Below are 144,179 nucleotides of genomic sequence, written 5' to 3' on the forward strand. Positions count from 1 at the left end.
AGGGCATAAATGGGGAACCAGTGTTTCAGTGAACATTCTGATACTAGATAAAAAGTAAAAATATGTGTTTCAGAAAAAAAAAAATAGGGGGGGGGGGGGCGGCCCCCTATATCCAGGTTCAATGTGCCCTAATGTTATGTTCACCTGAGTGGATTTCAGGTGCAAGTAAAATAACTTTCCAAAACTATATGTTTCGATTAGGAGTTTTCCGATCTACTTTCAGATATAGAAAAAAAAATTATTATGTTCACCTAAAAGATGACCATAATCTTACATTTTTTTTTCTACAGTGTTGGTTCTCGGGCAATCTGTGATAAAGGATTACTGAATCATATAATAACATAAAATATCATTTACATTGATATGACTGTGTTGAGTTGTACGAAACTGGACAAGGGAATATAGAATCAGTACAATCACTTTTGTAGATTTTCCGAATGCTCCTTAGTCCAATGTTAAACTCTGTACATTTTCCTGTTGTAAGTAAAGAAAGAGAGGGTGGGATGTTTGGAATTTTAAGAAAGAATCAGGAAGTAATCTGCTATATATTTTCAAGAATTACCATCTTGTTCCTATTACTAAAAGATATATTTACATTTTATTTCCAATAAGTATAAGTTGTTTTATATCTAAAATGCCACATATTTATCTAAAAAGTTATTTTTTTATATGTACCCAAAATTTACTTACATTGAATATAACGCCAAGGGGCACATACTTCAATGACTCTTGTCATTTCATCATTTAGAACACAGTGGTATTCGAAGGATCTACAGGTCTGATTGTACTGCCTGCAATTTTTCTTAAAAGCAGCGGTCTTATATTCTTGAAAGTTCGAGGGGCACGCGGAGACATAAGTTATGGTATCCAAGGATTCCTCACATGCGTTGCTAGGAAGTGTTAAGCACAGTGCTCTTGTAAAAGCTGTACACAATACTGCGAGTGATATCTGTAAAATAATTACATAGTGCTTTATAAGAATAGGTTCATACCTATGAATGATTTCCTTTAGCAGAATAAGTATAAAGATCAATATCTAAGTCATATTTCAAGGATTAAAGTCCGTTGGAAATGCCATAGTAGAGGATCTCCTTGTTAAGCTGTAAGGAGAGGGAGAGGGAACCTAGAGTTTTTTAATCGATATTCGTGCTCGAAGTGAAAAGTTTTTAAGAAACTGTGAATAATTTAATAATTTTCAAAAAGGTCTCAATGATCATAGTGAAGATAGTTTTTCTTTGTGTTTGAATTAAAATTCAACAATGTGGTATAAAGTGAAAAATGTGTTTTGAAGTCTTTTTCAGTACCTTAACCAGTTTTTTAGCACTTACGTACATGTATGCTGTTGATTATCTCTAGAGAACATCTTGAAGTCCATTTTAATTGAGCAGTTAGATAACAGTTTGACGATTCATTTCACGATATTACGGTGGCTGCTATGGGATATATGCTTTTTTTTTTTAAATTGTTCCCACGATATGAAATTTTCCCACAAAAAACCTTCGTTCCCAGGAAATTAAATTTGTTCCCAAAAAAAAAAAAAAAAAAAAAAAAAAAAAAAAAAAAAAATTCGTTCCCAAGAAATTAAAAAAAAAATCCGTTCTCACGAAATCAAATTCTTTTCCATGAAATTAAATTTCGTTTCAACGAAAAAAAAATCGTTATCGCGCAATCAGATTAAAATTAAATCTTTTTATCCCATCACGTAGATCGTTACAGAAGGATTTGAAGAAACTCAATTTAGGGTCACCTCCCACGTTAAGGCTACAACCAAAGACATTCTACTCGCCTATACAATATGACGTCATAGTAAGCTGTATGACGTAAACTTTAGAGATAATGATTTCTTAATATCTTTATTTAAAGTTTACTTTCACCCCCCCCCCCCCAAAAAAAAATGAATGGAATCATAAAAACTAAATATTGTCGTTTTTTATGGTATAAGTAGCTAGGTATTTATCATGGGGGTTAAATACCTAACTCATGACGTCATAGGTATTGATAAAATATTTCCCGAGTGACGAGAATTCATGTAAAAAATCTATGAAATGGTAGTTTTAAAACATATACAGTGAATTTTATGTGCGATTCATAAGGAATTAAAGATTAAGAATCAGGTACGCTGATTTATTCTTATCATGTTTTCTTATAATGAACACTGGCAGTGTTTTGATATTCCGATCAGCCTTTCGTCTGATCGTTCTTACAACAAAGATGCAAAAGTTCAACACAACGCCGCATACTTTGAAATATAATATTTTGTTTTTAGCGAAAACTTGTATTTCATTATACCCAGAAAGTGCTGCTAGAATTGTGTGGTTAAGATGAATTGATGACAATTCCTTCATCGTATTTACAAAATGCAAAAAGTTTGGTAAGGTTTCATAAAGAATTTCGGAATATTTTTCCTATGTCGGGAGAGAAGGATTCTAGCAGCACTTTTCATAGCCCAGTGATGTTTTAACATTAGTATTTAAAAAAAAAAAAAAAAAAAAAAAAAAAAAAATCCGTGGGGTATTGTTGAACTTTTCAATTTTTCATTAAGACAATTTTACTATTTATAGACGTCACGTGACGACGTCGAAGTGGAATGCTTCTTTTAGCCTAAAACTCAATGACGTCTGTAAAATAGATAATAGTAAATGTTTTATCTATGGCTTTTTCGATTTATCAAAGTTAAACGAACTAGAGGTGTCCAAAAAGGGACAAATACCCCGCGCAGGGTTTTCAGAGAAGGTACCAAGTCACTAATACTAGTATTTAATGGATGTAAAAGAGGTGTTCACAATTTGTTTAAATATTTAAAGTAAAAAGAAAAATCATGACACACCCTAAGGTCGTAAGCAATCTTTGTGTGAAGTAAAAACTCCCAACATCCAAACATTATTCTCCGTAAGGAAGATACAGACCTGACATGAATTTTGAAGTTTTTCTGTCAGTGACCTTGAACCTGCCCAAATGACCTTGGGTCAAGGTCATTACAGACCCTAATGTCAAAAGCAATCCTTGTTTAAAATGGAAAACTTATTAAGGTTATCAATAGGAAAGATATGGACACGGACACGAATTATGAACTGTTCTTTCAGTGACACTCAGGACATAAACAATCTTTGTGTAAAATGGGAACTCACCCAGTTTATCCATAAAAAAGATATGAACTGGACAAGAATTATGCACTTTTTCTTTCAGTGACCTTGAACTTGCCCAAATGACCTTAGGTTAAAGTCCTGACTCATCCTCAGGTCAAAAGCAATGTACGTGCAAAAGAAAATCTCACCAAATTTATCCATAAGAAGGTATGGACCGGACACGAATTATAAACTTTTACTTTCAGTGACCTTGAACTGCCCATGTGACCTTGAGTCAAGGTCAAGACACACCATAAGGTCATAAGCAATCTTTGTTTAAAATGGAAACTCATCAAGTTTATCCATAAGAAATATATGGACCGGACACACATTATGAATTTTTTCTTTCAGTGACCTTGAACTTTCCCAAATTACCTTCGGTCAAGGTCATGACATACCCTCTGGTCATGAACATTCTTTGTGTGAAGTAGTAGATTCTTATGTTCCTCCGTAAGAAAGATAAGAACCGGACACGTTTGCACAGACAGACAGACAGCTAGACAGACGGACGGCTGGGCAGACAGATGGACAGACAGACAAGGTAATTTCTATATACCCCCTAAACTTCGTTTGCAGGAGGTATAAACAAGTCTAAATTTGCCAAAATATGATCTAGATACTGCCTTAACATACCTCCGGATCTTTCTTATACAAATATTCATGAAAATTTTGTCCAATCAGAAAGATCGTACTTAAGCGACATTCGGGAGAATGAATGTAGAAGCGAAAGTAGCTGTGGAGAAGATCTTATCCTTTTGTACAAAATAAAAAGCTAAAAACCAAGGAATCAAGTGCTAAATATATTTCTGTACAGAAAAGACTGTTGTCACAATTTTCCGTTCGTGTATCATCGGGGATTTCATTTCTGTAACTGAATTCTGAGAAACTTCTAAATTCTTGCAAGCAAACGCTTAATTGGATAATTGAAAGGTAACCAAGAAATGACACTGAACGGGGTTTCTTCAGATTAATGTACAGTGTATAGCGATCTATGTCAGCGGATCAAAGGATCTGATTTTATTCAGATTGGTTACCACGACATTAAATTTTGTTCCCACGAAATAAAACTCTTTCCCACGAAATACAATTCGTTCCCATGAAATTGAATTCGTTCTCACAAAATGAAATTTCGTTCTCACTAATTAAAATTCGATCCCACGAAATAATTTTCGTTTCTTGAAATGAAATTCCAAAACTGACTTCAAATGCTACGGCTTACTACATGTACAAACAAAAAGAAAACGAAACAAAAAAAATGGTAGTTTTCTCTCTCTCTCTCTCTCTCTTTCTCTCTCTCTCTCTCTCTTTGTAAAGGAAATTTACGATTTTTTAAATGTACGGATGATTTAATTTTTTTTGGTCACAGTATGCATAAAATAATAATATTTGGTCTCAAAAATGACGATACTGTTTACAAAGAACTACCCTAAATCACTGTTACAGATGTCTTTAGGCCGTATATAGAAATATTTTAGAAATTAGTCAAAACGTATGTATTGTGTATCTTTATTCATTATGTCAATAGAACTGGCCTAATCTACAAAACACTGGATGCATATATACCTATACGGGGTTTAAAATCGAGCTGACATGCTGTATTTCAAGGCATGGTATGTCAACCCGAATTTCCCGTTTCACTACAGATCTGCAGTCTCCATAACATATTCTACTTTGAATTAAAATTATAGCATTTACTGATGGAAAAAGTTAGTTTCCATGGAAAAATAATAAAAACCTCGTGTGCAGTAAGCACACCAAGGTGCAGAAACTGTGTCATTTTAAATCAACATAGTTTGAAGAAATATCAAAAATTGTTTTGTAAAATACAACGTACGGTTTCTGTTTGCCATGACATGTAAATCTTTAGAACAATTAAATGATGGATATGTACATTGTAGACCTATTCAATGCAATGGTTAATGACAACTTAGATATGTAGAGTAAGATAGTAATATACATCTCTCCTTTATAATGGTTGAAAATACAAGTATTATTTAACCTCAGTTCAATCTTTTTTTATCTTTTGCTTGTCAAGTGCTATGCTACATATCAGGGTAAGTTCTCAAGGGTGTGCCCCCCTCTTCTATAGGTCTCTGCCCCCAACCCCACCTTTCAGTCTGTGACTTTTGGTGCATTAGAGGAACTTAGTACATGTTTATGATGAGCAGCTAGATAGGAACTTCACTCTTCATAACTTCAGAGCCCCTGGAGTCTTCCTCATCAATTTCATTGATGTATAAGTACATGTATACTTTAATTTGTTTCGATTGATATTGTAAATGTAGGTGTAATTATGGGTATGTAATATAGAACTAGATTTAGATATGAAGTCTAGATTGATATTAAGCATGGTAACATCTCCGATACACCTGTAATTTTTTCTTCTGTGTAAACCAAGGTTTCTTAAAATTCTTAATAGATATCGACCAATGATACTACATGTACATGTATATCCGTGTTCTGAGACACAATTTCAGTTAAGTAAAATTTTATAGTCAACTTTTGTTCATTACTCGGATGCAGGCTAACGGACACAACTAAAAGTTAGAGGAACGTTTACATAGACTACAGTCTATCATATGAGGTTATATTCAGGAGCTCCTATAGTTCTGAGATGGGTTAAGAGTGTGTCAAACATAGCATGTTATTATCGAATCTCGCGCAAAATATTGGGTAAAAAAGACGCTGCTGTGAGAAAACACAAATTTTACAATCACGGGAGAATAGTGAACAGTGTTACAAAATTTGCTGGCATTAACTCGTCAGGTGTTTTAACCAATTTTGCTGGAACGATTTAAGCTCAAGACAGGTTAAGCAAAGGATGTCCCGTATTTTCTCGTAAAAACCAAAATGGCGCCGATGTAGTTCTAACCCCACCTTTACTCGATTCGTCGAGAACTTTAAATCATAGTAAATATATAAAATTTTATATGACAATGAAACTCAGATTTTTTTTTTCTTTTGAATTGAAAGTCAAAAGCGATAGTGAGTTTTGGATTGCCGAAATTGAAATATTATGAAAAAATACGCACAGAATCGTGTCCAGGGGTGGAATTTTGTACATCTTACTCGTAAACGGTAAGAGTCCAGTGATACTCAAGATACATTAATTTTGTGGAAAACTGCATCATTACACCTCAGTTTTATACAGGATATGTTTTGTTTCATACAGTGGAAAGCCTTATAATAGACCGAAAATCCAGTTATATCATATAAATAAATATCTTTTATGAACGCCTTAGATAACATTACTGTGCTTATTAACCAAGCAAAAGAATTTCAAAATATGGAATTGCTGATTTTCCGTACCATTCTTATAGTCTTACACCACTTTTATGCAAATTTTCTCTGAAATATCTTTTCAAAGAAGCCTTTGACAGCACTTCTTCGATCTTCTGATGTGGACAAAAAAACGCAACTTTTCATTATGCTACACATTCGAGATTCCGATGTCATTTTTTGAGCTATTACGTCATAGATATAAGAAAATGACGTTCATATAAGTGCAAATTTTCCAGCTCTTTTCAATGGTATCAGACTCATTATGTTCTGTGAAATGGTTAATATTTTAGCAAGCAGTTCTCAGAACTTTTCAAATGCCCCTCGTACTTTATCAACACGTACATCTTTGATTAATTTAAATACGCTAAACCAACCACCTCGAAGGACAAAATTTTATATACTGAATTGCAATATCACTTCTCCACACACATATGCAATTTTCATTTCGTGGGAAATAATTTTTTGTTTTTTGGAAACGAAATTCATTTTCGTGGAAACGATATTAATTTTATATTTTGTTGGAAAGAATTTAATTTCTTTGGAACGATTTTTATTTCGTAGGAACAAATTTCATATCGTGAGAACGATTTCTTTATTTCGTGGGAACGATTTCTTTATTTCGTGGGAACGTATTTAATTTCGTGGGAATAAATTTTATTTTGTGGGGACGAAAAGAAAAATATCTCAAGCATATCTCCTATCGCAGCCCCCATTCCCTGTTAACAAGAAAACATTGGTTTTGATTCAGACAAAGTAAATGCAATTCTATATCTGGTAATGTTTTAAAAAATCTATTGTCGAAATTATCTGGTAAAGAAATACATGTAAGACCTCAACTAAATGTATTTTCTTATTCAAAATTCAAATTAGAATAATTACTCTTTCACACCCAACCCACAGCAATTGATGAAACATTTAAAGTTATATGCTACCAAATTAATTTAATGATACCTAGTCTGGATCCCCAGGGAGCTATTCCAGATACAAATTGCCCAAGCATGTGCCTATTTCCAAGTCTGTTCTAAATAAACAAAAATAAAGTTAGCTGCCAAAATCACATATTTTCTTCATGTATTTAAAATTAAAAATCTCTAGAAATTTGAAAGGAATTTAAGAAAGAAATGGATAATGCAAAAATGTTATTCAAAGATACAAAATACACTTGCTTAGAATTGTACATTTCATAATTGATTTCCATTTTATGTGCCTATTTTCTAGAATACGTTACGAATACTTAAATGAGATATTTCAATGATACACACGAATTTTCTGATTTGATATATCCAGCAGATATATCAACATAATATGTTTGTAAAATTTATCATCAGATACCAATGATATTAAATTCTATATTTGTTGAAGGTTTGCCCTTTTTGAAATTCCAGACTAGATTTTTGATAAGGTTGATATAAGACTGTATTTTTACAGTGCACATTGACATGTTTCCCAGCCTCCAGAAAATTACATTTGTAATTCAAGAAGGCGTAAAGCTATTTTTAGAACGAATTACATAAAAATAAATTGTACAATTTACATTTAAAACTTTTGCAAGCTTAAGATAACAAGTTAAGATTAAATGACTTTGTATGTTTTGTATGGCTGAGCATTTTATTAAATATAAATAACTGAGGACAATAATAAAGACATCTAAATTGGACTTATATTGTGTTGTATCATTATTACATGTAATTTGACGTCTCAGCTTGCTTGTTCCAAGGTTCTCCATATGAATTTTTGTCACGCTATTGTAAAAATTATATGTTTAGAAATATGAACATATCAAAATAGAATAATTCAAAAATATATAATTATATTGGTAGACTTAAAAATAAATTAAGAGCATTATGTTTGATGTCCTAATCTTTTCCCATTAAAAAAAACTTTAATTTGAAAAGAAGAATAAGTTTTATAAAGTTATCTGAAAGATAAAGATGCAGTGAAAAGAACAAAATAGTTCATCTAATGCATATGCTGGATTTAGCATACTAACATTTTTCATAAGATGAGACAGAAAAAAACTTAAATCAGAATGGCTTGGTTAGGTAAAGCATATTTTACATGAAGTTGAAGATGTCGTATACATAATACCATTCCATATTAGTTAAGCTTTGTCATTCTACAAGCAAAGAATTAAATTGATATAAAATATGAATTAAATACAAGCATATGTGATGGCAAATATATAGATTACATATATACGTTCATTTTTTTCAAACATTGGATCAAAACGAATTTTTATTTATACAGTCAAACCTCATTATTTTAAACTTCATGGGAACGAGAAAAAAAAAACTCATAGATAATATGTAATATTTACAGTACATGCAATACCCCCCTCCCCTAAAAAAAAAAACGAATACAGTATGCAGTATATATACATGTAAAATTTTACCGACATATTCAGTTACACATTATAAAATGCATTAGATTTAGCTTAATTGGTGAAAACCAAATGTACACGTGTTTGAAAAGTTGTTTTAAATAATCATGTTTTTTTCAAAAGTCAGCGTAAAATAAATTAATTTATACAGTTAAATATCATTATTTTGAAGTCGATGAGATTGAGAAAAAATATCGAGATGGTCAAGGATTCGAGGTTACAGGGTCAAAACGCAGAACGCAGAACCCTAAATTTTGACTTCAAACTAGATTCGACATATTAATTGAATTGAGATATCAAAGTCTAAGATAACAAAATTAAAATTCAGTTGTTATTTACACTGCATGCATTCCTCCCAACCCCACCCCCGCACTATTACAAAAGATCTATCTGAAAACACATGCAGAAATATCTGCAATTAGAAAAAATTCTGCCAAATAAAGGTCCCTCCTAATTCAAAAGGATGTAAACCTCTGTCTGAAAAACGTAAGGATTCAGTACATATACATGTAAAGATTTACCATCAAATCTAGGTACACATCATTAGATGCGCTTGGTTTTGCTTAATTGGTGGAAAACTGCAATGAACACTGTTATAAAATGATGTATCATTTAATCATGTGCCCTTAAATTATTGAATTAAAAAATATATAATTGCCATGTTAAAGGTTGTACTTGCACCTACCAAAACCAATTTTAAGATTTACCAGGAGAAACCGCTAAATCTACATCAGAACAAATGGGCAACAACTGCAAAACTTAGGATCATCCTGATGTTAGTGTAAATACACATCTTTGTGAAAAATAAAGGGATACAGTACATATAGGTGTAAAAAAGACCATCAAATTAGATACTCAGAACAAGATGCATGTGATTTATTTTAATTGATGAAACTCCTATGTACAGTAGTATACAAAGTTTATCGTTTAATTATGTGCTATAAAATCTGAGTAGAATAAATATATGTAGACAATCAATTTTCATTATTTTGAACTCGACAGGAGAGAGAAAAAACGTTAAGATAGCCAAGCTTTCGAGGTATTCTGGTTAAAAAGTATATGTGAAGAAAAAAAGAAAAACTAAAGAAAAGCAACTATCATTTTTACAGTGCATACATGTACAACAGCCCTGAAAAAATTAAAGATTAACCTGAAAACACAGCAACATGTGCATCACAACAATTGGCAATAACTGGCTTATTTAGGTCCTTCCAAATTCAAGTGCAAATACACCTCTTTCTGAAAAAATATAAGGATAAAGTATATATACATTTTAAAATGTTGTCAACAAATATAGTTGCACAGCATTAGATGCATTTGCTTTACCAAAAATCAGTGAGGAATAAATTAATTGATAATTGCTGCGCTACATGCAAAAAAAAAAAAAAAAAAAAGAAAAAAAAAATGAAGACTTAACAGAAAACACAGCAGCATCTGCATTAAAACAAATATGCAATAAATGCCATTCTAAGGTCCTTCCTGATTCAGGAAAAAATACAAGTCCTTTCTAGTTCAAAAGAAAGAAATACACCTCTGTCTGAATACCAAAAAAAAAAAAAAAAAAAAAAAAATATTGTGATACAGTACGTATACATCTAACATTTTACCATCGAATTTAGTTACACAGTATTAGATTCATTATTTAGCTTAATTGTTGAAAACACAATGTAAACCAGTATAAAAATAGTTGTTTTGTGTAAACAACAAAAACTGGTGTTGAACAAATAAATTCATACACGTACATGTAATTGCTATTTACTATGCATGCCTATATCAACAACAACGTTTAACAAAAAATAAACATTTACCCCCCCCCCCCCCTCCAAAAAAAAAAAAAAAAAAAAAAAAAAAAAAAAAAAAAAGCATTTGCAAAAGAATAAATGGGAAATAACTGCCAAACTTAGTTGCTCCCTTGTCTAATTCAAGAAACATTAAGCAATAGCTTACAAACTTAGGTCCCGATATAAACAGTATAAAAGGTTATAATATATCCTCATGCGCTCAACAAAGACCAATGTAAAATGAATAATTCAAAATTTATTAATAAATAAGAAAATTTAAATCAAACAACAAAATACAATTTAAAGTCTAGATGGGATTCATATGTGACATGCTCAGTAACACGAACCTCTGAAGAAATTCGGTCAGACATTTTTTGTACTCGTTTTTTTTTTTTTTAGATAAAATTTAATAATACTCACTTTTTATCGTTGTATTTATTTAGAAATCATATAGGCCTCCAGTTGAATTTTACATATTAAATCCAAAACCGAACTAAATCTGTTGCATTAAACGGTTTAGGAGAATCTGTAGTGCCCATCTCATATTTTATTAACCGTCTTCTTATTTTCATGAACTTTATTTATTTATTTTTTTTTATTTTATTGATATTTTTAATTAAGAAATTTCACAAAATCCCTGTTAAAAAGTACTTAAGTGCATGCATATTGTACACGTACCCTTGATTATTTAGTATGTGGAACATCTAAAATTTAGGAAGTCATCAGGGTAATGATTCGTAGTTTATTTATGCGATTAGATGTTCATCCTCTCTCAAGTTCTAGGTCGCTTTAGAGAAAGAGGTTAGATTAAAACCCTTCAAAAGGGGTTTTAAAGATTTCACTCTAATCGTTTGGTGAAGCTGCGGCAGCATTCACTTTAACAACACTGACACAACGTTTTAATGTAATTGTCGACAATCAGGTATCTCACTCGTCTGCTTTTTGAAAAAAAGTTTGATCTAAACCTTTAATATCTTAGCTATCAATAATAATTTCATTTTATATAATATATTTTTAAATTAAACAATGAACATTACTAACATTAAATTTTAAGACTACTCACAAAATGGAAAAGAAATAAAATTTCTGGTGGGCTTTTTAAGAAGAAATTTATTAAAATCTACAAAATTGTTTCATTCAATATCTTTCTTACAAACCTTTTTTTCAGATAAATTTGTACATTATCATAATTAAGCTATGAATATTTTATGTAAGTTTCAAATAACGTGTTAAGAACATTTTTTCAGAACAACTTTTACCAATTTATTTAACATACTTTGACAAAACAAATGACGTTGCCTGAAAATTGCCATTTTTACCCATATCTCAGGATTTGCATCACAGACTACTTTTTTTTTAATTTTTTTTTTTTTAAACTGCAAGATACTTTCAACCGATCAGCAATCCGTTCAAATAAACGTGATATAAAAAGTATTGTATTGCTTGACTAGAATTTAAATACCCCATATATGGTATTACATTAGTGCAAAAAGGACATGCAATAATTAATGTGCATTGATTTGCAGCATTTTCCCCCTCAATATAATAACTATCATTCAAACTGTTTGCACAAAGATATTTTTGTGGCCGAAATTACATCTGCTAAAAGAGCTAAAAAGTGATTAAACTAAGTGTTACAATTTAAGTGCGAAAACGTTAACTTATTATACTGTTAGTCGAAAAGGTGCACACTGCCACCGTTTACTTTGCAATTTTGAGATATTTTATATGAGTAAAAAAAAACCTAAAATATACTTCTCCAAAAAATCAGGTGTGACACACCTTAATCAGAAAAAGAAGATCAGATGGTCTTCCAAAAATTATAATTTCACATGCAAGTTGCTTATAAGTGGAATTGTCCAAGGCATAATTTATGAGTACAATGAAACACCAATTTGAGAGAATAAAACGATGTATAAGGTCAGGGAAATGTTATAAAATCAATTTAGTACATTGCCTTAAAGACAACTATATAAACATTACTTATTTGTACATTATGTGTACATATTTATTACAGTTTAATAGCAATTATTTAGATGAAAAACAACGTAACTGCTTCAAACAAATTGACATATTGTAACATAACTTCTGAGAATCTGGAACCGATCGTTAATCATATCCTTTAAATACATTATACATTCAAATGCAAATTCTACAGTTTATGATTTTATCAAAAGTATAACCCCTTTTACGATTTTCTACCATATTTGTCTTCAATTTTAGCGCAAGATTTAAAACTATGAATAATAATCTTTGTTTATATATATATTTAGAAAAAAAAGTTAAAATTTCTAATGATCAGAATCACTGTTTTTACGGATCCACAAGCAGAGTAAGAGTATTTCCCTTTAAGATCATTTTCTCTATGTATATGATGATAATGTTTTGGCTCTTGTAAAGAAATACATTATTTAAAAGGGATGAAGAAAAATTTCAACTTGTACAAACCTCGGGAGCACTCAGTTGTATTAGTACAGCCCGAAACAGAGGATTGGGATAACTCTAGGAGTCCTCTAACTAGGCCTGACCTCCCTTACTAATTGTCTTCAAAGACAATGGTCACATGTGCCTACCCTTCATCTTTAATTTCGGTTGAGCAAAGAGTAAGAATATATAGCAAACATACTTTTTTACTGTAATGCAGCCTATAGTCATCGCAGCTATGTTAGTGCTTCCCGAAGCTTTAAAATGCGCTCAAAACATAATATGTCATTTCGAGGTCGGTTTTGGTTTTAATTTATAAGTATTGAACCTTAATGCTTCCAATTTATATAAAGGGTCTCCTCGGCTATATATTAACATATTTGCTATGATATCACATTACTTTGTTGATCACGTGACGGTCAATCATAATTTTTTGAAGTGTTTCATATTAATCGCTTCGGCGCAGCTGATTAACACGATAATTATTAACATTTTATAATATAAATAAACTCATCGTATCCTTGTGTATCCGAAATGTGCTTGGGAAAAGTCATGGTATTCCATGGGTACAAAATATTTTCTGAGAAATTCAACTTACTACAAATTTGAAGGTATTTTCCACACAGTATCGTAATCTGTATTGAAACAAATCCAAAACACATTTTTCCCAAGCAAGATTCAGTTAGAGAACAACCTCTTCTTACAGATTTCCACAAAAATTCTCAAATTAATCCTCATTAACCACCTGCGCCAGACTCTTTTATACATACAAAATAAATTTTACCTCCAACCACGGGTATAAAACAGAGTACATTTTAAAAGTATATTTTTCATAAGCATTTTGAACGTGCTGAATTTCAATCAAAAGTATGTTAGTGGTGTATTTTTAAAATATTCGGACATATAAGACTAAAAAAACCTTTAACGACCCGTGAATTTTGCAAAAGCTATCTAGCATTTTACATGCAGTTTGAAATAAAGTGTAAAGTTCATGACACTCTCCCCGTCATAACACCTCAAGTTTGCAGTGACTTGACGTCATTTTCCATTATGACGTCATATTTTGGTAGTTCAGAGATGTGAAGGCACAGAGTGCACTGTGATATTCTACGGGAAGCCTTAACCTACCTGCGATGTTTGCAGATAAATACTTTAAAATGTGGGTCCTGTCACTGTATATGGAAATTTCTGCGCCATGCCCGATTCGTAGAGGCAGCCGCAGTATTGAACTAGAATGATAGATCTTTGAGAGACTGAGCACTGTTCTTTATATTCCCTATTTCGTTTGTAATTAAGCATGGTGGTATCAAAACGACAACTCTTTAAGGTATTGTTTTGTATTCAACAATTCTGACGACAACAATATATACCTTAGAGTCTAGTACATGTAGTACAATGAAAGTAATACTATATGCATACATACTAGAGTTAAACTTACTCTCCAAAATATTGAGATTCAAGAACAATACATGTAGTATCAATAATTTGGTGTGGATATGTATTGAAAATATTATTGAAAATATTGAACTTTATGAATACAACTGTTAGAAAAAATGAAAATAAAATGAGATATTTCAAATTGTTATGGTACATTCAAATGCAGTATTTTCCTTTTATTTTTAAAATCTCTCTCTCTCTCTCTTAGAAAAGTGCGTTTTTTAAGCAGAGAATATTCAAGAAATCAAGCTACAAAATAGTCTCAAGCTGTCTCTCAGAACCATAATAGCTTGAAAATGACATTAAGAGCTTTCCAAAATCTCAAATAGTTATCTCTCTTTCATCTATTAGTATATTTAAATAAAAATGTTTTGATTCAAATAGTATGCATTTTGAGAAAGTTAACCACATAATGACGTTGAATCTACTAGGACATTTTGAATTGGTTAAATTACACAATATTGATGAATCTGTGGTAGTATTTTCATAATTGTTTAAAATACTATGAGGCTTTCTGGATATATTGATTTTTCTTTTTAATTTTTCAAGCATGGCAAGTTAGTAAATGATCTTGTTTCATTGAATTCTTATGAGGAAAATCTAATTAAATACACAAAATGCATATCAACAATATGACTCCTTTTTTCGTACTGTCCCTAAAATGTAAACCCGTGTACTTAATTTCGTATTGAAACATCAAATCTACATGTACACGTGCATAGTATGCATTATCCTAGCGTCTTCACTCAATTTTATGTCTTAATGTTTTCTTGTTTACATTTTTTTATGCTAACAAATAACGTATTTTTTCTTACTTATTAAATAGAATCTATCAAATGTAGGTTTGTACATAACCAAATAAACAGAGTGAAATGAACTACTGAGAGGTTCAAATCTTACTTCCTAATCCTTAATGACACCCTGCTTTCGCCATGCTCTATTTCGTTGGAGATTTACAAATAAATAGTTCAATGTTTATAGAAACGATAACTTAGGAGTAAATCATTATCGATTTAGTAATTATCTTTTTCAACGAAAGAATTTTATATTGCATAAAGACCTCTACTCGAATGCTAACATTCCAAGGACAAGCCCAGAAACACGAACTATATCATATTGCCGTCGGTTAATTTATGGTGTTTGAAATTAAAGTTGAATCGTGCTTGGGGAAAATAGCTTCTTTAAAGTTTAAAGTTTTTGCTAGAGTTTCAAACAAGTTCTTATGAATTTTCCTTTATTCATTGTTATAAACTTTAGAATTTTTTTTCTCAAGAGAAAAACAAAACAAATAAATTTTCATCTTCTCAAAAGCATTTTGTTGAGAAAAGTATTTTTTCAATCAAAACAAATATGTTGAAATAATAAAACATTTTAAAAGGTGTGGTAGGAGTTCTCAGGTGATTCAAATATTTTATTCCATTTGTAACAAGACCTTCCCTTGGGTATAAATAATTTTGACCCTTGGACCATGACCTTAGAGCTTGACTAATTTTTGAAAAAAAAATATCCTTGGCCATGACTTTTGAAAATTTGTGCTAGGGCTTTCATAGTTCACCTATGTACTTCTAGTGACAAGACCTTCCATTGAGTACTTTTAATTTTGACCCTTTGTCCTTGACATTTGAGTTTGACCTACTTTTCAGAAACTTTAACCCATGCCATGACTTTTATATTTTTGGTTCTAGGATATTCATATTTCACAAGTATATTCCTTGACACAAGTCCTTTCTTTGGATACAAAACATTTTTTATATCTTGACCTAGACCTTGGAGTTCAACTTGCATTTGAAAATCTTTATCATTTGCCATTAGCTGACATACAGAGACATAAGTGTTTCACAAACACATCTTGCTTTATTGTAGTATTTTCACAGTCCTTGTGTAGGGTTGAAAACATTGCAACCATGTTAACCATTTGGCCGCAAAGTGTGCCAGAATTTAATCAAAGTTTTAGCTAAAATTGACCAAATTCCAAATAACTTGTATACCTCAAGGTTTATTCTAAGATATAAGAGATTGGCCATTGACATTGCCCTGTGTCACCTATTTAGACATTGGACAATTTGCATGATCCTGTTTGAAACTATTTGAAACTCAAGATCTACTATTGTCAGTATTTGGGTCCGTTCATTTTCCACGATAAATTCAAGTCCAGGATTTTTAACATTATAGACAGCTGCTTCTTCAATAAAAATGGAACTCATAAATGTACTTACCTTGTCATTGGTCATTTACATAATTATTTTGTTAAAAAGCACTCTGATTATACACACAACTACTCTGAAGTTGGTATTAAAAAGATGATTGAGTTTCTGATTGACAATCTCTATGCAGTTTTTGGAGATCAGGTCTTCCAACAATCTGTTGGAATTCCCATGGAAACCATTTATGTCCCCTTATTAACAGACCTATTTTTGTATTCATATGAAGCAGAATTCATTCAAAAACGTCTATATGAGAATAAGAAAACACTTGCTGTGACCTTCAACTTGACATTTCGATATATCGAGGACGTATTATCAATTTACAATAATTACTTTCATTCATATATTGACTCGATATATCCCTGTCATCTTGAAATAAAAGATACCACAGATCCTGACACATCTGTTTTATATTTAGATGTGTTATTAGAAAAAGAGGTTAATGGTAACCTAACAACAAAGCTTTATGATAAATGTGATGACTTCAACTATTCAATCCTTAACTTCCCTTACTAATGTAGCAATAAACTCTTCTCACCTGCATATGGGGTTTATGTCTCTCAGTTGATTCGATAATCAAAAGCGTCCTCTACGTATGAACAATTTCTAAAACGATGCAAGCTATTGACAAACAAGTTGACGAAACAATGATATCAACATTCTCGTTTGAAGTCATCTTTTCGCAAGTTTTTCGGTCGATACAATGACCTTGTCAACACATACAACCTGTCGTTGAGTCAAATACTGACTGAGGTTTTTCATACTAATTGTTAGATCATTATTTATACACTGAACTGTCTACGGATATGTCCGGTTTTTGTTTCCCGATCATGACAAGGAGCACACAGCGGGTAAACCCGGTTGGCAGGGGATGCTCACTCCTCCATGGCACCTGATCCCACCTCTAAATTTTGAGGTCCAGATTTGCTCTGCTCCGAATTCGTATCGTTTCATTGAACCTTTGAGATTGAATACTGTTCGTTATCTTCATATGTCATCCAAAAAAAGGTCTCAATTTTTTTGTGAAAAAATAGTCTTTATATAACGTATATTCTTCAGATATAAAATATATTAGTAAAGAAGCATTTTACGTAAAATAATAAGCAAAAACTAATTACTGCCATTGTAATAAATTGTTTTGAAAACAAAGTACGCAGCTTTGTTAAGGCTACATAAAAGGGGCGGGGCCTAATTTATACGGGAAATGTTTACTGTGACATCACACAAATATAGCAGTTCTTCACAATAACAGAAAATGATATTATTTGCGAATCTGAACTGCATAAGAGTAATGAACTACATCAAAACTTACCACTGCATTCATTTTTGTCGCTAGTTAAATCCCACACAACACGATATAAACAAGTCACTGATCGCAATGCACTTGTCGATATGACGTCATCATGGTGAAGTTTGACGCATTTTTATGTGCAGTGAGAGGCGGATCAAGTTATTTTTTCACAGTGAAAAGTGCATTTAATTATTAAATAGAATATTACTTGCAAATCTTAGGTAGACCATTAATGCAAATCTGAAACGTTTGTTTAGTGCCATTATTTGAAAAATATCGAGAGAATCCTGTTTTGTTTACATGATGTGCATGTTTCACGCCGAGGGGCCTCATTAAATCGATTTTTCGCAAGGGCATACACTTAATAGTTTGTGACCATTTTTTGAATACACACAACAGACAGATTCCTTAACTTGAAAAGTGCTGCTGCTTTCCTGAAATCGATAGCATAACTTAATAAATACGTAAAATACTTGGTAAAGCTCACTCATATCAACATTAGCCAGATAACTTGAAATTTAAACTAATAAAATGCGAATTCTATTTAGAGCAACAACACTTTCCATAAACTACAAATTATGTAGAAACAATCTATTACTTTAATTTTTAATTTTTACTAGGGTATGCCCTTGCGATATTGAAATTTGTTTGTGACCTACATACAGTACACATTACATGCATTTATCACATGACTATCAAATAAAGTGACCAAACTAAATTCAGTACAGAGCGGGGTATACAATGTTATTTCAAAGAATGTTAAAGTCATCAGATAATATAGTACCTTTACAAAAATAAATTCAGTTTAAAAAGGTATGTATTTATGCACGTCTATATTCTGTTGATTTCTTCGAAGTACACCTTAACAGTGCTGCGTAAGGTATTTATTTAGCTGTTGTAAAAATTAAATAGCCTGCCAAGTCATCCATGACATGCACTTTTTTTAAAAGGCAGACTTTCAGAGTCTTCATAATAGCAGCAGTATCTTGTATCATATGTAATATATGTCAGGTGATGACATGATCAAGAAGGTTGACATGGTTACATTGGTCCAACGTTGGCCCAACGTTGTCCACCCAACGCCAACCATACAACCATTTACCAATGTTGGCCCAACGTAGTCAAGCTATCTGGGAACTATTTGTTTTTTTTTTTTTTTTTACGCAAACAATTCTATTTGTTTATTTATATACAAACGCATGCAAAAAGTAATATATCTCCAACTTAACCTTGTTTTCGTTTAAAAAGTGACAGAATATGCATATTAAAGCATGTCTGACACTGTCAAATGATTCAAACGCAGATAGCATGACTACCTTGGGCCAACATTGGTAAATGGTTGTATGGTTGGCGTTGGGTGGACAACGTTGGGCCAACGTTGGACCAATGTAACCATGTCAACCTTCTTGATCATGTTGGGATTCCTACGTTGGCCCTACGTTGGTCCAACGTAACCAACTTCTATATTCGCTCAACTTTCAAAGGGAGTTAGGATTCTAATGTTGGCCCAACGTTGGCCAAACGTTTGTAATACACCCTTACTGAAAATGTCTAATCAAGTTGGTAGTAGTACGTCGGCCCAGCGTTGGCCCGATGTTAGCATGTATAAGTGTTTCAAGATGGGATATTTACATTGGGCCAGTGTTGGCCCAATTATTGTACTGCCAACTAAATGATGGTGTCTATGTAAGCTGATGAGCGTTATGTTGGGCCAAAGTTGGTTCCAAGTTCTTAAATCGTTATGTTCCAAATGTTGCCCCATTAAACTGTTGTGTTGCAAGCTTATTTGATTGCAAAACATTAACTTAGATGCACATTCTGAAATAATAGAGGGCATTCGATGTCCTTGCATTTAATTGGATGACTGCATCTGTTTAGATCTGATATTTTCACCATTCTTATCTTTGAACTAAAGTGATCACAGCACCAACAAGTTTTTTTGTTCTGTTATTTTTTTTTTGAAGTGGGTGCATGGTTATTAGTTTTAAAATCCTTAGCTCTAAATTATGAATTATTTATGAGCGTTGTATTCATGAGAATAAGAGAAGACTGAATAACATTTAAAAAGTTACCAAAAACAGGATGTGAATGAAGCCTACATATACATAAATCAAGATAACACAGCTTTATAATTAAATTGAAACGAAAGTTAGGCGTTCGCTAAAGCTTGGAGAGTCGCGGCGATTAAAACACCAAACTGTTGGGTGAGCTGTCAGATTCAATTGCTCACAGGTGGGTGATAGACTCAAAATGCAGAGCAAGTAAGAAGGGAGATTTAAAAACTATGGATTATACCATTGTTACAGCTACATCTTAGAAGCGATGTAAGTATAATTATTCATATTAATTCAAGTTTACTTGTTAAAATTGTTCGGAATTCATCCTTTTCTTGTTTATGCTCACAAGCACTATATAAGTTAATGTAAATATGAATTATATATGCCGGTGTATACAGTTGGCACATACATGTACTTTTAACTTTTATTTACAATAACCTCTATAGTGCTCATTAAGAAATACAATAATAAGTAAGGTAAAAAACATCTTTCAACTTGTCTCTATCTGTTGTCTATTGCATACACGATTATAATTTTAACAAGGATACTAAAGTTTATAGATCAACATGTACTAGTAGTATTTTACATCGTTGTCTTTAAAAGACTTAATTACATGATTTATATATTGGAGTCTGTACCAGTATTTGCTTTGTTTCCAATACCAAATTATTTGAGACTGTAAGGAAAACAAATGTTGTAGCGGTAACTGACAATGAAACTGAAGAACATAAAGGACTGTATGAAGTACGTATGCCTAAGATCAAGATGGAGGCCTGGGGAGGCGAGAAAGGGCGGTAAAAAGAAAGAGCGGGAAACAAAACAAAAGGACAGTGATAGAGGAAGTGAGCCAGGATTAAGAACTTTAAACTAATATTTTTTCAAACATTTCCAACTTTATCTATTTTAAAAGTAATTTTGTAAATTCTGATTGAATTGATATATATCTATAAAATAATTTTACAGTGAATGACTTGTAATGTTTTTTTGAACGTGTATGCATTATGAATGCAGGTTGAAGTGTGTATTATTTTTTTTAAACAATTATAAGAAAAGGTCTATATAAAGAATTATTTATAAACGTATTTTCAAGAAGAAGGGTCAACGTTGGGCCAACCTATCTAACCGATTGCAAATGTTGTTTCTATGTTGGCTGTTAGTTGGCTTACTATAATAACTACGTTGGCCCAACAATATGCCATCTGACATTTCAACAAAGGCCCAACATTGGGCCAACCTAACCAACCAGTTGTTAAGGTTGGCTGTTAGTTGGCTTACAATTATACCTACGTTGGCCCAACAATATGCCATCATGTTGGACCAACGTTGGGCTGATGAGCAAAATGACCGTGGGCCAACGTAGGACTACCAACAATGGGCCAACGTTGGAAAAAAAAAATTGGGCCAACGTTGGCCCAACAATGTCTTGCTATCTGGGAAAATGAATAATGACATATCCTACGTTTAAATATGAACATATAAAAAATAAAAGGATGCATCTGTAAAGTCTCAAAAATTGATATTAACTTACTGTAAGTATTACTTCAGGTTTAAAAAGAACAAAAAGGACTAGCAGTACTAGCAGCTATTATTTTATAACATAACACTTGGCTGGAGTTGGTCCAATAGAGGTAATATTGGGATTACATGTACCGGTAGCCTGTAATGTTGGAGATGAAATGCAGGTCCAACGTTGGCCCAATATTGTGAAAAGTGTCATTCATCAATTTAGGTTTATTTATTGTACATCGATGGTAATGTAATAAGCAACTCATTATAAACATTGATCTATATTATATTAAATGGAAAATTATGAAACAAACTTTAAAAATCTGTGAATTACATAGGTAAATGTTGTATCTCGGTAGATTCTATATTTAGCATCATTGAATTAAATTTAAAGTGCTGAGATTTAAAGCTCCAAATAAATAGGTCAGTGGTGAAATTCACTAGCTCGGCAGGTGACTCATTGGTCTCCAAGGAAACCGGCATGTTAATCAGATTTTTTTTTTCACAAACCGTCACGTACAGCACTTGAACAAAGCATATGTGTCTGTTAGTGAACGCAAGAATTTTAACCCTTGAAATGTAAGTATAGTTTTTGTATTTGTTATTTATAATTAATAATGTGAAATTCAAACTAAAGAATTGCTTTAAAAATATCTATGTGTTTCAAAATTATAACGGCTTGTAAGCTTTTAAATTATCAGTCCCGGGGTGCTGATTAAACATTTGAAAATATTATTTAAATTGATGACGTTCTTAACGAATATAGGAATTGGCGGGATGGAAAAGCCTTCTATATTATGAGACTATTGATGTGGCATTTTCTTCATATGGAAGGAACTGATTAATATGTGTGGGAGATATGGATTCTAGGAACAGATTAACAACAGAAAAAGGAATGAATGATTCAAATGTGACCTTCCAAAACTCTACAAATTAGAACTTGAAGACTCATATATCAACGCGACATTTTGTAGTGGACATAGTGATGTGGAATATACTTGAGAAAGATTGAACGTTCTACCTCTTCCTACTTTTAGTTACATTCCACTGGATAATTTAATGAAAGTGACAAAGGATATACTGTGATACATTTTTAGGAGGAAAAATTTATTTGGCCAAACTTGGTGAAATTAATTGTGTCGTATAATCTTGGAAATAAAAAAGTTACAGAATTTAATTGATTTTGTAAGACATTTGTAATCAGGAATAATTGTGTCAACGTTGACATTTCAACAAACAGCGTTGTACCAACGCTGAACCAACGTAATAATTAAATTTTAAACTGAGGTCCATCGTAGGGCCAACGTTACAAAATATTAAGTTAGCATTGGTATGTTGGAATAACGTTGTACCAACGTTAACATTTCAACAAAAGCGCTGTACCAATGTTGGACCAACGTTATAATTGTATTTTGAACTGAGGTCCAAAGTTGGGCCAACGTTACAAAATATTGAGTTGGCGTTGGTATGTTGGAATAACGTTGTACCAACGTTGACATATAAACAAACAGTGTTGTACCAACATAGGGCCAACATGTTGGGCCAACATCGCGCCAATGAGCAATAGGGCATTGGGCCAACGTAAATTGCCAACATTGGCCCAACATAACCATCATTGTTGGGCCAACGTTGGGCCAATGTCCTCATGCTATCTGGGTTATCCCTATACACAAACAGTTGGCGTCCATGGATATTACCTGTTATTACCTGTAGGTATTGAAATATACGTTTTAAACAGCAGATAAAATCTAAAATCGTAAGCTAGCTTATTTAGAGAAAATATCGAAGTATTATAGTGGACGATTGTTGTATCTTTTATCTATAATTAAAGATTCGAATTCTTTCAAGCAAACAACACGCAGACATTTATAAAAGATAATATAATGCATTGATCATTACATGCCGTTGATTCGTGAACACATTCGTGTCACGTATTGTGGAAAAATTAATTACAGATTTGAAAGAATAAATTTATCTATTTTTTTTTTTATTCTGCTTTTCTTAGTAGAAATCATAAACGTCGATCTCAATGAAAGCTTTAGAAAGCCTCATCTTTGAAAAGTCGTGTGGCGCTATATCTTGCAATCAAGCAAATGGCGAAAACAATCAGCGAAAAAACCCAGTGTTGAAAAGCCACAAAGACTTTTTTTGATATTTACTGTAGCGTACTGTTTTTTTTTTTTAATTTTACTTCTTGGTAGCCTTATCCCAAACATCAACAGAAAAAAAAATTAAGGTAGGTCCATACTTGTAGAATCAATTTGTTAACAGTGCAATTTTTGTCCTGATTTACATTAAGAAAATTATACTTTACTTCAAAAAAAAAAAAAAAAAAAAAAAAAAAAAAAAAAAAAAAGATAGATGATCTATATTTTTACAGAGATAGTATGTGAAACACTCATGTACCCTCTTGTACCAAAAACAAAATCACGACTGTTATAAAGGCGGTCTATATTTTACGTCATTTCACATGGCAAATAAATTCTTTTAAACATAGTTCACAAGAATAAGGATAATTTTGAATAATTACAGGCTGCAGTACACTTTACTGGTTAAAGCTAAGAAAATATTAAAAAATTAATCTAATTTTTTTTAAAATTAACAAAGCTCAAAACTCACATAAAGCTCCCTATTAGAATAATTGATGTGTGTACCCAGAATAATTTTTTTCCATGTACAGAAACCGATGCTTGAAGTATCTGATAGCCATGATAAATGCATTGGTCATCTGTCTTTTTACCAAAATATATTGTAAAACATATAGGTACCCATATCGTAGTTCATTAGCTCAAGCCTTTATGTTCACAAAAATATTTACAAATCAGTAAAAAAGTGAAATATCCTTTTTAAGAACATCTTATCAACAATTACATACCCTTTCCTTAACACAAAAATAAAATTTTATTCAAAATTGAATCCTTAATATACTATATACAGAGGACATGTCCAATACTAATATGAGCAGACTTTAATTTCCTGGATGTCTATTACTTCTTACAAAGGAGGATAAGCAAGAAATACGATGTCTTTCATGCAAAATTATGTCTTAAGATTTCAAATACCTCATTAATAGCATGTGTTGATTTTTATTATAACTTAGTACCTTCGTTCGCATGTAGAAAATTTACCGTCAAAAATCCAACCTGCACATCATATTAATTGTGCACAAATGAGAGCAATAAACAAAAGTATTATTTAATGACATTAGAGCAAATTATTTGCCACGTTTTCTGAATTGAAAATTGGTATCAGAAATATTCGAGTTGTACCAATGCATTCATAAATGTATGGCTTCCATATAACCTCCTGTCAACTAGGAAATATACTTCATCTGAAATGTCCGGCATTTGACCTCGCGCTTGTGTTTGATTTCTAATTACATACATGTACTGTGTCAGTTTCAATTTTTGCAAAAAATACCCTCATTCATCTTTATACACCTCTCCAACATATCTGCAGACTGTATTGAATACTACTTATAAAATATACATGTATCTGAATCAAATTTGGATTAAGTATATCATAAATTATTTCTTGCAGGCAACCTAACAGAAGGAAAACCCTGGTTATGGGAATTATATTTAATAGACATATTCTTAAATTCTAAGAACAGACTTACGAAGAAAAGGCCTTATAGGAGGGGCATTTGAAAACTTCTGAGAACTGTTTGATAAAATATTAACCTTTTAACGGAAATTACTGAATTTGGTATCATTGGACAGATCACAAAAATATACTCATATTGTGACGTCACTTTGTAAATTTTATTTAAGAAATGAATTTATTTTTTTAAGATTTATGAGGACATGAACTACGACGCTTCACGCCGGCATATTTCATGAAGCGCGTTAGCGCTTCATGATAAATATGCCGGCGTGAAGCGTTGTAGTTCATGTACCTCATGAATTTTCAAAAATTAAATTCATTTTTTATATTTACATTATTTTTTTTATGATTTGCAACAATTAACGCCATTCCTTTGTCATTTTTAAAGCAAAACAGTTTGCACTATACTTTTGACGTCAAGTGCGGTATTATGACGTAACAATAGAGATATTCATGCCCATTCATGGTAGTTCATGAGAAAATGAACTGTCCTCTATTTTGTAGAGGATCATAAGGGAATTTTATTGGAAATGTAAATATTCCGTAATAACTCCGAAAATGACATCAAAATCTCGAATGTCTAGCATATTGACCACAAAAATGACGTAACATGAGACACAATTTCAGTGAAGTAAAATTCTAAAGTCAACTTTTGTTCATTACTCGGATGCAAGCTAACAGACAACTGCCAGTTGGAAAAATGTTTACGTAGACTACAGTCTATCATATGAAGTTATGTTCAGAAGCTCCTATAGCTATGGGATAGTTTAAGAGTGTGTCAAACATAGCATGCTATTATCGAATCTTGTGCAAAATATTGGGTAAAAAAGACGCTGTTGTGAGAAAATCACAAAGTTGACAATTAAAGGAGAATAGTGGAGGGTGTTACAGGGTTTTTTGGTATTAATTAGTTAGGTGTTTTAACCAATTTTGCGGGAACGGTTAAAGCTCAAGAGAGATTAAGCGAAAGGTTTTCTCGTAAAAACCAAAATTGAGCTGGTTTAGTTCTGACCCCACCGTAACTCGATATTTTCAAAAATTTTAAATCATGGAAAATAAATAAGATTGTACATGGCTATGAAACTCAAATTTATTTTTTTGAGTCGAAAGTCAAAAGCAGTATTAAGTTTTGGATCGCCGTAGTTGAAATAATACGGAAAAATACGCACAGAAACAAGTCCAGGAGAAGACATGATTGTTACAACACCTTGTCCTGTAAAAGCATAAAAAAATAACCTTTGGCTAATTTAACAAAAATTGCAAAACATCCACCATTGTACCCCACCCCCTCACCCCCTTCTACTCTTGATTAAATGGATATCCTTATGTAACCATTGAAAATACATAATTGTTGCACATGTAATTCAATATTTTATTAAATTTAATTTTGTTTAAATAAACTAATCCATTCCCTTATTTGTTCTAAATACAGGCCCTCAGATTGCTTTAATCCCACTGACATATTGGAGTATATAATGGAAAAAATCAAACCATCAACATATCAGTAGGCCTGTGGTTCTGACACAAAACTTACATTTTTCATGAACAATTTTCTACCAATATTATAAATTTGAACAAAAAACAGGGATGGAAAATAAAGAACAGTTATATCCGTACTCAACGTTCTGAAAGAATCTTGATGTCATTTTTCAAAAAATGACAATATAATTAAAATAAAATTTTTACTAAAATTTCAGATTGATGAATCCACAGTGAACATTTGAGCATTTTGCTTAGCATCAATGAAAACACAGCTTTACCAGGTTTTTAGGCGCATAAGTAATGCTGATGGCTCAAACAAGGTGGACTTTGCTTACTGTCAATGACCCATAGGGAAATTTTTCTCAGTTTCTCTCTTCAAAATAACAGATGAAATTTATTTTTTTCATTTCATATTATTCTAATATTAGGTTGCTATAATATGTGTTATTATTTTCTGTAAATTACATATACAGATTAACTCAAGCATGTAGTCATATTGGGGGGGGGGGGGGGTTGCTCTTCACCATATGCAATCCACTACACAAACACCTTTGCAAGGAGAACAGAGTTATACATCAGAACTCTGCCAATGGAAAGTAACACAAACAATGAACCAGAAACCAAAGCCTATAAGCAACCGTAACGTTTCAAGGCCCAAGGCGATGGCAAGCTGTGATACTGATGATGATGTAGCCATGTTATCTTTACCATCACATGGTTCAGCAATAGCCAGGTTCGACCCTCATCATTCTTTGTCTTGCTTGGTCTCTGGATCAACTTAGGAAACCAAGAGCTTGATTCTCTCATACAGGTTCAAAAATATATTTAAACAAGATGTGTTTGTGAAACACTGATGCCCCCGTATGGCAGCTTATGGCAAAGGTTAAAGTTTCTCAAATGCAAGTCAAAATCCAGGCCAAAAGATAAAAAAAATGTTAAATTTGAAAGCCCTTGCTGCGCTGTTCAAGAGTTATGGCGAAGGTTAAAGTTTTTTAAAAGTAAGTAAAACATCAAGGTCAAGGTCAAAGTTGTTGGTATCCAAAGGAAGGTCTTGTCACAAGGATTATATATGTAAAGTATGAAAGCCCTAGCACCAACCATTCAAAAGGTATGGCCAAGATTAAAGTTTTTCGAAAGTAGGTCAAACTCCTGTCAATGTCAAAGGGTCAAAGTGGTTGGTATCCAAAGGAAGGTCTTGTCACAAGGACTATGTATGTGAAATATGAAAGCCCTAGCACCAACCATTTAAAAATTATGGCCAAGGTTAAAGTTTTTTCAAAAGTAGGTCAAACACCTAGTTCAAGGTCAAAGGGACAAAGTGGTTGGTATCCAAAGGAAGGTCTTGTCACAAGGATTACATATGTGAAGTATGAAAGCCCCAGCTCTAACCGTTCAAAAGTTATGGCCAAGGTTTAAATTTTTCAAAAGTAAGTCAAACTCCTAGGTCAAGGTCAAAGGGTCAAAGAGGTTGATATCCAGAGGAAGGTCTTGTCACAAGGAATACACTTGTGAAGTTTGAAACCCAAAGCTCCAACTGTTCAAAAGATATGGCCAAGGTTAAAGTTTTCAAAAGTAGGTCAAACTCCAAGGTCACGGTCAAAAGGTCAAAGTTGTTGGTATCCAAAGGAAGGCCTTGTCACAAACAATACACATGTGAAGTTTGAAACCCCAAGCACTAACTGTTCAGAAGTTATGGCCAAGGTTAAAGTCTCATAAAATTTTGCAAAAGTGGGTCAAACACCAAGGTCAAGGTCAAAAGGTCAAATATGATGGTATCCAAGGAAAGGTCTTGTCACAAGGAATACACATGTGAAATATGAAAGTCATAGCTCCAACCAATCAAAAGTTATGGGCAAGGTTAAAGTTGACAACAGACAGACAGACAAATAGACAGACAAACAGCTAAACAGACAAACAGACAAACTGACAAACAGATAAACAGACAAACAGACAAACAGACAGACAGGACAAAAACAATATACCCCCGGGATCTTTCGATTCGGGGGCATAATAAAAATGCCTTATTCTGTGTTTTGAAATACAACAAGAGGCCAATGGGCCACAACGCTCACCTGAGTAACTTTGGCCTTCCTGCTTTTTACCTTATCCACCCCCCTCCGCTTGTAGTATTTATTGTGTCCCCGCCCTACCCCCAAGGGTCATGACTTGATTAATCTACACTATCCCAGGATGCTTTCACTTAAGTTTCAGCCTTTCTGGCCCCATGGTTCTTGAGAAGAAGATTTTTTAATATTTTTTCTACATATTTCAATAAAAACTTGGATTCCCTATGGTGGTCCTGTCCTAGCCCAGAAGTCATAATTTGAACAATTAGAATCTACACGACCCCAGAATGCTTTACATATTTTTCAGCTTTCTGGCCCAGTGGTTCTTGAGAAGATTTTCAAAGATTTTTTCTACATATTTCAATGTAAAACTTGGATTTCCTATTGTGGCCCCGCCCTACCATAGGGGGGGGGGGGGGTTCGTCATTTAAACAATTTAGAATCTACACTACCACAGAATGCCTCCACATACGTTTCAGCTTTTCTGGCCCACTGGTTCTTGAGAAAACCATTTTTAAAGATTTTTTCTACATATTTCAATGCAAAACCTTGATTCCCTATTGTGGCTCCACCCTAACCATTAGGGCCATGATTAAAATAAATAGAATCTACACTACACCAGGATGCTTTTACATAAGTTTCAGCTTTTCTGGACCAGTGGTTCATGAGAAGATTTTTAAAGATTTTTACTACATATATTTCAATGTAAAACTTGGATTCCCTACTGAGGCCCCGCCCTACCCCCGTGGTCATGATTTGAACAATTTAGAATTTACACTACACCAGAATGCTTCCACACAACATTCACCTTTTCTGGCCCAGTGGTTCTTGATAAGAAGATTTTTAAAGATTTTTACTACATATTTCAATGTAAAACCTGGATTCCCTAATGTGGCCCCGTCTGGGTGTCATGATTTGAACAAATTAGAATCTACACTACCTCAGAATGCTTCTACATAAGTTTCAGCCTTTTTTGCCCAATGGTTCTTGAGAAGAAGATTTTTAAAGATTTTTTCTGCATATTTCAATGTAAAACTTGGATTCTCTATTGTGGCCGCGCCCTACCCCCAGGGGTCATGATTTGAACTATTTAGAATCTACACTATCCCAGGATGCTTCCACGTAAGTGTCAGCTTTTCTGGCCCAGTGGTTCTTGAAAAGAAGATTTTTTAATGACCCACCCCCAATTTTTGTCTTTTCTTGATTAATTCCCTTTTGAAGGGGGCTTGGTCCTTCATTTTTACAATTTAACTCCCCTTAACCCAAGAATGCTCTGTACTAAGTTTGGTTAAAATTGGTCCAGTGGTGTTCGAGAAGAAGATGAACATGTGAAAAGTTTACAGACGGATGGACAGACGGACAGACGGACGGACGGAAGACGGAAAACGGATGATCAGAAAAGCTCACTTGAGCTCTCAGCTTAGGTGAGCTTAAAAAGAAAACTGAAAAAAAATCTCACTGCAATGAAACAAATATTTTTTTTTTCTTTTCATATTATAACTAATTTTAATTCAACATCATAATGAAACTGAGAGATGTGTACATAATATTATGAGGATTGAGGTTTGCTAGTATGAAGTTCAAATACAATAAAAGATACAAATATAATTTTGAAATAATTCTTTAATAGGTAAAAGATACATATCTTAAAATTAAATGATAAATGAATGAAGGAGTATAGAATTTAGCATTTAATGCAGTGATTCAATAGTAAAATCTTTACTGTCTAGGTATGGCTCATCTCTAGAATATTCCAGACTCCAATGTCCCAATAGTTCTGTAGAACTTGAAGAGGAAGTGGAGACCTCTGTGCACCCATTGTATTTGAAAATGGAAAATATGGTGTTATCAAATGAGAACTGTGAGTTGAAAATGAAATTTTGATCCTATATGTCGAAAACTTAAAACTGTTCACGGTAGCTCAGTCAGTAGAGCGCTTGCTCCGTGATCGTGAGATCGTGAGTTCGAATTTCGGCCGCGACTGACCTAAATCAAAAAATGGGTAGCAACTGTTCCTTCGCCATGCGCTCGGCGCTTTGAAGTGAAAGTTGTGGGTCCTTCGGATGAGACCTTAAAACTCGAGGCCCCATGTCACAACAGGCGTTGGCAACCCTCACTGCTCAATGGCCCTGAGTGCCGAGAAAAGTCAAAATTTGAAGCCCTTTACCGGTATATGGTGACGTCTCTATATGAGTGAAAAATTCTCGAATGGGACGTAAAACAACATACTATCAATCAATAAATCGAAAATCTAAACATAGACCAATTAGCAGAAATAGAGATAAAACAAAATTATTATTATCACAATCTAAGTAAAATTATATCTTCCATCCGCTCCAAAATTGTTATACATTTTGCTTCCTCGCGACGTATAAAAAACATATAACTGTAATGTATCTTTATAACTTTTAATGCATGCATGTTTAATGCGCATGCATGTGTTATTCTACTAACTTACTTTATTTGTTATAAGATAAAAACATATTTTCTATAATTTACTCTTCTCTCATTTCCAACAGTACCAATGCCTATGATAGATGAAGAACTAGTGAACTAGTGAACTTTATAGAGGACTAGACATGGGTACATAGACTTTGTGATATGTGGAGAGCTCTCTACATTGGGAGAATTACAATTTCTATGTTTGGTGATGTGCTACTACCAAAAGAAACCCAAGCAAAATCTCTTGTCAATCAGGTATAACAGGGATCAAATCTTGTCAAGTAATTTTCCTTTTAAAACAATATATATAACTAAAGTTCAATTAATGTTTTAAATTTTAAAAACTTGAGCTAAAAAAATTATAAATGATTTTTTTTAAACATTTTTTTTTTTCAAATAAACTGATTGCATTGATTAGTTTTCATAAATGTGAACAATAATATTACTACATATAAACAATCATTACAATGAATGATTGTAGGAATACTGAAAGTACATTAATGCTACAATAGCTAGAGTTATTTCATTTATGTATATGCTACTTTGTAACAAGAACCTGGTATGTAGAGTAGCTATAGTCAATATATATAGATTTAATATACATTATCCTTTCTATCACTCTTAATTTAAAATATTTCAGATACACAGCACTACCACCACCAGTCCAGTTGGAAATAGATCATGAAGCAGAGGCCAGAGAAGATTACATTGCCATTAAAAGAGCCATAAATGAAAATACACATCCTACAGCGATCATCTTGTACGCAGCACACTGATTCCTTGTAGCCTCAAGCGATGGAAAGGTAATCGAAAATTAGACAGAGACTTGGGCTTACTTGAAATTAAGTGTCCCTTTTCCATTAATCTTAGAACTGATTGCTAGTTTTGTCTAGAGATTTCATCTTCAGAGCAATTGCGATAAAATCTCACGAATTTAATGCACAAGTGCAGGGAAAAATGGCGATTAAGGGAGTACTTCGTGTTGATTTTGTTGTGTGGACTGCAGCAAAGGCAAAAACATTTTTATAGAAAGAATTCTTTTTGATGAACAATTTGTTACATAAATGATTCCAAAATTAATTAAATTTTACATGGAGCTAAATTATCCCTTATTGTGCGACTCTTCAAATTCGTCCAGCGATGCAATGTTCTCTGAAGCAAAGTCTGCATGAAATGAATATTAGATGAACTGACTCTAGTTCTACTGCAATTTCCTAATTAGTTTATCAGTTTAAGTACACAACTAGAACTCTACAAGTATTTATCTGTGGAAGTTTAAGTGTTGGATATTTGTCTTTTTTATAAACAGAGGATTGATTTTTTATTTGTGAAAATATTCTTGTAGTTATATGTGTTTTGAACTGCAAAATGACAGCTCTGAGTAAGTATTATGTATATTGTGTACTACATTACTAGGAATATTTTAAATAATAATATACAATATGTATTGAATTCGTTTCAATACAAGAATTTAGATATCTTACTCTGAGAGTTATGATTCATCAGAAGAAATCTTTTTCCCATCAACAAGTGGATAATCAAAGTTGTTCAGCTAACAACAGATTTTGGTAAATCTTTGTGATGAAGTGGACTATTGTAAGGGAGATCACTTCTTCTAAGACATGATTGTTCTTTACACGCCCTATGCTCCTTTAAGCATGAATCCGAAGTTGGGCAATATCCTGGGTCTTAAAAACTTCAACTGTTGAAAACAGGTTAAAAGTGCCTAAAATACAGTATTACGCAAATTATTTCAGCTAGTGAATGCGCAATGTTTTCCTGATTTATCTAAAAAAATGATAACAACAAACAAACGCATCGAATCAGTTGCACATAAATTGGTTGATTGGGTGGGAGGAGGTGAGGTTAAGATCCGCTAGGGGAAGACTAAAGATTTTTTTTATTCAAACTTCTTAACAGCAAACAACAAAAGAGTTATCTTAAGCTTCTAGCTCTCCTGAGATAAAAACAAAAATCAAACAGCTGAATTTTTACAACTTTGCACTTCTTATACCTCGGAATGGTGGAATGTTTGAGGAACATTGCCTTTTTTCAAGTAAGTCAGCTATGGTGAAGCCTTTGTCTGCCATTACACTGTCATTTGGCTCAAATAACTGAAGTAGGCCACATTCCTCATCTGACGATCTTATGTTTTTCCTGGCTATGCATCAGAAACAAAAGTGATTACTTCAGATGGACAAATACCGACTAGAAATTTATCAGCAGTATGATGCTTATAGATAGAAAAGGCGAGGCTTTGATTTATTAGGCTACTTGATGATTCAATGAAGAGTTCTGTACAGTCACTCTAGTTGATGGATACTTAGATTTAAAGGATTCAGACATAGTTCTGTTGATAATATCCCTACTGGGAAATGGGTTAAAAAACTTAACCTGCTAAAGCACTCTCTGATGTATCCTGCACATAGAGTCCAACTTTAAATCTCATGAGGACAGCAAGTAATTGATCAATTGGGTGTAAGCAAGATGATGACATTCTCACTCTGTCTGTAGTTGATGTCTGCCCCCCCCCCCCCTCTCTCTCCAATATGTCATCCTTGGACATGTACCGAAAAGGTAACTGTAATCAACGAAAATGTAAAATTAACATTCATACTTCTTCGATGTTAAGTTATAGGAATTTTTTAAAACCTTAAAATTTAACCAGTCAACAACATCTGAAATATAATTCATTTTTTACCTCTGAAAAAGGTGCATCAGTTTTTCATACATGAATGTAATTATTTTCATTATTTATTATGATTACAACTTGTCTAAAGATTCATGTTTGAAGATAATAAAAATGGAAAAAATGTCAACACGTGCTTGTACAGCCACAGGAAGATTGTAAATTTTAAAAGATTGTAAATTTTAAAAGATTGTAGCCCTGTAAAAACATGTCATGCCTTCATCATCTTTAATGCGCTCAGCAGACCATTTGTGTTTACACAGGCCCTCTCGAAGTCTTCTTACTTCCTCTTAAAGATCTTTGTTTTCTTTCAGGAGGGGGTCATCTTCACATTGTACACCTTTAATGTTTTTATATCATCAATAACTTGCAGCAAGAAGAAATTAAAAAAAAAAATTACATCTTACAAAATAAATATATTGAATATTTTTTATTGATATTGAAAATGACATAGTTGTATCTTACTAAAAAGAATAAATAGTTAAATAGTTAAATAATCAATTTATCCATGGTGTACATGTACCTGCATCTCAAGTCAGCTTAATGTCCACATCATCTGTTAGTCCATTTTCATCATATTCACTGGATAAAGCACTTGTCTCTGTACTGTGAATCACCTGACTCGTCTGTTCTACAGTAGGAGCCATGTGCAAGCAGAGAAAACTCTCCTTGTTTAACCTCACTGAACAATGTTTTTCCTTGTTAAAAAAACTAGAGCAAAATAAATATTTTATGTATAATTACGTAATTTGAAAGGAAATACGTGTAATTTATGAATCCTGTGCAAAATTATGTGAATTAAGTAGGTCTGGATAAAAACGTGTTTTTTTTTTAATCTGACGTCGATCTCTCTATGTACTTCATATAAAACATAGAACATACGTATGGTTTTCAGGCCATTTCATTTAAAAGATTTCAAAAATATACTTGTGAAAATCAGAGGTAGATACCTTGGTTGTTTCTCGATCAAGTCGTCTCTGCTTCCTGTTAAATTCTTATTCCGATCGTTTCTGTTTTTAGGCAAATAGTGTTGGGGCATAATTGTCATTACTCGGTTCATCTCCGTGCCACCCGTCAACAAAATGTTCAGAGCAGATTCAGGTATGCTCGTTTGGTGTCCATTTATACCTGTTTACAGCTCTTATCCAAGCTCGTCTTTTTCTTTTGTTCTTGAGAAAGCGAAAGAAACTGACACCCTTCGACCGTGAATCTCCATTACACACATTTTGACACTTGTAAACGCAACAAGATTTTACAATTTCCGTTTCTAATGAAAACAAAGGACGCTTTTCACTCGGAAGCGTGTGTGCGCATTTTCGAGTAACTGTCCCACATTTACGTTAAAAGACCTTATAAAGCAAATTTTTAACTTATTTTATGTTTGGAAGTAAAACCTAATCCTGTTTCTGAAAATAAAGCAGTAATTTTTTCTCGAATAATATTCTTTGGTGTATCAATTCTAAATATTGCAAAGGGATTCTGACAGTAAGATGTTTAGCCGATTTCCTGATGCTTAGGAGATAACTCTTGCATCACAAAATTTCACAAAAACAACCGTCTATTTTGAGAAAAAAAAAAATTACTATAGAAAAAAAAAAATTCCCCATTGATTTTATTTTTAAGTTGAAAAATGAAATATTTCTTGAATTAGTAAGGAGTGAATTATAGATCTGTTGAAAATATATTAAAATTTACAGTTCTTTGTTTCCGACTTACATTCAATGGTTCAAATAGCGGAATTCAAAAACACAAAACAAAACTAAATATTAGTAAATAAGCTAATTTCAAACAAATCTTCAATTACATTATTTAAGAGAGACTACATTAATATCATTTTCGATAAAATATCAAATATTCGTCGAATGTTATGCGACGCCTATTAATACAATACTGCCTGGTTTTCTGGCGGACTGCCTCTTAATTGTTAATCTGCATACATCCCCATATTGATGCAAATCATCGGACTCAGAACACGTTACAATTAGTTTAAACCATATTTTATTTGAAAATGACTAGCAGAAAATACAGGTAATAAATCAAAAAGGACCCGGAAACAAGTTTGAAAACTTATACTAATCTATTTCCTTATTATTATGGTTAAGATGACAGACCCTTATTAGATAGTTACATAACACGGTTTGAAGCTGCTTAAAACTAATATTTGAAATTGACACGTTACAATCCATTCGTTGAGAAACACATTTATTTTTCTTGTGTTGTAAAAAAAAAAAAAAATGCTTACCTTACGTGTAAATATCTAATGGATCTTGATTCTCGTCAACTTTTCAGCACTTAATAATGCAACACCACTTCCCCTTTCCTCTAATACGCAAGTTGATTTACTGTTGGTAACTTAAAGCTAGTAAAATAAACTAGTGCACAAATACTTGCAATCTATCGGTTGATAATGCAGATGTCTGACAAATGTTAAAGTCAATATACATGTAATTTCATTAAAATTGATGTACAGGAAAGAGCAGCTGTGCAATATATGAATCTTCTTGAATCAAATTACGTCCACCGAACACCTCTCTACATGAAAAGCATGCCAAGTTTCATCTTTATTTACTTGTGAATATGTGGTTCTTCTGTGTTCAGGCTATGCTTTCTAATCTATGCTACAACGTTTAGACATTGAATACTTTATATGATCCTGTCTGTAACTATCCTTTTTGACGTTCTGCTATTATCAGTATTTTGGTTGGTTCAAGCTTAAGGCGTCCCTTATCAAAGTAAGAACGAAGAATTGTCTTGAAATATACATTTAAATTGTTTTCCATTGATGTCGAACGCCACTTGAGCAGATTTTTTCCATGTATTTTAATACGAATAACACGGCTGGATGTCGATTTATTAATTAATATACAAACGCATGCACGAACATTTATTATACCACCATCTTTACATTGCATTCTTCACAAAGAGAAACGTGACAGGCCTCTGGTTTGCATATGAAGGCGTGCCTGACTCACATAATGAAAATGTGCGACAGCTGCTCTTTACTTCAAATATCAAAATTTTTCTTGCTAAAATTGATTAAACAACACACATTGAATATGAAAAATAATTCATACAACGTTTAAACAGGAACATACACAAAGTAAAATGAAATATCAGTTTAAGCTTCAAAATTGATATTAACGTATTGTAAGCATTACTTTAGGGTAAAGAATGAAATGTAATACCACCAGCTATTGATTTTATAAAAATGAATACTTAAAATCGACATAATTTAAAAAAAAAAATGTGCCACCATAATTCTAAATGTTATATACAAAATGACAAAAAAATTATATTTCATTTAAATGAATTCAAAGCTCAAAATTCCAATTAATCAATAAATATGCCAATTAATTGTATGCTTTATGGTTTTGTGTAAATTATAGCAATTTGCTGTTACTATATAATATGCCGCAATGTTCTTCTTTGTTATAGTTATCGGAATTTATCAATCGCAACTTCTCGAGTCTTTCTGGTGTAACGTAGTATATTGACCGGGGTTGAAAATGGACCCGGGTTCATTTTCAACATTAAATATTGAACCGTGAGTTCTTTTCACCATTGAAAATTGAAACCAAAAGTCGTGAAATTTATACCAGGGGTCATCCACAGTTTGATAATTCTTATTTTAATCTTCGATGTCCTCAACAGCCTGAAAATTTAGCCTATTGAATATTGGCTCCAACTACATGTACAGAGTTTTGAATTTTTGAACTGGTACTTGTTTAACGCGATTTACCTGTACCTGTTTATTAATATTTTAGTTTCAAATGTAACTTTTTCAAGGAATGGAGATCTGCCCGTAATTACAAAATTGGTACATTAACGCATTGGCACTAGCAAAAATATAACATCGCGTTAGCAACAACTCGTAGGAGCGTTATTATCGCCAGTCAGTTACTTTCAACCGGTTTTATTGAAAATGAAGTTTGATAACTATTTCAATTTATGCATGAGATATGAAGATAACGAACGATTTTCAAGCTCATAGTCCATTCAAAAAATATAAATTGGGAGAAGAGCAAACACAGACTTCCAAAAACATTATAGGCTGGATCAGGTACCATGGAGGAGTAAGCATCTCCTCTCGAACGGTCACACCCGCCGTGTGCTCCTTGTTATGATCGGGAAAGCAGGAAAATCCGTAGAAATTTCAGTGTGTAAATGATGGCCGAACAATAAGTATGAAAATTGTCAGTCAGCAGTTTACCTATGAAAGATTGTATATGCTAATAAGGTCATTTGAAAGAACCAAAGAACTTAGGAAATGATGACTTCAGACGAGACTGTTGATATCCCTATTTCATCAACTTGTTGGTTAATAGCTTGTCTCGCTTTAGAAATTGATCGTACGCAGAGCATGCTATTGCGTATCGAATCATCTGGGAGTCATAAACCCCATATGCATGTGATAAGGGTATATTGCTACATAGGTAAGGGAAGTTGATGATAGAAAAGTTGAAGTCATCACGTTTGTCATAAAATTTTGTTGTTAGGTTACCATTAAGATCTTTTCAATTAAAATATCAAAATATGAAACAGATGTATGGGACTCTATGGTGTGTTTTATTTCAAGTTCACCTGGAAATATCGAATCGACATATGAATGAAAGTAACTATTGGTAACTGAGAAAGGACCCGTTCCCCAAATATAAATTTTGTATCTCTTGGTATTATATCATTCCTGCAATTAAAAAAAAAATTGATATAATACCAAGAGATACAAAATATATATTTAAGGAACGTGTCCTCTGACCTTAAGGAAGTTTTTTTGTTTTTTTATAAAAGGGTAATTTCTATCAAACAACTTTCTGTTTTACTAACAATATTAAATACCTGTAATAATAAAATAAAATAAAATACATTTTACATACAGATACATGTATGTTAAATGAATGTCATATTAATATAAATAAATCACGAGGGTCATCCAAAAGACTTTTGTATTAGTATTATTTTTTTTTAGTAAAAGAGATATTATATATAACCAAATTTTTTGGATATATTTGAATAATAATTCCCAATAATATGAATAAAAACAAGATTTTTTTGTGAAACACTGATGCCCCCGTATGACAACTTAAAGAAAAGGTTAAACTTTCTCAAATGCAATTTAAATATGATGGTACCCAAAGTAAGGTCTTGTCTCGAGGAATATACCTGTGAAATATGAAAGCCGTACCACCAATCATTCAAAAGTTATGACCAAGGTAAAAGTTTTTCAGGGTAAAAGTAGGTAAATGGATTACAATTGTTGGTATCCAAAGGATTGCCTTGTCACAAGAGATGGACAAGTTAAATAGGAAAGCCCTCGCTTCTACTGTTCAAAAGTTATGTCAAAGGTTAAAGTTTTTCAAAAGTAGGTCAAACTCCAAGGTCAAAGGGTCAAAGGTGTTGGTATCCGAAGGAAGGTCTTGTCACAAGGATGACATATGTGATGTCTTAAAGACCTAGCACCAATAGTTCAAAACTCATAGCGAAGGTTAACGTTCTTTAAAAGTATGCCAAATTCCTAGGTCAAGATCAATAGTCAAAGTTGCTGTTGTCCAAAGGAAAGCCTTGTCACATGGAATATATATGTGAAGTATGAAAGCCCTAGCTCCAACCGTTTGAAAGTTATTTTCAAGGTCAAAGTTTTTCAAAAGTAGGTCAAACTTTAAGGTCAATCAAAGATCCAATTTTGTTGGTATCCAAAGAAAGGTCTTGTCAAAAGGATTGAATGTGTGAAGAATAAAAGCCCTAGCTCCAACTGTTCAAAACTTGTGGCCAAGGTAAAAGTTTTTCAAAAGGAGGTCAAACTCCAAAGTTAAGGTCAACGGGACAAAGCCAAATGAAGGTCTTGTCAGGATGATTACACATGTGAAGTATGAAAGCCCTAGCATTAAACGTTCAAAAGTTATGGCCAAGTTTAAAGTTGGGTAAAATTTTGCAAAACTGTATCAAACTCCAAGGTCAAGGTCTAAAGGTCAAATTTGATGAAATACTCATGTGAAAAATGAAAGCCATAACTCCAACCAATCAAATGTTATGGGCAATGTCAATTTAATTAAAATTAGATGTTCCGAATCCGCTACCGCTTTTGAAGCGGTAACGGATTCGGAACATCTAATTTTAATTAGATTGTGGGCAATGTTAAAGTTTTTTGCGGACAAAGAAACAAACAAATAAAAAGACACACAGACAGACGGACGGACAGGGCAAAAACTATAAGCCTCAGAATCTTCGATATGGGGCATAGAAAATAAATATATTTACATTGATATCAAAATTATCTAAAATTTAACATTGCTAAACTACAGTCACGGAACAGGTCAAAACTGAGTACTTCTATAAAAATACACTTTGTAATGTCAAAAGTCTTACCTAAAAAAAAATACCAAAAAATTGCGCTATTAAAACGAAAGAATAAAAAAACTGTTAAAAAATACTGTTACATCATTCCATAAACCACATTGTAAATAGTTTATCGCTTTTTTAAGAACAAATACTTTATCGCTTCGTTGAAAAAAAAAAAAAAAAAAAAAAAAAAAAAAAAAAAAAAAAAAACTATTTCAATCCAAGACAGGTACTCCTTTTTGAATAAAAGGCGTAAGATTTGACGTCACAGGACATTACGATGCAAAGAGAAGTGATACAAATTTGTATTGCTCTCGGGGAAACTCTAAAGCAAACTCTGCAAAATGCTGGACCAGGAAATACATCATAAATGAGCCATGCATTTGTATAATAATGAAAAAAAACAACAACAGTTTTTGAAAGATATATTTTGAATATGACGATAGGCGATCTGCGAGGAAACAAACTATAGTTGAACAAAATAGTCAAAAGATTTTGAATCTCGTCGAAAGTGATTAACTGTTGCTGAACTTGTGAAAATAGATTTTCGCAGTAAAGAATTTGAAAACACTGACAAACTTCTTAACTTACAAGTGTATGTTTCTCAAACAGTAAAGTTATATTGAGAGACGTTTAAATGACTTGGTAATACGCGTAAGAAGAGAAGAAGGAGAGTAATTTTGAGAAACTTGAACGGCGTTGCTTTTGAAGTTACAATGTTGGTAAGAGTGTTCCATGGTGTAAAAGAGTGCTGACCTAAAAATCAAGTAAAATGAGTTCAATTTTATAAAGTGGAATAAAACTTCGCACATTGGAGAAATAAAAGTTTGTTTTTTTTTTTTTTTACATATGAAAAATGTGAATCTTAATCTTTTTTTTAAAAGTGATATGATGAAGAGCAACATTGTGTAGCTAGATATGTTCTGAATGGCCCTCTTATTATACACATAACGACACATATCTAAAAGGCTACAAATATGTGTTTGTTGTTGTTATGGTCCACTGCTATTTCAAGGCATTGATCCTTCCTCCTTGTTTTTAATGAAAGAATGTTCATGTGGGTTTCACTTTCTTAAGTATGTTCTAAATAACTCTTCGTCTTTTGTTAAGATATTAAATTGAAATATACTTGAAAGCATATAGAAAGCAATATTGCAATTATGATTATGGCTGGAATAAAATTTTCCATATGATGAAAAATCATCTAAGAATTTACAATAAGACCATGCGCCTTTATTGGGAAAATATTTAATGATTTCTGAGCTTTATGATTTAATCTGAATTATTAAGGTTCATACACAGTCTGTTCACTCTTATAATATGTTTCTTTAACTCTAATGATTTTCCAAAAGAAATGTATTTGTTAAGTAAAATACAAACACTTATAGCAAAGCTTGCGGGGCAAAATTGGACGAAAAAAAAAAGACACATCAACTTGACAAATTTGTAAAGGAATAGTGGGCATTTATGTCATTAAGAGTTATCTCTCTTATCAGAGTCTTGATGAAACTTTAACACTGATTTGATTGACGATCTTGTTTTAATAAGTTCAATACATGCTTATTTGAGTTCATGCTATCTAATATATTTCAAATGTATTTTTTTTTTGTCTATATACTTATACGTTGCTTATTCTATAGACACAAATTATGACTAAAGTTTAAGATACATGTAAAGAAAAAAAAAAAAAATAAAAGTGTCAACAAGATAAAACATTAGATACTATTTACATTTACGTATCTGAAAAAAAAAGCAACTGATACATGTAACAGGTTAAGTTCCAGCGCGTCTATAGCATCACAGTTTTCAGACACAAGAGAAAGGCCGCAACATTATGTAATCAACAGAGATGTCACTTTCGTAGCCATGTCCTCTGACGCCTTCAATGATTATCTAGAAACATTAAATGAAATTAGTTTAAGGTCACTTGTTAAAATATACTTTTTTCATACGTCATGATGAAAGATACTACAACTATTTTTATAAATAATGTAAATAATTTAAACCAAAAAGTATAACAGAATTCCCATAAAGCTTTTTAATTTTCTTCAAACGATTGTGTCATCTATATTTATTTGTTCTATATATATATTTGACAGTTCCTATAATTGAATGAAAACATTAAGTCCAAAAAATAAATAAATTAATTTATTTGAACAGGAAATGATCTGAATTGTTTTATTATAAATAGGAAATTATCTAATCAATTTAGTTACCTTAGTGTTGTTGTTCAGAGGGAGATTGAGTTTATCAATGCTGTTCCATTGGTTCCCCTGGTTACCTAGCATTTCCCAATGAGTCACTGCCGTGTCATTTCCGGTCTTGGTCTGAATCTTCAAAGTTCCGGTCCTTGATCCGTACATGTGGTAGTACATGGAAAGGCAGTGCGTCTTATCTGAAAATTAGTCAATAAAAAGGTAAATATTAAAAAGTAATCATTCTCACATATCCTGTAAACAATTGTAAAAAATCAAAAAACAAGTCCAAAACAAGGACCCCCTGAAACACCTGAGGTTTGAAAAATGCCTGTAAGAAATACTGCCCACATTCATCTTGAAAATTGTACGCAGTTATAAACATCTGCTTAAGAAGTTAAAAGGATACATCTTGTTGATGTAGTACATTGACACATGCTTAAAAAATCCCCATTACGGACAGAATTATGGTCCCATACGCATGAATAAGCAGATTTTTCTATCAGTATTTCTAAAGTACAAAAAGAAATCTGTTGAAAAAAATGTTCTTATATATCTAGTACATTGTAAAATATTAATATACAAAATGTGGAAAAATGAATGACATTTTTTTTTTCAGTTTTCTTCCGCTTCACCTAATAATACCTCCTTTTCCTTAAAATGTAATGTACTTGTCTAGTACTGTTTTCAATAATAATCCTTCATAAACAATAGTGGTATTGAAAACAAAGTAAATAAAAAAAAAGTGCCGGCATACATTTTGAAAGAAAAGAAAATCAAGTCGGGTGTTATTCTATTCTCTATTGAAAAAGAATAAAAGCTATCCATAGACTATTATGCAAAAAATATAAACATAAAAATTGTATAATAAATCTAGACATTGACACCCAAAGTTCCCATGCTTTCTTTCAATAATATTAATTTGAAAGCAAATATGTCTTTTTATATCTTCTAGCATAGATATTGTTTGCAAAAGTTTCAATAGGATACAATTGCGTAGGCTAAATTTTACTAGATTGAATTGTTACATTGGATAATACATGGTATTACCACGACGATCTGAAATTTAAAAAAAAAAAAGCAGTCTTCTGTGTTGAAAACTACTGAAATATCACCGTCCTTGAAAAGCAACAATCTAATTCTCGAAGAAAATCCAATTAATTGTTTCAGACCCTTGAAGATCTTTAAGCGGCAACACAGAGAATCGTTTCGTAGTTTAGTTGCAATTGGTACAAATACACATTTGATATGTTGGTAAAGTGATAGAAGAAATGTATGAAAATAAGCGAAGCGTATCTCGAAAATGCTCAATTCATACCAAGTTGTTTGACGTCTCCAAACAGTAACTTGACATACCTGACTTATATATTGACATAGTTATTGATGAATGACGTACAGTAAATGATTTATAATACTTTTTTACACAGTGCATTTTGTATGTCTACACTTGACTACTAAGACTTGAATTTCTGTATATACCACACAGAACAGTTCCAATTAATTTCTATACTCATTTAGACTTACCTTCAAAAACTCTGTTGCTGACCATTTTTGCGTTTTCCCCGGTATTTTGATAGGTTGCCTCTATGTACATGTAATATGTGCCGGCTTTGGCACCCTCAGGACCAGTTAAACTAGATGGTGTGTTTCCCTTTAAATTTCAATGCAAATTACATATGTATGTATCTCTTATATAGCTTTATAAATATTGGAAAGTTTTGTCAATTGCAAATCATCTTCTGTGCAGCCACATGTTTGTTTCAGAATAACAATTCAGTGATTGAATGACAATACATAAATATGTACTTTTTTCTATACCATTTTGCACAATGTCAGAGACCAAAGTTCGAATACTGCAGAGGGAATCAAACCACAGATTAGACTTAGAAACAACTTTATTGTAAGTCTCAACAACAGCTGAATAATATGTAGAAAATATGGATTGTGTTTCGCTTTAAAGATGTCTCAGACAAATTCTAGTTATTAAAAATACTTTTCAAACACCTTGACCACAAAAGAACTTTTTGTAAAGTGAGTCGATTTTAACAAATTTCTTTAACAAAATCGCAGGTTTCTCACACATTTCTAGCTTGCTCCTTACACGGCTTGCGGAAAATACTTTTCGGCTTATATGAAATATCATTATCAAGAGAATGACTTTGATTTGGTTCTTCCTTAACCCCATGATGATAACATTGGGCAAAATAATGATTCCTTACAACTTACGTATGTTTTACCTATTAAAATAGTTTAAAGTGATCTTTCCAAGCTTCAAAATATCTACTCATATAAACTTTTGCATAAATGTCTGATAACCTATTATGGCCTCACCCTATTCCAAGGGTCCGTGTCTGAACTTGAAACTAAACAACATGTCAGAAGATATCTGCATTATGATACGACTAATGATGACTTTTAAAAGTTTATTAGAAAAAAAAGAAGTATTTTTCAGATTTTATATTTCATTAAATTTCTAAATAACCTCTTCTATTGTGGCCCTCCCTATCCCCAAGGACTGTCATTTGAACGAATATGAATCCTTACTTCATGTCCTCGAAAATGCTTCAATATGAATATGACAGATGTTGTCTTTGCTGTTCTTGAGAAGTAAGACTTTTGAAGATTTTTTTTTTCAGCATATTCCTACAATATTCATAATTTCGTAGTTTCACCCTATTCACAGGGACTTGATTTGAATATAACTAACCACGACATAGCTGTGAATCTACACTACCTTAGAATACATTTAATTATGACAAACCATAGCATTATTCTTCTAAAGAAGAAATTTTCTTTTTATAATCCTATGTAAATTTTAATCGCCAATTGTGGTCCCATCCTATCCTTGGGTGTCAGGATTTGAGCAAACTTGAATCAACACTACCTAAGATTACGCCTATTTAAATATGACTAAAAATGGCATTTCCTCTCTTATAGGGTTTTTTTTTCTTATATTTGTGTGTATTTGGAAAACACACATCAGCATAATGTTGCTATTTATTTTATTTTGTTTTAATATTGACATGGTTTTGAATGTGTAATTAATTATTGATTGTATTGTTATCACAGCATTGCGTTTCGGTTGTTTGATATCGTACTGGTGTATCAGAAATCTAAATTACTGTTCCGCCTTCATCAGGGATCCAGCCGTAAAGGTAGCTCAGTCGGTAGAGCACTCGCTCCGTGATCGGAAGACCGTTGGTTCGAATCTCGGCCGCAACTGCCCTAAGTCGATAAAAAAAAAGGTAGCAACTGTTCCTTCGCCATGCGCCCGGCGCTTTAATGTGAAAGTTGCAGGTTCTTCGGATGAGACCTTAAAAACCGAGGTCCCGGTCACGGCAGGTATTGGCACGATAAAAATCCGTCACTGCTGAATGGCCCCGAGTGCCGAGTAAAGGTCTAAATTTGAAGCCCTGCAACGGTATATGATGACGTTTCTATATGAGTGAAAAATTCTCGAATGGGATGTAAAACAACATACAATCAATCAATCTATTATCAGGGTTTCGAACGTAATTTCTATTGTGGCAAAAAAAGCTTTTCTAAGCAAATCACCAATTCTATTATGTTAAGCATATGCAATCATTGGTCTTATTTAAAAGATTTTCTTTTTGCATGTCTCAACTTTTAAAATTATTATTTGAATTCCAGACCTATGAGTCACACTTTGTAATTAGAACATAATGTATTTCCTTTGTTTTCTTGGTTTTATGTAGCATTATGACTGTTTGAAGCCAGGGATTCATTAATAATTGGATCAATCTTAGTTCTCTTGTATTCTCTATTTAAAAGTTGTGATCTGAAACCCAGAAGTTCGTTATGAATTATTTCCTTGCCACTTGTATGTTGTACGTGTCTTATACATTCACCCCTTGATAAAACCTTTGAAGACTGATTTAGGGTGAGCGCTGTGATGGTGCCAATATTGGAATATATGAAGGTTTAATATATGATTTAACATCAAGAATCTGAAATTTCGTGAAACGGATACATACACATGTGTCCAGAAATGGTAGTGATGCTTTAGATATTTCAGAGGTGAATTTCAATAAAGTATGGGATTCATTTGCTTTTTCTAAAAAAAAAAAAAACAACAACAACAAAAAAAAAACAAACAAACAAACAAACAAAAAACAAACAAACAAAAAACCCCGAATAACTTCGTTTTCCCGACCATCATAAATCATAAATTCAATATAACGGAATCGCCCATAAATATAAATTTCGTGCTTGTACTCAAAGGTGGTTACTAACATTTCAGTTATTTGATACACTTTCAGGTCCGATATTCTTGACTCCTCGGGTTTCAATTTGACAGCCATTTTTTTATTGTAATCTTTGCCACTGAATTCAAATAATGTGTTTTCGAGAATACCCTTGAAGAAAAACCAAGGTGAATTAGTTTTTACTAAAATGCATTCTCGAAAACACAAAGCAACGTCACAATATTTGACTTTTGACCTCTAAATATGACCTTGACCTTTATTGTGTATAAAGAATGGAGGCTCTTTATGAATATGCATAAATATCATATCTCTACTAAAAATGGATCAAACGTTATTTTGCATTAAATAACAGACTGTCATGTTGATGGCATATGAAGATGACAAAAACATTCTAAAATGTAAACTCTCGAATGACCATTTTTTAGATCAATCTTTGGTCTACACTACATAGATAAGACTAAACATGGTACAAGTGATCTCATGAAGATTTTTGAAAGATTTTTTTTTCTTACATTTATACTTGTAAAAGTATTTTATATTGTGGCACCATGCCAAACCCAGGAGACCATGATTTGAACAAAATGTTAGAAAGGATTATTTTATTTTTACATCTCCATGTTAATCTTTAAACGTCAAACACTTTTAGGATGTGACATAGAGGATAATAAATTGTATATATATATGTTCTGTTTTTCTACATAAATGATTTGAATGCTATTCTCGTGTATACTCAAGCGTAGAAATACACACGGGGAAACTTACGCTAAAGTGATGTCACAATGAGGCTACAGAGACGTTAATTAAAATATAACAATAAAGGCCATTTTTTAAGGATAGTGCGATTCATTGGTGTGTAAATTACACAGACGTGCACGTGTTTTTTTCATGAAGGGTAGCCTGTGTGATCTAACACCAATTACTCACACAAAATTAAAATAGTTCTTAAATATATTGCTACCAGTACTTTCTAAAGAAAATGCGGATAATTGTTGTTAAATGTAATTTGTCATTGTTTGTCTGTCTGTCTCTGTTATTCCTTCATGTACTTGCTCTTATAATTTTAACAGTAACCAATTCGTGTTTTTGAATATGATAGGAGGTATACTGTAGATGTGCAATAAGGTATCGAAATTTTGGTTTAAGTCCGGGGGGGGGGGGGGGTGTCAAATGATAGTTGAAAAAATTACTTTTTTCTACAAAATCCTGATTTCCAGAACCTCTCTATCATTTTACAAAGTAGCCATTTAAACTTTTGCAAGATGGTTGGTGATGTCCTGTAGATGTGAAAAGTGGTTTCTGGGGGTCAAATGTGGGTAAAAAAATTATATTTTTCTCCACAAAAGACTGGTTTGGTTCCCAGAAATCCTCTTACATTTTACTTAGGTGCAAACTTATCTTTTGATGGTAAATGTTGGTGTCATGTAGATTTGCAATAAGGTTTCAGAGTTCTCATTTTCACCCTTTAAACCTTTACAAAACCCATGTTTCCAGATCCCAGTTTCAAGATGAATGGGGTGTTATGTAGATGTGCAACAAGATTTGAGATATTCAATTTTCACCATTTGTGCCAAATGGGGATGGAAACTGATATTTTCAAATTAAATTTTTCATTCATTTTTTGTTCTTAAAAGACAAATTTCTGTCTGAAACTTCTTGTAAAACAAAATCTACTTCACTACAATCTTTATTTTGTCGCTCGCGTGGCGGATTGATTAAAGCATTTGCTTTAGAGTCGCAGTGTAAGGAGTTGAACCTTACGTCGTGGGTTCGAATCCACGGCGGGACGTGGAGATCGATTCCTCGGATGACCGTATAAACCGAGGTCTCGTGCCACAGTAGATGTTGGATGAAAATGATCCCTCACTGCTTTATGGCCCTAAGTGCCAAGTATAGATATAAATTTGCAGTCCTCCACTGGCAACTGGTGGCGTCTCCTTATGAGTGAAAACCTATCGAGAAGGTCGTTAAACAACAAACAAACAAACAATCTTTATTTTCAGACCGCACTGAGTTTATTATTTAAAATACTAACATAAGAGGCCGTGTTCATATGCTCGCCTGTGCAGGTTATGCTCAATTTGATACATGTACGTGTACACAATTATTATATAAGTAATAGAATAACTGTATGGCTTCTTCCCTACCCATGCTACAGTGTATAAGGGAGCTACCATAAATTAGAGGAAACACTTACGTGCGAGTATTACTTTCTTATGACAGCATCTATTTTAAATTTGATTGTTCTATTTTTTGTCTCAGTTGTATTTTTTGTAATGTGATTGAATATAAAATATTTTGTTTTTAAGAAAAAAAATAGCATTTTATTATTATTATTATTATTATTATCATCATCATCATCATCATCATCATCATCATCATTATTATTATTATTGTCATTATTATTATTTCTGGTATATTTTATCACATATTTTTAAATTATTTTTTTTTCTGTAATATTTTATCACTTTATTTCAAACCGATTGTAAGGAAATAATAAAATGTTTACTTTTTTTTTCTTTTACAAAATAGAGCATGCACTTTTTAAATTCATCTTAACACCTGTCTGATGTAAGCCTTTATATCTACTTATTCATGGAAAAAGCTTTATTTTTCTTTCTTAAATGTCCAATTACTGCTCGTGTATGTTAAATAATCATAACTAGTTTGATAAATAATACAAAATAATATGATTTTCGATTGTGTAATTAAAGGAATATTTTTAATACGTTATTTGTAAAAAAATTTTAATATAATTTGTAAAGATTCTGAAATATGTCTAACTGGATGACATATACTCTTTTTTCATTTTCATGATTCACAAACATTGTGACCTTAAAATAGTGTGAATCTGAAGCACTTATTCATTAAATAATAATCACCTGTTAAATGATTCCATCTTTATGTAAATAAATAAATAAATGATAATAAATAAATATAAATACACAGATGATGAATAAATAGAAAAAAAATGCTACTTTTATCAGTAACTAAGAATTTTGTATATGTAGTCGTAGCCTTTTTTCATGATCATACTGAAAAAAAAAATGTACATATAATTGTATTCAGCGAACTACTAAAACTATTATCATCTAAACATATTGAGATATTCGTATAAGTAGGGAAAAAACAAATACGTACCGAGTGTCTAGTCCAGTTAAAGATGTCGTCGGTTGCTTCGGTGAGGAAACATGAAGATTCTAGACTCGTCTCAAAATCACACAGATCTATATTATAAAAGATAGTCATACAAAAATCTTAATCATAGGTAATTTAATCTTTGCGTAGTCTATTCAAAAGAATTAAAATACCCCTTACAAATACAATATACGGACCATCGAAGGTGAGTTAAGCTAGGCATGGGCGTTTCTATGCAGATGAGCTAATTAAACACATGAGGCTTGTTTTTTACAAAGAAAAGGTTCAATTCTTAGTTCCCACTACCTGTTACAGCTAATACACATTTAAACGTCACATTTTGTTCTCTACTACTCGGGCCTCAAACATATCTTATTGCAGTTTACAGAATTATTGTATAAAGACAGGACGGACATTCCAAATACTGATGATAATGCTGTTTAAATCCGGTTCATAACCTCATTTGATCAGAATTAAAGACTAAGAACAACCTTGCTGTTGACTCTGCATTCTCAACTCAAAACTCCACATACATGTATAGTAACGTAACACATTGAACTGTCGACATTTTGCGGTAAAATAATCAGTCTTTGGAATAGTCTTCTTATCATATACATGTATTTTTTTTGTCAAATTAAATAATAGTATGCTACTATAGTAAATCCCTGTGCCAGAAGCTGTTTTGTTGATGTTATTTCTCTGAGATGTAAACGACAATGACATCAAACATGTATTGGTGTATACGATGGCATGGGTGATTAGTATGTATAAGAAAGTAAATATAAACCTTTTTTTTATTGTAAAATTAGGAAAATTCTTATATGTTTAAATTAGCATATTTGCATAGAACACCTATACATTTAAATGTAACTAGCCGTAAAACTTAACTTGTACGTACTTGTGTACATGAAAAAGGTGAAGATAACGGACATTGATCAATCTAAGGAAAAACAAACAATACAAATCTGTGAATAGGGCATGAAACCCCCGGAAATTCAAACGGTGGGATCAGATGCCTACGATGAATAAGCATTCCCTGTAGACTGGTCACACAGCCCGTATTTATCAGGTAGACGGCTAATTCCGTAATAAAATTTAGTATAAAAACAAAGGTCTAACAATAAGTTTGAAATTAAAATATCAGCCAAATTACCATGCAGTGACAGTTTATATCTGCTAACATGTTCATTTCTCATTCGACCACAGAATTTACAAAATCTAACTTTAAACGAGGTTGTTGAAATTTGTGCAACATCAACGTATCTGTCAGTAGCTTGCCTCTGCTAAATATGATCGTGCGCAGAGATTGAGTATCGAATAAGATGGGAAACGTAAACACCATATGCAGGTGATAGCCGAATATAACTACAACAAATAAGGAAAGTCAATGACGAAAAACTTGAATCCATCTTGTTTGTCATATATTTTATTTGTTAGTTGGCTCTTATCGTATGTAGTCAGTAAAATATCAATATATGAATCAGATGTTGCAGACTCTGTGGTGTCTTTTACTTCAAGTTCACTGTGATATATCGAGTCGACATATGAATGACTATTAATGGCAGTAACTATTTTTTTTTTTTTAAATTGATAAAATGTCGTCAATATATATAATGTCGAGTTGAAGGTCACCGCAAATGTTTTCTCTTTCTTGTGTAGAAATTTCTGAATAAATTTCGCTTCACAGGAATATAAAAACAAGTAGGCTAATAAAAGTGCACAATTATTGCCTATCAGACTTCAAACAATTTGTTAGAAGACCTGATCTCCAAATAAGAGACGCGCACAACAGATAAGTTATTTTTGTTGGTACTAGTAAAATGCTCACTGAAAATATATTTGATATTCACAAAGCAGGAACAAAAGAGGGCCAGACTTTGACGATAACAAATCGATCGGAACAGCTATATTAGCATGTATTATCAAGTGCAATCACTTTCATTTATGTTAATATTTGGAAGAACCATGTACATGTACTCATGTTATAAAGAAAATCTGAGAAAACCCTTGCTATAAACGGTATTTTTAAAGGGGGGGGGGTTTAAAGAATTTCACGCCAAAGAAGCCCTCGACATGTTTAGAACAGGAATACATTAAAAGATGATGCAAACTTTTACATTGCCTCTACAGCACTATCGTGAGCCTTGGACAGAAATTTTAACCCTCAAACAGCATGTCTGATCACTAGGCTGAAGCTAGCAGCCAATAACGGCAGCCACTAAGCCCGTAGAGGCTAGCAGCCAATAAGGAAATTCATCAAAGGACTGAGAGTACTCTGACGCAATACTATTTATACATTATTTTCGAAAAATTAATAATTAATAATTAGATAATTAACGCAACACTTAATTACTTAATGAGTCAAACACGCGGACAAGCTCATCTGCATAAGAAAAATTATGCGGTTTCAAAACAAGAAAACAAACAAAAGAAAATGTCATCATCTTTGACCGCTTAAGAACAAACCGACGTTGGAAATAGGTTTAGTGCTACAGGGAGAATCCCTTTAAAGTCCTTTGATGGGTCTCAGGAGCATGACGTTGCCGATAACCTTACCTGAACTTTGCACACTTCTAATATTGTAGATTGATATTGGGTTTGATTGATTGATTGATTAAATATTGTTTTACGTCCCATTCGAAAATTTTTCACTCATATAGAGACGTCACCATATACCGGTGAAGGGCTTCAAATTTTGACCTTTACTCGGCACTCAGGGCCATTGAGCAGTGAGGGATCTTTATCGTGCCAACGCCTACCGTGACACGGGACCTCGGTTTTTAAGGTCTCATCCGAAGGACCCGCAACTTTCACTTCAAAGTGCCGAGCGCATGGCGAAGGAACAGTTGCTACCCATTTTTATCGACTTAGGTGAGTCGCGGCCGAGATTCGAACTCACGACCTCCCGATCACGGAGCGAGCGCTCTACCGACTGAGCTACCGTGAACGGTGATATTGGGTTTGAAGGTAATTCAATCTACTTTAGGTTATTATCATTTAAATGTGCTTCGAACAAATACTGGTACAAGGTAAGGCTATTATATAATTATGGCCATAAAAATAAGGCTGAAGTGGTACCACCAAGTGGTGCCAAGGGCAGGTCAAATATTTCAAGCAGCTTTATTCCTTTTATCTTAGAAGTGCGCTTCAAATCATTACTGGGGCAAGGTAGAGGGCCCCGAGGACTATAATTTCCAGCTTTCAGAATGGGGCTGTAGTGGTACCACCAAGTGGTGCCAAAGGTGGGGGCGTATTTCAAACATTCATTTTGAAAGCATCTTTGGCTATTAGAACAAACTAACACTAGTGAACGGTTAAGGACCTTAAGGAGAACCCCTTGCCAGTTTTATGAAGGAAGGGGCCAGTTAGCTAGAGTAACCTGAACTTTGTTGTTTTTCACTTTGTGTTTTAATAAACGGGTTAAAGGTCAGCTATTATACCACTTATCTTTGAAGTGTGCTTCAAATCATTACTGGGGCAAGGTAGAGGGCCCCTACGACTATCATTTCCCGCTTTCAGAATGGGGCTGTAGTGGTACCACCAAGTGGGGCATGGGCGGGGTCGTTTTTCAAGCTTTCATTTTGATAGCATCTTTGGCTAATAGAACAAAGTAACACTAGTGAAAGGATAAGGACCTTAGGTACTTGCCAGGTTTTTGAATGGTCCCTGGGAAGGAAAGGGGCCAGTTAGCTAACCTGAACTTTGTTGTTTTTCACTTTGTGTTTTTATAAAGGGGTTAAAGGTCAGCTATCATACCACTTATCTTTGAAGTGTGCTTCAAATTTTTACTGGGGCAAAATAGAGAGCCCCTAGGATTATCATTTCCCGCTTTCAGAATGGGGCTGTAGTGGTACCACCAAGTGGTGCCAAGGGTGGGGGGCGTATTTCAAGCATTCTTTTTGAAACATTCTTTGGCTACTACAACAAACTAAAACTAGTGAAAGGATAAGGACCTTAGGGAGAACAACTTGCCAGATCATTGAAGGGTCCCGGGAAAGAGAAAGTAAGCTAACATGAACTTTGTTGTTTTTCACTTTGTGTTCTAATATACAGGTTAAAGGACAGCTATTATACCTTTATCTTTGAAGTGTGCTTCAAATCATAATTGGGGCAAGGTAGAGGGCCCCTAGGACTATCATTTCCCGCTTTCAGAAAGGGTCTGTAGTGGTACCACCAAGTGGTGCCATGACTGGGGGTCGTATTTCAAACTTTCATTTTTAAATAACCTTACGCGCTTAGAAGAAACTAATGCAGGTTGAGGATCATTGAAAAATTTTATCGGGTTCTCTCGGACTTGATGGGGGCCAGTTCAACTTTGTCGTTTATTTACATTGAATATTGATTCACGTATAAAGATCAGTTATTATAATCTTTTTTTGAAAATGGATATGCATGATACCGTTAGTAGGGCATGGTAGGTGGCGTATCGGGCTATTCAGATTAAGACTTTAGGTTAACTACCTAGTTGTGCTTTGGTTGAAAGCCCTTTTTGAAGTAATTATTTTTTGCAATATTTGAACACCATAACAAACCAACACAATGGAAGGATAAGGGATCATAGGGAGTATTCCTTTTCAGTTTTTGGAGGGTCTTTAAGACTGGACATTGCCAATATTCTGATAGAAACTTTATTTTTTTCTTGTTCATTTTTCAAGAAAATTTAAGATTCGTCTATTACCCCCTTATCTTTAAAGTGTGCATGAAAGCACTTTTGTGGTAGAATGGGGAGGGGGGGGGGGCTTATCATTTTCGCTTTAAAGTTGGAACTATAGGGGTTCTACCAAGTGGGTTGTTTCAAGCGTTTTTTTTTTTTTTATCCGCCATCTTTGAATAATGTAACAAACCAACACTAGGCAAGGGATCATAGAAAGTGCCCCTTGTTATGTTTTAAGAGAGTCTTTGAGGCAATTATCTCATCCGAACATTGTAACTTTTTAACATTATATTTGAATATGAGGTTGTTCGTTTACTCAGGTGACTTATTGCTATATGTTTCGTCTGTTGTCATTTGTCGTCCGTCGTATGTTATATTTAAACATAAACAGCTTTTTCTATGTGACCTTTATATCAATTTTAATGAATTTTGGTATATAGCATCTGTGAGTAAATGGAGAGGAAAGTTGTGAATTTCATGTTCCTGGCTCTTTGGAGCCGAGTTACATGTATGTCCAAGACAATATGTAGTTACGATATCGTCAAATTATTTTTTCATAGTTTGCTACAATATTTCTTTTTTCTTGTTCGTATGTTACAATGCTCAATATTTACAAAGCTTTCCTTACTGTACGTATCCACGATATCTCATTGATATTGAATCATGATTATTCAATGGATGTTGGTTACCTCCCTCAATGTAATGTTACCTGAATGCTATCATTTTCTGAAGTTCCTCCTGCAGTGTCGATATCGTCGATATCATTTCGATGTCGATTCATGTTTGCTCAAGCATTTCAAACTGCTCTCCTTGCCATGGTATATGTTTGTCTTTGTTTAAATACTTTAAATTTAGGAGGATTGTACTTGCTATTGATATTGTCGATATTTACGATATCGTATGGATATAAAATCATTTTTGACATCATTCTTGTGGCTGTATTTCTTTATGCAACAGTTATGTGTATGTTCTTTCTGATTATTAAGTTTGCCCTAATGTCGAAATCGCACCGATTTCAAATTATGATTCCGCAAATCGTAATATTTTACCAACGCTCACCCTTACCCAAAACCTTATCCCAACCTCCTGAAAAAAAAGCAACCCCTTGCCCTTTATTTGTCATCCTTATTTATTTAGATATTTATACCAAATAATGAATGCACATCGATATCATACTTGCGACCATCTATAAATATGTTTCTTCCTCAATTTGGAAATAAATTGTACAGATCTGTATCGATATCGATGATATTGTCGATATCAACGGTGTCGAAATAAAACTAAGTTTAATATTTATCCAGTATTTCCAATTCCATAGTAATGATCAGGATCGATAGCATTACAATATCGATGTTATATTGTCGATATCGACATCAAATTTGTTGGAACCTGAGGGGTGGGGTTCAAACTATCAAATTTAATGTAACTTTTAAAAGTCTTATTTACTCCTAGACATCAAGCAGTCAGACTTTAAACATTTATAAGATATGAGAATTACGAACAGTCAAACAAAACAATACAAAATTGTTAGCAGAGCCACAAGGACCTCTGAAAACAGAGGACGGACCAGATACCTTAAATGAGTGAGCATCCCCTGTCGTCCGGTCACATCCGTTGTTTGCTCTTTGTCATTATCGGGAAACTGTAAAAGTAATGGACGTAACGAGAGATTGTATTTGCAATCATAGCCATTGTTTCAACCATAGAATTTGCAAAATATTGTGTATAAACGAGATTCTTTATATCCTTGTATAATCAACTTTTTCGTTAAATGCTTGCTTATTTCATGAATTCCAATAAGCAATGACACCTCAAAAGCAAACTGTGAAATTCATGGTCCTTAGATTTGGAGTTTTGGTGTTAGAGTTGGGCTTTATAGATCATATAGGTAAAGCAATATTCTTTATAGTCTTCTTCTCTCAGCTGTATATTTAGGAGACAAACTAAATGTACAGAAATGATAAGCAAGCGTGCCTCTTCAAAAATTTTGAATTAAGGCCTCTTGATCATGGTTATTTTGTTAGGATGGGGCTTTATTGGTCATATTTGTATAGTGAAATTGCTTCAATTCTTTAAAAATCTTCTTCTCTGTCCTGTGTATTAATCTGACAAACTAAGTGCATGGTTAGGAAAAAAAAAAAAAAAAAAAAAAACAAGGAAGGGTGACCTTTCCAAAATTCTGAAACTGGTCCAATGGATCAAGTGTACTGGTTCTGAGCAGGGTACCATTGATCTTATGAGTAAACTAAGAGAAGTTAGTTTCTTTTGTTTATTCAGTTATGGTAATTAATCACAGTAAATACTGTAATTGATAGATCAGTAAAAATAAAAAAAAATAATGTATACTCAACAAAAAAGTAAAGGGTCACGGAATAAAGTCCACATTTATTTTTTAATGCAAGAGTTTTGATTTTAAGAATACTATTTATGTGGCTGTCGTACATTCTGCTTTTTATTTGCACAAGTTCGATTACCAAGTAACCGAAACCACGTGCACATTTACAATACCCCCCTCCCAAAATGAGAAAGAGCTGTCAAAGGTCAAGGTAAAGAAATTTTGTGTAAGACTATAATTTTCAAGAGGCCCATGGGCCAAAACGCTCACCTGAGTAACTTTGGCCTTGCTGTTTTTCACCTGATCCTCCCACCCTCTGTAGTACTTATAGTGGCCCCGCCTTACCCCCAGGGGTCATGGTTTGAACAATTAGAATCTACACTAACCCAGGATGCTTCAACATAACTTTCAGCTTTTCTGGCCCAGTGGTCCTTGAGAAGAAGATTTTTTTAATCACCCCACCCAATTTTTTGTCTTTTCTTGATTATCTCCCCTTTGAAGAGGACTTGGCTCTTCATTTTAACAATTTAAACTTCCCCTCACCCAAGGATGCTTTGTACCAAGTTTGGTTGAAAATGGCCCAGTGATTCTTGAGAAGTTGAAAATGTGAAAAGTTTACAGACGGACTGACAGCTAGACGGACGACGGACAACGGGTGATCCGAAAAGCTCACTTGAGCTTTCAGCTCAGGTGAGCTAAGAATTACTTTAGACTTTGAAAATTGCTGACCTTAATTAATGACAACATACCGCAGAGGCGGCATATGATGTACAACACAACGGTTGAGCCAAAGGCATGTTATAATTGGGTATGCACAACGTCAACTGGTTCGACAGTTAAACGTCAGTCAAAGCGTATGAAGGAAGTAAAGGGAAAGGTCCCAGAACACACGAAGGGGGGGGGGGGTTTGCAACAAAGACTGTGGTGACAGGCCAAAAGTACGAGAGCCCGTCAGCAGTGTGAAATTTGATCTTGGCAAAACGCTTCGGTTCATGTCTGCCGAAATCTTGAATAGGAAGTATAAGAATGATAATGGGTTGTAAACCCACTCAGGCGTTAAGAAATAGGATAGCTGCAGCAAATTTGCATGTTTACAAGCCAGCATATCCGTCCATGTTTGACTGTAATACCTCGCAATGCTTGTCTTGAGTTAGCAATAACCATGAACATTGGCGTTTACGAGACCGATTCTGTTCACAGATGAATCCAAGACTTCCATGATAGTCGTCTGTGTGTGCAGAGCCAAAAGAATTAACAGTTCCATAACTATTGTGTTGCTAAGCATAACCGCTTTCTGTCATGATTTGGAGCGGGTTATGTTCCGATAGATTATGGAACAGTATTTCATTCGGAGTGGTCTGTTAACTGGTCTTATATACAGGATGAGATTTTTCACAGCATTGCTTGTCCTTTTACAGCTGCTACTAGTATTGGTCAAGATTTTGATCTCATGGATGATAACGCAATACCAAACAGGGCTCGAGTTGTTGAACAATATATTTCTAATGAAACAATTGAACGAATGCACTGACCTTCATGTTTGCCAGGCTTAAACCCAGAAGAACAAACTTGGGATGTCCTTCAGCGATGTGTACGACTGATGTGCCTCCTACAAATGTACAGGAATTGGAAAATGCTCTCTGTGAAGATCTGAGCAAGATCCCATTTCAAAGGATTAGAACTCTTATTCGGAGTTCTCTGAGGCATTGCCATCCTGTTGTAGTAGCGCTTGGTAGTCACACAAAATATTGAAGCATTTGTACAGCGAATTTGATCAAATCTTATGACATTTAAAATCTCTATAATTTGCGCTTCCTTATTGGATTTATTAGACTGTACACTAGGAAACATTCGAATACTAAATAAAATTCATTTTTTTATACCCGCACTTTTTTAAATGAAATATAGATGGAGATAACGAACAGTATTCAAGCTCAAAAGTCCATTAAACATTACAAAATAGGAGAAGAGCAAACACGGACCTCCAAAACAGCATAGGTGGGATCAGGTGCCATGGAGGAGTGAGCATCCCCTGCCGACCGGTCACACCCGCCTTGTGCTCCTTGTCATGATCGGGAAATAACGGAAAAATCCGTCGACAATTCAGTGTGAAAATTATGGCCTAACAATTCGTATGAAAAACGTCAGTCAGAATCTGACTCAATGATAACTTGTATTTGCTGACAAGGTCATTGTATCGACCATAGAACTTAGAAAATGATGACTTTAAACGAGACTGCTGATATTCTTATTTCATCAACTTGTTTGTCAATAATTTACCTCGTTTTACGTAGATCATGCTCTTGCGTATCAAATCAACTGAGAGATATAAACCCCGTATGCAGGTGATGAAGGTATATTGCTGCATAAGTAAGGGAAGTTGACGATTGAAAAGTTAAAGTCATCACATTTATCATAAAGCCATTTACCATTAACGTCTTTTTCATGTAAAATATCCAAATATGAAACAGATGTGTCAGACTCTGTGGTATTTTTTATCTCAAGCTCACCGGGATATATCATATCGACATAAGAATGGAAATAACCATTGTTAATTGACAATATGTCGTCGATACATCTAAATGTCGACTTGAAGGCCACAGCAAGTGTTCTCTTCTTTTCACGTATACGATTTTGGACAAATTCTGCTTCATATGAATGTGAAAAAGGTCTGCTAATAACGGGACGTAATTGGTACCCATGGGAATTCCATCTTGTACAACAAAATAAGACGAGCTTATAGCTGTAAGCTCGCAACATAAAGAATTTTAATTCTCTTTGACGAAATACATTGTCTTACTCATTGACATATATCCAAAAGCATACAGCTTCGGATTCACAAGGATTTATAAGCTCACAACATAGAGAATATTAATTCTCTTTGACAAAATACATTGTCTCTCTCATTGACTTATATCCGAAAGCATACAGCTTAATTTATAGTGGGGAGTGGTTGTGTATAAAGTTGAAAAGTCGTAAGTTTTTAAGCTCTTGATTTTGGTAAATTCTTGTGATTCAAATTTTCATAAAGTTCTTTAGAATTTTTAAGTATCCACATCTGATTTACACCACTTCTCGAATATATTGTTGCACAGTACTCTTGAAGTTTCTCCTTAACTACTGTTAATATCTTAGTGAGGAGTAAAGAAAGAGGCTTGGTAGAACAATTACTGGAATCCGCTATGTTGCAACCACTATTGAAATAACGCCCACTATTGAAATAATTATTTCAATAGTGGTTGAGAGTGCATTTCAGAACCAAACAAGGTTGTAACCACTATTGAAATAACGACCACTATTGAAATAATTATTTCAATAGTGGTTGAGAGTGCATTTGAAAACCAAATACAGGTTGTACACAGGTTGCAACCACTATTGAAATAACGTCCACTATTGAAACTAGATGCTGTCATGAGGCAGTAATACCCGCACTAAGGTGTTTGCCTCTAAATGCACACTCCTTCATATTGGGCTTACCAAGGAAAAAGTCCAAATAATTCTATAATTTACACAGTACATGTATTCGTCAAATCGAGCATAAAATGCTCAGGTGACCATGTGACCCATGAACCTCTTATACGCATTTCATATACTTAATTCATTACCAGTCTGAAATAACAGAATTTAATTAATGATGTAAATTAGGTTTTGATAAAAGGGGGGGGATATAAATTTTTGGCCCATAATTGGAACTTTTTAAATTTATTTTCTCAACAACAAATAATATTATTTTAGTACAAAGCGTTTTTGATGAATTTATCAAAATGTGCAAACTTTCTTTAGTATTTGATTAGGCAAAAACCTCCTTGAAAAGCCATACCCAATCAATTTTGTCCCCCCCCCCCCCCAACACACACACACATTTTGCCTGTTTTTGGAAATAGGCCTAGATGGCAAAGTTATGTTAAAACATCGTTTGTTATGATAATTTAAAATTTGTTCCTGTACTGTACATGTATGTGAACACCTTTTTGAAAATTTCTACATCACATTGGGCTTGCGTCACCCTACCAGTACTAGTACTAGTTTTACCATTATCATTTTTAGATTGCACATGCCATGTGACATGGTGCAGTGTTACATGTATATCAGTGGAAATTAATTCATTTTGTGTTTTAATTGGATTATATTTCATGAAGTTGACAGGACCTATGACAGTAGGTAAGTACAAGTTAAGTATAGATTGGGGTAAAAAAAAAACCGAAATGCAAATGGTTAGGTTAAAGATTAAAAAGGATCAAAGATCATCGGCAATCTCCCATGCAGAGTTGTCGTTCGTTTCTCTCTGACACTGAATGTATGAGCCGATGGTAGAGAGTGGATCATCGGATGCCACAATAGACGAATTTCACATTCTGAAGAGTTATCTCCCGTTGTCGACATTACATTCAGTTACAGGCACAGATCCGGGAATTTTTTTCCGGGGAGGGGGGGGGGTTCCACACCTCGGTCCAAAAAAATTCCAGCCCAGAATTTCCTGAGGAGCAAAAAAACAAAAAAACAAACAAACAAACAAACGAACAAAATAAAAACAATGATGGTGGGGTCCATGTTTTTAAAGGGGGAGGGCATCCAAAGTCATTTTTTATTTGCTTCTATAAATCAGTATATAGTCCTTTTTAAATAACTCTGCAAATTCCAGGGGGGGGGGGTCCAATCTCCCTAGCCGCTCCCTGTCCCTGAAATGACAAATGATCATGTGACTCCTAAATAGTAGAAAACTTTTCCATTTGACTATACATAATTTTGTTTCTTGTGTTATTATGTTATGTACATCTAATGGTTTAAGGTTATGAACCCCTGGAGGTCATCCCCACTCTCTTAATGAACTGGAAATGTTCATAATATGACTACATCAAATTAAATAAAAGTGCATCAATGATAAGATTACTTGACATTTCATTCATGAATTTGGGTCAACCCATGTACCCTCCTAGAATTAGGAATGAAAATCATTCAAAGAGATGGACCATTAAACTATATGTATATATTCACATTTTTTTTTTTATGTCAAACCAAAGTATTAGACTAGTTAGCATACATGAACAAACAGGGGTCTGGGAAGGGGAAGGGGCAAGGGGAAGGAGTTATCTCTTTATGTCTTAATTGTTGAAAATTCCTAAAATGAATGTTAACCTCAAATCCGACTTGTACGTCTTCATTATTTTTAAGTGGTGGTGTCTCCGTATGAGTGAAAAATTCCCAAGAGGGACATTTAACGACAAACAAACATTAATGACTTAAAAAACACAATATACATGTACATGTTTATTGGTCAACAGATATACTTCTGATCATATCTCTAGTTCTCCCTTGAATCAGAAATGATGATATAAATATTTTAAGAATGATTAAGAGTTGAAAAGGTTGTGCATTTTAAAATTCACTAAGCTCTGTGGTTGAATTAGCTATACCAGTTTAGCTTATTTTGCTACTCAAAGCACTTTGATTAACTATTTTTAATCAAACTGTTTTCTGAAATGTGAAATTTTTTCAACATGGATACAAGTCATACATTTTCAGCTTCTGAAAACAAAACTGCTTTTCAAATACTGTAACTCTTTCCAAGTACTTGTGATTATCAGTTTTTAGCTCACTTGAGTTTTTCTGGTTTTCTGATCACATTTTGTTTGTCATCCATCTGTCCGCCTGTAAGCTTTTCACATTTTTGTCTTCTTCACTAGAACCGCTGGGCAATTTCAACCAACCCTGCCACAAAGCATCTTCGGGGAAAGGGGATTCAAGTTTGTTCAAGTGAAGGGTCACACCCTCTTTCAAGGGGGGATAATCAAGAATTAGTGAAAATTTGGTGGTATCATTTTAAAAAAAGTCTAATATCAAGAACCACTGACTGGGCCCAAAAAGTTGAAACTTTCTTTACATAGACTTAGTGTAGCTTCAAATTTGTTAAAATTATGACCCACTGGGCTAGGGTGGGGCCACATATGGGGATCCAATGATTTACATAGAAAAATGCAGGGGATTTTTTCCATCATAAATCTTCTTCTCATGAACAGCAAGGGCATTATTGTCATCTGTTTTCACAAAAGGGACCTAGGGGACATTAAATCTCATTTGTCTGTTAGTCTGTCCGTTTGTCAGTCTGTCCGTCTGTCACAATAAATTTAACCTTGGTCATAACTTCTGAATAATAAGAGATAGTGCTTTCATATTTCACATGTACATTACCTACAAGAACTTTCTAAACATACCATGATTTTTGAACCCATGACCTTGAAGTTTGACCTACTTTTCAAAAAATTTAACACTATTTTAAAATGATCATTTTGAAAGAGAAAAGATAGGGCGTTCATATTATACATGTATATTACCTGTGACAAGACCTTTCTAAATATATCATGACTTTTGACTCTGTGACATTGACCTTGAAGTTTAACCTACTTTTCAAAAATGTTATATTTCCTTATAACTTTTGATTGAGAAGAGATAGGACTTTTATATTTGACATGTACATTACCTGTAACAAGATGTTTCCAAACATGCTATGATTTTTTTTACCCCTTGACCTTGATGTTTTACCTAATTTTCAAAAACTTTAACTTTGGTGATTACTTTTGAATGACATATGATAAGGCCTGCATATTTGAAACAATATGTCATAAATAATGGCATCCCATCCACTAGGACACGGAAAGCAGGGGACCACAATTCTTTGAATTTGCTTGTTAGTCATTTTGATATGGAAACATCCTCATATAGTGTAGATTCAAGTTTTTTATGCCCTGCAATGAATATGGCCGAGGCATATAGTGTTTGTCATGTCCGACTTCAATAAAACGTCATATGCTGATACATACTGATGTAAGCTTTTCAACTGCATCAAAATTTTTGACCTTGACTTTTCCTTTGACCTTGACCTTACTTTTCTTAAATTAGTGTCTAGATCAGTTTTGAATAAACAATTCAAGATATATTTATCAAACTTCGTATGCTGATATATACTGCTGAGAGATATCAATTGCATAAACTTTTTTGACCTTGACTTTTCCTTTGACCTTGACCTCACTTTTTTAAATTAATGTTTATCTACGTTTTAAATAAACCATTTCTGATATTTTTATTGAACTTCTATGCTAATAGTAAATACATACTGATATAAGCTTTTCAACTGCATCAGCATTTTGACCTCAACCTTTCCTTTGACCTTGACCTCTCTTTTCTCAAATAAGTGTTAAGCTCAGTTTTAAATAAATCATTCAAGATATTTTTATCAAACCTAATATGCTGATATGTATTAGTGAGAGCTATACAACTGCATCAAAAACTTTTCACCTTGCACTTTCCTGTGACCTTGACCTCCCTTCTCTTTAATTTGTATTTTGCTTAGTTTTAAAGAAACAATCTAAGATATTTTTATGTAAGCATGCACTTATACATAATTTTGTGAGAATTTATCATCTATATCCATTTTTTTTTTAGATTTTAGTTTCAATTTTAAAGAAACTGTTCAATATATTCTCATCAAACTTCATACACTCATACAAATTTTCATGTTGCATTAGTAATATACATTCGGCGGGGCATGTATGTCCTATGGACATATTTCTAGTTTTCAAATCATGACCTCCGAGGATAGGGTCAGGCCACAATAAGGGATCAAAGTTTTATAGAGATTTAAAAGGAAAAAAAATCTTCAAAATTCTTCTTTTTAAGAACAACAAAAGCATGATTAATATGGAAACATTCCCAAGAAGTGTAGATTCAAGTTTGTACAAATCATGACCCCATGGGTTAGGGAGGGGCCATTTTTTTCCTGCCCCTATTTGCTATCCACATGGAAATGCAAATTTTAAAACCATTTTACACATCCACAGGACAAAATCAATCATCTTCCAAATGATCATGATTTAAGGCTAGTGCATAAAATATAAGGGAAGTTCTGGGAACCAGGATGTTTAAACATGTTAAATATTTTTTTTTTAAAAATTGACCCCCATTTGACCCCCAGGGGGAAAATAAGAATTCCGAAACCTTACTGCACATCTATAGGACACCACCAACCATCTCCCAAAAGATGATTAGGCTACTGTGTAAAATGTAAGAGGAGTTCAGGGAACCAGGGGCTTTTTGCATAAAAAACCTCATTTTTCGACCCCTATTTGACCCCATCGTGAAAATGAAAATTCCGAAACCTTACTGCACATCAACATGACACCACCAACCATCTCCCAAAAGACGATTATGCTACTGTGTAAAATGTAAGAGGAGTTCAGGGAACCAGGGGCTTTTTGCATAAAAAACGTCATTTTTCGACCCCCATTTGACCCCTAGGGTGAAAATGAAAATTCCGAAACCTTACTGCACATCTACATAACACCACCAACCATCTCCCAAAAGATGATTAGGCTACTGTGTAAAATGTAAGAGGAGTTCAGGGAACCAGGGGCTTTTTGCATAAAAAACGTCATTTTTCGACCCCTATTTGACCCCTAGGGTGAAAATGAAAATTCCGAAACCTTACTGCACATCTACATAACACCACCAACCATCTCCCAAAAGATGATTAGGCTACTGTGTAAAATGTAAGAGGAGTTCAGGGAACCAGGGGCTTTTTGCATAAAAAACGTTATTTTTCGACCCCCATTTGACCCCTAGGGTGAAAATGAAAATTCCGAAACCTTACTGCACATCTACATGACAGCACTAACCATCTCCCAAAAGATGATTAGGCTACTGTGTAAAATGTAAGAGGAGTTCAGGGAACCAGGGGCTTTTTGCATAAAAAAACGTCATTTTTCGACCCCCATTTGACCCCCAGGGTGAAAATGAAAATTCCGAAACTTTACTGCACATCTACATGACACCACCAAACATCCCCCAAAAGATGATTAGGCTACTGTGTAAAATGTAAGAGGAGTTTGAGAAATAAGAGTGTGACAGACGGACGGACGGACGGACGGACGGACGGACAGACGGACGGACAGACATGAGTAACAACAATATACCCGAACTTTCTTTAGAAAGTGCGGGTATAATAATTATTTCAATAATGGTTGAAAGTACATTTCAAAACCAAACACAGGTTGCAACCACTAATGCAATAACATACACTATTGAAACAATAATTTCAATGGAGGTTTTGAATGCAAAATTCATGCAAAAAATTGAAAAATCATTTCATTAGTGACCGTTTTTTTTCAATAATAGTTGCATTAATACTACCGCTATCGAAGTAATATCTACTATTGAAATGATTTTTCAATAGTGGTTGCAAAAAATGCACATACTATTGAAATAACGATCACTACTGAAATAATTATTTAAATAGTGGATATTATATCAATAATGGTTTTATGCGTGTAACCACTATTGAAATAACAACCTCAAATGTTATAACACTTATACTATTTTCCCAAATAGCGGATTTTATGTATTGACGAGTAGAAACGTTGGATTTACTACCCATGTTAGTAATGTATGCAAGCCCATAAATATATGCGAGAATTTACTTCTAATCTATATCCTTTTGATTAAGAATAACCATATTTTTTTTCAGAAAATTTGTACACATATTAGATATCACATAGATGTCTTCTTTCTTCTTTTTAATGTAGATATCCTAATTTTCAAAACTATCTGCATCTATAACCTTTAACTTTCCCTGATTAATAACAAAGATGAACCTTATATAGCAAAATTACTTAAAATTAAAAGATCAGTTTAACCTCAGATGTCCGTGTATTAATAGTATTTCTAAACAGAAATTAAAACATAAAATTACATATCATTTTTTAAACTCAATAAATCAATTTATTATGTTGGAAAACATAATGAAGAATTTATCCTTATATTTTTTTCCAATAGAGGGGTTATTTCAATGAGGCTTGCAATGTGGTTTTTATATTGAAATCATTGTAAGCAACTAATGAAATAATTATTTAATCACTATTGAAATCAATATTTCAATCACTATTGAAATATTTATTTCAATAGTGAACATTATTTCAATAGTGGTTGCAACTTGGTTTAGGTTTTGAAATGCATTCAAAACCTCTATTGAAGTCATTGTTTCAATAGTGAATGTTATTCCATTAGTGGTTGCAACCTGTGTTTGGTTTTGAAATGCACTTTCAACCACTATTGAATAGTATCCTAATCATCTTTTGGAACATGATTGGTAGTGTCCTGTATTTGAGCATTAAGGTTTCTGAATTTTTATTTTCACCCTGGAGTCAAATGGAGGTCAAAAATGCAAAAAAAAAAAAAAATCCTGGTTCCTAGAACTCCTCTTACATTTTACACAGTATCGTAATCATCTTATGGAAGATGGTTGATGGTGTCCCGTAGATGTGCAATAAGGTTTTGGAATTTTCATTTTCACCCTTAGGGTCATATGGGGTCGAAAAATGACGTTTTTATGCAAAAAGCCTCTGGTTCCCAGAACCCCTCTTTCCCTTTATACAGTAACCTGATGATTTTATGGTATAGGGTGGGCGGTGTCCTGTAGATGTGCAATAATTTTCGGAATTTTCATTTTAACCCTGGGGGTCAAATAAGGATTCCTATGGTTCATGAATCCACCTATAACATGTATAAATTCAAGGTTATCTCGAATCATCGGGTATCTCAAACTTTAATAGTGGTTTTATCTAGTTTGAGAAAATGAGGTTTGACTGTATCTACCTTACTAACCATGACAACACTGTTGCACTGGAGTAGTGCTTTGTAAGAACAATTTTGATTCCACACTATGTAATGACGCTATCACAATAAGTTTCCATTGCTCTTGCCAAGTGGGTCTTGAAAAGTCTATATTTCTTATACGTTCCAATGTAAAACTTTAATTGCCTCTTATGACCCCACTCTATCCCTGGGGGTCATGTGTGGACAAATTAAATCTTCACTCTGTTATGAAGCTTTCAATTAAATTAAACTTTTCTGACTCAGAGGTTCTTGAGAATAAGTTTTTTGAAATTTCCAGTCATCTTTTATCTCCTTAAAATGAGCTTTATCCTAATTTCAACAAACTTAAATCCCCCTTACCCAAGGAAAGGTCTAGGCAATTTTGTTTAAACAGTTCTTTAGAAGATAATATTGTGAAAATATTACGCCAAAGGCAACAACAACAACAGATATTTTAATCAGAATAAAAGCTTATTTGATCCGTCAGATCAAATGAGCTAAAAATAAAGGCTGCTGGTAATGGGGGGGGGGGGGGTGATGGAACACTTGCCTAACAAAATACTTAATATAAAGCTGTTCTAAAAAAAATGCATTCATAGGATATGTATATGTTGGCAAATTTTTCCAAAGTGCCATGAGATTTGGTTCTTGTCGAAGGGAGGGACCAAATCGACGCTAAGGAATGGTTTAACAACATACAAAATATAACGTTTTACAATAGAAATTAACTCTTTGTTTCTCTAACAAGTCTGTTGAGGGTCTATGTGAGTAATTTTCCAACATAATTTGGTTCATTTTTGCATGCTCAAAATATGAAAACAGTCATGTATTCTGTAATGGATTTAAGCCTTGAACTCAGCTGCAGTTTTCTTTGTGACCTAGATGGAAGGAAAAAATGATCAAGAAAATTATTTGCTAAGGTTTTCAATAAACTTGACCACCATCCTAGAAAATAAATGTTTGATCCAGGTAGGGCAAATGGGAGGGAAAATAAACCCTGGACAAGGATAATACACAGAATTTACTGACTTTGACCTTTCATCTATAAAAATTAGAAAGAACGTTTGCTCTAGACAAGTATATGTTTATGCAAAGAGATTTTCTGACTCTCACCTTTCATCTAGAAGATTGGTTCAGTGTCACTGCAAAACCTCTACCCGAGAGGACTGTATGTATAAAGCATGAGCCCAAAAGAGCCAAGCGGAGAGAAAATATGCTCTGAACAAGGATTTTACACAAGGAGGTTTTCTTTACCTTGACCTTTGTTTGAAAAAAAATGGCTCAAGTCCTTGAACACCCTCCGCCCATGGGTACTCTGTGAGTAAAGTTTGAGCCAGGTTAGGCCAAGAGGAGAGAAGACAACTTTGTACTCTAATCAAAGTTTTCCTATGCAAAACTATTTTCTGACGTTGATCTTTCATCTAGAAAATTGAGTCAAGGTCACTGCATACCCTCTACCCAAGGACACTCTATTGTTTGAAAGAGTTAAATATCAGCTATTATCAACCTTGTCTTTGAATAGTGCATTCAACCATGACTGAGGCAAAATAGGGCTATCGTTTCCCACTGTCACATTTGGGTTGTAGCGCTACCATTAAGTAGTGTTAAGGTTTGGGACCAATTGTTGGCAAGTTTTTCTTTGTCATCTTTGGATAACATTTAAAATAGCACTACTATGGGTAGGTATTCTTATTTAGTATATCTTGTCAGATTTTTGAGGGATCTTCGGCTCTCTGGCCCTGGAAGGGACCAGTAGACTAACCCAAACCTTTTTAACATTGCATTGTGAGATGAAGTTAAAGAAAGACTACTACCTCCCTTACCTTTAAAGTGTAAAAACAACAAAGTTCAGGTTAGCTTACTGGCCCTTTCTGCTTAACGGGACCCTTCAGAACTCTTGCAAGTGGTTCTCCCTGAGGTCTTCAACCTTTCACTAGTGTTACTTTGTTCTAGTAGCTAAAGATGCTTTCAAAATGAATGCTTGAAATACGCCCCCCACTCATGGCACCGCTTGGTGGTACCACTACAGCCGCATTCTGAAAGCGGGAAATGATAGCCCTAGGGGCCCTCTACCTTGCCCCAGTAATGATTTGAAGCACACTTCAAAGATAAGGGGTATAACAGCTGACCTTTAACCCGCATATCAATAGACAGTGGAAAACAACAAAGTTCAGGTTACCTAACTGGCATTTTCTAGTCATTGGAACCTGTCAAAAAGTTGACAAGGGATGCTCCCTAAAGCCCTTAACGTTTTACAAGTTTAGTGTTAGTTTGTTCTAGTGGTCAATGATGGTTGAAAAATAAATGCTTGAAATATGTTCCCCACCGTTTGCACCACTTGGTGGTGCCACTACAGCCTCATACCGATTGCGGGAAATGATAGTCCCAGAAATCTTCTATCTTGCCACAGTCATAATTTAAAGCACACTGATAAGATAAGAGGTATAATAGCTGCTTTTAATAGAGCTTTTAAGCTCTTTTACGGGGTCTCAGGAACATGATGCCAAAAGGCTAACCTGAAATTTGCATAGTCATAATATTTACATTGATAAGGGTTTGAATGTAATTTAAACTATTTTAAGTTATTATCCTTGAAGTGTGCTTCGAACAATTACTGGCACAATGTAAAGGGTCCACAGGACTATTATATACGGTCATAAAAATTAGGCCGAAGTGGTACATGTACCACCAAGTGGTGCCAAGGGCGGGTTATATATTTCAAGCAGCTATTATACCTCTTATCTTATCAGTGTGCTTTAAATTATGACTGTGGCAAGATAGAAGATTTCTGGGACTATCATTTCCCGCAATCGGTATGAGGCTGTAGTGGCACCACCAAGTGGTGCCATGGGTGGGTAATTTAAATATCAAACTTTCATTTTTCAACCATCATTGACCACAAGAACAAGCTAACACTAAACTGTTAAAAAGTTAAGGGCCTTAGGGAATATCCCTTGTCAACTCTTTGACAGGTTACAATGACTTGAAAAGGCCATTAGGAAACCTGAAATTTCTTGTTTTTCACTTTGTCTATTGATATTGAGGGATTAAAAGTCAGATGTTATACCCCTTATCTTTGAAGTGTGCTTCAAATCATTACTGGGGCAAGGTAGAGGGCCCCTAGGACTATCATTTCCCGCTATCAGAATGGGGCTGTAGTGGTACCACCAAGTGGTGCAATGGATGGGGAAGGTATTTCAAGCATTCATTTTGAAAACATCTTTGGCTACTAGAACAAAGTAACACTAGTGAAAGGTTGAGGACCTCAGGGAGAACCACTTGCCAGAGATTTGAAGGGTCCCTGGGAAATGAATGGGGCTGTAGTGATACCACCAAGCGGTGCCATGAGTGGGGGGCGTATTTCAAGCATTCATTTTGAAAGCATCTTTAGCTACTAGAACAAAGTAACACTAGTGAAAGGTTGAAGACCTCAGGGAGAACCACTTGCAAGAGTTCTGAAGGGTCCCGTTAAGCAGAAGGGGCCAGTAAGCTAACCTGCACTTTGTTGTTTTTACACTTCAAAGGTAAGGGAGGTAGTAGTCTTTCTTCAACTTCATCTCACAATGCAATGTAAAAAAGGTTTGGGTTAGTCTACTGGTCCCTTCCAGGGCCAGAGAGCCGAAGATCCCTCAAAAATCTGACAAGATATACTAAATAAGAATACCTACCCATAGTAGTGCTATTTTAAATGTTATCCAAAGATGACAAAGAAAAACTTGGTCCCAAACCTTAACACAACTTAATGGTAGCGCTACAACCCAAATGTGACAGTGGGAAACGATAGCCCTATTTTGCCTCAGTCATGGTTGAATGCACTATTCAAAGACAAGGTTGATAATAGCTGATATTTAACTCTTTCAAACAATAGAGTGTCCTTGGGTAGAGGGTATGCAGTGACCTTGAATCAATTTTCTAGATGAAAGATCAACGTCAGAAAATAGTTTTGCATAGGAAAACTTTGATTATAGTACAAAGTTGTCTTCTCTCCTCTTGGCCTTACCTGGCTCAAACTTTACTCACAGAGTACCCATGGGCGGAGGGTGTTCAAGGACTTGAGCCATTTTTTTTTTCAAACAAAGGTCAAGGTAAAGAAAACCTCCTTGTGTAAAATCCTTGTTCAGAGCATATTTTCTCTCCGCTTGGCTCTTTTGGGTTCATGCTTTATACATACAGTCCTCTCGGGTAGAGGTTTTGCAGTGACATTGAACCAATCTTCTAGATGAAAGGTGAGGGTCAGAAAATCTCTTTGCATGGACATACAGTACCCGCATCGTTATTCTTTACAGGATACACGATACGATAGGATACACGCACGATACGATAGGATAAACCCACGATACGATAGGATACACGCACGATAGGACCGGATACACGCACGATAGGATAAACGCAAAACACGATAAACGCAAAACACGATAAACGCAAAATACGATAAACGCAAAACACGATAGACCTGATAAACGATCTTCACGATAGGATAAACGCAAAACCTGATAGGATTGTTTCAAAATGCGAAATGTATTTTGACAAGACGAATTGCTTCCTTTTTAGAAACACTATAGTATGATGACTTTAATTACTTACAAAGCCGCAAATCTAAATGGATTGCTTAAATATATTAAATGTATTATGATTAAATATTTGAGGTAACTATGCTTTGTACAAGAAACATGTTTATTTTTTGTCAATAATGAACCGTCACCAACTTCAAACTGTAATTATTTTAGATAAATTGCACTCTATGGTGGAAATTATGCGATTGTTTGTATAATTATTCAAATGTCGAAATTCCCTCGAATCGTTAAACTTGAATTTTAGTCGTTTATTAACAGAGATTTAATGATGGTGGCTCAAAAATTCCCTGGACAACGAAGTTTTACACCCAGGTGCAATAATTCATGAAACGTTATAAATATATTCAGTATTTTAACAAATAAAACCTTATAAATTTATTATCAAATATTGAGTATATATCCGGAAGAACTCTTTGTAATAAATGAAATGTTTGGATTCAATATCTTCTGCTAGAAGTCTGTGATGTATCCAAAATCGCATTAATTTTAATAATCGGTATTTAATAATTCAAATCTTACGAAAATAATTTACTAGTCAGTTTAGGGGAAAAATAATTAAAAAAAATATTATTTTTTAAAATTACCGCTGTCTCCTCAAAGTTTTTTTTATGAATTTGCTTTAATTTATATTATTTTTTTTACGTTTTAAACACGTTACTTGCTGAAATATGCTCGTTGCGTTGACACAGGCTGTGCACTAGACTGTGATTATAAAATCTCTCCTATACAAATATACATATATATGTCACAAATATATATATCCGGTAAACATAGAAAATTAATCATTTACATATTCCAAGTACATACATTGTATATGTATATATGAAGAAGGATAACGGCCGAGAAAATCGAATTTAACAAAATTAATAAACGTCACTAGATCATCTAGTATCCGAAAAGAATATCGCGTTTCCATTCTTTTGTATTTATTCTCTGGAATTTCCAATGTCATAGGCCTGTATAGAACCAAGAAGGGAGAACGCAGTCGTGTACCTAAAAATGTTACAGTGTACCAACATTTATAGAGTAAAAATATAATGCTTATATAATATATATCGCCCATCAACAATAATGTCTTTAGCCTCTTTTGTTTGCTTGTCAAAACATTTCTTTTTAGACCCCCCCCCCCGCCCCTAAAGAAATGAAAATTCTTTCTACACAGGCCTCGCCCACCTGCTTTTCCGCGATTTTATTTTTGCAACCTCTCTTGAATTTTACTATAAGTGTTTTCTCCTTTTGTTGATACTTTCTTTCCGCGATTTTTAAATTGTCACGGTAAGTACATGCACTTTACATTAAACTGTTGCCGATATTTACCCGGATTATCATGTATCTCCCTATATTAAGTTCTACTCGATAGTACCACACTGTGATAAAAATTAAATGAATCACATATTACACTGGTCGGTGATGTTTTAGATGCCATTGAAATTGTTCATAACGAACCAAATCGTGGTAACAGATATATTACAAACGATGTATTTACGTATAGAAAGGTCAATGTTTTAAATAATGGCGATGTGTCTTACCGATAAAGATAAAATATGCAAAGCCACAATTACAACCGATGCAAAAGATTGCCGAGATAGAAACAAAAAGAATACTGACAACAATCTCAGTAAAGACAAAAAAAGATTGCCTGAAGCCGGTTGATAGCAGGGAGAAAGAATTTTTACCCGGCTAACGGAAGGGATAAGTGCTAAAATAAATCGCAGAAAAGCAAAAAAAATATAATCGCGGAAAAGCAGTATAATTTGTCGCGGAAAAGCAGGATTCTTTGCGCGGAAAAGCTGGTTATAAATATTCATAATAACAGAATTTATATCTACCATAGCTACGTGTATGCTAAGCTTATTCACACACAAATAAATAATAATGTAAAATAAATTTCCACAATATGACAAGAAGATTTTCGGACTGAAAAACTGTAAATCATTTCTATCAGACTTTGTATTAATTGTTACTAAACTTATCTTATATATGACAATATCGGCAAAATTAAACAAAACTTTGTAAATTATGAGTCATAATCCCACCTGAGGCACAGTCAGCGGGGGGGGGGGGGGGGGGGGGGTAACCACTCAAATAAGAAAAAAAAGGTCCGATTCAAAAAAAAAAAAAGAAAATATATATTGACTTCTTGAATATAGTCAAGTATTAAATGTAATCGATAAACACTAATAAAATTAAATTCAAGGCATTTACACGTCTTGTGTATTAAAACAAAAAAACCGGGCGATTTCATATAAACTTTTACATATATCTTTTGAGGAGCCTTAAATTGCGAAAAAAAATCATGCGAGGCAAAGTTCGTATTTTTCTATTAGAGTTATTTACCGTGTTCTTCGATTAATATTTTATTTTAAATTTGATCAGATCAATCATGTTTAAGACTGTAAACCAATAAGAAGTATAAAAGTATAAAAATGAATTAAATCAATGGAGTGTTGGGACAAAAAAAAAGTGCCTCTACTAGTGTTTCTGAAAAATGAATAACTTGTTATTGATTAATTCCATTATTGATAAAAAAGATAAGCCTTATATAGATGCTGATACTTTTTCAATTTATTTATTTTTGCATACATACCTACTGTTTTATGTTTCTATAATTATCAAAAAAGTTGATAAAGGTCTACCTTTCTGTGACTCGGACTGTTTAAAAAAAATTATAATATTTCTATTTTTGATAAAAAATATTTCTTACAAATCGACAATTTCAATTAAAAAAAAACCACCACCAACAACAACAACAAAACAATGACTAGTAGACCGATTATTTCATGTGCTAAATAGGATTTAACTTTCGATATACGCTCTCTGCTTGGTCACGGCCGGTACTTTACGTTCTTTTTATTATTTATTTATGTATTTATTTATTTATTAAGTAATTTATTTATTTATTTTCTTACATCTATATACCAGAGAATCAGATGTCATTAATTTCTCTCTCTCTCTGTTCAACAATTAAATGAATCGTAAATAAAATAACAAAACGAAAAATGAACTCGGGATATTTCGGGTGTTTCTTCTCAAGGTAAAGATAAAAAGCGAGGGTTTCCGAATGCACACGATAAACGCAAAACACGATACACGATAGAACCTGATAAACGGTCTTCACGATAAACGCAAAACACGATAAACGGAAAACACGATAGAAAACGCAAATCCTGATAAACGAAAAACACGATACGATAGGATACACGCACGATACGATAGGATAAACGCACGATAGGACACGATAGAATTGTAAAGAATAACGATGCGGGTACTGTATACTACTAAACTTTTATAGATGAAAGGTCAAAGTCAGTAAACTCTTTGTGTACAATCCCTGTCCAGGGTTTATTTTTTCTCCCGTTTCCCCTACCTGGATTAAACATTTATTTTCTAGGATGGTGGTCAAGTTTATAGAAAACAACTGCAAATAAATTTCTTGATCATTTTTTTTTCCATCCAAGTCACGAAGAAAACTACAACTGAGTTCAAGGCTTAAATCCATGTTCACCGGACTTGTTGCAGACGGGTAAACATGACTCTCTGGGTATAATTACCATAATTACCATATGGGCCTGTACAAAATTGGACTAGGCAGGAATTAATCATCATTATTCTAATCAAATGAAATAATCGGAGATAACGAATGGAGAAAAGGAACAATATTCAAGCTCAAAAGTCCATTTGACAATACAAAATAGGAGCAGAGCAAACACGGACCTCCAAACATCAGAGGTGGGAGAAGGTGCTATGGAGGAGTGAGCATCACCTGCCGACCGGTCACAGTCGCCGTGTGCTCCTTGTCATGATCGGGAAATAACGGAAAAATCCGTCGACAATTAACAAAAAACACACTATAGGTATGATAAAATATATAGAGAAACAAAGAGTTAATTTCTATTGTAAAACGTTATATTTTGTATGTTGTTAAACTATTCCCTTGCGTCTTTTTGGTCCCTTCCTTCCACAAGAACCAAATCTCATGGCACTTTGGAAAAATTTGCCATCATATATATATCCTATGTATGCAAAATTTCGGAAAAAGCTTTATACTGAGTATTTTGTTAGGCAAGTATTCCATCCCCTGTCCTCTTCCCTCAGCAGCCTTTATTTTTAGCTCATCTGATCTGACGGCTCAAATAAGCTTTTAATTCGGATTAAAATCTCTGTCATTGTTGTTGTCTTTGGCGTAAAATTTTTACAATATTATCTTCTCAAGAACTACTGGAACAGTTTAAACAAAATTGCCTAAAAGTTTCCTTCGGTAAAGGGGATTTAAGTTTTTTTTTTTTCAAATAAGGGTAAAGCTCATTTTAAGGAGATAAAAGATGACTGAAAATTTCAAAAGTCTTATTCTCAAGAACCACTGAGTCAGAAAAGTTGAATTGATTTGAAAGCTTCATTACATAATGTAGATTTATTTTGTCCACACTTGACCCCCCAGGGATACAGTGGGGCCAAAGAGACAATAAAAGTTTTACATGGGAACGTATCAGAAAAAAAAAAAAAAAACTTTTCAAGACCCACTTGGCAAGAGCAATGGAAACTTATTGTGAATAGCTTCATTACGTAATGTGGAATCAAAATTGTTCTTACAAAAGCACTACTCCTCCTACCGTTTTATCTAATTTGATTGAGAATGTACAAGTAGATTATACTTAGATACATAATTCTGTTTATCTTCTTTAAAGAGATTTACTTGAACAGTGTTGTCATGGTTAGTAACACAGATACAGTCAAACCTCATTACCTCAAAGTTATTGGGACCACTAATAAAGTTTGAGATACCCGATGATTCGAGATAACCTTGAATTTATACATGTTATAGGTGGATTTATGAACCATATGAACCCCTATTTGACTCCCAGGGTGAAATGAAAATTCCGAAACATTATTGCACATCTATAGGACACCACCCACCATCTTTCATACGATGATTAGGCTACTGTGTAAAATGTAAGAGGGGTTTTGGGAACCAGGAGGTTTTTTTTGCCTAAAAACGTCATTTTTCGACCCCATATGACGCTAAGTGTGAAAATGAAAATTCCGAAACCTTACTGCACATCTACGGGACACCATCAACCATCTTCTATTAAATTATTAGGCTACTGTGTAAAACGTAAGAGGAGTTCTAGGAACCAGGAGATTTTTGCATTTTTGACCTTCATTTGACCCAAGGGTGAAAATGAAAGTTCAGAAACCTTACTGCTCATATAAAGGACACCACCAATCATGTTTCAAAAGATGATTAGGATACTATGTTAAATGTAAGAAGAGTTCTGGGAACGAGGTTTTTGTAGAATGAAATATGAAGATAACGAACAGTATTCAATCTCAAAAGTCCAATGAAACGATACAAATTTGAAGCAGAGCAAACACGGACCTCAAATCTTAGAGGTGGGATCAGGTGCCATGGAGGAGTAAGCATCCCCTGCCGCCCGGTCACACCCACCGTGTGCTCCTTGTCATGATCGGAAACAAAAACCGGACAAATCCGTAGACAGTTCAATGTATAAATAATGGATTCACAATTAGTATGAGAAACGTCAGTCGGAATTGACTCAATGATAGGTTGTATGTGCTGACAAGGTCATTGTATCGACCGAAAAAATTGCTAAAAGATAAAAATGACTTCAAACGAGACTTTTGATATCTTTGTTTGCTCAACGTGTTTGTCAATAGCTTGCCTCATTTAGAAATTGTTCATACGTAGGGCATGCTCTTGCGTATCGAATCAATTGAGAGACATAAACCCCATATGGAGGTGTTAAGGGTAAAACTGAAAATTTCAAAGCCTTATTGCAAACCTACAGGACACCGCCAATCATATTCCAAAAGACTGATTGGTTACTGCTTAAAATATAAGAGGAGTTTGAGGAAGAAGAAAATGTGAAAGACGGGCGGACAGAATAGGGTAACAACATTACAAGAAAACTTTACTGGGCCTGGATATGGAATATCTGAAACATAATCCTCCATCGTGTTCATGTTCTTCTTCACCCTATAACTATAGTCCTGCTGGACACGTTATTACTGTCGACGTAAATATAGTTAAATAATGAGGACCTCAGATCATTGATTTTAAAAGGTCCTAAATATAGGGAACCCCGAACCTTCAACTGGCGTCCGAATTTCATAAATATTATGGATTCTGTAGAGGATTACGCCAGGCGATGGGCCAGATATAAAAAAAAGACCTTGACACTTTGTCAGAATGAATTAAATGTATCAGATGTATGTTAAAATCGCACATAAAAAGATAGAGGGGCAATGCGAGAACCATGTATCCTTCTGTATTTAATAATCTAGAAGTGAAAAAAATAATTAGATAGATTACGTGATCAGTACGCACTGGTCCCTGCTGACAAAGCAGGTAACAACACTGTCTTTGTTTGTAAGGCTCATTATATTTAATGTAATTTAGAGGAACTTGGATTTAATTCTACAAGTGGTAATCCAACTTATAATCATAGTTCCCTTTCTAAAGAAGAAATTCTTCAAAATCATATGTCAGTTTTGAATATTTTTAATATTCCAAACAACCAAAATGAATTTGAATTATCATATCTATATTGGATTCCGAAACTCCATAAATATCCTTAAAACAAAGATACATAGAGGGTTCCAGTAAATGTTCAACCAAGCCTCTATCTTTACTCCTCACTAAGATATTAAAAGTGTGAAGGAGAAACTTCAAGAGTATTCGAGAAGTGGTGTAAATCAGATGTGGATACTTAAAAATTCCAAGGAACTTTTGGAAAATTTGAAATCACAAGATTTTACCAAAATCAACAGCTTAAAAACTTACGACTTCTCAACTTTATACAGAACATCCCCCACGATAAATTAGAGTCCAGGTTTTTTTATATCATTGACAGCTGCTTTTTCAATAAAAATGGAACTCTTGAATTTACTTACCTTGTCATTGATCATTTGCAAAATTATGCTAATAAAAACATTCTGATGTATACACAAGTACTCTGAAGTTCACATTAAAAAGATGCTTAAGTTTCTGATTGACAATATCTATGTGGTTTTGGAGTCCAGGTCTTCCAACAATCTATTGGAATTCCCATGGGTACCAATTGCTCCCCGTTATTAGCAGACCTTTTTTTGTATTCATATGAAGCAGGATTTGTCCAAAATCTTATACGTGCTACAATGCGCAACGATTCCTTCAATGTCGCGGGTATGTTAAGGCTACACCCAGAGATATCCTACTTGTCTTCACAATATGACGTCATAGTAAATTGTATGACATGAATTATAGAAATAATGATTTCTTAATATTTATCTTTAAAGTTTAATTTCAGGTCCAAGAAAAGAATGGAATCATTCAAAACATAACATAAACTAAATCTTGTCGTTTTTGGTTGGTATAAATAGCTAATTATTTAGCACGGGGGTTAAATACCAAACCCATGACGTCATAACTATTGATCAAATATTTGACGAGTGAAATGAGAATTCATGTAAACAAATATATGAAATGGGAGTTTTAAGGCATATACCATGAATGTTATGTGTGATTCATAAGGAATTAAAGATTAAGAATCAGGTACGCTGATATATTCTTATCATGTTTTTCTTATAATGAACATAGTCAGTGCTTTGAAATCCCGATCAGCCATTCCCCTGTTGTTCTATAACAATAAAGATGCAAAAGTTCAACACTACGCCGCATACTTTGAAATATAATTTTTGTTTGTATCGAAAGCTTGTATTCTATATTACTTGGAAAGTGCTGCTAGAATCGTGTGGTTAACATGAATTGATAAAAATTCCTTGATCGTATGTATAAAATGTAAAAATTTTGGTAAGGTTTCATGCGAAACTTTCGAATATTTTTTTTTCTGTGCCAGGAGAGTAGGATTCTAGCAGCACTTTTCATGGCCCAGTGATGTTTTTACATAATTATTTTCACTAAAAGAAATCAATTATCTCCGGGGTAGTGTTGAACTTTTCACTTTTTCATTAAGGCAATTTTTCTATTTATAGACGTCACGTGATGACGTCGTAGTGGAGTGCTTCTTTCAGCCTAAGATTCAATGACGTCTATACAATGGATGATAATAGTAAATGTTTTATCTATGGTTTTTCCGATTTATCAATGTTACATTTTACGAAAAAAGTTTAAATTCGTCGAAATATGATCTGGGTACTGCCTTAACATACCTGCGGTACCTTAGTATTTTTTCTCAAAGATGTTTTCAAGTAACGATAATCATTGTGTTATTGAAAAAAAAAAACAAACAAAAAAAAGTCTTCACTTTTTTGATGAGATATACAACATAATTAAGTATAATAAAAGTCGCACAAAATTCCTTCAATAATTAAACTATGCAAGGAAATTAGAAAATGATATAATTGAAGATTACCTTAGTATATCCTTAATTTAAGCACTGTCAAGGAGTCGACATCAGAGATCAAGAGTTAGAAATCGCTGGGACTGGACATTACCACCCGACAGTTAATTCATGCATTCTGAGTATACTGTAGATGTACTTTTTAGCTCACCTGAGCCGAAGGCTCAAATGAGCTTTTCTGATCAAAGAGTTTCCGTCGTCCGTTAAACTTTTCACATTTTCAACTTTTCTCAAGAAAAACCAGACTAGTTTCAACCATACTTGTCACAAAGCATCCTTGGGTAAAGGAAATTTAAGTTTGTACAAAGGATGCCCACTCCTCCATGGTACCTGATCCCACCTCTAAATTTTTAGGTCCGTGTTTGCTCTGCTCCAAATTTGTATCGTTTAATTGGACGTTCGAGATTGAATACTGTTCGTTTTCTTCGTATTTCATCCTAGGAAATTGATGTTGAGTTCTGGTTGTAGAAAATCTAACGAAGATTGAGACACCTTTTTCTATCTATCAATAAGAACCCAGGGGAGAAGCAAGGTGCAAATAGTACATTAACCAGTCCTCGTCTCTAGATAAGGGAAAATTTTAGTACTGTAAGATTTATTTCAAAGCAATCATAATAATTATTCCAATCATTAACTCAGAAAGAGTAAAGGGTTAGACTAACGACTAAGCAGAGACTGGTGCAGGTGGCAACAAATTCTTTCTAAGTCATACCACATATTGCAGGTCAAAATTAGAATATATGAACTCAGAATTAGAGTATATGAACTCAGCATTAGAGAATATGAACTCTGCATTAGAGAATATGTACTCAACTCGGCAACTCATCCCGTTACTTTACAAAGAAGTATTTTGCTGTATCGGCAAAGAGCCTCCAAACGGCTGCAGTTGTTACTGTATGTGGCCATACGGCCGCATATATACCTTCACCAGAGACTCAAGTACTCCTCATATGTGAATATCCTCTTCATTATGTATGCAAATTTTAAGACAACTTATTTAATATTTTATCGGAGGTGAAGAATTCAAATTAATTTTGTCTCAGTTTCCCCTAGTTTGTAATTGCTCACATGAACTGACTGAACTAAGAAGGTTATTGTATAAAGACAATGTAATTTTATCATATCATTATGTGGAAGTATTGGCTAAATATTGGATTAGAGACTGGGATATAATAGTGCAATCATGAATGGAAAACTTGTACTCGTACTGACAAAACATCCATTTCTTTTTCCTGCAACCCCATGAAACAGTAGCAGAAAGAAAAACTTGTAGAAGGATTCCTTAATTTTTCTTTCTAAAAATGTACCCAAAAGATTTAGAAATATAATATTTTAGCTAAGAATGTTTATCTAATATTCAAAGAAATATGAAATTTTTATATAGACAATTGTAAAACTGTTTGTGAAGAATTTATTATCGCTAGAACACATATTGAACACGAAGTTTTCACTGAAATCCAGCCTTGTGCTATATTAAGAATTTAAAAGGAAAGAAGTAAATGAAGCATCAGATGATGTTCGTTTTTTTTTTTTTTTTTTTTTTTTTTTTTTTTTTTTTTTTTTTTTTTTTTTTTTTTTCTCTGAATGCATTGGATATCCTATTAGGTGATCACAGTGTAAATCGATATTAAGTATATGAAATTAAAATGACTCTTGATTTAAAAAAAAAAAAAAATCCCGGAATACTAGTTATCCCTGACATATTGAATATAAATCATGTTTTCCAGTTATCAGGATTTCAGTTAATTAAGGAAGAGTCTGTAAATATCGAAGTCATGCGTTTCCTGTATACTTAACTCATAATTTTCTCCCATGGTACGTTACATTATTCATAATGCACTTCTATTACAAAGATTGATCCACCAGGTATCTACACTGCAGCCGATATCAAACTAAGAATATAAGCATACGTTACACCAATGATTTTTTAAAGGAGTCTAATTATCTCAGTCGCACTATTTAAACATACATGAGAGTTTGGTTCAACTTTCTCTTGTTTCAAAAAATTAACAAATGAAATCTTTGGATATTTGAAACCTAAAGTAGGAAAACATTCACTATTCCATTATATGTATTTCATTTGGGTAACCGATTATGTTAGTTTCCATCCTACGTGAAGTTAATTTGAGCTTTTCTGACTATAAACATACACGTGTTAACTAGAATCAGGCAATTGCCCAATAAATAGTAATTCCTTTCTATAAATATTAATAGGCATGTTAATTTTGCCCCAAAATTGTTATAGAAGAAGTTTCTGAATAAATACAAAAGTTGATGGTATAAATTTATATATTCACTACCAGCATTATCAAAAATGCAAGTTACGAATATTAGATTTCTTCTCTCTTCCTCTCTTATTAATTTGCTGATATATATATATATATATATATATATATATATATATATATATATATATATATATATATATATATATATATATATATATATATATATATATAGTCCCTGAAACGTTCTACTTTCCCACTTGAACGGTGAGCGAACGCTGAACGAACGCAGAGCGAACGGTGAGTGAACGATGTGTGAACGCTGAACGCAACTTGGTGAACGATGAGTGAACGGTGAACGGTGAGCGAACGCAGAACGCGAACGGAGCGCATACGCGAACGCAAAGTGAACGGTGAACGAACGATGAACGATTTGTTCGGAATGCCTCTGATCTTTTCCTTACATTGAAACTATTCTATTGTATGTATGTCTGGTACTAAAAAATAAATGAATAATAAATAAATAAACAAATCAATGAAAAGTATCCTAAGAAAGACGATACAGGCACAATAAGTAAAATTTTTAATTTAAATTTTTAACAATATTTTCTGGGCATATGTATGATGTTTAAATCCAACTTTTTAATAACACGATTTTTATATCTGTAAAACATTGTAATTGTTACCGAACGCTGTAGTATAAAAGATAAAATTAATCTAGTTGTAAAATAAATATGTTTATTCTTATTTGGTATATAAAATCATTACAAATAATGTGGATTTTAGAAGAGCAAACTACGGACTTATAGAATGAATTACAACGGTTGTAACAACCATACATGTATTTCCGTGCCAAGACGATTCCGTGTAAAATAATGAGAAAAAAAATAAAATATTTTACAAAGGTATGTGGACGTATTGCATAAATACACCCGTATTTTAAAATTTTAATGCAATAATATATTTATCAGTCAGTTTTATTTTTTATGATGATTTATTAGGAAGACTTCTACATGTTTCCCGGCCGTGATTATACTCGGACAAGATGATTCAAAGAGGCATTCATATTATTTGTTATATATTAAGTTTTCACAACTTCATATTTAAGTAATATGCTGTCATGGTTAACCCTAACCCTGACGTTTTTATTAAAGAGGCAAATGAGAGAGAGAGAGAGAGAGAGAGAGAGAGAGAGATTCGGTTTTACCCTCCCTCCCCCTGTCTCAAATGTTTGTACCTATATCAAATAAAATTTCTTAATTATTTTCTAAATATACCGGGCAATGAAAAAACTATTTTTATCACCAAACCTATTTGTGTTACAGTCATAATCGGTTTTTATTTTCCTGCTTCAAGTTCACACGAAGTCCACGTGCTTGACCTGTCAATCAAAATCATTCGACACTGTGCAGGTGTGAAAGTCTCGTCACACCGAAGGCAAAGTGTTAAGTATCTCCAAAAAGTTTTAACATTTTTTCTTATCATTTCTAGATCTGATTCCAACATTTCTAAAAAAAAAAAAAAAAAAAGATAATAAATGAATAAAATACATTGGGAATAAAAACTTGGAATGATTAAGCCGCTTGAATTTGAAACCTACTCCCTGCAAATTTAAAATATCACCGCCGGCACATGTTTATTTTGAACTACTATTGTTTGATGACTTTGTTTAGATGCATGTTTTTTTTTTTGTTTTGTTTTTTGTTTTGTTTTTTTTTTTTGACTAAAATTTTTGTGCTACAAAACACATTAACTTCTATTTAAATGTTAATTAATATATACTGGAAATACTACCTAAGTAACCGATTTACGGGAAAGGGGGGGGGGCTCTTAATTATATCTAATGGCAAACATATAAAGTTACGGTGAAAAAAATCATTACTGGAGAATCACTTTGGTTATATTAATGATAATCATGTTATAAAGGCATCTCTCTCTCTCTAATTAAAGACTTTATATTTATAAAGTAGAAAAAAATTCTATAATGTATTACATTTTAAACAAATATATTTTTTTTTTCAAACCACACTATCAATTTAATTCCCTCTAAAGATATTTAATTAACTGGATAGCTGCAGTACTGTTTATAATCCTCAGAATTAGTTCTGTATTATTTGAAAAAAAAAATGTGTTAGAAATAAATATTTTCGTATTTCTGCTGAAGTTGGTAAATTAATTGACTTCGGTTATTATCTATCCATTAACGATTTGTCGTCTTTAACATAACAACAAAATGTTGCAGTGCTTGAAGCATCTGTATATTGCCCGTATTTAAATTTAATTTTTCAGCATCGTTCTACATAGGTACATACATGTACTTATAAAGACATTTATTTTCCAGATAGATTTAATAAATAACCTAACAGCTAAGTTAGAATAATAAAAATAAATATTGTAGATAATTTTTTGTTTAAACACGATATGTTAATTATTAGATTTGTAAATCCTTACTTAAAAAAGATAAGTCCATTCACTTCGGAGTTCCGAATGACAATAACGACTGAACGATAAGTGAACGCTGAACGCAAGGAGAACGCAAAGTGAACGAACGAAGAGCGAACGCTGAACGCTTTGTGAACGGTGAACGCGAACGCACGGTGAACGCTGAACGCAAAACTGTGAACGGAGAGTGAACGGTGAACGCACGGTGAACGAACGGTGAACGCACGCTGAACGAACGGTGAGCGAACGGTAAAATGGGAAAGTAGAACGTTTCAGGGACTGTATATATATATATCCAAAAAATGAAAAGAAATATCACAGTGTCCGGTAATTAATATGAAAATAAAAAAAAACAAGGCAACAATGTTAGTAAAACGTAAGCGCTTTCATTACTTCTTCAGACGTTTTACAATTCAGAACAATTAAAACATATATATATATATATATATATATATATATATATATATATATATATATATATATATATATATATATATATATATATATATATATATATATATTGACAATATCTATATCGTTTGGAGACCAGGTCTTCCAACCAACAATCTATTGGAATTCCCATGGGTACCAATTGCTCCCCGTTATTAGCAGACCTATTTTGTATTCACATGAAGCAGAATTTGTTCAAAATCTTTTACGTGAAAAGAAGAAAACACTTGCTGTGGCCTTCAGCTCGACATTTATATATATCGACGACGTATTGTCAATTAACAATGGTTATTTCCATTCTTATGCCGATACGATATATCCCGATGAGCTAAAAGATACTACAGAGTCTGACACATCTGTTTTTTATTTGGATATTTTACTTGAAAAAGACGTTAATGGTAACCTAACTATTAAACTTTATGATAAACGTGATGACTTTAACTTTTCAATCGTCAACTTCCCTTACTTATGCAGCAATATACCTTCATCTCCTGCATACGGGGTTTATATCTCTCAGTTGATTCGATACGTAAGATCATGATCTACGTATATACAATTTCTAAAACGAGGTAAATTGTTGACAAACAAGTTGAGGAAACAAGAATATCAGCACTCTCGTTTAAAGTCATCATTTCCTAATTCTATTGTCGATACAATGACCTTGTCAGAAAATACAATTTATCATTGAGTCAAATACTGACTGACGTTTTTCATACTAATTGTAAGGCCAATATCTACAAAATAAATTGTCGTCGGATTTTTCGGATAAAATACTGTTCTGTAATCTATCGGAACATAACCCACTCCAAACAATGACAGAACAGCCACCAAAGCCGTCATGCTTAGCAACGCAATAGTTATGGTACTGTTAATTCTTTTGGCGCCGCTCACAGAGAGGACCATCATGGAAGTCCACACAAAACTTGGATTCATCTGTGAACAGAATCGGTCTCATAGTTGTTTATGGTTACTGCTAAACTCAAGACAAGCATTGTGATGTATTACAGTCAAACGTTGACAGATATGCTGGCTTGTAAACATGCAAATTTGCTGCAGGTATCCTATATCTTAAACTCTGAGTGGGTTTTTGCAACCAATGATCATTCCTATACTTCCTATTCAAAATTTCGGCAGACATGAACCGTTGCGTTTTGCCAAGAGCAAATTTCACAATGCTGACGGGCTGTCGTACTTTTTGGCCTGTCACTACGATCTTTGTTGCAACCCCCCCCCTCCCCCTCCTGTGTTTTGGGACCTTCCCCTTTACCTCCTTGATACGCTTTGACTGACGTTGAACTTTCGAACCAGTAGACGTTGAGCATATCCAATTGCAACATGCCTATGGCACAACCGTTGTGCTGTACATCCATATGTCGTCTCCGCGACATGTTGTCATTAATTAAGGTCAGCAGTTGTCAAAGTTCAAAGTCTTTTGTAATTTCTGAAAATTATAGTCTTACACCAAATTTCTTTACCCTGACCTTTGACAGCTGTTTCTCATTTTGGGAGGGGGATATTGTAAATGTACACGTGGTTTTGGTTACTCGGTAATCGAACTTGTGCAAATAAAAAGCAGAATGTACGTCGGCCAAATAAATATTATTCTTACAAACAAAACTCTTATATTAAAAAATAAATGTGGACTTAATTCCATGACCCTTTACTTTTTTGTTGAGTATACATTTGAAAATTATTTTATTTTTATTGATCTATCAATTAAATATTTACAGTGATTAATTATCATAACTGAATAAACAAAAGAAAATAATTTCTCTCAGTTTACTCATGAGATCAATGGTACCCTGTTCAGAACCAGAACACTTGATCCATTGGACCAGTTTCAGAATTTTGGAAAGATTACCCTTCCTTATTTCTTTTAATAACCATGCACTTAGTTTGTCTGCTTAATACACAGGAATAGAGAAGAAGATTTTCAAAGAATTGAAGCAATGACCAGTGTATGACCAGTTAAGCCCCACCCTAACCATAACCAAGAGGCCTTAATTCAAAATTTTGGAAGAGACATGCTTGCTTATCATTTCTGTGCATTTAGTTTGTCTCCTAAATATATAGCTGAGAGAAGAAGACTTTAAAGAATATTGCTTTATCTATATGATCTATAAAGCCCAACTATTACATCAAAACTCCAAATCTAAGGACCATGAATTTCACAGTTTGCTTTTGAGGTATCATTGCTAATTGGAATTCATAAAATAAGCAAGCATTTAACGAAAAAGTTGATTATATAAGGATATAAAGAATCTTGTTTATACTCAATATTTTGAAAATTCTATGGTTGAAACAATGGCTATGATTGCAACTACAATCTCTCGTTAAGTCAATTACATTTACACTGAATTGTCTACTGAATTCTTCAGTTTCCCGATAATGACGAAGAGCAAATAACGGATGCGACCGGACGACAGGGGATGATCACTTATCCAAGGCACCTGGTCCCTCCTCTGTTTTTAGAGGTCTTGTGGCTCTGCTAAACATTTTGTACTGTTTGCTTTGACTGTTCGTAATTCTCATATTTCATAATTGCTTAAAGTCTGACTGCTTGATGTCTAGGAGTAAAAAAATACTTTTAAATATAATGAAGGGATTTTTATCAATTTTGAATAAATTTAACTATTTAAAAATGCATTGCTAGATAACGATAAAAATGAAATGAACCAAATTCAAATGACTGATTACAAGTAAGACGCCGGTCATTTTGCATTTTAAAAGTTTTTGAAGAGTTATCTTCCCTTGATTAAAATCAGAAAATTTTTAATTTCTCAAAATTTCTGTGGTAAATGATTCATTTCATTTCATAAATTAATAAAGAGAAAGTTTATGCATATTTTCACCAAGAGATTTGTTTGAAATTCAAATTACTTTTTACAATATCTTAAAAAAACATGCACTGCCCATAGACTTCAATGTAAAATTCAAGGTGCAATTAACTGGAAAATAATCAAAATTTCGTAAATTCCTTTGGTGGAACATTTTTATTTGGTAACACCTTCAAAATGCTACCTAGATTAAAAATATTTGACCATTCATATTTTAGGTACAAAATATGGTCGTTATACATTGAATACCTTAAAGTTGATAGTTTGAACCCCACCTCTCAGGTTCCAACAAATTTGATGTCGATATCGACAATATAATGTCGATATCGTAATGCTATCGATCCTGATCATTACTATGGAATTGGAAATACTGGATAAATGATAAACTTAGTTTTTATTTCGACACCGTTGATATCGACAATATCATCGATATCGATACAGATCTGTACAATTTATTTCCAAATTGAGGAATAATACATTTGTAGAAGGACGCAAGTCACACAGAAAAAGCTGAATATGTTTAAACATAACACACGACGGACGACAAATGACAACAGACAAAAACATATAGCAATAAGTCACCTGAGTAAATGAACAACCTCATCTCCCAATGCAATGTTAAAATGTGACGATGTTCGGATGAGATAATTGCCTCAAAGACTCTCTTAAAACATAACAAGTGACAATTTCTATGATCCCTTACCCTTGTCTAGTGTTGGTTTGTTACATTATTCAAAGATGGTTGAGAAAAAAATGATGAAACAACCCACTTGTTGGAACCCCTACAGTTCCAACTTAAAAGCAAAAATGATAAGACCCCCCCCCCCCCCCCATTCTGCCACAAAAGTGCTTTCACGCACACTTCAAAGATAAAGGGGTAATAGACGAATCTTACATTTTCTTGAAAATAAACAAGAAAAAATAGAGATTCTATCAGAATATTGGCAATGTCCAGTCTTAAAGACCCTCCAAAAACTGAAAAGGAATACTCCCTATGATTCCTTATCCTTCCTTGTGTTGGTTTAATCTGGTGTTCAAATATTGCGAAAAATAAATACTTCAAAAGGGCTTTCAATCAAAGCACAACTAGGTGGTTCTCCCAAAGTCTTAATCTGACATCGGCAAATGATAGCCCGATACGCCACCTACTATGTCCTACTAACGGTATCATGCATATCCACCCCAAAAGTCTTAAAATAACTTATCTTTATCCGTGTCGCAATATGCAATATAAATAAACGACAAAGTTCAACTGGCCTCCACCAAGTCCGAGAGAACCAAATAAAATTGTTCAATGATCCTCAACCAATCAACAGTATTAGTTTCTTCTAGGGGTCTACGATGATTTAAAAATGAAAGCTTAAAATACGTCCCCAACCCATGGCACCACTTGGAGGTACAGTACCAACCAGACCCAACCTGACACAAAGCAGTCCCAGAGCAGTCCCACAGCGGTCCCAGAGCAGTCCCACAGCGGTCCCAGAGCAGTCCCAGCAGTCCCTGCGGTCCCAGAAAGCAGTCCCAGCAGTCCCAGAAAGCAGTCCCAGCAGTCCCAGTGGGCGGGGTTAATTAATTTAATGGGCGGAGCTTACTCAGAAATGAGATTACCAATAAACAATGTAACTATAAAAGGCAGTTGAAATTGATGATTCATTTCTTTCTGAGCAGTATCAATTCTCATGCGACAGTCATTTTTAACTGTTAAGAAAATCGCACTACGCGTATAGAAACAAATAATAAATATTGAACAAAGAAGACGTTCACACCTATAAATAACATCAATATTTAAACACAGTTTTGTGGTAAATTAATTTTTCACCAAAATAAATCAATTTCTAAATTACTGTGATTGATATTGGTTTCCATATTTATTTTTTTTTTTTTTATTTTTTTTTTTATAGATAATTAAGCTTGAGTTATCTATTTTCTACCAAAACTAGCTTTAAATAGGCCTTATAATTATAGAGCAAGGCCGATTTCCATACTATACTCTGAATGCAGTTTTCTTAAGTACTGGAGCTTTTGAAAAATTCTTTGTGTATTATATTTCAGTCATGATTATTTTCACTGACTTGCCAATTTAATTATCGTTAAATTATCTATGGAACAGAAAACAATAATACTTTTATTATATAAACATTTGAGTGTACATCTGTAAATCACGCGAATGAAACCCTCAGATTATGTTCAAAATTAATTAATCCCGAAATAAATTTATACACATTTATTGAAACGAAGATTTTTTGCAGTACATAGATTGGAATTAGTGTCATTGTTGACCAGCATGTTCAGTGATGTGTAACACTGATACCCAAATAACATGCATTGACTTTCTGCTAATCATGCCCGAAGGCGATTGAAACTTCAGGTGTTGACACAATTTTATACATCTGTATTGCTTTTTATTAATCAGCCAGGAAAACACAAACAAAACAAATAAGAAATAAGTCACAATTCCCAATATTTTAAAATGTTTATGAATTTACTCTTTTAATTACTTGTTTATAAATCAAAAACAAATGCATAAATAAATCCCCTAATAATTGTTCACAAATATATTTTTTTAAATGACTGAAGAATGGTAGAATAATTTTTTTCATGGTCATTTAATAAATTATTAGGTTTTATTTGAGGGCTGTAAAAAAAAGCATGGAATGCTCTTTTTTAGCATGCATATGGTTTTAGCTTTTTTCAATTAAAAAAAAATCCAGTACAGTACGTCCTTATGAATGTCTTATTGTAATGACAAGTTTGTTTGTTTGTTTGTTTGTTTGTTTTTTTGTTTTTTGTTTTTTGTTTTTTTAAATAGTGCTAATGCAAACTTTGAGTACATTCCGTAACTTGACAGCATTAATTAATTAAATAGGCCTCGATATTTTTTTTTTCAATCACCTGTATTAAAGTTTTAATTAGCATTAATTAATTAAATAGGCCTACATATATTTTTTTTTCAAACACCTGTATTAAAGTTTAATTTAAAGGATAAAAGTCATCTCTTGACTTCCCTTTTAACTACTTTCATTTTTTAAAATTAATTCTAGACTACAATTGTGTAAATTTACAGCCCCTGAAGACATTTAGTAATTACATGTATATCTATCTCTACTTATCAAAATGTTGTAAAAAAATCCTTGTTTTTTTTTTATTCTTTATCTTAAACACCTCTGTGCTGAAAGTAAACAAAACAACAACAGGGAGCCTGCAAATTCAGAATACACAAGGGGCGGAGCTATCATGTCACTCAGAACCTTTTTCATGCATGAGTGAACAAAGCAGTCCCAGAAAGCAGTCCCAGGGAGTGCTGGGACTGCTGGGTCTGCTTTCTAGAGCAGTCCCAGAGCAGTCCCACAGCAGTCCCACAGCAGTCCCAGAGCGGTCCCAGAGCAGTCCCAGAGCGGTCCCAAAGCAGTCCCGGGGACTGCTTTCTGGGACTGCTTGGGTGTCAGGTTGGGTCTGGTTGGTACTGTACCTCTACAGCCCCATTCTGATAGCGGGACATGATAGTCCTAGGGGCCCTCTACCTAGAACAAGTAATGATTTGAAGCACATTTCAAAGATAAGGGGTATAATAGCTGACCTTTAACCCGTTTTTTTAATACACAAAGTGAAAAACAACAAAGTTCAGATTAGCTAACTGGCCTCTTCCTTTCCCCGAGACCCTTCAAAAAACTGGCAAGGGATTCTCCCTTAGGTCCTTAACCTTTCCTTAGTAGTCCTAGGGGCCCTCTACCTTGCCCCAGTAATGATTTGAAGCACACTTCAAAGACAAGGGGTATAATAGCTGACCTTTAACCCGTATAATAGAACACAAAGTGAAAAACAACATAGTTCAGGTTAGCTAACTGGCCCCTTCCTTTCCCCAGGACCCTTCATAAAACAGGCAAGGGATTCTCCTTAAGGGCCTTAACCTTTCACTAGTATTAGTTTGTTCTAGTAACCAAAGATGGTTTCAGAATGAATGCTTGAAATTCATAGCCCCATTCTGAAAGCGGGAAATGATGGTTCTTTGGGCTCTCTACCTTGCCCCAGTAATGATTTGAAGCACACTTCAAAGATAAGGGGTATAATAGCTGACCTTTAACCTGTACATTAATACACAAAGTGAAAAACAACAAAGTTCAGGTTAGCTTACTGACCCTTTTTCTTCCCCGGCACCCTTAAAAAACCTGGCAAGTGGTTTTTCCTATGGTCCTTAACCTTTCACTGGCGTTTGTTTGTTCTTGTGGCAAAAGATGGTTTGAAAATGAATACTTGAAATACGCCCCCCCCCACCCTTGGCACCACTTGGTGGTATTACTACAGCCCCATTCTGAAAGCGGGAAATGATAGTCCTCGGGGCCCTCGACCTAGAACAAGTAATGATTTGAAGCACACTTTAAAGATAAGGGGTATAATAGCTGACCTTTAACCCGTTTATTAAAACACAAAGTGAAAAACAACAAAGTTCAGGTTAGCTAACTGGCCCCTTTTTTTTCCTTTTGACCCTTTATAAAACTAACAAGGGATTCTCCTTAAGGTCCTTAACCTTTCACTAGTGTTAGTTTGACCTAGTAGCCAAAGATGGTTTCAAAATGAATACTTGACATACGTCCCCCACCCTTGGCACCACTTGGTGGTACGATACAGCCCCATTCTGATGGCGGGAAATGATAGTCCTTGGGGCCCGCTACCTTGCCCCTGTAATGATTTGAAGCACACTTCAAAGATTAGAGGTATAATAGCTGACCTTTAAGAAGTATATCAATAGACAATGTGAAAAATAACAAATTTCAGATTAGCTAACTGGCCCCTTTCTTTTCTTGAGACCCTTCATAAAACTTGCAAGGGATTCTCCCTAAAGTCCTTAATCTTTTACAAGTGTTTGTTTGTTTTAGGAGCCAAAGTTGGTTCCAAAATAAATGCTTGAAATACGTCCCCCACCCTTGGCACCACTTGGCGGTACCACTACATCCCCATTCTGATAGCCTGAAATGATAGTCCTAGGGGCCCTCTACCTTGCCCCAGTAATGATTTGAAGCACACTTCAAAGATAAGGGGTATAATAGCTGACCTTTAACAAGTATATCAATAGACAATGTGAAAAACAACAAAGTTCAGGTTACCTACCTGGCCCCTTTGTTTCCTCGGACCCTTCATAAAGCTGATAAGTGATTCTCCCTAAGGTCCTTAACCTCTCACCAGTGTTAGTTTCTTCCAGTAGCCAAAGGGGGTTTCAAAATGAATGCTTTAAATACGTCCCCCACCCTTGGCACTACTTGGTGGTACCACTATAGCCTCATTCTGATAGCGGGAAATGATACTGCTAGGAGCCCTCTACCATGCCCCAGTAACGATTTGAAGCACACTTCTAAGATAAGAGGTATAAAAGCTGCTTGAAATATTTGACCTGCCCTTGGCACCATTTGGTGGTACCACTTCAGCCTTATTTTTATGGCCATATATAAATAGCCTTACCTTGTACCAGTATTTTTTTCGAAGCACATTTAAATGATAATAGCTTAAAGTAGATTGAATTACCTTCAAACCCTATATCAATCTACAATATTAGAAGTATGCAAATTTCAGGTAAACTTATAGGCTCCGTCATGTTCCTGAGACCCGTCAATGGGCTTAAAAGGGATTCTGCCTGTAGCACTTAACCTATTTCCAACGTCGGTTTGTTCTTAAGCGGTCAAAGATGATAACATTTTCTTTTGTTTGTTTTCTTGTTTTGAAACCGCATAATTTTTCTTATGCAGATGAGCTTAACTGCCTCCGCGTGTTTGACTCATTAAGTAATTAAGTGTTGCGTTAATTATCTAATTATTAATTATTAATTGTCGAAAATAAAGTATAAACAGTATTGCATCAGAGTATTCTCAGTCCTTCGATGAATTTCCTTATTGGCTGCTAGCTTCTACGGGCTTAGTGACTGCCGTTATTGGTTGCTAGCTTCAGCCTAGTTGTAATATGGGGAAAATCAATGTCCGTTTGATTTTACTACAGATGTAAAAAAATAAAATCGCTAGACATTCTTTCATATCGAATATATATATATATATATATATATATATATATATATATATATATATATATATATATATATATATATATATATATATATATATATATATATATATATATATATATATATATATATGGTATAATTTATATGAGTAATACGTGCAAAACTCTTCATTTTTATTTTGCGAGTTCTAAATTCGAGCCACATATAAACTTACCTGTACTATGCATTTGACAATGAAAAACTTACCTGTACTTTTCATTTGACAATGTCCACGAATTCTGTCAAAATATTCATCATCAGCACATCTCCTATCCTGAGACAGTTTACAAATATTCATCAATGAAAAGACAAATTAAATCTGGAAAAATCAGATTATTTGCCAAATGATCAAAAGATTGTCTATTATTTGAACTTCATAGCACATTTGTACTCAATTTGAATGCGAAATTATTTTTACCACTTTGTATCTTTTACAGGTCTGTCCATCATCTGGAGATGTGAAAGTCAAGTTCAAGGATCTAACAAGTCTACAGTACTTGTCATCGTCAGAATCACAGACGTCCATCGCTCGGCATTCTGGATTATCTACGCACTTATTGGAGCAAGTTACCATCATGGAATAAGGAAAGGTTGTTATTGTCTTGAAAACATGCATATCAAATGCTTTAGGAACATAACCATAAAAAGACAGAGAATGATGGCAATTGTTTGCCTTTACGAAGGAGAACAAAGCACATAGAAAACATAAAATTACTGTCTCCACTCTAAATGCCATAGCGAATGTTTCCTAAATGAGTGCAAACAAGATATGACTGCTTTTACATGAAACATAATGACTGTTTTATAATTCATTACTTATTGATTACTTAGTTTTATTATCTTACAATTATCACGTGGGTTTGATAATAATGTGGATATTTCAATTATTATGTTTGTCTCCTACAGTACACTTATCTGCAGTTGGAAATATTGGGTTTTAGCAAATTTATTTCTGATTTTTAATTTCTGTAGCTGCAGTAATCCGTAAAAAAATCTTTACGGGATATGACTACCAGATATTAACGATCAAAAATTTGGTAGAACACAGCAACGTTGTATGAATTGTAATGCATTTTTTTTTTTGGGGGGGGGGGGGGGGGTACGTATATGTTACAGCATACGTATATGTATCCTTATTGAGAATACTAGCTATATACATGTAGTATTTCGATCCCGAGGGCTCAGATAGGCGAAAATATAAAATATATTTTATTTAGCATTTTCAGTGATCATTAGACTAAAATTGTATTACTTAAGAATTAATACAACAAGATAACATTGATGCAAAGCGTCAAATCGGCCGGAAAAAAATAAGCATAATGAAACTCACCATTCTCCCAGCTGTTCATAATTTATTCGTTATTTTTTTTTATTAATATAATTACTATCCACGAACTTAAAAGGAGGTGCTTTAACATCTAAAGCACTCCCATTCTGGGTAAAATTTAAATAATTTTTAGAGCTAATATCTGAAGGTGAATGAGTGAATATTGAACTGTATTAATAACAACAATCAAGACATACTCTAGGACAATTTTTAAGTCTTTTCTTTATAACCTTTATATACATGTATCTTATTATCGGGATTTAACCACTTAAAATGATAAATTTGCAAACAAAACAGAAAATCTTCGGGGTAAATGTTGTAGTTCGGAGATAAAGAAGTTTATGTCATCATCAGCTATTGAAGAAAGATCGTAGGAAAAATTCTAAATATTAGCAATTCATTTGATTTCGGGTGCATTGCCTTTTTCTGATGCACTGTTTTTTCCCTGTGTATCAGATAATAAATTATTTCTCTTTCTCAGTCCCTATTGGATGCTATGATCTTTCTAAAAAAAAAAGGAATATTTTTGTGTGTAATTCTATCTAATTTCTACTATTTTCTGCATTTTACAGTACCAACCAGACCCAACCTGACACAAAGCAGTCCCAGAGTAGTCCCGGGGACTGCTTTCTGGGACTGCTCTGGGACTGCTAAAGCAGTCCCAGAGCAGTCCCATAGCGGTCCCAGAGCAGTCCCACAGCGGTCCTAGAGCAGTCCCACAGCGGTCCCAGCAGTCCCAGCGGTCACAGAAAGCAGTCCCAGCAGTCCCAGTGGGCGGGGTTAATTAATTTAATGGGCGGAGCTTACTCAGAAATGAGATTACCAATAAACAATGTAACTATAAAAGGCAGTTGAAATTGGTGATCCATTTCTTTCTGAGCAGTATCAATTCTCATGCGACAGTCATTTTTGAACTGTTAAGAAATTCACACTACGCGTACAGAAACAAATAATAAATACTGAACAAAGAAGACGGTCACACCTACTAATAACATGAATATTTAAGCAGTTTTGTGGTATATTAATTTTTCACCAAAAAAAAAAATCAATTTCTTAATTTACTGTGATTGATATCGGTTTCCATATTTATTTATTTATTTTTTATAGAAAATTAAACTTGAGTTGTTTATTTTCTATCAAAACTAGCTTTAAATAGACCTTATGATTATAGAGCAAGGCCGATTTCCATACTATACTCTGAATGCATTTTTCTTAAGTACTGGAGCTTTTGAAAAATTCTTTGAGTATTATATTTCAGTCATGATTATTTTCACTGACTTGCCAATTTAATTATCGTTTGATTATCTATGTAACAGAAAACAATAATACTTTTATCATATAAATGTTTGAGTGTACATCTGTAAATCGCGCGAATGGAACCCTCAGATTATGTTCAAAATTAATTAATCCCGAAATAAACGAAGATTTTTTGCAGTACATAGATTGAAATTAGTGCCATTGTTGACCAGCATGTTCAGTGATGTGTAACACTGATACCCAAATAACATTCATTGACTTTCTGCTAATCATGCCCGAAGGCGATTGAAACCTCAGGTGTTGACACCATTTTATACATTTGTATTGCTTTTTATTAATCGGCCAATCGGCCAGGAAAACACAAACAAAACAAATAAGAAATAAGTCACAATTCCCAATAATTTAAAAAAGTTTATAAATTTACTCTTTTAATAACTTGTTTATAAATTAAAAACAAATTCATAAATAGACCCCCCAGTAATTGTTCACAAATATAATTGTTTAAAGGACTGAAGAATGGTAGAATAATTTTATTTCATGGTCATTTAATAAATTATTAGGTATTATTTGAGGGCGGTAAAAAAATAACATGGAATGCTCTTTTTTAGCATGGTTTTAGCTTTTTCAAGTTAAAAAAAAAATCCAGTACAGTATGTCCCTCTGAATATCTTATTGTAATGACAAGTTTGTTTTGTTTTGTTTTTTTTTTTTAAATAGTGCTAATGCAAACTTTGAGTACATACCGTAACTTGACAGCATTAATTAAGTAAATAGGCCTAGATATTTTTTTCAAACACCTGTATTAAAGTTTTAATTAGCATTAATTAATTAAATAGGCCTTAGAGATATCTTTTTTTCAAACACCTGTATTAAAGTTTAATTCAAGGGATAAAAGTCATCTCCTGACTTCCCTTTTAACTAATTTAATTTTTTAAAATTAATTCTAGACTACAATTGTGTAAATTTACAGCCCCTGAAGACATTTAGTAATTACATGTATACCTATCTCTTTTTATTAAAATGTTGTAAGAAATCCTTGATATTTTTATTCTTTATCTTTAACACCTCTCTGTTGAAAGTAAACAAAGCAACAACAGGGAGCCTGCAAATTCAGAATACACAAGGGGCGGAGCTATCATGTCACTCAGAACCTTTTTCATGCATGAGTGAACAAAGCAGTCCCAGAAAGCAGTCCCAGGGACTGCTGGGACTGCTGGGTCTGCTTTCTAGAGCAGTCCCAGGGCAGTCCCACAGCAGTCCCAGAGCAGTCCCACAGCGGTCCCAGAGCAGTCCCACAGCAGTCCCAGAGCGGTCCCAAAGCAGTCCCGGGGACTGCTTTCTGGGACTGCTTAGGTGTCAGGTTGGGTCTGGTTGGTACTGTAGTTCTTGTCCCAGCATCTACATGTATACCCTTTAGCATCCAACAATGGAGAGTGAAGGAAAATCCGGCAAATTAAAACCTATGTGTTTGTAATATACATGTGTATTAGATAATTAAATTGAGAAACATTTCTGTCATAATCTGGTAATGTCACATGTAAAGTAAGGCAAGATTTTCATAATCTGGTCATTCAATGAATATGTGATTAATGAATGTACGCAGAGCAGCAATTTAAGCAAAAACCTGCCATTGCAAGTGTTAATGTTTTTGATACGTTAGTATTTTAGAATGTGAGAAAATAATTTCTTCAAACAGAGACAGGAAAAAAATTCATACTATTACTAAAAGTCTTACAATTTGAGAAAATTTCTAAAATTATATATATATATAAAAAAAAATTGCAGATAGGTTAGGGACGCACATAGGAAATATGCATTAAAATATTCCGAGAAAAATTATTTAGTGATGATATTTATCTTAAACTGTATGAGTTTTGATGAATGATAATTCTACTCTATGCATATGTATATATCGGATCTCTGCTGAGTTCGGTCAAAGCGACTTCACTTACATCAGCTGTTTGTCACGTGACATGTTTAAAATCAGAAAAAAAAAATATATATACAGCTACTAAAATCTTAAAAATTCAACGACATACTGATATCTTTTCGCTATGAAAATGATTGTATTTTCTTTGATACAAATGCCTTAGCATGAAAAGTGCTGGGAACAACTTCCTCATGTCCGGAAATTAGGTAAAATTTAGCCCTCTTTCGATAAACTTCCTACATTAACATAATACGCATTGAAAGTATGTAAAATTACGGAATAAAGCAGCAGTGCACAACCAGCCCCAAGCACTTTTCAAAATAGTAGGGATAATAGATAATAGGTGAGCTTAAAAACTCATAATTTATAGTGAAGCGAATTTCGTTGAACTTTTGATTTTTCCAAAGGGCCTGTCATTCCAGTAAGTACAGATGTACGTTACTGTATACGTGTGCCTTAATGCAGATTTATTTGAGATCTATACATTTTCAATTTAATATGAATATAAAATATCTGTTAATACATTCAAGAATATTTCTCCATTGGTCAGATCATGCTTGTTTCCTTTTTAATTTTCATAGTTACATCATACAATAAGCCTGATCCACGCTGCAACTACTGAGAAACTGTCAGTGACGCCATTTCAGTCAGTGCAGCGAGATCAAGATGACTCTAATTCTACGTTCAAATAGAGTAATTATGGCAAGATAAGGTACCCATCGATTTATGTTTAAATTATTTATGAGAAAAGACTGGATTTGAAATTGTATGAAAATAGCATTAGTATTTATTCGCCTAAATTCATTTGTATAGTTTTAACATGACGTCATAATCGTTTTCCCGAACCTCTACAAGTATAGTAGTCCTTAACCTAGCTGCCATGTTCATCAAACGAAGATTTATTCAAGCTTTTTACTACATAGCTTTGTCTACATACATGAATGTAAGTATGTAAGTATGAATGTAAGTATAAAAAAGCCAAATTTATACTTTTTATAATTTTTTTTTTTTTTAATATTCAAAGCACTATAACCTGTTTTCTCGATATGTGCTACTTCTACGTCAATAGATGTTAAATATTCTTCAATAAAAAAGTTCTTCGAGGGGCTTTCGTGCATGTCTCAAGGCATGAGAATAGAATATTGTATAATCGCTTATTAGTCTTCATTTTTCTCCTATTTTCTCGGTTTACCGTTTTGCTACAATAACATGAAAGTAGACCTATAATCAATATGTTTCGTAATCTGTGTCTGTGCTTGACTACGATATCACCTTCTTTAAAATTGAAAATAAAGGAATGTTTAATACTGTTGTTACAGTTCATAATTTAAGGAAGCGATTGTAAGGGTCCTTGAAAAAAATCCGCTCAATGAATTTTTCTCATTTTTACATATAATTTGCCCTACGTTGATGGTATCATAGTACGAAAATTTCAACCATGGTCATCAGGGTTATAAGGATGATATGGTAGCCATGGTAACAGCAGTTTTTCAACATGTTGATATTTATGAGGTGAAATTTTATACATCCCATACAGGTATCAAAATTGAAACAAAATAAAAAAAATCCACTAAATATTGAATAATATGCTTCTTTTTTTTCAATGAAAATAAAAATTGTATCGGAAACTATTGATAGATGTATTAATGCCACCGCTGCTTTGGGTAGTATTCATTTGCAGTACTGTAATATTTCCACCTCAAGAGGAGTTCTCAACGTCTTGACAAAAAAAATACCCAATGAATTTTCCAAAAACTAATGTATTCTGTACAAATTATTATAAGTGACTTATGGTTAAAATATAAAGAAAGGTCATCACATTCATTGTGAAGCTACATGCATTTCAATACCCCCCCCCCCCCTTTCCTAAAATATTAAAAGATTTCATAAATGTAAAAAGAATAAAGAAAAAAAAATATGTATAGATTAATAAATACTTTTTTTCTGAAAATCTTGCGTTTGTTGCTCATTTTATATGTAAATCAGAATAACAAAAGTAATAAAATAAAATCATGTACTTAAAAAAAAATAACAACATACACATTTGTTTTTTTTTATTTTCCCGTCCCAAAACATTCATTCTGTTATTATATCAATATAAAATATATACATTCTAAACCAGTACACAGTAGTCCAAGGGGCAAATTGTTCATGCGCTGACAAACGTCGAGGTCTCTGCACTGTGACCTGGAATGGGGGGTGGGGGGGGGGGGTGGGGGAGTAAGACACCTGTCTGAACATATTGAATGAATAGGGGTTAATATCTTATTTCGCAAAAAAAATAGTAATTTGCTATTTAATATTTACATTTGCAAATATTTTTTCTTCATATTTTTCGCATCATTTTCTCATGAACTATGTACATGAGTACATGAAGGAGCAAGAATATATCCACTGTGAGGTCATAATTCCACACTTGACGTCAAAACTAGAAACTTTAGTTTCAAAATAATTGTTGAATGACATAAAATTGCGTCGCTTTGTGCTTATGCGCTTCATAAAGTATACCGGCGTGAAGCGCTTTTGTTCATGTCCTCGTGAATTTTCAAAAATTATTATTTTAAAAGATTTTTTGCTAGTTTTGAGAAAACTTGCAAAAAGAAACTTTTCTTTTCTGTCAGAAGAAGTGTGTTCAGTTCCAATTTTTGACAAATTACGACGCATAAAACATTATACAACAAGATGTGTTTGTGAAACACTGATGCCCCCGTATGGCAACTTATAGCAAAGGATGAACTTTCTCAAATGCAAATCAGATATGTTGGTACCCAAAGTAAGGTCTTGTCTCGAGGAATATACCTGCGAAATATGAAAGCCCTAGTAGCAACCATTGAATAGATATGGAGAAGGTTAAAGTAATTCAAACATGAGGGTCAAGGTCAAATGGTTAAAATTAATGGTGCCTAAGGAAAGGCCTTCTCACAAGAAATATACAGGTGAAATATGAAAGCTGAAACAACAATCGTTCAAAAGTTATGACCAAGGTTAATGTGTTTCAAAATGTGGTCAAACACCAAGGTCAAGGTCAATGGATTACAATTGTTGGTATCCAAAGGAAGGTATTGTCACAAGGAAAAAAAAAACATGTTAAATATGAAAGCCCTAGCAACAACTTTTCGAAAGTAGTGTCCAAGGTTAAAGTTTTCGAAAAGTAGGTCAAAGTCCAAGGTCACGGTCAAAGAGTCAAAGTTGTTTGTTTCCAAAGGAAGGTCTTGTCACAAGGATCATATGTGAAATATGCAAGCCCTATCACCAACGGTTCAAAAGTTATGGCCAAGATTAATGTTTTACAAAAGTAGGTCGAACTCCAAGGTCAAGAGGTCAAAGTTTTTGGTACCCAAAGGAAGGTCTTGTCACACGGATTACATATGTAAAGTATGAAAGCCCTTGCATCAGCGATATAAAAGTTATGGCCAAGGTTAAAGTTTTTCAAACGTAGGTCAAACTCCAAGGTCAAGGTCAAAGGGTCCAAGTTGTTGAAATCAAACGGATAGTGTTGTCACAAGGATTACATATGCTAAGTATGAAAGCCTTTGCACCAGCCGTTCAGAAGTTATGGCCAATGTTAAAGTATTACAAAATTAGGTCAAACTCCAAGGTCAACGTCAAATGGTCAAAGTTGTTGGTATTCGAAGGAAAGTCTTGTCACAAGGATTACATACGCTAACAATGAAAGCCTTAGCACCAACCGTTCAAAAGCTATGGCCAATATTAAAGTTTTTCAAAAGTAGGTCAAACTCCAAGGTCAAAAAGTCAAATATGGTGGTACCCAAAACAAGGACTTGTCACAAGAAATACACATGTGAAGTATGAAAGCCTTAGTACCAATCGTTCAAAAGTTATATCCAAGGTTAAAGTTGGGAAAAATTTTGCAAAACTGGGTCAAACTCAAAGGTCAAGGTCAAAAGGTCAAATATGGTGGTACCCGAAGAAAAGTCTTGTCACAAGGAATACACATGTGAAATATGAAAGTCATAGCTCCAACCAATTAAAAGTTATAGGCAATGTTAATGTTTTTGCGGACAAACATACAAACAGACAGACAGACAGGGCAAAAACTATATACCCCCGAATATTCGATACGGGGGCATAACAAAATCTTTACACAATATATGCACCGATGATTCAATGTTTACATGACCGATGTAAGTGTTGAAAATACTAGAGAAGATCTTATAAAGGAAAACACATTTCCTCTGCAATATTTAAAGAAGAAGATGTTCATGTGCAGCATGCAACCTCAAACTAGTCTATAAAGTATATATATCAAAATCGCATTCGTTCATCTGTTCATCCATTTTCATTAATCACTGAGAAAATCACGCCGTCTGAAGCTTCTAGGAAATGAATATATACTTTGATGTAGATCCAATAGTAAATTCTAATATTTTAATTAATTAAAACAAGAGGACATAAAGATCCAGATATAAATTCAATTTATTAATGAAATAGATTTCAATGTTCAGAACTATATACACAAAATCTAGACCTGTCAAAACAAAACACGTAGATGAAAAAAATTGCGTCGACGCTCCCCAACGCTCTGCAGCGTCACGTCCCATTCTTCCTCTGTTCATGAAATATTGCCACGAGGACTTTTTATCATTGGCGCAATCATTCCGGAAAGGGTTACCGTAAACTTTTTTTTTTTTTTGAAACATCGTTGAGTCGATCACGTGACGCCTTGCAATAGCTTCCTTAACGAGGTTGGATCCTGATATTTAAAGTCTTAAACTTTTTTTGTCAAGTATATTTTTAGTTTCTACACACATAGCTTAATTAAAAATCAAAACAAAAAATGGGGGTCAATATGCTTCTTTCGGCGCTACAGTACATTTAATTTGACCTTTTTGCACTGATATTTGTGTCTTAATCAAAAATCACATTTCGACGTTTTCCCTCCAAAGTTTTTATTCAAATAAATCATGGGACAAAATAAACTATTAGTCTTTTTTAAAAAAGACGCATTAAAATTGTGACGAAGAAAAAGTTTCAAATTGCTTCGCATAATGAATTATTTGACCTTTCTGCACTCACAAAATGTGATTTTTCTGGCATTAAAAATTTAAAAAGCAAGAAAATTATTTTAAAGTCTTAAACTTTTGCTGAATTTAAGCAGATTGATCAAAGTTATCTTATATATTTAGGAAAGGAAAACAAAAGTGGGGGTCTATGATCTAAATTTTTAGATATTACTAAAAGTGTTAATTTTATGTTAAAATTGGCTCAATTTTTTCCTGGACTTTCAGAATATATTTACTATATTTGTCACAATATAATGAAAAAATTCATAAGAAATAATTTATTAGATATTTCAGAGCCAGCATTAAACATTTCACTGCAAAAAACAGCTCTATGTCTAACCAGCATGGAAAAATAGAAATCTAAACTTAACAGTACTGTATATATTTCAAAAGGGAAAAATTGATCATTTTCTTCTAAAAAACCTTCCGCCACAAAATATAGTTTCTGGCTTAATCCTATTTCAATGGAATTTCATCGCGGTTTTTTCATTGGATATAGTTTAATTTGCATTGTAGAATCCAGATTCAATGTTAGAACATAAAAATGATGCAGAATTTTAGAAATTAAGGTCCTGATCAAAATCTGCTCAAAAGCTCAGGATCGAACGTCCTTAAGGAATTGCGTTGATACTTTAATTCTTCATTTCATTTACTTATCTGAAATAATGGGGATAATGGTGTCCTTGAATTTGAAAATATGAGTAACTGTAATATTTTCATTTTTTGAAGCGTAAATGGCAATATTAGTGTGTTCCCAGAGTTCCGTTTCACGAATAAATCAGTTTCCAAGTTTGTTACCAACGACTGCCACTCAATTAATACATTCATCTCTCTATAATCTCACGTCAATTTGCTCATGTTTCAAGTTATTCTTTGAAAGACATCTTCAAGTAGAATAGGTAAAATATTCAAGGTAAAGCAACCTCATCGTGCCCAGGGGGACATGCTATACAACTTCAGGATTACATATCAGTAACTGCACTCGCTTGTTATTTATTTTCGGAATGTATATATTATATCAATTAATGAAGTGGTTATATTTTTTAGGAAATTTTGTAAAATCAGCGAATATCAAGTAAGGAATTCAGAATAGACATTACCATTGCAATGAAAAGTAAAGAAGAATATCAAATAACATTTCGAGAAAACGATGTTGAAATCATTCGACAGTCAATATCAAGCTGCATCGATCGTAGTTGTCAACAGAGCTACATACCACATTGACTAAAACTAAAACTACATGCATATCGCTAATATCATAGATGATTTTCTAAATACAAAAAAACCAATCCGGTCCTATAGTTTTTTTTCTTTTAAAATTCTAAATTCCTCCTTTAGCAATTCAGCAGTATCTTTAGTCCTCTTGTTATGAATGATACATTCTAGATATTTTGTAAACTGATCATGTAAGCAGGGAAAGATGGCTGGAAGGTTCGATGTACTTGGGAAAGTGGGCAGAACAAATAGGCCGGAACAATCTAGAAAGCACCAGAGAGAGAGAGAGAGAGAGAGAGCAATCCCATTACTGTTGCATGATTTTAATTAGTGGAGTCATTGTTCGTGGGCAAGCAAAATTTTATTTCTTCGTTCGGACGTAATTTTGTGGGTTACTAGTTTATACGATGGATTAAATGAATCAGTATGTTTACAAAATAAACGTTCGCAGGGATATAAAGTAGAGGGTAAGCACGAAATCAACGATTATTGATGATTCCACAGTAAAATGTAAATTTAGATTACAAATAATAAATATGCACGATAAAAATTAATTAATCGAAATGCCAAGTAATTTTATAATTATTTCATTCAAGTAACAGTTTCCTTCTCGGTAAACAAAACTTCCTCCATCCTGTGTCTATTTCATTATAGGGAAATTTATTCATTGTCTTTCCTTATCTACTCATCTATAAGCTTTTTCTAGTAAAATATTATTTTGATCTTTGTACTGCTTGTTTGCTTAATTTATTTTGATATTTTAACTTAATGTTATCTATATCAAAACTATATTTTGGATAATCTGACCATTTCAGTTAAATGTTACAAGAAGATTTACCATATTTATTTCAAATAAACAAACTTGGATAAATTCTTATACTGTTGTTAATTGTATTCAGAATCCACATTTTTTTTTTCTCTTGAAATTAATGCTTTACTGCTTACATAATGCATGTGAATGATTAAATGATTAAAATTCATATTAATTAAATCTAAGGTTTGAGAACTCTACTGTACTGTAAAAGCAAGAAGACTGCAAAGTATAAGTGCCGGAAAAAGAAAAGTTGTATCTATGGAGTGGATGTTATCGTCAAAGTCGAGAATGTCAAGGTCTTGCATTTTTTTTATTTTTAGCGTAATACTTGTAAACAACATTGAATTGGAGCAATCAGAAGTGAGGAATAAGTTCCGATCATTTTTTTTTTTTTTTTTTTTTTTTTTTTTTTTTTTTTTTTTTGAAGAAAAACCCTTGGTCATTTGACATTTATACATGTATCTATGGTATTGACACCATGGTAACTTGTTCAACTTTTAAGGCGTACATTAAAAAGGGAAAAAATGAAGCACTATTTTCATGTCCGGACAAACTAAATTTATTTTTACTTATATGTTTTCTCCATAAAAGTAGATTTTTGTAGGTTCTGAAGCCTATAATTTTCTGAAACCTAATACTTAAAAGAATTGAATAAAATCCAAAAATTCTACTTTCTTAATATTTCCGGTTTTTTTGACACGGTGTCTCTTTGAATAAATGCAGCACATTTCCTCTTCTCATTAACATTAGGCAAAGTATAACAAAATTTAACATGATTTCAAAACCAGTGTTATTTTCTTTGGAAGGGGATCAGTCTAAAGCTTGTTTGACAAGTGAGGAAAAAATGGCGGAGTGCGGGGTGAGCGGAGGATGTTCCTGTTAGGAAATTAAAAATCTGGAAAGCTGAAGAAGTAGGAAAATGGCTAAATTAACTGTTCAGTATATTTAAATACATTGTTAAGACCACCTGCACACCCCTTTCCGACCTATGATTATTGCAGTTTTTTTATGATATATTGATGAATTATCATTTGCTATTAAATCACTGAATAAATCTTTAAGACGTATGATTTATTACAGCAAGGTCTTTCTGTCATTTTTTTATATTCCTATTATGATGCAATGTATATATCAGTATTGGATTTTATATTATATTATTATTATGTTTGAGATACGAAAATACGCAGCTAGTATAAGGCTGTCCGTAAAATATTAAACTGTTCCCACTGTAGTAACTTCTCTGAACTACCCAGATATGACGTCATAATAGAATATGAGTTCAAGTCACTGCAAACTTGAGCTGACATGATGGGGCTAGTGTCATAACTTTTACATTCCTTTCACCAGAGACAAATAATAGAGGGACAGCTGACTCATTTTCGCGCCAAATTATCTTCCTGTTTTCGCAGCGCCCCCACCGGGAGGCATAGAAAGACTTCCTGTCATAACAGCTGCTGTGTTGTCTTCACAGCCTTTGGGGTAAATATTGCGAATACATTCTATATTTTATTATATATAGCCTATACGTCAATTACTATTTACATAAGATGATATCTTAGATGTATTTTTCCAGCTATAACGAGAATTTTAAAAAAAAACGTAGAACTTTAGATCATCAGATGTTGACACGCAAGTCAGTAAGTCATGGTCACATCGATACAATAATTTGAGTTAAAAATTTGTCTTCTATAAAAGTTGTTCCCTTATATCATCATGATAATTGTAGACTCAGGCCCGTAAGAACCGGTGAGCAAGGGGAAAATAATTTTGCCAGTATACAGGCACGTAGTTAAGTATCATTTTTTAAGGGGGGGGGGGTATATCTGAAAATCTTGGACAAGCAAAAAAAAAAAACAAAAGAGTAAAATTGTCAGAATTCGAAAATCCTATTTCATGGAGAAGGGGGGGGGGCAGCTTTCAGTGGATATTTTTTTAACAGTAAAAGGTGTAAAAGGGTATGTTTGGAAAAGGGGAAAGCCCCCCCCCCCCCCCACCCCGATACTACATGTTACATGTCAGAGTGTATACAAAGCCTAAACATTAGAAACTACAATTACTTTAATGTGTCCCCTAAAAAAATATTAAATTAAAGTTAGACAAACTTTTTTTTTTTTTGGCTCAACCAAATTTTCTAAAATAGGTTGTGTCCAAAAAACTGAAATTCCTTCCCACATATGGGGCCTGAGAGTTTCTCAACATAAGACCTGATGATAGTCATGGGATGTATTATTTTATCATAAATGTTGAATGGTTTTATGTAGTCTGTCATGTGATTGAATTTTTGTATATCCAAGAATGAATAATCAGCATGTTAATTTTTTACATCATGTAAACAGGGACCTATATACTAAGTTAGTATATAGGTCCCTGATGTAAACATGTACTCATTATTCAATTTTATGTAAATTGGTTCTTCATGTAATCTCCAGGTATGAAATCACTTTCCTCAGCAACAGATACAGCTTGCCAGCAGTGGAAATGTAGAATGCTTATTTTAATGTGGGACTTTATTCCCACCACCATAAATCTATTAAGTGAGTGGCAATATTCTTTCCATAATGTCACAATGATTTTTAAAAAAATGTATCAACACGCTACATGTAACTGTTAACATCTAAATTTGCATCAGGATCGATGTCGAATGCTGCCTTGATTTGAAGAAAATTATGCTCTTTGTGAGGGGATGCTTCTCCTTGCGGTGCCCTTGTTTTAGAGGGAGATTGGTTTTTTTAAACTGGTTTTGTAGTGTGCGTGTGTGTTTTTTTTAAATATACATATTTATAATGGACAATTGCCCTAACCCAGGTTTTACAAGTTTATCTCATTGAGCTATTAAATTCTTTTATTCATTGATTTTGCATTTTCATATTTTCAGATATTATGGTACCTTTACTGACTGATTCTACAAGATTCTGAAGTTTCCTGTTGTCCTCCCAAAAGACCTTCACCTGCTTTAGAAGGGTGTTTTAAGTGAGATCTTAGGATGAATAAGGCGACGAATAGTAGTTTAGTAAGCTGTGAAGCTGAAAGTTGTACCATATGCTGCTGCATCAAACATGGCCAAACTCGAAACGCCACTGAAACAAACATTGGCTTGTATCGCACTACTGTTGCGTGGTTTTTCAACAATACTGCAACTGAATTAATGATATCCTTAACTTTTAATGGTAAAATATGAGCTATCTCTCACTCCAGGACATTTGTAAAGGTTTTTTTTTTTTTTTTGACTTCCGAGAACTTCATGATTGAATATTTTTCCACATATTTTTCCACTCCTTGGACTGTAAATTCTGAGTAAAGAAAAGCATATATGTGATGTACATTTCAAATTTCAATGTGATGCATGTAAACTGGAATTTACTGCAAGGCCTAAATGTGTGACAATAAAACTAACTTTAAGTCAACCAATTCATATTTTGTCTTTTTAAAACACCTACTTTATCAGTATATATATATATATATATATATATATATATATATATATATATATATATATATATATATATATATATATATATATATATATATATATATATATATATACATTTGCTATGTTTTTCTACTAAGCCATATGTGCAATTGATTTGAAGTTCATTTTTGTGTATACTCACGCGTAGAAATATACATAGTGAAACTCGCGGTAAAGTGACGTCACAATGAGGCAACAGAGACGTTAATAAAAATGTAAGATATAGGGCAGCAAGAAATTCAAATATTGAGCATAATATTGTTGCTTTTGAACTTGTAAAATGTAAATATAAGGAATGTTATCCAGTTTAGTGTGAATTATTGGTGTGTAAATCACACAGACTTGCAAGTAGGCATATTTATATATATATACAATGTTATGTACATACAAGAGTACTTGTTTGTCATTTAGATTTGAATGAAAGACAAAGTAACCAAGTACCTCTACATATTCGCAAAAGAGTCTTGATCATCCTCTCTATCATTTTTTTTAGGTCACCTGAGTCACTCAGGTGACCTATTGCTATCTGTTTTTTGTCCGTCGTCGTGCGGGCGTGCGTAAACTTTCCACATTTTTGACTTCTTCTCAAGAACCACTGGGTCAATCCACCAAACTTGCCACAAACTATCCTTGGGTAAAGATGATTCAAGTTTGTTCAAATGAAGGGCCACGCCTTCTTCCAAGGGGAGATAATTAAGAATTAGTGAAAAATTAATGGTATTTTTTAAAAATCTTCTTCTCTAGAACCACTGGACCAGGTAAGATGAAACTTATATGAAAACATCATCAGGTAGTGTAGACTCAAGTTTGTTAAAATCATGACCCCCAGGGGTAGGATGGGGCCACAATGGACGATCAAAGTTTTACATAGAGATATATAGGAAAAATCTTTAAAAATCTTCTTCTCAGAACAGCTAAGCCCTGATTGGTCATGTTTATATGGAAGCATCCTCAGGTAGTGTAGATTCAAGTTTGTTCAAATCATGACCCCCGGGGGTAGGGCGGGGCCACAATGGACGATCAAAGTTTTACATAGAGATATATAGGAAAAATCTTTAAAAATCTTCTCAAGAACAGCAAAGTCGTGATGAGTCATATTTATATGGAAGCATCCTCAGGTAGTGTAGATTCAAGTTTGTTCAAATCATGACCCCCGGGAGTAGGGTGGAGCCACAATGAATGATCAAAGTTTTACATAGAATTATATAGGAAAAATCTTTTAGAATCTTTTTCTCAGGAACAGCAAATCCATGATTGGTTATATTTACATGGAAACATAAGGTAGTATAGATTCAAGTTTGTTCAAATCATGACTCTGGACTCTAGGGATTGGGTGGGGCCACAATAGACTATCAAAGATTTACAAAAGCTCCTTCCATCAGTTTATTTTATGGATCTTCTATGAATTGTTGTTTTATGCTCAGGTGACCGATAAGGCCCTTGGGCCTCTTGTTTTTTTTTTTTTTTTTTTTTTTTTTTTTTTACAAGTTTATCTTATTGAGCCATTAAATTATTGAGCTATTAAATTCTGAGCTATTAGTGTCATTTAGATTTGAATGAAAGACAAAGTAACCAAGTACCTCTACATATTCGCAAAGAGTCTTGATCATCCTCTCTATCAATTTTTTTTCACATTCAGAAGAATTGTATAAATCTTTGGTACATATAAATATTTGTAGTAAATGCAGGGTTTTTGTATGGGCAAAACATTCTTAAACTGTGTCAGCTTGCAGGGCTGATATACATGTAAATAAAGTATTCATTAAATTTTACTTTGGCTTAATAAATGTTAGGAATGCTTGAATTGATTAATATCAATGAATATCCTGTAAATTTCAAATTATTTCATTTTTATTTAGAATGTAGATCTAACAGAAGGTCAGTCTTCCTGCATATAAATACCACATAATAAGTCTAAGGTGTGCAATGAATACAGGGCTCCTAAAACCATTAGCATTACTTAAGTTGCATAGACCGAGTGCTCTGTGATGGGGTTTTCTTGATCAGCACCACTTTAGTTTTTTTTTTTTTTTTTTTTTTTCAATTGACTTTTTTTTTGCAAAATGGCACTTTAACAATGTTTTAAAAATGCAGTAAATGATGAAATGTATGAGTTGCTTGATTAGATTACAAGTCACAATCTATGCTTGGTTTCAGGATGGTGTATTTTGTACGTGTTTTTAGATACGTTATAGGAAAACAAAAATAAAATAATATACTTTATATACCGCAATATGATATTTCTAAAAAAGAAAAAGGTTAATTTCAGCATTTTTTTAGGAACGACTTTACTTTACCGGTCCCCAGAAAAACGCGCTCAAATATAGTGTCGACTTCAAATATAGTGGCGACTTCAAATATATATGAGATCGCGTGAGCGATCGAAAAAAAATTAAAAGTATGAGGTTATAAGCCTTTTTGATCCCAAAATCGAATTCTATGGTTAAAAGTTTAGTTTAAAACCTCGTTCTCTGAAGAAAGTAATAAATATTGTTTATTAATTGAAAAGGAGAAAAAAAAAATACTTGTCAACGAAGCGCGTGCGGCGCATGCTTAGTGTCGTTTCTTTTGTACTTAGCCATTTTTTTTTTCATGTAAACAAACCAACGACATGTCGTTGAAGCTGAATTAAGATCTTACAAAAACACAGATGCATCTGAATTTTCTAATTAATCTAAAAAAAAACAAGACACTAACCCTAATCTCTCGGATGGTATGCGAGGACTAACCCAAATCTCCCAGGCGGATGCTAGACTAACCCATGTGCGAGGACTAACCCTAATCTCTCTGATGGATGCGAGACTAACCCTAATCAGTCGAAAACTTGTGCAAGGACTAACCCTAATCTTTCAGGTGGATGCAAAACTAATCCTAACCAGTCCAAAAATGTGTAAAACTAACCCTAATCAGTTGAGTGACGTAAATCTTACGTCATAGTGCAATGAGCGCGCGGATCTTGCGGATCTGGGGACCGGTAAAGTAAAGTCTACCCTTTTTTTATTTAATTTTAATGAATGTATACAGATATATTTATATAACGATATATAAAAAAAATACGGGAAATACACCAACCTAGCTGCATGAAATCTAGCACTTACGTACATGTAGGTAACCACTAAATACAATAATTCATGCCAGTGCAAAACCGACATGGCAAACAAATGGCCTCGTTCAAAAAGATCTTCTTATCCTACACTATAAAATACATGTTACAGTGTATTTCTCAGTGTAGAGGTTGTAAAGAAGACAAGCCATCATGAACAAATGCAACTCGAGTCGGGGTTAGAAGATCGATTCCATCTATTTACTGTAGATAAATTTGTTCTCAATTCTCTGTCGTCATGAAAACGAAAGTAACTCATCCCCCTACGATTAATGCCACGAGTAAATTTTGCTTAAAATTGGAGTTGTAGCGATGTTTATTCAAATTTACTGCCCATTCTATGATGAAACGCTATACTGTTTATAGTTTCTATGCCTCCCGGTGAGGGCGCTGCGAAAATCGGAACATCATTTTCCATTCGGAATTAAAGTACCCAACTTAAAGTGAAAAGTCAAGAAACGTCCCGAATGAGTCAGCGGTCCCTCTATTATATGTCTCTGCTTTCACATGACATGTAAAGATTTTTAGCGTTATTGTTTTGATTCAAATGTATGGATTGTTCTTTAAGCTTAAGTGTACTGTTATGATATTCAACATTTTGCAATTTAATATCGTTATTCATTTAACTTGTCCGATATGTACATATATTCAAACAATTACAAAAATTGACCGTGAAACGCCCCCCCCCCCCTTACACATCCGTGGACAGAGTTAGAATTTATAAATCGTGTATATATTTGACTGGCACAAGTGATTAATAAGGATAAATTGAAGATATTCTGTGTGAATCTACTAAAGAAGTATGCCTCTAACTGAATTTTGCTGGGGGATTGTATGTAATTTATCCTATTTTGTATAAATTGTTATACAGAGTGGAAAATGCCCCCTTATATATGGGTAAGTTGAATTTCTCGTGAAATATTTTCTCAAGAGGTAACATTCAGACCTGCCCCCAGCACTTTATATGTACCAAAGATCAGGATGAATTGACTTATGTGACAAATTTTTCTCAATAATGTTGTTTTCCACTTGTGCCGATGCGATTTTTGTGCAACATTTAGGAATTTACAAGTGTCCGTCACGTGATCAACAAAGTCATGTGACATCACAGAAATGCATTATTATTTACCTGATTACACTCTCATCACAAGTTGACTGCAAATTCATACATAGACTACAAATTGAAATTAAAATCTAGCTCAAAAAATACCTTCGGACAACCTTAACATAGCTGCGTACTGTTTACATTTTCTTCAAAAGTCTTATATTCACATATCATTTGTTACTTTTTTCAATTTGATATCGTCAGAAACATGTAAAGAACTTTTTGAGGTTATTTTATTTCTTGAATTTCTAGTTGTTATCGTTAATAGTATTGTTATGTATAATTATTTAAAAATTTCGGTTATTGTTATGGATCTGAAGAAAATAAAAAAAAAAAGATACTAGTAGTATATGTATTTTTATTTCATTGGTTAAATTGGATTGATCTAATGAAACATTAAACATTTTGACAGCCAAAAGCATTTAACAACTCTGATGTACACGTTCATACATTTCGCATTGAAAACATCAACAAATATCTTAAAATTTTGGTTTTGTCGTATATTGTTAAGGACATTGGCAAGTCAGGGGTTTCCGGAGAAAAAAGGTTTAATACATGGGTTTTTTCACTTATAAAATAGTGATTGAGAGTGATCTCCCGTGTAGAATTCTCTAAGCGGTGAAAACTAGTAAAGTGTATGTTACAGAGGTAAACAAAAGCACGTGTACTTCCTTCAACGGGTAGAATCATCTATACAGCAAGAAAGAAAAGTAGTAATGGCTTTGTTGTACATTGTATTCAGGGACAAATAGCCAACAGGTCATCATTTACCATAGTTATGCTCAGTATGCTGGGAAGGGCAAAGATGTGACATATGCTGAAAGGTAGGTCGAGCATGCAGACTGAGAACAGTTCTTAGGTCGTGTGAAGGAATCAGCATTTAGTAACTACTGATAAAAATTAAAAATAAATCCATGACAATGTGTTTCATTCAATTCAGTCAATTACATGATAAAACAATCAACCAGTCTCTTGACCAGTTTTAGATGTTAAGGGACGCAACTCAAAAATGATGATCGGTGCCGGTATATCCATGTCTTGTTTTTATATATACATTTTCAGCAAAAATATCTAGAAATCATAGGAAATGAAGATACAATAATGTATATAATACAAAAACTGTAGGAAATAATTGGGTTTTGAAGAAAAGTTATGGTGAAAAATTATGTAGGTCCCTTTTATCAACATTTTTCATAGGAAATGCATTAAGAATTTTAAAAACACTAATTTGACAAAATCTAAAAAAGAGTGTTGGATTGGTGGGTAAAACAATCCAGAATATAAGCTGTTTAGTACATTTAAACCTACTCAATAGTTCTTGAAAAATTCTATAGAATAACCAGGAACCTTGCCAAAGTCCTTAACATACTGCAGTGAAACTTTGAAATTTTGCACTCAAAAAGATTTCATTTAACAATTAAGTGATTCAAAGTCAAACAAGGTCATTCCAGGTCAAATAAACGATCATGTTCACATAGTAATAAATACAGGTATAATTCACCACTGAAATGCAAAAAAAAAAAAAAAAAAAAAAAAAAAAAAAAAAAAACTTGTGTTCATCAATTTTTTTTATATATATATGAAACTACATTGCATATCAACTTAAATGACAATTTACTAAATCATTTAATTTACCTGGGTCATTTCAAGTCTAGTTCATTGAAATCAGAATATGTTTTAATTATAGCAGAATCTCATATATATATATAACACAATCCAAATCAAAAAGAGAAAATCAAAATTCCTTTTTTTTACCCAGTTTTTACAAACTGAAGTCATTTTGGTCTGAAAAACCTTATATGTGTCTCCACAAGGTCACTTTTTGGTGTTTTTTTTTTAGGTTTTTGAGGAACGTTCCTCTTTATACACTTCAAATTATTTGTTACAATAATGCATTTGAGGAACGTTCCTCTCTCCTATATACTCGTATTTTTAAATACCACGAATCTTACCACATCAGGCAGAGAGAGGAACGTTCCTCTCTCTGATAAACTTGTATTTTTAAATACCTCATGAATCTTAACACATCCGGCATTTGAGTAATGTTCCTCTCTTAAGTTCACATATCTGTATACACCTCATGAATGATCAAACATAAGGCATTCGAGGAACGTTCCTCTCTGAAATTTACCTATATCTAAACATCTTATAGACACTCACATGCAAGGAACGTTCCTCTCTCAGATTTCTATCTGTTGATATCTTATTCATAAAGTTTATTACAGCAGGCATTTGAGGAACGTTCCTCTCTCAAATTCACATATCTGTAGACAACTCATGCATGATCAAACATCAGACATTTGAGGAACATTCCTCTCTCAAATTTTCCCATATCTTTAAACATCTTACAGTGCTTGTTTACGTATGACACATTGGAGGAACGTTCCTCTCTATGCATGCATAAAGCATTGAAGGAACGTTCCTCTTTAGTACATGAAATGCAGTACATATTTGCAGAAACTTTTTTTTTGTTTTTTATTCGTAAACACTATAAATATATATATATATGAAAAGTCATTTTGACATTTTAAAAAAGTATATTTTAATAAAGCTATGTCAAATCATTATATCAAACTAAACCATATCATTGAGGATCACCATGGTTCTTTCTCAGTTATATCTTCCTTTATACTGGTAATAGGGAGAAAACCTGTATCCAATTCCTTGGTCTCCAAAGGTTCATAACTGCTTTTTCATCAAAAAATTCTTTAGGGTCATCATCTGTTGGAAAAATGTCACATTCAGTATCACATTTTAAAATTTAAATAACGTAATAAATTAAGGGCCCTCCAGATTTTCAAAATTGTGATTTAAAGATAAAGTGGCAGAGATAGAATATTAGAAAATATTTGTATAGTGGTAAGAAGATTATGTATGATGTCTCATCTAAAATGAGATTTAAAAAAAAAACAGTGAAAAATGGAGAACTTGGATTAAAATTTTGAAATTTTATTTGCTATGAATTATGAAAATACATGTATAATCTTGAAAAACAAAAGGTATTGTTCTCAGAGAAGTGTTTATTTTGTGACGTCTTAATTGAGACCCATACTCCTCACATAAATTATCTTTATTCATCCTTTCTTTGAAATAAATATTGTATCTTAGACATCACATTAGAATCTCTCTCATAAGTTTTAATTTGTTATCTGTTATATATGAAAATAATTATAAGGTCATAATTTGGAAAAGTTTCATTTATCCTTTTCCAAAGAAAAGCATATGAAAAGTGCTGTCAAATTTATTTCATGAGTTTTATATATGTATTCTCCTTTAATCTACAAGAACTTACTTTAATTCTGATTCTCATTTTTACTTTGCATAAGTAGCCTTTCAGATAAACTTCAAAAACTGAAATCTGTATCTTTATAAAAATGAAGTATTGACTCTATAGTGATTTGTCTATTAACACCCTCCCCCCTCTCCAGATCATTCTTTATACAACTGACTTTGACATATTGCTGGTGCCCTGTTCACATATTACTTGATATCAATCACTGCCAATCATATATGCTAGGGAAACATTATGAGATTTGCCTTAAACCAGCTCTTGCAACTATATCCCCTATCTATCCCCTGAGACTGCAGGGGGACAGGCTTCATGGACAGTGAAGACCAGTGCTGATGATATGATGATATCTGATTACTTGCTGAAAGTTTATATCAGTCAGGGTCTAATAATAGATACAGATCTGCAGTTAGAAGATGAAGCAATTAATTAAGAGAATTTAACATTCTGTAATTGAACTGATTAGACAATTTCGATTCCAACTCCTTAAAAATTAGGATAATATCAATATATTTAAAAAGACAAAATGAATGTAGGTAATGTAGCTTACAATTGCAAGTCATTAAGGCAGAATTTAATTGTTTTTGACTAACTAAGAGTTTTTTTTTTTTGAAAATTATTTTTCCCACTTAAATTCTTAATCAGAAACTATATTTCCACACTGCTCTTTTAATTGTCCTTTGACACGAAGCAATCATGGTATAGTATATTGTATCGCTAGTAAAACTTATTTTAAAAAATAACCTGCACAGATAATATATATTAAGGCCCATAGGTGGCAGTTATCCTAAAACACGAAATCAAATTGCCAACTGGTGACAAAAATTAAAGCACTGCAGCTACTCTTAGCTATGCTTAGCACTTTAAAAAAATGAAGTATTTCTAGATAGCAAATCAAACAGCATTCTATGGTCAATGTATAGAAGTATATATTCCCAGTCCCTTAGGTTGATAATGCTCTTATTGGTAAAACATTACACACTTCAGAGCAATCTTTAAAAATAAAATAGATATAAAATTCATAGATAGCATAAGAATACTTATCATTTGGCCTCAAAAAAGTGTTTTACATTTTACATTATCTTAACCTTGTAAGTGTGGTAGATGTAAATGTTAATGACTACAATGATCTACTTAGGTAATAAGGTCTTGACCGCAAATCAAGTTGGCTGGATTTGGAGAGGGTATCAAGTTTTGACATTGATTGCTGAGTTTCAGAACAGGATAAATATCGCAATAAATTGACAATGTTCACTGCCAATTATTATAAGTCAGCAAGTTGGGCAGTTCCAATACTGAGTGCAGAATAATTATGTTCAATGAATTGTTTCTAAGTCACGTCCTTTATGTAAACTGTTACATGGTAATACAAAATTAAACTTTGTAAAAAACTTTGGACATCATTTTTGTGTCGCCTGCAGAGCAGAGCGGCACTTAGGGATCACTTTACCCAGTGTCTGTTCGTCTGTCCATCCGTCTGTCCGTCTGTCACACCTTATATCTCGAGAAATGTAAAAGGTATGGATTTCATATTTTGCACATGTATAGCTTTGCACAATGGCTTTTGTATTTTACAATGGTTACCAACCTCCTGATCCTTGGACTTGACCTTTGACCTACTTGTTAAAATAGTTTACAGTGCCGATATTCAACTTATTTTTGACATTTAAGAGCTGAGTCTAGGCTATTTAGCGTAAGCACTGTGTGTAATAAAATATTTTCAAAAAAATACCAGCGTAACAGTCCACTTGACCTTGACCTTTGACTTTCTTTGCAAAATATACTGCAGACGGTTTAAATTAACTTATGTCTTTTGAATTTAGAGAGGCAGGGATTTGATAATTAGCATTTATACATGTTGACAATGTACTTTGACACTGTATGATATACACTAACCACAAAAACTGAAATTTTTAAAGTACTATGAAAATACATCGGGATCGGTATTCCAAAATGGATGAATCAGATGTAGACTGACAATTGCGGTAATGACAGACTGAATTCTCTTTTGAAAGACACGGTGTTGTTTGAAATAACTAATGATAAATAATTATTTTTAATAATTTATTTTTTTCTAATATTCATTTTAGCTTTGAGGGGTTGGAGATTTATATTTCTATTTGATTGTTAGACTCCATGGCAATCCGGCTTACTATCCATGGATTTTTTTTTCTTTGCAGCCAAATGCATGAACTATAATCGCGGCTATACATGTAGTAGCAAATAAATAGCTGACCACTCTTACATTTATTAACATCTTCAATGAAGCTAAAAGCAGGCGACACATGCGTTCCTTAGAACACTCAATAAAAAAAAATGTATATCAGTCATTTGTATATGACTAAATAATGATTATTTAAAAAAATAAGGACCATTTAAGTAACTTTAGATGTAACATATATACTAACTATCATCACTAAAATCATCACAAAAAAAGTAGCAAGAGGAGAATGATATATGGTCTACATGTTTGTTTGTATGTTGTTTAACGTCCCTCTCAGTAATTTTTCACTGATATAAGAATGCCTGTACTAAAAACACATGCAAAGCAACATGAGAAATTAATATTTGTAAAACGTGAAAACAACATCGCCTGATCCAGAAGGGCAAGAAAAAAAAATCCATATTTCCTCTGGAACACTTTAAAAAATATGTATTGATTTAGAAGATTCTATAAAATTAACATTCAAAGAATATTTTGTACTGAGTAATACAATCATTCTGTTTTATTAACTGGATATCGATCTAGCCCCCCCCCCCCTTCACCTATTTCCCCTTTTCCAAATTGCTAGATCCGATTCTGTCTCTGTGATTTATTGGCAAGTTTGCAGAAACAAGCAAAATCAGAATTTCACAGATACACTGTATCTAGGATTGCAGAGTGGGTCATTTGGGATTGATAATCTAGTGATCAGCTACAGCAAGATTAACAGCCCATTTCATCAGTAAAATTACAGGTCAATTTATATAGCCTCTGTCTTATCAGCTTTCATTATGGAGAAATAATATAGGAAGATTTTCTTTAACTCTTTTAAATCATCAAGAAATCTCTTTATGGCTTGACAAGTACTATAAGAATAAATTAAGATATTTAATCAATGGACATAAGAACATATCAAACATGTGATGTAAGCATGAGCCTCTTCAATTATTTTTTTTTTTACTCCGTTTTTACATAATGAATAAATAAATACAAAATCATGGTTAAGCATCGAATGATGTGAGTATCGATTATTGAAACTGTTACTCAGAATTGAGTATTCAATTAGAAACAACATTATTATTATTTTTATCAGGTACTGTTAACACGTATTCAATTTCTTTTTAATTTTTCAATTGTGATTTTTTAGCATTTATGATGTCTCTCAAACATATAATATACTTAGTTGAGAATTATGATGTTGTTAATGTGAGTGATGAAAACAATTATTTTACACAATCTTGTGAAGTATCCCTTTTGTATGCAGCAGACTTTTTTCAAAGAGTACATTATTGAAGATTTAATTGGATTTGTCTTTTTTCCAAAACATTTCAAGTTAACAATTAGCAAAACTATCAAGAACAAGTTTCTATATGGCTAAGTATGATCTTTGACAAGGTCACTGTTGCTGGTAATTAAAGAACATCACTTGATTCCAATCTAAGTACTAATTCATACACAGATAAGCTTAATTAAATACAAAAAAGCAGAGTTATATGTAATAATATCTTGGGAAAGTATAAACAACTGACCAGTGAACACTATGTGAATTAAGCCGTGAAGCCATTTAGTATCGGGGGATGTATAAACAAACTACAGGGCTCTGTTTAGTTTAAACACATTACTTCTGTGACATTATTCCCCTGAGCCTGGGTGAATTGGCATGCTCTGCTCTCTAACGCCATTGAAATTAACAGTGCTGAGCACCTAGTGAAGCAGGGATGACATATGGATGGAACTGGGCTTTAGCATTTTCTTTATCAAATCAATGTTTGATAAAAGAAAGCAAATACAGCTTCACATTAAAAATACTGGGTCTTTCCATATAATTCAAAATGCAAGAAAAAAAAACTTGAAAAATCTTTTGGAAATAATGTACCTCTTCAATACATGTACATGTCAAGTCATTCCATTTTACAAAAATATTATATGAAGAAAAAACTCTACTTTGTATATTATAAATATTATTAAAATGTTATATAGGAGTTCAGTGTTTTTACTGGGAGATGGGCAAATTTTTTTAAGGAGAAAAATATGAATAAGAATTATTATCAATTTTACTTTTGGGAAACAAATGTCAAAAGTGGTGTCCCAACACAAAAAACTCCTACTAATTTACATGGGTTAGGTATTTTGACTTCATAACATTATCATGAACAACATGAAAAAGGAATGTTATTTCCCAAAAACTTTTATTGTTTAGGCATCAGTTTTCTTATTAAAAATAATTGTGTGTGTGATGTCTTTTTTACATTGATGTGTTTTTAGGGCTGTATCAATATATCGAATAATCAATACGTATCAATATTTAAGAATATATCATATCGAAAAAAGAACTTCCAATACATATCGGACAGGCAGATTTTCTTTTAATTCTGTGAAAAAGTTGGGAATTTCAATCACCAAAGGTTATATTTTTTCACTGTTTTGAATTAAAATTGATTAATAATGATATAATCATTAAGGAGATACATGTAGCACATAGATAAATATATTACAAAATACATAGACAACTTTATTTAACATGTTTTTTTTCACATTCATTAAAAGTTTGAATTTGAAGTGTAATTTGTTATGACAGTGAGACAAGAACTTCGAAATGGGATATAAAAAAAATTAGTTTTTATAAAATTCATGCATTAAATGAATCATAAGACTTTTTTTATAGACTTGTTAAAGAATCCAATATATCGGATATCGCATAATAAAATATTGCATCGTATCAATTTTTTGCTCAATACACAGCCCTAGTGTTTTTCTTAAATCATGGACATGGACCCCCCCCCCTTCCACCCCAACAAAATAAATAAATAAAAACGAGCAGTCTCATTGCTGCTATGCACAACATTTGAAAACATACACTGGATGTCATAGAATTTCTAATTTTCTCAATGATAATTATGACTACATACTTGATTTGTTTAGGATCCTTCTTTCAGTAATGAACTGCTGCTGCAACAGGTGTCATGACCGGATAGATTACACTGAAACCAAAGGCACATTAGTTTATTTATCAAAACAATAAATTTCTCATTCATAATTTACTGTTATTTAGAAGTGTCTAATCTAGCATTTCAATAGGCTATAATAACTTTGATAAAGTTATTGATTAAATCTTTTATTTCCATTTTTTATGCAAACAATACATGGTATACATAAAGATTTATCATACATTTAAATAAATATTTGCTTATGTACCTTGATACATCCTTAATAGTGAGGGACTGCAACATCCTCTTTTTTATCCAGCCAAGTAGTTTTTCTGTTTCATGACTATACTCCAAGTTGACATCGAGAACATGGGTTTGCTATGTTTGAGAGATCCACATGCCCAAAGTCTGATAACACACCCACAATCATTTCAGTGTGGAGTGTCTTGATTGACATTTCTTCAAATAGTGGCACCGTGTTTCCATTCAGTAGGTCAATTGCACATGAAAAGCTTGCTTTAATTGACTAGCAGGAATAGTATTCATCAGAAGACAATGTACTGTAGTTTGATTGAATGGGGAATTAAGAAATGGAGAAATTGACAATGATATAGATCCTGTGTATTATACAGACAAATAATTATTCTTGTTCAAGCACTTGATGTATGCGAAGAAGAATTGTATGAACAAACCGGGCCGGGATACATATCAGTAGAGACGCATCTCTGTAATATTATTTGATTTTCCATTAAATGAGTGGATGTTAAACCGAATAGAATTGATTGGTCATTACATTTGAATCTCGGATGAAATTAACTAGAAAAGCTAAGGGTAAGGATACAATTTTAAATATTTAAGAAAATTGTCATTGTTACATTTCTTTTTATTGTATGTTTTAATGGCAGCTTTATATCAAATCGGTGGTAAATTTATATGTGTTCAGGAGAATGCAGTATAACTTTTTGATTGATTGATTGTTGTAGTTCTGTATGTCTCTTGGAGGAAAATGTCACTTGTCTGAGAGGTCACCTGATGCTGGTGAAGGCTTCAAATTTAGACCTTTACTTATTCGCACGATACTCAGGGCAATTGAACAGTGAAGGTTCTCTGGCATGCAAACACCTCAGACATGGTGCACCCGTTCGAGGTCTCATTTGAAAGACCTGCAACTTAAACTTCAAAGTACCAAACAGTTTCTACCTATATTCCTTTTATCATTTTTGCAACCAATGCACGGACCCGAGATCACAGAGAGACTTATCGAGCTACATGACAGTACTTTACACACACTGTATTCTCTCCCAATTCCCTTTACCATATGAAATTAAGGCTCATAAATCATGACCGCATTTTGCTTTACTTAAGTTGCAGGTTTGCACCTTTAAAATAATAATTAAATGATATTTATATTTACAAGCAATATGTGCAAATCCAGGATTGTTTTTTCAAGGGGGGGGGGGGGGTTCCACACCTTTACACAGAATGTACATGTAGGCCTAAACATAGCTCTTTTTCAGTGTTCCCTTTCCTATAAGAAAATATCTATTAATTCACAAGTTAACGGGAATCTTTAGTGATAGATGGAAACGAATCATATGATTGACACATATCACTCAAATAATGATATACATTTAAAATATTTCTTTATACTTGATCCAGAAGAATTACCAAATGAATGGTGAACCATGAATTAAACATGTCATGCTGTACAGGAAATGCAAATTGATTATGAATCTTTGCACTCTGTTGCTTTAAAATTATTGTGGTTAAAATGCATAAAAACCACCACATTTACAAAAAGGGTTACAAATTTGACCAACATCTTTTTCTCATTTTCCTACAAACTTTAATTTTTTTTTTTTTTTTTTATAAATTTTAAGCAGACAATATCTTTCTTTGTCCAGAGAGGTTTCATCCTTGATGTGTGATCTTGTGATCTTAAAATCAACAGGAGTCATCTACTCCTTAGGGGATACCAGTGTACTTTCCTCAAATCCTCTGTTTTCATGTATAAAGAGTTAAAATTTAAAATCGGAAGAGGAACGTTTCTCAGATATGTTATGTGTTCAGGCTTATGAAGCCAGTGTCTACAGATAGGAGAGGAACGTTCCTCTTGTGAAGCCAGTGTGACCAAATAGGAGAGGAACGTTCCTCTTGTGAAGCCAGTGTGACCAAATAGGAGAGGAACGTTCCTCTTGTGAAGCCAGTGTCAACAGATAGGAGAGGAACGTTCCTCTTGTGAAGCCAGTGTCAACAAATAGGAGAGGAACGTTCCTCTATGAAACCAGTGCCAACAAATAGGAGAGGAACGTTCCTCTATGAAACCAGTGCCAACAAATAGGAGAGGAACGTTCCTCTTATGAAGCCAGTGCCAACAGTTAGGAGAGGAACGTTCCTCTTATGAAGCCAGTGTCAATAGGAGAGGAACGTTCCTCTTATGAAGCCAGTGTCAGTAGGAGAGGAACATTCCTCTTATGAAGCCAGTGCCAACAAATAGGAGAGGAACGTTCCTCTTATGAAGCCAGTGCCACCATTTAGGAGAGGAACGTTCCTTAGATTCATTGGGTTCAGATTCATGTATATATTGTTAATATTTTAAAATGGGAAGAGGAACGTTCCTCAAATGTTCAGTGTATTTAGATTGATGTTTGTTGTATCATTGATTAGAATTGGTAGAGGAACGTTCCTCAAATATAATCTGTATTAGGGTTCATGGATATAGTATGTATTATCAATTGAAATTGATAGAGGAACGTTCCTCGTATAGCATTGTATATACAAACACACATATTTATTATAAGCAATCTGAAATAAAAGAGGAACGTTCCTCAAATACATTTTTCGTGCATAGAACTAAGGAGACAATGAGGAAGATTTCTGAAGAAGAGGAACGTTCCTCTCTTGAATTGCACTTAAAGTGACGAATTTCTCGAAAAACTCCCTTATAGAGGCTCACTTATTGACTTTTAGACCATTTTAGACTTCAGATTTGAAAAATCAGGTTTAAAAAAGGAATTTTGATTTTCTCTTTTTGATTTGGATTGTGTTATATATATATATATATATATATATATATATATATATATATATATATATATATATATATATATATATATATATATATATATATATATATATATATACTGTATATATATATATATATATATATATATATATATATATATATATATATATATATATATATATATATATATATATATATATATATATATATATATATATATATATTGTTAAAATGAAATATATGGAGATAACGGACAGTATTCAAGCTCAAAGTATATTAAAAAATACAAAATAGCAGCAGTGCAAACACGAACCTCCAAAACATAAGAGATGGGATCAGTTGCAATGGAGGAGTGAGCATCCCCTGCCGACCGGTCACACCCGCCGTGTGCCCCTTTGTTATGATCTGGAAATAACGGAAATATTCGTCGACAATTCAGTGTGCAAATAATACCTAACAATTGGTATGAAAAACGTCAGTCAGCATTTGACTCAATGATAAATTGTATTTGCTGACAATCGCATTGTATCAACCATTAAAATGTACATTAAACCTTAAAGATTCAAAGTGCTTAAATTTATTTATCTTTTTTGAAAACATGTATTCCTTGTCCTAGTGATTGATATTTTTGTGTGACCTCTTTAAGTATGCACTTTTTCCTGACTCGAGATGGAAGTTTTTTTTATTATTGTTATTTTTGCGAAGTCTGTTGCAAAGCAATTTACCATGTGTTGACCTTGAAATTTTTGTATAATTATTTGTAGGTTTCTAACAATTCAAATATAATATGGACACAAAACGTAATTAACGGATATTATTAAATTTCTGCGTTATTACTTTTTGCGTCCAGATCACCACAGAAGGTAATCAGGCAAAATGTAATAATACACTTTTTTTGATAATAAATTTTGCGTTATTACATTTTATGGTTATTTTATTGTTATTACATTTTGCGTTTAAGTTAACGCAAAAAGTATTGATCGCTTATTATCCTTAAAAATGAATGTTTATGGAAGTTTTTTTGCTACTATATAATATATACTATAGAAAGATTTTTTTTCAAAACGTTGAAAACGTTTCTGACATATTAAATTTCATATTTTACCTAAGAGGTCTAAAGCTCAAGCAGTTAGCCGGTATATCGGTACTGGAAAAACATATTTCAATACGGTATCTTTTTTTGTTATTGAATCGCAATATACCAGAATATCGATATTATTGCACAGCCATATTAATTTACATGCATTTAAATTTTTGTAATACCATATTGTATTGACAGATTTCTGAAAAATCAAAAAAAAAAAAAAAAAAAAAAAAAAAAAAAAAAAAAAAAAGGAAATAAAACTAGAAAGTTTGCTATTGCAAGCAATAGAATATGTCGCCCCGAACTGGTCTAAATGTATTTGTTTTTGTTTTGTTTCTTTTAAGAGGCTTAAATACATGGTCCAATTGCTGGGATTGGACTACCGACTCTTGGATTGTGGAGGATTTGTTGTGGTTAGATAATAGTTCTGACAGACAGGATTGCTGATTAATAAAATTTTGATTTTCTTAAAAAAAAAACCCTTCTATGTTTGATTTCGAATTCTAATTGAGTGAACATGAAATACATCAGACCACAGATGTTTATAAATGTAACTCAAACTAACATATCAGGAGAACTGGATTCTATTGAAGAAATAATATCGTTTATAGTCACTATTGATACCGGAAATAACTTAACTAATACCAGTGGTATATATATAGATGAAGCAATCTTAAATAAGATGATTCACACACACATAACAGAAAAAGCATCACAGCAGCGGAATATAAACTCATATGTTAGGGAAACGATTTTATTAAGAAACATCAAAATAACTTCGAGACAAAAAGTAAATTTTATATCTCTGTTCATCTGTACAGAAAATTGCCGAATAACTGATTGAGTCAAAGGCAGCCAAACTTTCAAGAACATTTATTTGGGGTCTTAAGTAAAAGGTCGATTTCGGGTTAAGAGAAATATTTTATGTTGTTATTCTGGTTGAGGCGCGCGCGTGTGTGTATTGAGGGGTGTTTAGTAATAAATTACAATAACATTCTTGACTTTACATTTATTAGTTTACAGAATTTTATTTGAAAACTGCATAAGAAAATAAAGTATTACTCAACAAAAAAATATCAGAGAAAAACGACACTAATCAAAAACATACTTTTTATTAATCGTTCAGAAAGAGAAAAAAAAAGTAAAACACTAAATATGGGTACTAAATATACATTTTTTTGAGAACAAATGTGAGCATAATACCTTTTTTTCTGTTTTGTTTCTATGGTAACTATGTGCGGCCAATTCAAGATTTTTTTTTATAAATAGAAATCACTTTGACACAATGCGAGGAATTATCCGTTTAAGTTTTAAAATGATTGCTTGAGTAGTTAATGAGAAAATGAGTTACAGAATTTTCACTTTTCATCTTCCATGGCAACGATTGACAATTTGAAAATTTTAAATGTGAATCGCACAACTGAAAGTGTAGGTTATCTTTTCTGTAAAGTTTCATGATAAATGTTCAAGGGACCAGTAAGAACACTCCCGTACATAATTCCTCACTTTAACACATTTCCATGGCAACGGTAGCCATTTTGAAACTGAAACTCTGCACTGCACAAGTACAAAATAATGATCGTTTTTCTTTGGAAAGTTTCAGGAAGATTGCCTCAGCCATCTCCGAGAACATCCCCGGACAAAGTTTTAGGCTTAATATAGCAATATGTCGCCCGACTTCTTTCGGGGCGAAATATTAATCTCGAATAATGTCTACATTTTGATTCTCGTTCGCCGCGCCGCGTCAAACGTAAGACGTAAAATAGGTAGTGACTGTGCCGGCACTAGAAGTGGAATTCATGGTTCTTTCGAACGATACCTTAAAAGCTGAAGACCTGTGGCACGGCAGGCGTTGGCAAGATAAAGGATCCTCACTGCTCTATGGCGATGAGTGCCTAGTAAATTACCGGACAAAATGTAATAAACGACCAAGAATTTTATTAACTTTAATGATTGCATTTTGACATTTTGTGCTAATACATTCTGCTTTGTGTTAACAAAAAAAAAAAAAAAAACGCAATAACGCAAAAAGTAACAACACACCTTTTTAATAGAACAAGTTAAATAATTCACAATAGTGTGTAAAAGAACCCTTTAATATTGTAAGCTTTAGATAAAATAAATCCTCTTCGATTTATATAACAAATATTATGAGGATAAGAACAAATGATTAAAAACAGGAAAACTCCCAAAGCTGAAAAAAAAAATCGTTATCATTTTGCAATGATATCCAAAATGATTATGACGTTTTATTTAAAAAAAAAAATCCTTCTCGATCAATTTAAACTTAGCGTCAAGAAATTTAATAATATTTTGGATAATGTAGCTAAATTTGCATAAAAATGTTTTTTGATTGTATTATACTCCCACTATCTCTACAAAAAAAAAATGAAATAAAAAGCAATCAGTACATTCTGCGATTACATTTTGTGTTTATCTTGCAATTGTTAATATTAACCCTGTACATGTATAATACTGACAATCTCAGAGTTATTTTAATAAAATGCATGCAGTTGTAATAACTTGGAATACTTGCAGATATTTACGTAAATAATTTTGCTCCACCAGGGGACATCAGTCCGCCACACCTACTTTATGTTCATATTCATTTTAGCAAGATTCCCCTTACTGTTTGTCAGCAAACTACATGTATTATATTTTACATTTTTTTTCTTCATTGAATTTAGTTTAATGAAAAAGTTACTAACCCCTGCTCCTTGAAGGTCAATAGGAGATATAAGAATCATCATACATTAACCATTATACTAATCAGACCTAAAGAATATCTCATTTTGTATCGGTATAATACAAAAATGATTACCAGTTATGAGTTCAACATGGTGAAATGAGATCACTCAATTTAACCCCTCTGATGACCTGACCATTGACCTCTGTAAAGTCAACCTAAGAAAACTGCATAATCAAGCCAGGTGTCGGGTCATTATTTCACCATGTTGATCTCGTATTGTATAATGTGAGCTACAATGAAGTTACTCCTGTAGAACTAGAGACCACGACATGTTCATCAAGAATTCTTGTATCAGTAAGCATAGAACTTTCGTTTATTTGTTCATAGACCGGTCTTATCTGCCTTGAAGTGAATTGCTCCTCATTGTTTCCTTTCGAGCTCTGCCTTCCTCTTCGTGACATTACCAAACATATCTGAAAAGCTATTATGGATATCAGTATAATTATAAACACAGATCCTCCACTGATAATAATTGTCCCAATCAAACGTTTATTATTTCCAGTCTGAGTAATTCCCTCTCCTATGGAATTAGTGTTTAGAATTTCTTTTGAAATACCTAGAAGTCCAGTGACTCTTCTTGAAGGAACTTTGCTATTGATAGTGGAATCTACAAAACAGGGAACTCAGCATTTCATTATTCTGAATCAGTAATATACTTATACATTACAATCGATGAAAAAGAAATATATAATTTTTGACATAATAAAAAATTAGGGTGTCCTAACACGTACAAAATGATGGAAGTTACCTTTGCTAGAGATTTTTTTACATAAAAGTGCCTTTAATATTTTCTTACCTAATTGTCATATCTTTGTATGGTTTATACTACATTTTCTATTTGTTTCTGCCTTACGTTTGTACTTACAGTTGATAAAATAAAAAATAATTCAGTCAAAGAGAATGCAATTCAAGCATTGCATTAAATTGAGTTTGTTTATCAAATTAAGTTTAATTTGTTAAAATGTTTATATTATTGGCTTTTCTATACATTAACAGTTGCAATATCCTTTAATCCAAAAGAAAAAAAAAGTAGACGCAAAACTACCATTTTCCACTTCGGGACATTTCCCTGTAACATGGTTACAGTCTTGGCAGTTTTCAGGACATGGTCCTTGACACCCAGTACCATAGTAACCCTTTTTGCACGGGGTAGTGCAACGGATTCCTATATACCCTGCCTCGCAGTCTGAAAATGTAGAAAATATTGAGGATTTTCTTTGGACATCAAAACACGCTCATAGCAATCACGCTTATAAATTGACGCTTACAGCAAGTTATTTTATTCCGTGTTCCTTTAAAATGCGAGGGTCATTAAAAAATACGTAGACAATGTCCCTCATCATATATATTTTTTGTAAGATTTAAGATCAACACATTTTCATATGTAAAAACATTTATTTTGTTGATGTGTGAAGTTTCCTTACATGAAATATATGGAGATAACGAACATTATTCATGCTCAAAAGTCCATTATTTCATGTTACTCAATTTTAAAAGAACATGTTTCGTCACCACGGAGCACGCTTAACAACATTGTAACGTCAAAAACAACGTCGAGAAAGTTTCTCCTAATTACAATGCCTTTTCATTTCATAAACGGTTTATAGCGCCTTACATATTCATAAAACGAATCCATAACACTTTACACCTAGTTTAATAACAATTGTTCGAGTATCATAAGATAAATTGTGAGTGCTTTCTGAAATTCTTTACCGCGCAACTTTCCGCAGCTCTTTTGACAAGATTTTTAAACTAAAACTTGTTTCTTTGCAGACCGTCCATTGTCCAATTCAAAGTCTCTACTACTCAGAAAATTTATTTTCCAAATGTATACAAATGCAGACTTGTTTATGATATATTTCCTGGTTCCTCCAGCATATTCAGAGTTTGCTTTAGAGGTTTCCCGAATGAAAAGGAACTTTCCGCTACTCGCTGTTCCGTGCCTTCATTCGACGTCTCCGTTTTTAGCCTTTTTTAAGTCTATCTGTCTTAAGAAATTTATTTCTTTTAAACGAAGCAATGTATTGTATTATAATTTAACATCTAAAATAATAGAATAGTATTAAATTTGAACATTTAAATGTTACCTCGTTTAAGCACCATTTATTAGAGATATTACTGTAGACATGTAAAGTGTATAATTAGTCAAAAAGTCAATTTTGATCTGCTACGTGACCCCATTTTTGCTGTCTTAAATCTTTGATAATTTTGATAAATGTCATGATATATCCAAATTTTTGAACTCAAATTATTTTAATCTATTGTTAAAACATGTCTACCAAATTTGGCTATAATAGGACGTTAACTACAAAAGTTATGGCAAAAGTCTACGGATTTTTTGAATCACCCTCGTATATTGTGAACTTAATGGATATAGCGAATGATATTTACAAAGAAGCAAAATCACCGTCACTGACACCTTGTTATGAACGTGCTTTACTGTAATTCATTCATCAAATTTATTATTCGTCATTTATATTAACTTGTATTAATTATTCTAGCACTGATAAATATCCAGAGTTCTAGGAAGCGTCAAATCTGTGATTTATTGCTGGTCAAGTCAATAAAAACGCTGAATTTTCATTCTTCATGGATGAAATTAAAATAAATAAATGTACACCAGGAATATGATATTTAGAGGTAACTTGCTCAAAACGACACCGTGACTCACAAACTGGAAAATGGAGAAAGATAGAATTTTTGTAAATTTTGTTCAATTCCTGTAAGTATTAGGATTCATAAAATTACAAGTTTTGGAACCTAAAAATCTACTTTCATGGAGAAAAATAATTTTTGTCTAGCCCAAAATATTGTTTAACTTCTTCCTGTTTATTGTACGCGTACGCTGGAAATTTGAAGAAGCTACTATGGTCTCAAGTACCAAAAAATGAAGAAAAGGAATTTTGATACAATTTAAAAAAAAAGATTATTAAAACATATTTCTCACTTTTGCATGCTCCAACTCAATGCTGTTTAAAAATGTAAGTTGAGTGACCTTGACAAGCACAATAATAACGAAACGGTAGATACAACCGGCACTTATATTTTGCAATATTTTCTTGCTTCACATTGCAGTTGAGTTTGTTTTATCTTCGCTCTGTTCATATTTTTCACATATCTTTTGCTTTATGATACATATATTTTAAAAGGAACGCACGGTTTTGACTCATTATGTAACTTTAAAAAAATCAGGGAAAATAATAATAATAATAATAATAATAATAATAATAATAATAATAAAAATAATAAAATAAAAAAAAAATAGTATCTTTCTTTATATTTTTTCCATAACAATCATTATATGTTTGCACTGTAAAATTTTATTTGAATAAAAAATATATTTTTTCGGTTTAACTTTAAAATTAATGTTAAGAGAGAATAAAAAAAAAAAATAACTTAAATCAAATCTATTCATGCTTAACATACATATGTAAGCTATGCAGTGAGCCTGGTCCAGTGCATTGCATATTACGATTCCCTGTAATCAGATAAAAGTCTTCCACATTTTGTGACAAAAGACTTGAAAATATTTTAGGATATAGCGCATATCATCAAACGTTAACAGTAACAGTACTTTTTTAGCTTTTGGGCGTCAAGGTAATTAAGAGTTGATATAATTATTATCATAGTGATATTATGATAATATAATTATTTATTATTATTTTAGATTCATAAACACTTTGACCCTTTGAATACTTGAACGTTAAGAATGCTTGAACTTCCTTATTTGTTTATCAAGATACGAGAAACAGTTTTATTATTATTATTATTAGATATTTCTTGTACTACAGATGAAGTGTTGTGTTTTAGACTTACTTATACACATCGATGAATTCGGGTCCCATTTCATGTTACCACAACATTTACTCAGGCCTTTATTGCTAAAAAAAAATATGTGTTTGTGAAACACTTATGCCCCCTTATGGCAGCTTATGACAAAGGTTAAAGTTTCTCAAATGCAAGGCAAACTCCAGGTTGAGATGAAAAATGTTGGTACCCAAAGAAAGGTCTTCCTTCAAGGAATATACCTGTGAAATGTGAAAACCCTTGCACCAACTGTTAAAAAATTATGGCGAAGGTGAAGGTTTTCTAAAAGTAAGTAAAGCGTCATCGTCAAGGTCAGAGTTGTTGGTATCCCAAGGAAGGTTTTGTCACAAAGATTACGTATGTGAAGTATGAACCATTCGAAAGTAATGGCCAAGGTTAAAGTTTTTCGAAAGTAGGTCAAACTCCTATGTCAAGGTTAAAGGGTCAAAGTGGTTGGTATCCAAATGAAAGGTCTTGTCACAAGAATTACATATGTGAAGTATGAAAACTCTAGCACCATCCATTCAAAATTTATGGCCAAGGTTAAAGTTTTTCAAAAAAAGGTTAAACTCCTAGGTCAAGGTTAAAGGGTCAAAGAGGTTGATATCCTGAGGAAGGTCTTGTCACAAGAAATACACACTTGAAGTTTGAAACCCCAATCACCAACTGTTCAAAAGTTATGACCAAGGTTAATTTTTTTCAAAAGTAGGTCAAACTCCGAGGTCAAGGTCAAAAGGTCAAATTTTTGGTATCCAAAGGAAGGCCTTATCACAAAAAATACACATGTGAAGTTTGAAATCCCAAGCACCAACTGTTCAGAGGTTATGGCAAAGGTTAATGTCTCATAAAATTTTGCAAAAGTGGGTCAAGGTCAAAAGGTCAAATATGATGGTACCCAAACAAAGGTCTTGTCACAAGAAATACACATGTGAAATATGAAAGTCATAGTTCCAACCAATCAGAAGTTATGGGCAGGGTTAAAGTTGACAACAGACAGACAGACAGCTAGACAGACACACAAACAGATAAAACAGACAGACAGGACAAAAACAATATATCCCCGGGATCTTTCGATCTGGGGGCATAAAAATTGCAAATATATGATCCACATTCATACACGACCCACCCAAGACAGAGGAGTCGTGATGTGATTGACACCATGCTCATACTGGGAAATGATATCCTAATCCACCCATCCTTATGCCGAGATCTGGCAATTTGTAACAAATGGACTATTCTTCTTATAAAAAAATAAACTGCATTGTTAGAAGTATAAGACCCGGGAAGTCTTTGGGCTGCCGTAAACAGTACGCTATGAAGCATGTCACGTGACCATCTAGAGCACGTATATCGTACATGGGTAGAAGGCTAGCATATGTGCGTTAAACCCGGTAGGGTATACTTAAAACCCACACACACACACCCTCACCCTCACACACACACACACACACACCCACACACACCCACACACACACAAAACAAAACAAAAACAAAAAAAAAAGAAGAAAAAAAAAACAAAAACAAAAAACAAAAAACATTGACACCCATTTTGATTTTTTTTATGAACTTAATTTAATTAGTTCGCAAACTTATTGATCACCCCTCGTATTATATCGATTTTTGAAACGAAAGTATCCTATTACATGCTTGATACATTGTATATGTTGATAAGATAGCATAGGATCAGTATAAGTACCAGATAATAGAAAGGATATTATGTACATACATGTAAGCAAGTTTAGCATTTATGGAAATCAGCAGTAATGCCTAGAAATCGGAGGTTTCCAGAATAGCAGATCACAGAAACCTTATTTTTTTGAAGAGTTGTCTATGTGCAATTCAAACACCAACAAAAGTGTAAAAGAACCAAATAGAATAAAAACTTACACTTCATTGCATCCTTGTCCACTTACGATTCCGTTAACTCTGTGATACGATATCTCTGTTAATAACACGCAAATGAACATAAAAACACTCCTGAATGACATACTTGTCTTTAAAGACTCTTTTGTTCTATGTTCAATGTATGATGCCCTAAAACACAGTCGCTAGTGGAACACACTTGCATTTAGTAAATAAAATATACAAACCGGAACAAAGATGTACATGTATGCTATTTATTTTCATAATCTGATCAAGTTTAAATTACGATCTAAAATTGAAATTTAAACTTCCTTTTTATTGATGTAGTATCATATCAAAATGGTAATTTCTATTTGCTGTAAATCTTTCGCTCACTCATTTTGAAACTCATACACAACGACGTTATAAATCCATTTACAAAAAGTAAACTATGTGTTCAAAGAACGATTAGAGGCCATTCCACCCTTTGAAAGTTTCTTTATCATTTAGTTGGAAAAAGGAGAAAAGTGTAAGAAAATCAAGAAAACAAAACACAATCAGTGCCCCTGTCCTCCTAGAATTTAACGTTGAAATCGTATCTTTTTTCTTTGTTTGATAGACAATGTAGTTATATAGTATTGTTAAGCTTTGAACGTACTATATCTAAATAGTAGTCAGCTAGGTTTGACACATGGTGTACGCGCCGGAAGCGAGTGCACTTAATGTCAAACCTTGACTTATTATTATGCTGACTTTGGTATGAAAACGACAATTTAAATAAATTCCTATGTGCAGACAACAAATATCAATGAATTTTTTTTTCTATACAATCCTAAATTAAGCGTTAATTAAGCGAACTAATTGAATTACTTCCTTAAAAGAAATAAAATGAGGTTTCAGTGCTCATTATCTTTTAAAGTAGTCCTATCTGATTATAATGTACATCTGCCATTGTTCTGCCCAAGGGAGAATCACGTGATCAAGGCGATCACGTGACATGCTCCGTGGCGTTATGTTCACAGAAGCTAAAAGATTTTCCGAGTCATATTTCTTACCATGCAAATTATTTTTTTAACAAAAACAGTCCATCTGCCAGAAATGGCCAAATCTCGGAAATAGGATGGGTGGATAAGGACATCCCTTCCAAAAATTAGCATGGTGATCATCAAAACCCGAGTCCTGTGTTTGGGACCGTCGCTTAATTAATGTGGATAAAGTATGGACGACCTCTTTTTATTATATCTCATATGTTTAAAGTCTAAAGTAAACGATATTTTCGGGATTTAATTATCATATTATTGTTAAGATATTCAACTATTTTTCTTATTGTAACTTGGCCTTCTTTCATAGCAAATTGCTCAACTAAGGACACATATTTTCCCCGGCTTGCTTTTGATGGGCAATGGAACAAACATCATTTTTAACCATCTCCCTTTCTTCACTAAATCAATCAATCCAATTAATGATTGAACTTCCAGTAAGTATTTTGTCTTCGTAAACCTTGTACAAATTATCATATTCTACTGCAAAAGAATTTCCAAGAAATACGTTAAACTTTACAGCCGTTCGTTGCTCGAGTAAGACTGAGTCAACCATTTTTGTCACAAGTCACCTACATACTGACGTCATTTTCACAATGAGACGTCACAAACAAAGAGCAAAACATTATATAGTACCTCCTATTTATAAAACGTGTGTATGACTATATGTGTGCCAGATTTCATTCTGATCTGAATTGTGGTTTTGGAAATATAGAGATAGTTCGCGAACTTTTTGATCATTCCTCGCATGAACAAGCCCTTTCATTATTCTTTGGACTCAGTTTGTGTAATTATATGTAATAATTAGTACGAAATTTGTTTGCATAATTTTTCCATAACCACTATTTCAACACCCTCTAAATGATTTTTTTTTTGGTTCTCAGACATATTAGTACACCCCTATTATGACGTCACGTTGTGCTACGTCACATTTTTTGGTGTGTATAGTTCAGCTATTTTTATATAATATACAGATCATAGTTTCAAAGAAATTTATTAATCTAAAGGGAAAAAGTTACATAGCTCTATTTGTTTATTTTTCCTTTAAAATTCAAATATATAAAACTACTTTTAAAAGGATTCCAGAATGTATTATTCTTAAATGTTAGATAAATAACATATATGAAGGTTGTCCCAGAGATACGCGAATATTTACAGTATCTTTTTTTTTTTTTTAACTAATACTATAAAGTAAAAAAAAATGGCATACTTCATGATCAACATTTTTTGAATAATGCATAAAAATTATAATGAAATATCTCTAAAAATAACATTTCCCTCTCAGGAAAACAAAATACAAATCAGTTGTCGGTGCATCACTAATGACGTCAAAACATAACTCGTTTATAAATTTGTTCTGGAAATTTGTGTTTGATAAAATTCGTTCAAGCATAAATTCGGCACTGCATTTAATTTTCCTTTATTTACAGAGTTATACATCTCAACTACTAGTGTTACCAAAAGGTTGCGGAATTTATTCTTTTATTAGATAATTTCTCAATCCCGATAATAAACCTAACATTGTTTAACGGCGGGCTTTACGTAGACCTATGACGTCCAGCTCCTGGCTTTCAATTGTCTTCATTTTTGTTTGTCTACAAAAAGTCTATTCTTTCGGACAATCAGTCAAGTCATCCTCAAACCTCTTCAACTAGGGATAAATCTGTGTCCGAGACTTATATATGTTTCTGTTTTTTCATCGTTAACATCTCTTTTATCGTATGGTCAGGAGTCGTATCCCGCTCAACACAGTGCTGCATAATAATTTGGTGCTTCACGTTATCGCCCAACGTCACCATTTTTGACAATATCTAATTAAAAGTGTTGTGGCATATAACGTCATATATTTGTCATTTATGATGTCAAACTAATGAATTTTTATACACGAATTCCCTAGATCAAAGAGTATTTAATGAGGTAAATTTGGTGATATTGTGTTTCCTTATAGCCTGGTAATTAAGAAAACTTCATTGTCCAGGCTATCTTTAAAAGAAAAAAAAATGCCGTGCTCTGATTACCGATAATTAACACCCTTTAAATGCTACTAAATGTAGAAAAAATGGTGTTCCATTCTTAGCCCTACAAGCTCTTTCCCTCTGTCGAATTCCATTCCATTTTTAAATATTTTGTCCCACGTGAATCAATAGTAGACAGTGGAATACTCAGTGTTTCAGAAGTATCGCTAGTTGTGCAATTCTTTGATAATAAATATCTACAACAGACTTTTTTGAAAAGCACTCATTTTGAATATTAAAACTGGAAGTATACAACGAAAACGGTAAGTTATGCATGATATCTGCTTATAAAAAAAGAAATAAGCAAGTATTGTCATTTGATAAAAAAAAGAAAAAAAAATATTTTTCAAATATTTTGGAAAAAAACAATCACAAAAAAATTCTAAATAATTTCTTGGAACGCTGTATATACATTAAAATACCATGTATCAGGTAACAGCTTGTGTAGCGTTATCGGTAGAGCGTCGGACTGATGACGATCTCGGGGTCCTGAGTTCGATCCCGGCTGTGGGTACTGTTAGATTTTCTTCAGATATAGAAGCCGTTCACTATTTCGGCATAGTATACTTACGCTATATAAATCCTTAGAACACTATGCAAAAATAGTTGGGTGGTGATTATATGGAGAGAAACTTACAGGAAGCATAATAATATGTAATAAAAACTAGTTTTGAAATGCATGGATGGTGCATAATGAAAATGATGATTTCCTGAAAACTTCTTATTTGTGTTGTTTTATATTTAGAATGAATTAAGATAATCAGTTAAGAACCTATACATTAGAGATACATTAGAACTGCTGTGGCGGGAATGTTTGTAAATATCGGGAGAAAGGTCGGGTGTAGATGAACTGAATATCATACGTAAAATTAAAATAAGCATCTGTTGGGTTGATCATAGGAAAAGAAACTGAAAGTTGCCAGCTGAAAACTTTGTTTGCTTACATGTACATGTATATCGTACGTACCAAGTATAAGTTGTATTTACGAGATATAAGTCACACATTCTCGATAATAGTCGTAATTACGAGCTAATATGGCGTACATGTATGTTCGAGAAAGTAAGTCGTACGACTTATATACATAATAAGTCGTAATGACGAATAATACACCGTACAATCAACATGAGTTATTCGTATGTACGACATAAAAATTCGACATATCGAGGTTATCCTACATGTAATAACAAGATCCTAAGTCAGACATTGTATGTACGATTTAATTAGTCGTAATATCGAGATCATAAGATCGTATGTGCGAGATAATAATTATAAGTCAATTTTACGAGATAACAAATCATTATAAAAATATATACTTAATTGTAAAAGGAAGAAAATAAGTCCTTTTTTCAAATCAGTTAGATTCGTTAAAGTGTTCGTATTATTGGCTTTTCCATGCATTACCAGTTAGAACAAATTAGAAAGAAAACTACCATTTTCCACTCTGGAACATTCCCCTATTACATGGTTACAGTCTTTGCAGATTTTAGGACATAGCACTTAACATTTAATACCATAGTAACCGATTTTTGCATGGGGTAGTGCAACGGATTCCTGTATATCCTGCCTCGCACTCTGAAATTGTAGAAAATATTGTGCATTTTCTATGTACATCAAAACAAGCTCATAGCAGTCACGCTTATGATAAATTGACACCCACTTACCAGTCTACAGTGACACTAACACACAGAGTGCACCTTCTTTGTAATAAATGATAATTGTAATTATACTGTTTGGCAGTGATTTGGGGGGGGGGGGGGTGTGGCTTACAGCGACGTGATTTTATTTCGCGTTCCTTTAAAATATATTGTGAACCTAATTGATACAACGAATTACGTTTATAAAGAAGCAAAATCTCCGTCACTGATACTTTGCTATAAACGTGTTTTACATGTACCGTAAATCATTCATCAAATTTATTATTCGTCCTTTATATTTACTTCTTTTGATTATTCTAGCACTGAAATATATGAAGATCTAAGAACGGTCAAATTTGTGATTTATTGCTAGTCAATACAACAAGAGGCCCATGGGCCACATCGCTCACCTGAGTAACTTTGGCCATGCTGTTCTTTACCAGATTTCCCCCTTTTAATATACCTATTGTGGCCCCGCCCTACCCCCGGGGGTCATGATTTGAACAATTTAGAATGTACACTACCCCAGGATGCTTCCATATAAGTTTCAGCTTTTCTGGCCCAGTGGTTCTTGAGAAGAAGATTTTTTAAGATTCTTCATATATATTTCAATGTAAAACTTTGATTCCCTATTGTGGCCCCGCCCTACCCCCGGGGGTCATGATTTGAACAATTTAGAATTTACACTTCCCCAGGATGCTTCCATATAAGTTTCAGCTTTTCTGGCCCAGTGGTTCTTGAGAAGAAGATTTTTAAAGATTTTTCTTATGTATTTCAATGTAAAACTTGGATTCCCTATTGTGATCTCGCCCTACCCCCTGGGGTCATGATTTTAACAATTTAGAATCTACACTATCCCAGAATGCTTCCACATAAGTTTCAGCTTTTCTGGCCCAGTGGTTCTTGAGAAGATTTTTTAATGACCCCACCCTATTTTTGTTTTTTCTTGATTATCTCCCCTTGTAAGGGGACTTGGCACTTTATTTTAACAATTTACACTCCCCTTCAACCAAGGATACTTTGTACCAGGTTTGGTTAAAATTGGCCAAGTGGTTCTTAAGAAGAAGTTGAAAATGGGAAAGGTTTACAGACGGACGGACAGACGGACGGACAACGGGTGATCAGAAAAGCTCACTTGAGCTTTCAGCTCAGGTGAGCTAATAAAAACGCTGCATTTTTATTATCTATAGATGAAATAAAAATAAATACATCAGTAATTTGACATTTTGAGATAACTTGCTGAAAGCCATGACACCCAAGCAGGAAAATTGAGAAAAATGGAATTTTTTCATGACACATGCAAATTTTGATGAATTCCTGAAATTATTAGGTTTCAGAAAATTACAGATTTCGGAACCTAAAAATGCTACTTTATGGAGGGAATAATTTTTGTCTGGTCCAAGACGAAAATACTGCTTCACTTATTCCCCCTTATTGTAAGCTTACGCAGTTGAAGAAGTTACTATGGTCTCAAGTACCCCCCCTCCCCCCCCCCCCCCCCCGGAGAAAAAAAAAATGAAGACCAAGAATTATTTGGATACAATCTTCAAAAAAGATTATTGCATTTTTTTTAATTCTTACAGTGCAGTTGAGTTTTGTTTAATCTTTGCTGTAGCCATATACATTATCATAAATCGTTCGCTTTACCGTATTAATATCTTAAAAGAAATGCATGATTTTGACTCATTAGATAACTTTAAAAAAATCAGTGTCTTTCAACGCTGTAAAGGACCAATAGAAGTATAAAGCAAAATCATCTGAAAGTTGAAGCTATGTTGCCTAAGAATTTCAAACATAAGTATTCAGAGATTACAGAGCTCACATAAAGGAATGTTGTCTTTAAGTGAGGTAAAGTTCCACACTAAACTAATAGTCTAGTATTGTGCTCCCTAGATGCTACATTTATGCATTTTTGGTGTGATAGGGCTTGCATTTACTTGGGAATGGACTTACCTATAATCTTAAAACTAGTCACTCATCCAGAAAATGTAAGGCAAATCCAGCAGGTGAAGCAAATTTTAGAGTGCAAGTTTGGTTAAGATAGCCCTTATAGTTTATTGGCAATGGAGTTGCACCCAAAGATTAAACCTCGCCACTCGTCGGGAAACATAGGTCATATCCATCAACCGAAGCAAGTCTTATAGTGTGCACCCTTAGATGTATCATCCATGCAAGTTTGGTCAACATAGAGCTTACAGTTTCTTATAAATAAGATATGCTCCCAGAACTTTAACCTAGTAACTCATCTGGAAAATATAGGTCAGCTACAGCATCCGAAGCAAGTCCTGTAGTGCACATCCTTAGATGTATCCTCCATGCAAGTTTGGTCAACATAGGGCTTATAGTTATTTAAAAATGAGATTTGCCCCAAAAACTTTAATCTGGTCACTTATCCGGAAAACGAAGGTCAGAGCAAGCATCCGAAGCAAGATCAATAGTGTGTATCCTTAGATGTATTATCCATGCACATTTGGTCAATATAGGGTTTAAAGTTACTTGGAATTGAGACTTACTCCGAAACTTTAACCTGGTCACTCATAGGGAAAATGCAAGTCAGATCCAACATCCGAAGCAAGCCTGGTAGTGTGCACCATTACATGTATCATCCATATAAGTTTGGTAAACAAAGGGCTTATAGTTACGCAAATATTGGATCTGTTTCAAAAACTTTAACCTGGTCACTCATCCGAAGTAGGTCAGATCCAGTATCCGAAGCAAGCCTGTTAATGTGAATCCTTAGATGTATTATCCATGCAAGTATGGTCATTATAGGGTCTATAGATACTTGGAAATGAGACCTGCTTCAAAGACTTTAACCTGCTCAAAAAAACTTTAACCTGCTCCAAAAACATAAACCTGGTCATTTTTTAGCTGAAATTGCAGCATCTGAAACCTTGACTGGTGCAATGAAACATACCAAAAGCATCTTCCATGCATCTTTTCTCTCCAAAAAATTTAACCTGGGACGCCGACACCGATGCCGACACCGAGATATTACATAAGCCCCCCCCCCCCCCCCTCGAACTTCGCTGAGATGAGCTAAAAATCTGGTAAAAAATATACTTGCTTATTGTATCATGCAAGACCTGAGCTCTCTCCTTGGGATCGCACTAGTCTTACCAGGATAATAATGACTGAAAAAATATTCAAATAAAATGGACACTTGCATTGTGTGTAAGGTACTTAATATAAAGATATGTTTTGTCACTTGCCTAGTGCTACAAATAAGTACACAAAAAGGAATCTCTAATGCCTGTTTATTTACTAGAAGGTGATGCCTCTTGGCTACTTGCCACTTACAAACACTTGGTACAAACACTTGCCTCTGTATGTTGTTAAGGCTATGTATAGGCGTTTCTGTGCAAATGAGCTAATAAAAACGCATAAGAGGTATATTTTTTATTCAGAGAAAGTTTTGATTTATTTTCTTATGCATACTTAGTGCCCACAATGTGTTATAGCCAGTACACATTATGACGTCATATTATGACGACATTGTTCTTACCCACTGGAGGTAAAACAAATATATTAACAAAACAGCTTCGGTGCAAGGGATTACCCTATTTAATTTTTCATAAATATTGTATATAATGCTAAGAAGAATATTCTATAGATTAATAATACTGCTGCAAAAAATCCAAGGCATTTTCTCATTTGATTGGAATTTGAGAAAACTTGTACCGGACTGTACATTAAATATAAAAGAGCATGCCCATTAAATAAAATAGAGCATGCCCTTGCGCCGAAACATTATTTCTTGTATTCTCAGTCAATCAAATAACCTGTTAATTAGATTATATAGAAGGATTTTTTTTAATTAATACGATATAAATACGAGGCCATGAAATTTTGAAAGAGGCACACTTGCTCATCATAATTATGCATTTAGTTTGTTTGTTTAATTAAGAGGAGCAGAGGAGAAGACTTTTTAATAAATAATGCATTTTCACTATATATTCAACAGAACCCCGCCCTAGCACCAGAACACTTAACCCTGGGGCCATGAATTTTACAGTTATGGTAGAGAGCTCAATGCTTATTACATTCATGCCAACAGTTTGACTTTTTGATGTTCAGTAGTAAAGAAGAAGATTTGTTTTAAAGATTGCACTATTTTTTATGGTTTTAGCCCCACCTCTTAGGCCCCAGTTGGACAGGGGCCATGAATTTCGCAATTTTTGTTCCTCTTCACGTAAAGATGCTATATGCCAAATTGGTTGAAATTGGTTCCGTGGTTCCAGGGAAGAAGCTGAAAATGTTTAAAAGTTTACGACCGACGTTTGACGGAGACGACGGACAAAAACAGACAGCAATAGGTCACTTGATTTACTTAAGTGACCTAAAAAATTTAAATGTTTCGATCGAGCTTTAAAATAAATATAAAGACAGAATAAAAATTATCTTAATTCAAATTTAATCATGCTTAATGTGTATGTATAAGCTAGGCATAAAGTCTCTTTCGGTGCATTTCATATTATGATTCCATGTAATCAGAAAAAAAATCTTCCATATTTGGTGACGAAAGACTTCAAATTGAGATAGGATACAGCCTTTATACTTTTTGCATATCATTAAACATTAATAGTTCAAGTGCTTTTTTGTAGCTTTTACGTGTCAAGATAATTAAGGGATATCATTATTATCGCAGTGATATTATGATAATATAATCAATTATCCTTATTTAGATTTATAAACATTTTGGCCCTTTTGAATACTTGAACGTTAAGAATGCTTCCTTACTTCTTTATCAAGATACGAGAAATAGTTTTTTTTTTTTTAATTTCATATTTCTTGTAATACAAATGATTGTTGTATTTCGGACTTACTTATACAGCTCGATGGATGCAGGTCCCACAACACAACATTTACTCAGTCCTTCTTTGCTAGAATTAAAAATAAATACTTCACGATATAAAAGTTAACAAGACTGAATGATGAAAATATGTAGATCACTTATTCACATTAAGGAGAATTTCAGAATCTAATGACGTGACATTAGGTCTGATTTCACTGTAGAAAAAAAATACAGCTTCTTTACAGAAATGCTTGTACACGTAATTAAGTGTCATTAATTAATAGATACTTGTA

The 144,179-nt window shown here is 33.3% G+C and overlaps 1 protein-coding gene, 1 long non-coding RNA gene and 1 pseudogene across 2 annotated transcripts; 1 reads left to right on the forward strand and 2 right to left on the reverse strand.

Annotated features, from left to right (window-relative positions):
* Positions 1 to 21,975: 21,975 nt before the first annotated feature.
* LOC133194551 (uncharacterized) lies at positions 21,976 to 22,664 on the forward strand. Its single transcript, XR_009722112.1, has 2 exons — positions 21,976 to 22,066; positions 22,254 to 22,664. It is a non-coding gene; the product is annotated as an uncharacterized LOC133194551 (long non-coding RNA).
* Positions 22,665 to 27,143: 4,479 nt separating this feature from the next.
* LOC133195021 (uncharacterized) lies at positions 27,144 to 36,684 on the reverse strand (annotated as a pseudogene).
* A 5,130-nt stretch (positions 36,685 to 41,814) lies between these two features.
* On the reverse strand, positions 41,815 to 94,967 carry LOC133195022 (MAM and LDL-receptor class A domain-containing protein 2-like). Its single transcript, XM_061330909.1, has 6 exons — positions 94,650 to 94,967; positions 94,439 to 94,505; positions 49,668 to 49,753; positions 43,828 to 43,954; positions 42,325 to 42,503; positions 41,815 to 42,001 (listed from the first exon to the last, which is right to left on the reverse strand). Exons 1-6 carry the CDS (start codon positions 94,965 to 94,967, stop codon positions 41,915 to 41,917), a joined length of 864 nt encoding a protein of 287 aa, XP_061186893.1. The 3' UTR covers positions 41,815 to 41,914.
* Positions 94,968 to 144,179: the final 49,212 nt, after the last annotated feature.

The sequence above is a fragment of the Saccostrea echinata genome, unplaced genomic scaffold (assembly GCF_033153115.1).
Source record: "Saccostrea echinata isolate AGI-Se365-2 ecotype Australia unplaced genomic scaffold, CSIRO_AGI_Sech_v1 ptg000029l, whole genome shotgun sequence".
Taxonomy (NCBI): domain Eukaryota; kingdom Metazoa; phylum Mollusca; class Bivalvia; order Ostreida; family Ostreidae; genus Saccostrea; species Saccostrea echinata.

Excerpts from the sequence above, each read along its gene's own strand:
- LOC133195022 (XM_061330909.1), bottom strand. The coding sequence starts at position 94,967 with ATGGCATTTAGAGTGGAGACAGTAATTTTATGTTTTCTATGTGCTTTG. Across the intron at positions 94,506-94,649 it reads CCTGTAAAAGATACAAAGTG|GATAGGAGATGTGCTGATGA; the intron begins GTAAAAATAATT and ends AAACTGTCTCAG. Across the intron at positions 42,504-43,827 it reads CAGCAACAGAGTTTTTGAAG|ATAAGACGCACTGCCTTTCC; the intron begins GTAAGTCTAAAT and ends ACTAATTTTCAG.